The following is a 144,179-nucleotide window of genomic DNA, read 5'->3' as shown; positions in this document are numbered from 1 at the left end:
AAGCATGTTGACTGTGAATTCCTTGGAGATGCAGCCAGCCTATGTTCAAGGGCCTCATGTGACTAATGAGTAGCTGCCATGGCAGCTCCATATATAGTTTGTAGGTTTACTGATAAATTCAATACACGAGCAGGCCAGAAAAACAACATAAAGATTAAATATATAACAAAAATTTGTAGCAACATCAGTTAATTGCAAAGCTGAAACAGGAGGTGTTAATTACAATTATATATGAGCCAGCTAGTAATTCACATTAGTGAGCATAGAGCAATTATCAACCTGCTGGTTTTCTTGCTACTATAATATACATGTTTTCCTACTTTTGATGGAACATAATAGCTGTATTGAACAATGTAAAAGAACAGTAATGGATGTAATGCCTATTTAGGTAAGCTACAGCTGTGATGCGCAATAATATCACAAAGACACTCTATTTGGAGTAAGTCACTATCCAGAAAGCTAAATGTTTCTGCAGCTAGAACTGAGTAGAAAATACATAATGAGCATTTCACAGACAGACAGATACATTTTGTTTCTTGCATTAAGATTTATAAATACAAATTAACTTTGACTAGATATGAGGCAAAAGTACAGTTTAAATTATGCACCAGTAAAAGATTAAATCTGAGAGTATCATCAGTAAATCTGTCTGTAAATGATAATTTGGAAAAAAATCTTTGTCAATTGACTGAAGAAATATAGTCTCCAAGCCTGGTATATATGTTATTCCTATGAGATACTAACTGATTTGGTTTAACATGGCTTACCCAGGAGAGACCATGCCATCATCATGTTAGCAGCTTATCACATAACACATAATCATATGAAGTACCAGAAAACAAGCATTAAAGACAAGGTGACTTTCTCAGGAATAGATCATCTAGTGCCATGTTAGTGTCACACCCCTGTTCTTCACCACGGATTAATTCCAGTGTCGAGGCTCTGGTCACACTGATAGTGCTTAGGTTCCCAGGAAAGGTAGAATGCTGGTATAGCCCAAAAGTCCTGCACATGCAGGACTAGCAAAACTCTCCTTTCTCTGTTTACTGAAATGAAAGGCTCTGTTTTACTCTAGTAAAAATTTCGGCTTTGTGCTATACAATGAAAATCCCTTTCAGTCAAAAGGTAGTTACACATCTGTAACTAAACCTCCCTGCGATGAACTCTGCACATTCATACTTACAAGACCCTCCACTGGCTTATTTCTGACAGTACCTTACCCTTGATCATTCAAGCCTTAGAGAAACGTTACAACTCCACTATTTGCTTCATACTGAAGCACAAGAAGAGCCACATTTTGAAGCTATAACACTGTCATTTCACATGCTTTCCATATATTTATGCCATTAGTTCAGTCAAACTGAAATTCAATACAAGGATATCAAGCAAATGTGCAATTTGTCTGAAAACTAGTATCTTTTGGGGCAGATGTTTATCAATTAACAGGCACAACTGGGATATTATAACTAAGCTGCACATTTTCTGCTTGTTTAGCAGTAACTGAAGCTGAATTCATTGAGATCAAATGAAATTCCTCCTAGATTAATGTACAGAACAAAACTTTACCGCATTAGCAACACTATTATCTTACTACTCATGTTTTGAAGTATTTCTAAACTTCAGTGGAAGGAACAATGGCTAGAACTAACTAAACATTTTGAACTAATTCCATGACTATTTACTCAAATTTTAAAAGAAATTTGTTTTGAGTTACATCTGCACTATTTCAGTGTTTCATTTCTGGATTACATTCAACAAAACCACCTGCCCAACAGATTTGTGTATTACATAAGTCAACATAGCTGCTATTTTGAAAGCTTAGCTGAAATATAAAGGAGTATGCCCTTCATCCTTTCTATGCAGTAACAAATATACCTGGAATTATGATATATCTATGTGTTCTCCTTCCTCCATAACCAAGTATGCATATGTTATCGTCCTGTCTTAATCAGGGATTCTTTGATCAGCTTTTGATCAGATCAAATTTCCAGATGAGGCACTACCATTTTCAGACCTTTGAGTCTGAATATTTATCAAAGCATGTTTCCATCATACTTGGCCTGAAATTCCCAGTATTTCCATAATGGCACTGGGACCCATATGATGTCAGAGCAGAGAGCTACAAAGGAATTATGATTTCTTCCCTCTCTAACACTCAGATTGAGCAATGTTTTTATTTTCTTTGATGTTGTTGAAAGATAATTTTCCTGACAATAACTATAACTCATGTGTCTCAGGCCTTGTAGATACTGCACTCTTAATCCAAGGAATAACTTCAAGTGTAACCTCACTCTATCAACCCCCATAAATCAAAGCCTCTACATTATGTTTCAGCTCACATAAGTGAACTGTTAGAGAATTTGAGTGAAATTCAAGTACCATTGCAGAGTGTGACAATGTCTCAGGATAACTAAACAGGTATTCAACACATTTAAACACTGAAAAGAACTTTACAGACTTTAATTGTGAAGTGCTTTCACTGGAAAATTCTTCCTTTACTTCATTAGAAGCAGCATTTTATCTTTTCTACTCATGCTTGATATGGATGTGTTCTTTAGAGACTCATGAACAACTAAAATATAAGGAAACGATTTCAGATTTTAAACGTTATTAAGAGGGAATAAATTTTAGAATACTTTGGGATTTGTTACTGACAGTCAAGCATGAGAGATGATCAAATGTCAGTAGAGCTTAGAGACTAGTACTGGCCATACCTGAGATTTAAGTACCTTCGTCTGTATCTGAGCATCATCACTGCCAGTCACTGGAAATCAAACCTCACATTATTACATGTAACAAAGGAATCACTTGTCCTTTTTCCCTTGGCACCAGGCAGAAGTTACAGCTTCCAAGGTATTTTATAGTGAATGAAGTTAACTTTACTATCCTTGGACTACTCCATCCCCCAAAGAAATTTTTATGCCTACAACTGTGTTAGCTGAGTACACCCCAGGCATGTGTTCCTTAATGATATTTCCAACAGCTTCCTATTGCCCTGTCTTTCAGTCCTGTGTAAGCTTTTGCTTCCTATTCCCCCACGCTAACAGGCACTCCATATTGCTGTGTTCTGTTCCCACTCTATTTAGTATTGCAGACCATCATATAGTCCTAATTCTGGACAGCTGAGGTTGTGACCCCAAATACAGCTTTTAAGATCACTGCATTCACATACTAGCAGATACTTAAGTACAAGTCCAAGAACCATGAGTTAATACATAATTATAATGCCATCCTAGACAACTAAGTAGATCATCTACTGAGTCCTTAGTTTGGCTGTGTAGCACAAGCTCTTTGAGGAATTTCTGGAGTAAAAAAAGCAGTAATTGAGCCAGTAAAAGAAAGAAGATTCTCCAACAAAGCATAATAGACAAATTCCTAATAGCTTTTAATTCTTTGTGTTGCCGTGACTCAGTTCTAGAAATTCTAGACTTAAGTTCCAGAGCATCCATTATCCATTCCAGTATCGATGTCATCAGAGGGAGATGTGTAAAAGGCAAGATAGTGCAGCATCACAGAAGGCTTTTCAAACAGTTTATGAATCATAACACATGGATATCTTTCATTTGTGAACATCACACAAAAACTAGCAAAATTAACATTGTTTTTTAGGGAGTAAGAATACACCTATTATTAAGGATAGGTATGGTGTAATTCTCCTGCTGTGGCCATCACAGATTATGCCAACCTATGGGAGACAGTCATAATTAGTATTTTTTTTATCTAGACACAGTTGCATTTGGCTTGGCATTACTAAATGCTACCAAAAAGTAGTCCAATGACAAGAATCTAATCCATACATGAGGAGTCATCTAAGGTAGCTGAAACACTGAGCACAACCCACTTCCAAAAGGGAATTGCCAGAGCTGGGGACTAGATGATCTTTAAGATCCCTTCCAACACAAATGATTCTATGATTCCATGTCCTAGTTACAAAAAACTTAGAGTTACCAAGCATCTTTTTGGAGCCCTTGGTGTTTGAGTTTACAAGTGCATCTCTGGGGCAATCCTGCCTGGAAGAGCATTTTAACTCACAGAATTAGTGATCCAAACAGGAGTTATCCTGAGTGGGTGCAGGTCTGTGCTGTGCTATCATGCATGTAGAGCCTGACCTTCAGACTATTTTGCTGCACATACCCCTTGGCTGCAGGGTCACCTCATTGTCCCAGCAGAGCCTGTGTGCAGCTCATACACAGCTCAGCAATTACACCACTTGCATGACCTGGCTCTAAAAAGTGCAACAAGATGGTGTCATGTGAACATCCTTTTTTTCCTGACAGTTGAAATTATTAATACAATTGTTTTCTTTTAAGAAAGGTGTGTAAGATCTCAAATGGCCAAAAAATGAGTAAATTCTTCATAGACAGGATCCACATAGAGTGTTATACCCCGGTTGGAAACCTGTTTGATGCTGGGCATCTTGGGATTCAGAGCATCTGAAGGAACATAAGATGATCTACACAATGCTCTTCTCCTTTATAGTGTTAATACAAAAAAATGGGATTTTAAATGATAACTTGACAGACTCTGAGTGCTTTTCTTTCTAGGATCATAAGAAATTACCACCTTCTGGTGCAAAACAATACCATATTTTCTTTCTATGGCCTGTAGTAGGAAAATGGAATTCTTTTTCATTTGTCTAAGCTTATTGGGCTCCATTTTGCTTCATTTTCAAATGAAATGTATCAGAAAACTAGTTATTGGAATAAATCAGGTTGTAAGGAAGACAATGATCATCTGTGTTTTCTGAGCATCCAAACTTCAGTTTTGGCAGTACTAGGAAATAGAAATGTCATTTTGTTTTAGCTCCTTGGCACTTATGATCTCAGCATGTCCAATTGCTGGCAGAAAGACAGGCAACTGAAAAGCCCTGACACTCCATAGTACAGGCATCCATCATTATGTCACCATTTCGCTATCACCTTTTATTAAAAACTAAATTAGAAGACTGACTTAAATGTTATCAAACTTGGTCAAAAGCTAGACTCTGGCTACAGATCTTGCATGCAAAATTTTAAGAAGAAATAACAATTTCTAAGGATTTCTTAGGATAAGACATGGAAGGTAGGCTTATATGGAAAACTACTACCACTGTTCAACAACAGTGGTGGGAAGCATTATAAACAGTTCTATTTATAGTATGGGAAAAAATAGACAAAACAAACAAAAAAAGAAGATACATGAATTTTCAAATAAAAGCTAATATGAGTTTTGTACCTAGGATAACTCTTTATTGCACTCCAGAATTTGAAGTTAAAAGTGGCTGGTAAAATAGGCATTCTTTTGATATAAGACAGGGTGATGGAAAAGATCTAAAGTAAAAAATTTTTCAGATTTTCTGGATCTTACCGTCGTATCACTTTTGCTATTAATAACTATGCACAGCACAGACACTGAAGCCCTAAGGCCTTAAATGAGTGTGCAGAAGAGCATAAACACTGTGACTCAAGTTCTTCTCTTTCCTTCTCTCCTAGTTCATGGGAGAAAGTACATTAGATCTATTCTGGTAGCAGACTCTTAGCTCTTGATATACTTGCTCACCTTTTCCAGGTAGGACTTTGCAGGCAGAGATAACACTTTGACTTGTAAGACAAAACCCCTGCCACTACTGCTGTGGTTACAATACTGACATAAAATTCCAAGACCATTAGTGCAGGTCCAATAGTTTTGCCCAGGTAGTTTTATAAAGCAGGTCTGAAAGAAATGCAGTTGTTTTTTTTTTTTATTTTATGTGTTTCCTTATAGAAAAGTCTAATCCTGACAAAAAATACCCAGGTTCAGAAACAGTTTCCATCAGTCACTGGTATTTGATAAGTGGAGGGGTTTCATTATTATTTTTAAAATAAATAGAAACGTCACTATTTGAAAATAATTAAAAGCACTAAAAATCAAAACACTTGTGCTCCTCAATCTTTTCTAATGTTCTGCAAATTCAGTGAGAGAGGCAGTGACAGAATGAACACCATCACTTCTTCCTGGGTTGTGTGACATTCAACGATGGGAAGAATGAAGGTTCTGCAGACTGGTTATTTTCCTTACTCAAGGTGTATTTACATGGTTAAATGTACTATTAGCTATGACATTTGACTAACTTATTGTTTAGTTAACCACATACTAACTTTAAATTTACTTTTAAATTAAAGCAGAGTAGGGATCACATGTGCCTTGGAGGTGACAGCCATTACCCAGTAACAAAAAATCTCTTTGATATGCTACCAGTAAAAACTAATAATAAAGAAAAAACAAATTAGCTTTTCAGTGATCTTCTCCTTCTAATAATCAAATCTACTTTTGGGGGGGGGGGGGCAAGACAAAATTTTTATCTACAATTTTATCTATAGCTTTTCTCAGTCCCTGGAGGTACACAAAGTTTAATGATCAGTGAAGTACTAGGCAACAGCAAAGGTTGGAAGACAAAACCCATATTGATCTTTGTTACTGTCATCTCCTCAAATGTAATGTACACCCTTTATATAATATAATTAATAGTGATTTCTTCCTCCAAAAGTCCTAACAAAAGCTCCTATGTTGCTATAAGTAACGGTTTAATCTATAAACAACTCAGAAAATGGTCTGCTTAAAGGAACTGGTCCTAGCATTTAGTAGTATGTACTACATGCAAGTCTTGCCCCTATTTGAAGTGCTACAAATCAGATATAAGGCTAGAAAATGTGGGGCTTTATCTAAATTGAGCACACAAAGCAACCAAAGTCACTGAAGGCAATCTATCTATATTGTCCTAATGCAACACAAAGAGCACTTTGAAAATGACCCACTCAGAAAGCTAAAGTTCCCTATGGTCCAGCAAAAAGAAAATATAATCAATTGGAACCCTACAAAACATTATGATAAACATCTTATTTGTTAGACTACTTCAGCAGGATCGATCTAATAAGAAACCAGATTACATTCAGAATTGGCTGGAACTGCCCCTACCGAACCACCAAGCAGCGAGACACAGACTATGTTCATTTAAGCGTGAAGTGTCCCTCAGCTTTCCTGTATTTACTATAAATATGACCTGAGTTTACAGAAAGGTCTTCAGCAATTGTTTCACTAAGACAAGAGCAAACAGAAGTGCAATTCTCTAATGACTGATAGTACTGAGAGGTCTGTTACATGGCTGGTTGCTTGACCTGTAATGTGGGATAAGAAGTTTCTTTTTACTGCAGCAATGCCTCCAGGTCACGTTTAAGGAGTCTTTTTCTTAATGAAGGCTGCTCTATTTCACAGACTTTACTATCATCATTATAGTGGCATGACAGCACTGGAAACTAATCCTCTTCCAAAGGAAATACAAAAACTGTGTCCAAATTAGCAGGCCTTTACGACAAAGACAGGGTTATTAGAGTGAAACAGTCAGTGTTAGGGGAGTGGATATCTATGGCTTTTTTATATATTCCCCTTGCCTTAATCTAGTTCCATTTCCCAAATGTTTATTTGCAGGTGGATCTCATCTTCCAGATTTTATTTAATCTAAAAACCAATTCATGTGTACTAAGGCCACCCCACAGTGTGAATGGAAGGAAGCAAGTGGGGAATGTCAGGAGATTCACTTCAAAAGTTCACTCCTGGACTAAAACACTGTGTCCATATTGTCCATAAATACAGAGGGATTCTTCCTGCTGGTGTAAGTTTACTTTCTCTTTAAATGATATAAAGTCCATTGCATTGGTTTTTGCTCATACAAGAGCTGACATTTTACATGCCCATATTCAAAGACAACTTGCTTGTACTGCCAATGTATATTTTGTAAACCTGGATACAAGTAACATAAAAGGCAAATCAGCACAAAGTATTTCTTCTAAACATGAGACTGCATATCTCAAACAAGATTCCTGCACACGCATCACCCTTGTAAAAATGATAGATATATTCATCATGCCATAGACAAGATGAGCTGCTGACATTTTATGCTATTTCTCTATGTTCTGAATTTATTAAGATTATATAAAATGCAGCATCAACCACTCTATGCATAAAATTTGTATTTGTTGGACATTATTAATGGAGAACACAAAGCCTCTATCAGTCTGTATATGTACATGATCCTTTAAACTATGGTTTGCACGGTAACCATCATTAATTTTAAAAGTCATCCAGTCATATTCCTGCACAAAGCTTTGAGAGTGTAAGAGTAAACTCACATGTGCACAAGAATGATAAATGTATTCCTTTGCCTCACAGATACAATTTATATTCACCACTGCAGTGCCCATCATTTTTATGTAATGCAATACATTGTAATGACTTCTAAGTAAATAAATACTTTAAAATGAAATAAATCAGGGAACTTCAGGCAAGAGCTTGTTCGAATTTTTCATTGAAACTTTTATTATTTGGGAGAGACAATTTATCAAAGGGTTTTGTGGGATTAGTACGAGTGACACTTACTGGGAAAGGTTTCCAATCTCTAATATGGGCATGCTATAAATACAAAAAGCAATGCAGGCAACAGAAGAACTCATAATTGCAGGAGATCTTTTGATGTACCAAACTCTTAGGCATCCTTCTTTCACATGATACTTTTTTTTTCTATAGGTGGTACTTTTCTTATTTCTGCAATTAACTTAGCCAAAGAGAAAGAAAAGCTATCAGACCTATACTAGAGAGACGGTCTTGTCCCATCTGTTAAAGATTTCTGAACACATACCCAAGATATATGCTTATTTATTTATAAAACATATATTTTTACTTCTGTAGTAATATATTAAAATATTACAAAACATATACAAAAGTAGAAATAAAGAAGTATAAGATAAACACTATTTTAGAGTTTATTTTATTTATTAATGTTACAAAAATCATAGAATCATACAATGGTTTGGGTTGGAAGGGACCTTAAAGATCATCTAGCTCCAACTCCCCTGCCATGCAGGACTCCAAGTGGGGTCTCACAAGGGCAGACTAGAGGGGCAGAATCACTTCCCTTGACCTGATGGCCACTCCTCTTTTGATGCAGCCCAAGGTGGCTTTCTGGGCTGTGAGCGCACAGTGTTCTCTCATGTCCAGCTTTTCATCCACAAGAACCTGAAGTCCTTCTCAGCAGGGCTGCTCTCAATGAATCCTTCTCCCAGCCTGTATTCATGTCTGGGACTGCTCCAACCCATGTGCAGCAGCAGCTTGCACTCATACTTGTTGAACTTCACAAGGCTGTCATGGACCCACTTCTCTAGTTTTTGTTTTCTTCCTGCTCCCCAAGTGATTGCTCTGAGCATCCTGAGGTGTGTGCACACCCTACTTTGGAGACCAGTGAACTACAGTGCCCACCTCAAAGACATGAGTCCTACTCTCTCATCTGAATTTAAAAGAGCCAGGACTTGATTTCTCACAAAAACATCTTCCAAGTAATCTTGACTTTGCTATGACAGTTAAGATGGTAGTGCTATACTCCTTTTGTTTGAATTCTTCTAGTTCACCACTAGCAGGAACATGCATTGTCATTTCTGCTATCGTGAGCCTTCATCAATTGCAAGACAACTCACAAGAATTTAGTATATATTAATGACATATATTCAGCAAAACTGCTATTGTCCAGCAGAATGCTCAAAAAGTTGTCTTTTAATATTTCTGTAAGAGCACCTAAGTTACTCTGAAATTAATCTCATTACTCAGTCACCTTTTATACATACTCAAAAACCTATCATACAGAGATAAACAGTTGCCTACAAGAATGCTTATTCAGTCTTGTTTATGCTCCAACATAATTCCTTAATTTCTAAGTCCCAAATAGAAAGTCCTCAAAAGCATTCTAGTTTGTCTTTACTGAATATCTGTCTCTGCTTGCCTGATTTTCCAGATGCTCCATTCAAGTCATGGATGCATGTGCAGAATGCCTTTTTCAGAAATATAAGCACCTCTCTTTTCTGTAATGAGCCATTGCTAACCAGGTTTAGCACAAGGGAACCCAAACTCTGTCCATGCTGTGGGAAGCCTGAAAAATCAGTTGCAGTCAACAACACAAATAATTTAGTCTGCTGTGATGGCAGGTTGTACAATGTTTGTATAATGGCTAGCTCTTAGAGAACTCCCATAATGGTTAGAAAATAGAGCAGCCTGAGCTCATCCCAGGAGATGTGGAATTAACCATATGGCTTTCAATTACTGTGAGGGGCAAGATATGCAACCTGCCTTCAAAACTGATCTGCCCAAACTAGAAAATAGTCAGGTGGGCCAGGCTAGGCCTGGAACCCTAATGACTAGACAAGTCAGGGAACAGAGACATTTAAAGCTCTGCTTCTGGTCTGGAGCCATGACTCAAAACTTTCTTTTTCAATAAAAAGTGTTCTCACTGCTATAACCAGACTTATCCCTCCTGTGTCTTCATCTGGTCTTGTGATACTTTTCATTATGTAAGAGTTCAAGATGCAAAAGAAGGAATGAAAAATTCATTTATTCATATGGCAAAAGAAAATACTACTATTTTCAGTCAGTCAGTATATTTAAAGTCACCTAATAACTGAATATGAAAACCTACTGATAAGACCAGAACTACAGCTACCTTTTTAATACATTGTTGTGAAATCCTAGATATGATGTACAGTCATAATTTAATCATGGCAATAATAACTTTGATACCTTTGGTAATCAATGAACATTATCATTATCTTTGGTAATCAATTAACACTGTGAATTTTACATTGCTAATATAAATCAATAATAGGTCTTAAAATTCCAGTTCATCAGCAAGTACTTCATTTTGTGTCAGAGTCATCTTACTATACCAGTTAAAAGAAAGCTCATTCCAGGGCTGTATTGTTCATATGGGGTTCTTTCTCCTCATAGAGAGACAGGTTCCAGACAGATCCTGGGTACACTGACTCCTGATTAGATATGCAAACTTCTAGAGTTTTAACTCAAAATGAAAAAAAAAAAAAAAAGGCGCTATTTAGAAATTAAATTCTGCTTCACACAGCTTCACATTGCATGTACAACTGCCTTTTCTGAACATTTGTGTAAGCAAAGCTTCATCTCTTTAAATGCCCAGAGAAAGCCATTCCTGACTCCATAAAATTCAGGTGGTTTAGTTTGGTTCCAAAACAATAATTGTCTTAAGTGGAGGTAGAAGGGGAGACTCATATGCTTCAAAGTGAACAGTCACGGCCTGCATACCAGACTATGTTTATGAATTGCCAAAGGAAGAAAACACTATTCTAGGCCTACACAAACTGATACTGATGCTCTTTGACCATTCTGATGCATTAAAAATTATGTTTGAAATCATTGGTATGTACAATGAATAAGCCATGATGAGGCAAACTGTGCCCTCCCAATAACAAATAATCCAGAATTCATTCTCTGACAGAGAATCTTGTCTAAAATACTATCATGCATAAAACCCCTTGTTCAAAATACATATACATATACATTTCTTTCTTCAGGGCAGGAAGCACATTTGCTTCACAGTCTGAAGCTCAAAGAAATCCTCAGTGTTGAGAAAACAAAGTACTTATTGACACAATAGTGTCTAGTTGATCTCTCAGAATTATGATGATGCTTGGTCTCACTGACTGCAGTAGCAGCATTTATTGAAGAACTGTTAAGAATTCTAAATGTAACACAAAAGCCTGGTTTGTCAAAAAATGAACATGGAGGGACCAGGGAAAAATAAAGAGAGCAGGCAGAAGAGGCAGACCACTGCTTTAGTATTCTCCTGAGCACTGAGAAAGACAGCTAATGACCTTGCCAGTACACCTCAAGCCTAGACTTGGAACCATCCATGGCCCCTGTATTGTGTCAATAAAAATACTGCTGACTTTTTCTTGAACTTGTTCAGGGGTATATCTCTTAATATGGTGTTCTCAAATTTTCATGGTTAAATGTCTCATAATACTAAAGTCAGAATGTGTTACATGTTTTTTTCCATTCATAATGTCACAGTCACATAACAAATTAAAATGACATTTTTCTGATTAAAATATTTTTCCAGCAGCAAGCCACAGATCTGCAACACTACCTGGCAGAGGGATTTGATTTTTTGTAGATCCACTTGCAGAAAATTAAATATGTGGTAGATATCCACTTTTATGCTGAACATAAGAGCAGCTACATCAAAAAGTTAGTATAGATCTGGTCCAAGCTTTCATATATTCCTCTGCAGATGACAGAATAAGTCCCATAGAAATGTTTTCCAATAAACATAAACATTTATTTAAAGTATTTACTCACAGAACAGGTACTTTTTCCCAGAAATGTTACCTGCAGTTTTTTTCTGAAAGTCACACTTTGCTTTAAGTGGTTTCTGTAGTGTTTGCAAAGTCTTCAGACATAAAAAGCCATTAAGAATACAACTGAAACTGCATGTTGTCTCTCTCTACAGCAGTTTGTCGTGTTGCCTGCTAACAAAAGTAAAAGGCCAATTATGGCTCGAACACAACCTGTATCACACTGATAACTGGCTACCCTTCTTTATTCTTGTATTTTTGTAACACCTCAAGCAAAGGATATGCTTCCCTTTCAAGCTCCAGCCCACTCGTGACCTAACAGCTCTCATTCAGTTGTGGTTAACTTTCACCTCTGTTTGTTCTGTGAGGTCAGGCTCCACTGTCTACTTACTGGATTTTCTAACATCTTCACCTTGTCCCACGCAAACTCTTAGATTTTTTACTAAGCACTGCAGATTTTATCTCTCTGCCTTCAAATCACTTGTTGAAACTATGATTTACAGCTAAGATCACTGTCAGCAATGCTAACCAATATGCCACTGTGTCTTCATGCTCACACATTTTAAGCAACTGTTAACCTGTCCTGTGCATAGATTGTAAACTGTAAATGTATACTACCTGAGAAAGAGACTATGACTAGCCTTCCTATGTGCGGATAGAAAGATAATATAGGATAATAAATAGTAATTTTTGTGGGGAACATCAAGATGAGAAACTTTTGTAAAAGAAGAGCAGTACTTCACAACATACTACTGAGGCTTTTGACCAGTATCTACCCAAAACGAAAAATGACATCTACTAAGCTGGTAACACAGATGAGTTATTAAAAGCACCAGGAGTCTTTTTTCAGTAATCATTCAGCTTAAGTCAGGTAAACCTACAAAATACAAGGAGGGGAAAAGGTCAAGAAAGCAAGGCAGAAGAAACAAAGAGGTGGAGTTTATTTTTAAAAAATAATTCTTTTGTTTATCTAACATACATCTTCACCATAAGAATCTCAGATTTTCCACAATGGTTATTACACATTTTTACCAAACAACTTAGAGCATAAAGAGCCCATTTAATACAGCCATTGTTGCTTACAGTGTTTAAAAATTCAAAAAGTCATTTTATAAGCCCACTTGCTGCTATTAGTGCTAAATATTCTTCTTTAAAAACAGTGCCACACCAGCATAAAACAAAATTGGGTACAAAATATCAGAAAAAAAAGTACAAAAATTATGTGCAGAACTACTTCTGTACAATATTTAATTGGTTTTGACTGCACTGAAGAAAATACTATAATTAAATAATTACAGAACTCATCAGAACAATATATTTTATAACATTAATGTACATCAGACATATGGTGGTCCATAATAAGAAGATGGATGTGCTACAATGTTTATTTCCCATGAGACCTAGTTTGCATGTATGTTATACAGATTGTTTTACAGAAATAATAGAATTGATTCCTTGTTTGGTTGCGTCTTTTTTCTAAATTAAACACTCTAAAAATCAAGCATTCTTTACAGAAAGAGAAAAGAAAATAATATTTGAGGGCAGTGCTGGGGAGAATGATGAATAAGAAAAAAAATAGGGTGTTTTTTTTTCTTTTGTTTATTATGGTAGCATTTGGGAACCTCTCACTTGGACCAGAAAATCACTGTGTCTGGAACAGCACAGGAATATAAAAAGAAAAAAAAAAAAAAAAGAGAAGAAACCATTGGTGATCCTATAACCCAAACTTAATCATGAGTTGGTTTTGATTTTATAACACATAAGTACACTGAGCTTTGTACTCCACTCAGAATGCAAAGTACACATGCACTTTGTAGTCAAGTGCAATTTTTTTGCTTTATTCAAGTTCTAATAGGAAAGGCCTGCTTATGTGTACAAGCACTTACAAAAGGTTTAGATAAAAGCATGTCTCTTAGGTAATTCATAATATTTTTTATCCAGCAAGATAAAGATGAAAGAAGTTTGCTTCCTCAAATCGGTACAGAACATCAAGAAAGCATGTAGATCTGGTTCTATATGCAATCTGAAAAATTTTTCATCATTAAAAGTCACGATAATCTTGAAAATCTCTGGTATGTCTAAAACATCAGGGTACATCAATACTTATTTTGGAACATGATATTATAAGAAATTCCAGACCTTTAAATTGGGATGATATAGCAAAAATATTGAAAAAATGATGGTGTGGCACCAACTGCATTGTATTATTGTCTATAGACATCAAACTTGTTAAATACAACTAAATCTGGGTTGTGCATGAGGGCAGAAAATTCAAGAAAAGAAGAATGTAAACATATGAAGTAAGGCAGTCATTTTGTTTTACTAAAAAAGTCCTGCAGAACTTTCACCAGGAATGCTGTTTGCTAAAACATCTGCTAAAATGAGAGTTTTCATCTCCTTGGAGCTTTGCCCACTGTATGCCTGAACGATTCCAGGAAAACAAAATTCTCTGTTTAACTATCTCAGAAAGCATGCAAAGCATGCAAAAAAGTTATTTTAATTACTGTTCAATAGAGATTAATATTCAATTTTTTGAGGTTGTCCTCATGCTCGCAAATACTGCTCTTTCTTAAGTTACAAATGTCTTCTTTTTCTTGTCTATTTAAATATTATTTTCAGTCTGGCCACAACAAGGAACTGACATTAACTTCACTAAATAACTTACCATCAATAAAATAGTTGCCTTCTGAAATTTGGCAGAGAAAAACATTGAAAACGTAATCCTCTGCAGTGGTTGTAACCTGAATCAGAAAATCAAGATGCAGATATAAACATCTACCATAAATTTATGGCATGTTTATCATTTTATTTCCACACTCAGGATACTAAACTACTCACAGTTTTAAGTTTCTCTCTTGTAGATGATCGGGCAAAACTATAAACCTGTACTTGTGATGTTATACATTATTTTAATGACGATGTTAACAGAGTTATGAGCGGGATACTGTTTAACTCAACACACTCTGCCCACTTGCCTACTCAGTAATTATGGGAAGAGACAGAAGTAATTGTGGTGAAGAGTATCGACAATAAAAAGAGAATGCAAGGCTACTTCAAAATCTTAGAACTTTGCAATAGTCAAATGTCATTGCTTCTGAGATACTGTTCTCCAAAAGCAGGATTTGCAATGCAAGATGTTGCAGTACTGCCTTCTTAAGAGTTAGGAGACTGGTAACTATTTTTCTGGTCAAATCAACCAGACAGTCAGTCAGGTCTGCAGAAAGCAAATATTTCTTTCTTTCTGCTTGTCTCCCTTGTCACTTTACCTTGGCACATTTCCCTTTCCCTTTCTAGCCAGCAACTATTTGCATAACATTCTATTGCAAATGACAATAATGGTTGTTTTAAACTTTTCCAAAGGTATTTCTCATTTTTCTTGTCAGAAAAATTAATTTGCAATTTAAGCAAGATGAGAAAATAGCTGAAAAAAACATCCAGTGCTAATAGTGTGATTAGCTCTGATATTCATTATTTAAGACAAGCCAATTTCTTTCCTCCTACTCTGTGAGACTGATTGTACATACAGAAAGTAGATTAAAATACCAATACAGTTGCTCTGATCACGACTTTTCCTTTGAAGATGGTAATGGCACTCCATGATACCTTCCCGATAACAGCTGGGATGGCTCCAAAGGAATCAGAAAACAAGTTGCAACACACTCTCTACCACTTCATTCCACTAAAGAATAGGAGTTTCTGTCACACACCTTTCAGCCTAGCATGAAACCCAAGTGAAGCCGGGGTAGCAGTGCTTCTTAGCAGGGTAATTCTCTGGGTTACCAGGAAAGGTCATTTTTGCCTTACAAACATGCTATGGCGCATTCTGAGTTTCATGCTGAATTCTTCAGGAAACATTAAGAATGTTTCCACTGTCTATCCACTGTGCTCTCTTAGGTGCCCTGGCAGGGAGAGAAGGCAGATACAACAGAAGCCTCTTCTCACCCAGAAAAACATCTCCATTGGCTCCCCCTTTGCACATGGATGGGGAGAGGATAAATGGCTGGATCACTTATAGTTCCATACTTTAGACAAAATTATCCAGGCAATGAAGTTGAAAGAAAGCCTTTAAGAACAGTGTAGACAACAGTGGATAAGTTAACCTTTCGGATGAATCAATGCTCTGTTTTCTCCATATACTGCTCAGTGAATGCAAGCTGAATACAACCTGAACACTCCATGAATACATGGGTTAGTTAATTGATGTTTCACTTCAAATATATTCCTCAACTGATCTTTCTATATAAAATAATTTTGTGAAGAGTTTCTTAAAATATCTGTGGAAGTATTTCATCCTCTTTTGAATTACTTCTCATCACTGATTTACATCTTTTGTAGCTGCTTCCAAAAAAAACTCTGTGCAGTTTTAAATATTGCAAAGATATTTTTAATTCAGTCTCTCTTTCCTTGCCCTTTTTCCTGTAAAACCCTTTCATTATGATGTATCAAATATCTGTTGTGACCATTTACACAAAAACTGCATTAGCTATTACTTTCATTTGCCCTTCGTTTCCCTGCACTACATGAATTTACAAGGAAAGATGTGTTAGGGAGTAGACAAAGGCATACATCTGGCATATCTATTTCTCTTTGGCTCCTGTTAGGAGTCGAGAGCCAGAAACTCAGTGATAAGCATTAGACATACTGCATATGAAATATTGTTTTTGAAAGCAGAAAATTAAAAACTTCAGCTGGAGTTGTGAAGCCTTTGAAAGGGTGTCAGAAATTAGATCATGCAGCCCTCACTAGTACCTTATTTTATTTTGTTCTTTTAAAGATATGCTACTCAATCAATCCTTTCATGCACAATCACACACACAAAAAAACCCCTGTATTCTCGTCCAGTGATGGAGTAAATCCTATGGCTAAAAAAACCAATATACAGCTATGAGCAAGTGATAAAGCTACCTGCCAGCTCAGTTGTAAAGGCCTGTAGGAGGCATTTTTTTTCTCCCTTAGAAACAATGTGAATAGGGTTGTGATTGCTACCTGTGGTGTTCTATCACATAAAGCAAAATGTCCATGTTGTGTTGCAACATTTCATCAGTGTTCTTATCACTCTTTATTGGATATGTAATGGGCAGTTCAAAACTGCATGGCAACTTTCCTTTGAAATACGATGATGTCAGAAAGCCTGACACCATGTTAGTTTCCTCCATCCTTACAAACCTAAAGCCCAGTTCTGCAGAAGTTTCATCAGAAGTTTCATATGGAAAAATTTCAAATGCAAATGCAAGGATTTTGTGGAAAAATGCTGATTCAATGAAATAAAAATATTTTTATTAGCATTTTGGTTTCAGAAATGAGCAGAGAAACCATAGGCAGGCATTTGAGAAAAAAAAATACCTGTCTCTGATATCTGTTCTCTTCCTAGCTGACTTGAAAGGCAGTATCTTGGACCCTGAGTCACAAGTTTAATGATTTTAAAAGGTCAGCAATATGTTTATGAAAACTGGAAATTCGACTGTTTCCAATCCTGGAACTGCAGAAGACCTCATTGTGTATTCAGGCTCGGGTACTGTGTCCAGTTTTGGGTCTCTCAGTTTAAGAAGGATGTTGAGGTGCTAGAAGGTGCCCAAAGAAGGGCAGTGAGGATGGCGAAGTGTCTGCAGCACAAGTCCTACGAGGAGAGGCTGAAGGAGCTGGGGTTGTTTAGCCTGGAGGAAAGGAGGTTCAGGGGAGACCTTATCACTCTCTAAAACTATCTGAAAGGGTGTTGTAGCCAGATGGGAGTCAGTCTCTTCTCCCAGGCAGTCAGCGATAGGGTAAGAGGGCACAGTCTTAAGCTGTGTCAGGGAAGGTTTTAGGTTGGACATTAGGAAGAAGTTGAGGTGGTGGAAGTGGAGGTGGTGGAGTTACCACCACTGGAGGTGTTTAAGAAAAGACTGGGTGTGGCACTTACTGCCATAGTCTAGTTGACCATGGTCATAGGTTGGACTCAGTGATCTCAGAGGTCTTTTCCAACCTAGTTGATTCTGGGATTCTGTGACCTGTGTGTTTCTAAGTGATGTAGCAGGTATCTGACCATTTTCCCTTGGAACTTGGGGGCTTCATTCTGCTCCCCATCCCTGTCTTTCAGCTCAGGGGGCTGGTACCCTGAGAGCAACTGTCTTTACTATTGAAGACTGAGGCAAAGAAGAAATGAAGTACCTCATCCTTTTCCTCATACTATGTCACTGTGTTTCACCTCGCATTCAGTAAGGGATAGAGATTCTCCTTAACCCCCTTTTGTTGCCCTCTATAGACCTCTATACTCTTCCAGGGATACAGTTATCAGTCATGATTGTGCAAGGACGGAGACTTTACAGGTTGGAACCTATATAAATATAAATAATATACTGAATTCCATGCGGCAAAATTACATATAAAAGTGCACATAGGCCCTAAAGAGAGTAAAACCCATCATTCAACAAGGTACCAACTTATGATGGATACAGATAAACAATTCTTACACAGGTTGTCTAGCAACAGGCAAACACAAGGTAGAAAAACTGGGGTATTACATCCAGTCCTTCAAAAAGGCTAACTTTACAAAGCTCAGGAAGATCTGAACATAGAGCAGTTTAAGAGGATTCCGAAGGAAGGTCTTTCCAGTGTAGTGTCCAATGGCACTAATACTCTCCTTTTGCTACTCGAAATACACATCCTTGTGTTCAGTTCCCTTTTCACAGACGTGCCCTATTGTCACACCTTGGCTGACCCAGGTCATTATCCTTTGCTGTCATTTCCAAATGATAAGTCCCCAGCTGCTGGAAGAAATTCTTGTTATTAGTCCCTAAATGCATGACCTGACATTTTCATTATTAAATGCAATCCTACTCTATTACTGCAGTCCTTTAGGTCATCCATTTTCTTCTTTGTATGGATAATACCTCCCAAATTTTGTCATCAGCAAATTTCATTACCACATTTCCACCATTTCTGCCAAGATCATTAATTAAACTATTAAATGAGATCAACCTCCGAAAAGAATCCTTGAGGAAATCTACAGACAATCTTTTTTCATTACAATTCTTCTTTCAACCAAGACATTGTCATATGTTTTTAGTCAGTTCTTCTGTATTTCTAACCATTTTTCTGCTATTCTTCATTTTAACTAGTGTCTTCCCAAATTGTAATGTACTGAACGCTCAAATGAAGATCAGATAGACCAGATTTTCAAATCATCTAAGGCTGATAAAGAGGTTAACATTGGTATGTCTCATAGTTAGGAGTCTTAAAATGGTTAGTTGGCAAAGCTAATATGATTCATGTTCATATTACAAACACTATTTCAGAAGAATAGATATGTGATCATCTCAGAAAACATCTTTAAAGCAACAAATGTTTTCAACACATAAATGACTAGGCTGTCATCATAACAAAGCAAAACTATAGAGAAACCCAAACACTTAAGATAGGAATACAATTAATGTCAAGAATTCTGATTTTATGGAAAACAGGCCTCATCAAACAAAAGTGATTTCATTTTTTCATAAGACTGATGGATGGAATTATACACACAATACATAAACTTGAAAGGGATTTTACACGCACATTACACTGTATAAAGAAGCATCATATGATAACGATGAAACACATGGCAAATAGGCAAAAAGTTAACACCGACAGTAAATACCTTGAATCCTAGACTGACCCTGGAGTCACCCAAAAAGGTGATCACTGTCCTCTTTGGTGTGTATTATATTCTGAACCACCCACGAAAGCCACCCAGGGGTGGCCTTTCTTTTTCTGTTGTTTTTATATTTCATGAGTGGAATCAGAGACATGAAGAGAGATGAAGTTGGGTGCAAAAATGCCAGAAATTATTCTTATTTGGAATTTTTTTTAGCACACAAAGCTTGCATATGCAAGAGAGCTTTTGAAAATGCATGAACTTACTAAGCAAGCAAAGTCAGATTCATGCTGGAAATTCAACAGAGTCCCTGAAATGGTGCTATACCATCTCTGTGATCAAGCTAAAAGACTGACAGACAAGGATGCCAAGAACATGGACACAATGGCAATGTAGTTAAGATCCAGTATAAGATGCTACCTTACTGAAATACCTTCAAGAACTCACAGAATCACAGAATATGCTGAGTTGGAAGGGACCATCGAGTCCAACTGCTGGCCCTGCATAGGATTATCTCCAAGAGTCCCACCAGGTGCCCAAGAGTATCGTCCAAACACTTCTTGAACTCTGTCAGGCTCAGTGCTGTGACCACTTCCCTGGGGAGCCTGTTCCAGTGCCCAACCACCCTCTGGGGTAAGAACCTTTTTCTAATATCCAACCTAAACCTCCCCTGACACAACTTCAGGATATTCCCTTGGATTCTGTCACTGGTCACCAGAGTGCCTGCCTCTCTTCTTCCCCTCATGAAGAACTTGTAGACTGCAATGACCTTTCCCCTCAGTCTCTTCTTCTCCAGGCTGAACAGACCAAGTGCCCTCAGCTGCTCCTCATACAGCTTCCCCTCAAGGCCCTTCACCATTTTCTTTGCCCTCCTTTGGACACTCTCTAGTAGCTTAATATCTTCTGATATTGCAGTGCCCAAAACTGCTACATTACTCAGGGTGGGGCCACCCCAGTGCAGAGCACAGCAGGACAGCATCTACCTCGACTGGTTGGCAATGATTTGGCTGATTCCAGTACACAGTTGGCCCTTCTGGCTGCCAGGGCACTGCTGACCCATATTCAAACTTGCCATCAACCAGGATGCCCAGGTCCCTTTCCATGTAACTGCTTTCCAGCATCTCATTCTCCAGTCTTTCTGAACATTCGGGAGTTGCTCCATCCCAGGGGCTGAATCCAGCACTTCTCCTTATTGAACTTCATATGGTTGGTGATTGCCCAGTTCTCTATCGTGGTCTCTCTGCAGGGCCTCTGCCTTTGAGGAAGTCAACAGCTCCTCCCAGTTTGGTGTCACCTGCAAACTTGCTTAGTATCCCTTCCAGTCCTGTGTCCAAGTAATTTATGAAGATGTTGAAGAGCACAGGGCCCAAGATGAAACCTTGTGGAACCCCACTAGTGACAGAGCACAGACTATTACCCTCTGTGCTCGACCCATGACTCACAACAGAATGTGTTTATCCAGCTGTGTGCTGTACATTTTGTCCAGAAGGACACTCTTCTCACTGAAAAGTTTTCCATTTACTGTGAGTGTTTTTCATGCAGACCCGAAGGCACAGGTTCAAGGCTTGATTCTATTCAACATTTTTATTAGTGAGCTTGTGAAAAATTATTACACATGACCATACAGCTAGCAAAATGATAAATAATGATAAGGAAAAGAAATCATGCAGAACAGTCTCTCTCACTTGCTAAGTCTGGCCTCTATTTAAACAGCATTTAATTTACTAATGTAAAATGCAAAGTTCTATTTGTAGAAAGCAAAACTAGAGGTAAAATCCACAAGTATGATAGATTGTATCCTGAAAAGCAGTGACTAAAAAGAATGTAAGAATTATAGTAGACTACCAACTAAACATAAACACCAGGTGCATTGCTATCACTGTGCTATATACAGTACTGGTGAGAGTAATCCAAGGAGATTGAATTTAGGTCTAGTAGTTATATCTAGAAAAAGTTGCTGAAAATTCTGCAGTACAGAAAATATACAGAATACCTCGAGGGTTGTAGAAAATGCCTTTCAGTGAGAGAAAAAATAGATGCCTCCAATTTTACCAAAAACATGAAGCTATGAGATGATTACAGAATAAAAGTGCATTTGCAGAGAGGAAACACCAGGTGCTAAGGCTATTTAATCTTATCAGGAGAGAGCAAAGCAGAAAGCAGTGGCTTGAAGCTGAATCCACAGAAACTTGTGTAAAAGCTAAGGTGCAAGATTTCAGTGATGAGAACGTGTAATCTCTGATTTTTACATTACTGGCAAAAAGCTTCAATTACAGATTTGATCCATTTTCAAAAGACGTAACTTTGCAAAACAATGTGAAATGCAATGTTATATGCAACTAGATGGCCTTAAATTTAAGCATGTCAAATAAATGACAACATATTCTCTCTATCATCTGTCAGACATGCTCTGTATTTTTTGGACTTTACCAAGAAAGATTGTGCAAATATTTTTTTGTATTTAAGAAATACTATTAGTGACACTTGCATCAGCATTAGAATAAATCCTCTAATATCAGGAGTATAACTGTATGGGCATCTAAAGAAGAGTGAAACGATCACTAACACATTCTAGAAATGCAATAATTATATATAAATAGCATTTTCACACATAATATGACAAGTGCAAGGTCTGATATTTCAGCAATGACATGACTAATAGACAGTACTGCACACATTCCATTTCCTTTCCAATGACCTGCCCTACCAATGGTATACAGCTCCCATTTCAACACTGATGGATCACAAAATCCTGGATTTTAATCCTGTCACTGGTACAGAACATGGTTTGTCCTGGGCTTCAGGCCATATTGAAAGAAATTCAGCATTTGTGGAGGAAGCAGAAAGAATGAAATATTTCTCTAGCAAGATATTTATTTCTCTTAGTTTTCAAAAGAAAAAGTGCATCTTGAAACTAGTCACAAACTAACTTAGAATATTAAAAGAAAAACTGCAGAACTTTATGGGCAAAGTAGAGTAAAAGAAATAGGTATCAGATGGATATTACAACCATGTCATCACTTGAGGTCTATGACAGATTAAAAAAAAAAAAAGTGTTTAAACCTTAAAAGAAAGCCAGTGGAAACATCTGAAGTGCAGATGAACTAAAGAATTACTGTTGCAAGCAATGTTTAGACTACACTAGACTGACTGGAATGGAACAAAATATTTGCAGTTGGAAAGGTCCTACAACAATCACCATGTCAAACTGCCTGACCACATGAGGACTGACCAAAAGTTAAACCATCATCCAAACACCTCCTAAACACTGACAGGCTCGGAGCTTTGACCAAACATTCTAGGAAGCCTGTTCCAGTGTCTGACTACCTTCTCAGTAAAGAAATGTTTCCTGATATCCAGTCTAAACTTCCCCTGGCACAGCTTTGAGCCATGCATTCTGTCACTGGGTGCCAGGGGCAAGAGACTAACACCTCCCTTTCCAGTTCTGCCCCCCAGGGAGCTGTAGAGAGCAATGAGATCACCCCTTACGTTCCACATCTCCAAACAAGACAAGCAAAAAGTCCTCAGCTGCTCCTCATAGGACATTCTTTCCAGCCCATTCACCAGCTTTGTTGCTGGACATTAAGGTGCTGGAGCATCTCCAATGAAGGGCAACAGAGCTTGTGGAGGGTCTGGAGCACAAGTCCTATGAGGAGTGGCTGAGGGACCTGTGGTTGTTGAGCCTGGAGAAAGAAGGTTCAGGGGGAACCTTATCACTGTCTACAACTACCCGAAAAGAGGGTGTAGCCAGGTAGGGGTCAGTCTCTTCTCCCAAGGTAACAAGCCATAAGACAAGAAGAAATGGCCTCAAGCTGCACTAGGGAAGGTTTAGACTGAATATTAAGAATATTTCCCTTTCTTCACGGAAAGTGTTGTCAAGCATTGGACCAGGTTGCCCAAGGAAGTGGTTGAGTCACCACTCTTGAAGGTATTTAGAAGATGTGTAGACACATGTAGACATATAGGGACATGGCTCAGTGGTGGATTTGGCAGTGCTAGGGTAACAGTTGGACTCCATGGTCTTCAGAGTGTTTTCCAACCTAAACAATTGATGATTTTATGAAAGAATACATAGATTGTGCGATTTATTCTAAGTGTGGGATGGATATTCGCACAAAAAAAAAACACAACAGATTGTGATGGGATTCTCTCCTGAGCGGGATGGCAGAAAAACAATACAAGAAACTGCAATACTGATCTCTTAAAAATCCTCAAGTTAGTTTTCAACACTGTATTTACAAGGGTACATAATGTTTGGATGCTAATGAAATTAACAACGATTTTGCAAAGTCACTCTAGGAAGCATGGACTAGTAGTAGGAAGCACTTGCCACTGGTTAGAGGTCTTCAGGACTCATGTTCAAGAAATATTTTACACTAAATATTAATCTTCCACAAAAAAAGCATATGTGCATCAGGCTTGTACTGGGTTGGATTAAAAGACATTAAAATGCTCTAACAGCATATAGATGTTCTTTTATGTTTCTCATGAAAATGCCTTTCAATTAAACACTTTATAATAAGAAAATGAAAGACTAACTTCTTTTCTCTTTCTAAAGTCAATTTTTTTTCCCCTGACAGGTTCACATGCACAAAGATCAGCAGGGTCTGCACCAAAGGCATATAGCAAATTTAACAGCAAAAATTACTTTTGGAGAAAAATTTAAAAAAAAGGGGTGGGGAAGAGAGAAAGAGACAAAGAAAAGAAAAGAAAAGTGAAGAAAAGACTCCACAGTGGCCACTAAGAAGAGAAGTGATGGGAGTTTCCAGGCAAGTGTCCTCCCCCAGCAGGTGCCCAGTAATTTGCTTCAAAGTTTAAAGAACTGGAAATGAAAAACAGAATACCAAAATGGAAAGAGAAGGTCCTTAGCACTAGAAAAGGCTATGGGTCCAAAGGCATTGTGCAACATCGCTGATACATGCCAACATTAAATTATAGGAAAAAAATCTGAGTAAGTGTTAAGAGTAACAGAATTTGAACTCAAATAAAGATTCTTCGTTTTGTCAATTAATTCAACAACTTCAGTCATTGGGGAAAATGTGTCTTTTCATTTGGTTTCTTGTGTGCTAATCAATTCCTAATTACTCAAACATATTGAATAACATATTGACCTGCTCTCACTGTTTGTGCCATACAGGTTAATGAATGACATTGTAAAGAACACAATATCACACTAGGAGAGCAAGGGATTCATGTATTATTCACTCTACATAAATATATAGTTACCCTTTTTTTGATCTAAGTCAGATTTTGGGACTTGCAGGTTGTTTGTGTAAGGAGATGCTGATAATGCAATCTTGTTTATTCAAATCAATATTTTAAAAATAGAAAATCCTCTTTCTGTGATCAGAGAAAAAAAATAAGTCTCTTAGTTTGCAGCTCTGCCCTGGAATTCTCAGTCCCAAAAGCTTCTTTTCTAAGGACCACATTCCCAAGAGTGGATCAGGCTATGCCTGGTACTTTCTTGGTAGCTCCTCTCTTTTCTCCTATGAGTTTTCTGCCTTAACAACACAACAGTGCCAAAAATCTCACCAGCCTTTCATCTGCTTTTCTTTCATACCCAGAAATATGTACCCAGGTTTGGGAGTGAGGCTGCAGTCTAGTTCTTTGAAGAACTAACTGCTTTATTTTTTCCCATGTGGTTGTGCTCCTCTGTCTTAATGCAGAAACAACATTTGGAGGAGGTGAGGGGCTTGAGAGGTGAAAGCACAGAACATAAAAAAGAAAATGCTGTTGTGTAGGCAGAGTAGGGAAGAGGACAGAAGAAGTCATTGTACATAAACAAAGAAAAAGGACATGCCTCAGGAAAATACAGAAAAGAAAGAAAATAGACTTGAAGAGAGGAAACTGAAACTGGAGATTCATTTGAATACTTAGCAAGGATCACAAGTCTTCTTCTCCCATGGTACTCACAACCAAGTTCAGTAACCTTGGTGAAGACAATGCCTTCCAATATGCTACACTGAAAAAATTATTCCCAGTTTTGTTTGTAATGCTGGGAAAAAGAAGAACATTCTGAAACTGTACTTTGTTTAGCTGAAGATCAAAGTGACTTTCTGTCTTCTGCTGGGTCTTTTCCTAAGGTAACCTAATTTCTCCCGATCAGAGATCAGGAGATTCATTCTGGCTTCTGCCAAATGTCATGGCAGCAAATGGTCTGTCATAGCCTACCTTCACATCTTCCATGCTCTGCTATTCCTGTGAGAGTAGCTGGGACAGGTGCTTGAAGAAGGATATTCTGACTTTCTGGAAGGAAAGGTTGAGGTCCTTAGGTCACTTTTTTTTTCTGCTGGTTTAATGGTTACATACCAAACAGGAATCAATCTTCAGAATTATGATGGCTGAGTTCTTTGTATGACTCACTGGTCGGGACAGGAGTGAGGTAAGAAAGAACTGGTCTAACATTTTAAACCAAGGTCTGTAAAACAATGAAGCATTTTCTTCTGTTGAAGTAATTAAAAAAGAAGGTTATGTGGAAACACACCAGATACACAGACAACTCAGCAATATACCTATAAACCTGCATAGAATGAAAGCAAACACTGCACACAGACACAGAGCAAAAAACCAAAATTCCTGTCTGACCTTTATGCTCCTTTAGAGCCTGTGTCAATAGATGAGGTGGGATTTGAGTGGGTACTTAAATTTGGTGCATTTCCTCTCCTGAGGTCTACTCTAAAAGTGCAGTTACTTGAATTCTGCACAGAATGTAAGTGCAATAACAGTTTTCAAAGTCTGCCAGGTAATAATATTATGTCAGGAGACATGTCACAAATAAACACTGAATTGAAAGAGCATTTGTAGCATCATGGTGTATCAAGCATTGATGCAAGTACATTTCACAATTTTAAAGTTTAATCCTGAACTGTGTATATTTTCAAAATTTAATATTTGGTAGTGGAAAAAAACCCTATCAACTATTGCCTTGCTCAAAACCTTGTACTTTCCAAGGATAGATACACCATTTTATGTGCTTTATCACTTTATCACAGAAAGGGTGATAGCACAGTTTACAAGTCCCTCTCCAAAGCAGAGATTCTATTCTTTACTATGGATTTTCCAATCCATAGTTTTGAGTATCTTTAGATATTCTGCACCATACTGTCAAACTCCTTACAGGAATATGCGTACAAAATATCTTTTAGAGGAATACGTGTATAAAATATTCTTTACAGGAACACATAATTTGCTGCATCAGGGCCCACGTGCTTGCTCATTTCGTAGGAGCACAAATGTGCTATTTAATTCTCTCTTAATGCTTTCATCTACAGAACAACATTTTCCTCTTCTGGTCCATGACTAAACATGTGAGTAAATTTATTATAATCTGAAGAGAAGTGAAAGCCAAGGGGAAGATGAGGATGTGTCCAGGGGAAAACATGAAGGATGTGGTAACTGCACTCTGCTGCCAAATGTAGCATGAGTGGGGGCCACAACAGGTCCTGTGTGGGAAACTTCAAGAGGAATTAAAAGTTCTTGCATAACTGTAGAGAAGTCATTTCACTGGGATAGAGAAATGTGGTGGAAAAGACCACAGCTTTTTGTCAAAGTTTTTTTACATCAGAGGACAGACCAACATGGGTGACACGGTATGTAGCTGTTATATTTCACCTGATCAGAAATATCAAGATGAAAGCTTCTTTAGACACAAGACTTTCACATGCCCGGGTCCACTTGTGGACTTCAGCCACTCTGATATCTGCTGGGAGAACATATTTGCTTGGGTGCAAGTGATCTGGGAGATTTTTGGGCGGTGTGGACAAAAAGTTGAGTTCCTCCTAATGAAAGGATCAACTGACTAGAGAGATGTTCTGCTTGACCTATAACTCTAACATAGCTAAGAAGTGGCCAAGGATGTGAAGGTCAAGGGCAGCATTGGCTGCAGTAACCTTAAGACTGTGGAGTTCAAAATTCCGAGGAAAGTGAGCACAACAAATAGAAGAATCACAACCCTAGGAAAACAAATTCCACCTTGTCAGTAACCTGCTTGGCAGGATCACATGACAGACATTTTGGAACAAAAACTGAAACTTGGGGAGGCAGCTACTTACTTTTCAAAATGCTTATACATTTATACAACTTCTGCTATGCAATATTCTTTCACTATGCAATACTTTCATCACACTGATAATAGTACAGAGTAGAGAGAGAATCATTAATCACCATATACTTAGCTCTTCAAAAATGTGAGCTGAAACTAGAAGACTATGTTAGAGTATAAATATGAAGACTAAGTGGTGGTTAACATTTGCATAAGATATGTGATATAGGCAATACAGACAATATGGATTATATAATGCATAGATTTTTTTTATAATGAACAGCTAATATACGTATGACAATTTAAAAAAAAAAATATGTGTTATCACTGGGCCCTTAATTACACATACAACCACGTATACCAAGGTGGGAAATCTATTAGGAAGATATAACACTTGTAAATGTTCATGAAAGTGAATCTGAGGGGTTTAAAATTTTTGACAATCCACCCCTTGTAACAGATTTGAAAATATAACCTCAAGTTAACAAGTACTGGCAGTGGGTAGGGCAGGCTATACAGGAGCCAGAAGACTAAGCAAGGAGTGTTAGGTCTCTAGGTTTGTTGTATACAGTAGAGGGAGAACATTTTCTCAACAAGGCATGTCATAGCAAACCAATCTAGGCTACTACTCTGAAGTATTTCATAAAGGGATCTCTACCAATACTGAGGAAGTCTAGCGAAATTACCTCCTGTGCCTGAAGGTAGTCATTTTAAATATCCCTAATGTCCTGCTTGATACTATGTGTTCATAGAAAAGTAGATCAAATAATTGCACTATCATAAAAATAGGGCAAAGGTACTTGTGCCGATAAGAAAGGTTTCTTTGACATAAATCTGAATTTTGAACTTCAAGAGATACATGATGATATTAAACTAAATCAGAAAGAATCCCTATGGTTGGAAAACTAAAAGCAGAATATGGATTTATCTTACCTCCATTTCTCTCTGACCATTAGTTGGAATCCTGAACTAATAAATAAAGGAAAAAAGACTAATGTTAATATTTAAATATTAAATTTGTTTACTTAAAAAAAAGTAGAGTCTTCTTTTCTTACCTTTCTTTACCATTTAATCATTTCTTTTGTGCAAGGAACAAATTCTAGGATGAACTCGTTCTAGGATACTTGGGAAGGCAAGAAATACACAATTAAAATTTGCTTGGGTACAAAGTGTAGGATCAGATTCTTTATAAGTCAGAATTTAAAGCAGAAAAAAAAATTCTGCTGGATGTAAGACAAGTAAGAGAAATGTTTAATGAAAGTTGTTTACACAGCACTATTATAAAAATATAGATATGTATATGCATCCAAAGCACGTCACATTACCAGTCTAAAACACTTAATATCACCCTACAGATGACAGTTGGAAGACAATTTTTTGCTTACTCCGTTGGGGCTTTTTTCCTATTTACATGCCTTGAATATGTACAAGGTTTACTTTGAAAGAGGTGATGCATTCCCTCTGTGCTTTCCGTATTGGGAAAGGTATTTTGGATATGTATCTGTTTTATCTTTATTTGAAAGGATTTCACAAATAGATTGTTTTATACTTTTCTCCACGATCAAAAGAGAAAAAGACCTGGATAAGGCATGATCAAAAGAAATTTAAAAACAATCCCATAATACTTCATTTGAGCATAAATAAATAAATAAATGCTAGTCAGATAAGGCTGAATAGACAGATGGTAAATAAAAACAACGTATTTAATTAACTTATGACTGTGCCTAAGACCTTTCATGCACTACAAAGAATCTACAAAGACAAAATCAGTAGCAAACAGTGGCTTTACTCTTTAAATGTAAATTAAATTTTTCTGCTTAGAATTGAAAAGATATTTAGTAAAGATATCTTGTTTCTGCAATTTTGCATGGACTCTTGCAAAATATATATCTATTACAGCTTGGTATGCGGAACAATTTTTAGAAAGGAAAACCAACAAAATAACCAGTGTCCATGTGATAGAAATGTCCTTGGCTTCAAAATATAAAGGCAAAAACATAAATGTTGAAATGTCAGTATCCTTAGTGCAACATTTTGTACAAAAATATTGATATTAAAATATTACAAAGTGTTCAAGCTCAGCAATTGAGTCAATATTGAATACTATTTCAAAGGCTGTTCCTTTGTCTTTAGGAATTATGACAATGCAGAAGACTTCAAACCTTTAAAGATTTAGGGATACTTTAATGAGTAATTGTACGCAACATCAAATTTACAGGACAGAAAGGTTTATTTTGCTTATTTTGAATGTTGTAAGGCAATTATTATGCTGTAAATATTTAGGAATTTATCATTGTGAAGAGTTAAAAACTAAGTAAATCACCATGAGATAACAAACTCAATGGCCAGTATTTTCTTACTATTTTAAATAATCTCTAGTATGCCCTAGAAAATCACCATATTACAGCACAGAATTCACTCAACATCAAACAGAGGATGACTTACTCACATAAGAAGTGAATTTAAAAGTGTTTTGAGAAAAATCCTTATGGATCTGTCTCAAATCGAAGGAGAAAATAAAGTTCTCAAGTGAAAAAAATTGAACAGTTTAATTAGGGTTGAACTCTGAACCATCCATTAAAGGAGCTTTCCAATTAGCTGTAATGAAAGCCTAGGGCAACTTGGGAAACATAAGCACTAAGAACATCCGCCTCTGTCAGTATAAAATTGGAACTATAGCTGCTGAATTGTTATTACACCTGATGGTGTAAAACTTTAAATAATTATCATTAAGTTTGAAAAAGAGAGGGGAAAAAAACCGTAAGTTTGTATCCAGAGGCATTAAAGTAGAATGGAAAATAAATGGTTACTCACATGTTCTAGTCTTGAATTTCAAAATAAGGACTAGGGAATGCATTTTCTAGGATGTCTCAAGTGATTTACAGATTTATCATTATTATCTAATATCAGTATTACCACTGAACCCTGAGGGCACTGTCAGACTGTTCAACAGTATTCAATATCTTCTCAAGACAAGGAAGACAGGTAACATTTGGATGCAGGATAGAAGACTAAAGTAACAATGTATATGCTAAATTACTCATCTACATTTGGCAATTTCTTGCATTTTTATAGATGAGAATGGTGGGTTTGTTTTTCAGATTGCTTGTCATTCACTTTGCTGCAAATAATCTTGCAAAATCTTATCAGTTTCAACTGAAAGCTTTTAATTCAGAGAACAAACTCTTTGGGAAAGTCTTTTTCAACTTGATTCAGGTCCTCCTAAGGGTAAATATAGGGTAATCTATATTGTAAAACTCAAAGAAAAAGTATTTTGAGGGCTATTTGCCATGTAAAGATTTGGTACTCAAGATCTGGCTTTGACTACAGGCATATTTCTAAAATGTGCCTTATCCAACTTCATGCAAAACACTAAGCATAATCAGATTCTCAATTTTTAAGAAAATGCTGGACCACAGTACCTAGATAGTGGCCTCTAAAATTAAAGTTCACCTTATTCTCTACATCTGGCAGTGACAAATGACCAGTATGGCTAGAGAAACTTAATGTACTACTTAATCACAAATAACTATAAGCCATTACTCTGGGGTCACTAAGGGAAAGGTTTTAATTTGAGTTTGATCCATTTATGGACATGATCACTTGACATGGTCATCAGTAAAAACAGGAAACAGCCTTAGTAGCAGCTTAAAATATTCTCCATCTCCTGCTTTTAGTAAAATTATACGGAGTTACACTTTTCCGTTGGAAAAGAACACACTTCTCAAGCACACGCAGCAATACAGTACCATTTTGTCTGTTTTGAATTTTGTACTGAGAGTGTATTTATCTTTCAGCATGATAAATAACAAGTTCTCTAGAACTGTGTGCATTAAATGATGCCAGAGCATAAAAGTGGCAATGCTGGTTCATATTACAAGAATATAAATAGATAAAATGTATGATATTTCAAAGTACTTTCAGGAACTACAAATTTTATTATTGGTATATAAGTAAGTGGTAAAACATGAAGATAAGGCAATTTTCAGTGATATAAAATTTATACAAAGTACATTATTTTCATATATATGAGTGAAAGGAGAAAGAGGCAATACCTCATAAATAAAGCACATTACCATAATTTTCTACATGCCCTAAGATATTTATACTGACATGTTAACTTCCACTCACTTGTTCAAAACATTTATTCTTTCTGGAAAAAAAAAAAAAAAAAAAAAAAAAAAAAAAAAAAAAAAAAAAAAAAAAAAAAAAAAAAAAAAAAAAAAAAAAAAAAAAAAAAAAAAAAAAAAAAAAGAGAGAAGTGCCTTCCAAATTTCTCTTTAAGATTTTCTTCAAAAGACTTCACTATTTTTCTACTACGTAAAAGAAAATGGGGTTTATGTATTATTAGGAAAGAACATGGACCTCTGACCATTTCTGTTGGTTTCCATCAGTCTGTTTTCATATCCTGCCCCATAGGTTTTTATCTTGGCTGTTAATCTTGCCACTAAATACCAGACTCAGCAAAATCTGAGAGAGTAAGCATAACCTAAGTCATAACATGGACTACATATAGCATGTGATCAAAAGTACATAGTAAATTATTATTAATTATTAGAAAAAAATCTGTTTTCTCTTCTAACAGTGTCCTAGCACTTTAGGAGATGCTTGAAGTTACGTAATTTTAAATTGCAGCTGTGATTGTCAAGTTAATGGTATCCTTTTGAATATGGCATTTCATTTAAAGATAGTTTAGCTTTTGGTCCTCATTCACTTATTGTCACAGTTCTAGGATTTTTCCCTTCTTTGTGGCTGTCATTAAACAAGGATTGGTTTTAAAATGTAGCATAATTAATTTGATATCATCTCTTAAGAGTAAATAATTTTTAAACATTTTAAAATTTTTTAAAAGAATGCTACTGTATGTATTCTATGTATCATATTTATGTAACAAATCATATGTGGGGATGATTACCCTGCTAAGCACTTGATTTAATATAAGAAAAAGTTGTCATGTTTTAGAAAGCAATTGTTCAATCTTTCCAAAATTACAACCTTAACTGTTACTCAACAAGCTTTTCTATGCATCTGTAACAAACATCAGGAACAGAATTATTCTGATTACATATTTTTTCCTAGAGATCATATCTTGCTTCTCTAATTCACTTGCCTTGCAGCCATGACAATTTCCAAAGCAGAGGAGCACCATCTAGTTGTTTCTATATCAAAGCTGCTGCCCTTCTTTTTAAATGTACTGGTTTTGACAGTATACTTTTCAAATATTTTTATTAACAATAAGATGCTAAAAAAATCATAATTGCTTTAGCTATATTTAGGCATGAATTCCTTTTGTCCTGTTTAATATTTATTTCTACATGAATGCAAGATATTCAAACAACTAAGAATTTACCATATTTCGTTTGCTTGGCTCTATCGTGTGTGTTTGCAAGTAGGATTTAGTGGCCAGACGGAGGACACTTCAGCACTGTGCATCAGCACTTTGCCCTGTTCTCAGAGATGTGAGTGAGATCTGCTAGCACAGCCTCTGTTAAAGTCAGGAAAGGGGAAAGTAGCAGATCGAGAAGATACAGTTTGCTAACGCAGGATACACACCACGGCTCTTTGGCCCTTCCTAAAGTAAACCCACCTATCACTTTGGGGGGGGGGGTAGCTTTTTCACTTTTAACTGTACTGTTTTTTACCTTGTTTGGGGGAACACAATCAGGATTTTTAGTCCCAATTTCATCAGTATTCTCCATTATGAATACAGCAGAAATACTTTCTGCAGACTGCAAGAAAGTGCAGAGTCAGGATCTTTGCTGTAATCAGCTCACCTGCAGACTAATACTGCAGACTATCTACTAAAAATGCAAAATGGATAATTTTACCTATGAGTTTTATTGTTTGTCAGCATGCTTCCATGCAGTATATGTATTAGCACCATAAGAAAATAAGTACTTGGCAAAAACTTAATACCTAAAGAGATCTATATAAGCCTGCCTATAAAAGAGTCTGGCAGGGAAACTAAGAAGGTCATTGTATCATTTTTACAGTTTCCCAAGTGCAAATTATCTTCACACTTAAAAACTTTCTAAGGTTGAATATCCGAAAGCACCTGGAGACCTACACTATATTCTAGACATCAACTTAATAAATCCAGAAAGACTGTAATACACAGAAGAAAAACTTACTCTTTTAACAGGCCTATTCCTTTGCCCTTGGCTTTTAGAAAAAAAATTTAAGTTACAAACTATACAGGCTCAATCACTGGACTGGGATGAATAAAATCCCCTATTCTTGGAGAGCATACAAATAAACCAAAGATGAAGAACTGTGCGTAGGTCTATAGACTCCATGAGTGAGTTGCTATGTGAAGCAAGGAAAAGCACAAACAACACTCTAGCTCATTCAAAGTAGAAGTTTGTCTTATCCTACCATATAATTCATTTTTAAAAGTTGGTACCCTGGGAAAGAGGTGGATGCTACAAATTCAGTTCTTTAAAGAACTGTTAGAAGCAGCTTCCCATGAGGTCAGATTTAATATGAAATGAGCTAAAGCATTCTAATGTTGGAAAAGAAAATGTAAAGCTAAAATCATCAAAATATATTTTCATGAACTAGTGCTAATGGTAGTACTTTGTTGGCTTTGTTTCTGCAGGAGCCAGTAAGCCAGAGAAACTGCAGAGACTGACAGAAAAAAATGCTTTAAAACAGCAGACGGCATCCAATATTCTATTTGGATCCTAGAACTCTGCTGAACCTTCATAATCTGGATCCTGCAAATTATCCTGACCTGTCAGATAAGTACAAATTAAAATAAATAAATAAACCAAATAAAAAATAAACACAAATATAGAAGAGCTGATAATTTCACATATAGAAAAGCTAAAATACCCAATACATGCTACAGAACTGTATTAGGACCATTGTGCCAACACCTACTATGTTTCTTAAATAAAAGTCTGGTAACCCTGAATAAGTTAGAAAGATACAGAAAAATAAACAGAGGAAATACTTCAATATCTATATCAGTCTGCCACCCTCACTGGAAGTGGAACAGTATGTCAAAATATTAAAACAGTCACTGGCAAATCTCCAGGATAACAGCTGTAACATACCCAGCAAAGTCATATATCATAACAATCTCTGTAGGAAGAGAGACCATCTAAATAAAGCCAAAAATGGTTACAATGCTCTGCTTCTTGGGAAGACCTAGAATGTTAGCCAACACTTGCTCTTGATGACCAGCCCAGCCATGGGGCTCCACATCATTATGTGCTTTCTGCATCCATGAAGCAAGTCCTGAGTTAACCCTATGGAGTGAGGTGTCCTTTTACAAGCAATCTTTCAAAGACACCAATAAGATGCAGAAAGGCCTTCCTATTGCTTTGTCAACCCCTTTTTGTCTATACCTCACAGAACAGTTGATTCACTTTACTGTCCCAAATGCTCCTGCCTTTCACCAGCCACACTGACCACACTGTGTCAGTTCATGAAAAAAAGAGATAATTTGTGAAACTGGGGAAAGCTGAGAAAGAGTCTAAGCCCCAAGAGAGTTCTGTCTAGAGAGAAGCAAAATCCAGCATGGTAATTTCCCATTTTACTCCACTCCTAGTCTTTATTCACAGTGAAAGATTAGAACTGTTCCATGCATGCCCAATGGGATGTTAATTCCACATCTACTGTTGAGCTGAAGAATGAATATCAAACTTGTTGCAGGCAAGAAAAGACTACAGTACAGATATCTCAAGCACTCAGAAATTCCACAGATATTATAAAAACATTCAGGCCCACTCTGTGAGCAGCAGTTCATACCATAGCACCAGGGTTGTATTTGTTTTGAGGAGAGCTGTCACTCCAGAAAAACTACAAGAGGAAGAGCCTAGTGTTGAGCTGTGCCTAGGTCTACAATTTTCTACCTAAGCTACGGATACACTCACCACAAGCGTCTCACTTTCTGTTCACATGTGGGCAGCTGCAAGCTGCTATTTTCTCTTGAGTCCACAGAAACAGCCTGGGCAGGGAGAAAGAATGCTCTAGAACTGACCTCCGTACTCCCACACTTTCCTCTTCTAATGTCCCAGTCAGCTGCTGGCCGAGAACCAAGGGGCAGGTATCTGCACATACTGGCATTTCTGCAGCTGCTGTTCCTGGTCCAAAATGAAGTTTCCACACTTCTTTTTTTTTTTTTTTTTTTCCCATTTGTTCTTCAAGAGGAAAAAGGCAGGAAAATGGTGAGGTCAAAACAGCAGTAAGGGTTGTGTTATGATAGTGCGTAAAAGGAAAGTACACTCAGCATTCTGGCAAGTGGGGATAGTCTACTCTGTCGAGGAGCAACATTAAAATTTTTGGTTGATTTTTGAGTTTGGGTGGGGGTTTTTTACGGTTTGTAGAAATCCCTATTTACAGCTTACAGCTACAATATTTGTTTAAGGACAGATTCAGTTTAGACCTAAGGTAGACATTACAGTGAGCAGAGACTGACCTTTTCAGGTGAGAGAGAGAGGTGGTGTTGCAGGTGGGCAGGAAACATCCAGGGCATGATTGCTGGTTCCTGGCAATACTAGCACACGCAGTTTAATACTTTTCATTTCCATTACTATAAATAGTCCTAATTTATTTCCTTTATGTAACAGCCGTTAGGCCAGGCTGGATGGAACTCTGATGAACCCAATCTAGTGGGCGTTGTCCCTGCCCACAGTAGAAGGTTTGGAACTAGATGATCTTTAAGGTTCCTTCCAACCCAGGTCATTCTATGATTCTGTGAGAAGTCATGCAGTCAATAAGCAGCGGTCTTGCTCTGTAAATGTAGTTGGCCAATTCAGTAAGTGAATTATATGGCTGATGATTCTAGTAACATTATTTTTCCCCTAAAGATTTTTCTTTTTTTAATGTTTGTCAAGAAGTGTAGTAGTCAAATGTCATTGTCAAAGGCCTGCTTCCTTCCTAGCAATCTTACCTGGACCTCAGCCATGTTCCTTCCCTGCTACTCCTCTCATTTCTCTGAAACTGTCTTGCTCTCTCTGCTTCCTCTTTCTCTGATGCAAGTACTGTTGATGAGAAAGTAAAGCTCTCTCCTTAAAAATATGTACAATTTCATCCTGTTTACTCCACACACAGACTGACCTCCTGGTCAAAACAGCAGAGCTGCACCATTTTAGTGCAGTAAATTACAGCCTCTTGAAACAATGACACTTGAGTTGAAATGTTTCTGCTGTGTATTACAGGACATAAAGGAACTATTATTACAAGACCTAGGAAAAAAGCAAGGAACAAACACTAACTAATTAATTCTTACAGCATTCCTATGCTTCAGAGAAGTAGGAAGGATTAAATCAGACTAAGAAAACAGAAGCCTCTCCTGACATCTTGAAAATGTATCATTGCAGGTTTCTCACATTAGAAAATAAAATTGTTTACATGAACTCCATGCTACTTTTTTCATACCTGTTTATATTCAGAAATGAAACCCTTTGGTCATTATCTATGAAACACTTTGGTTACCCTTTTGTCACGTGTGGGAGTGGAAGGCTTAGACAAAGTTATTACAAAGCAAAGCCTTGCTGGAAGGTCTTGAGATATATAAAATATTTCTAAACGCCTTCTCAGAGAATGCTGAATCCTATCTTAGCCTTGGACTATGTTAATGGTTTAAACTCAAGGAATTATAGAGGTATGATTAAACCACTTTGTCCCAAAGGTTTTAATGATGGCAAAACAGATATATTTATATAAATGAATTATCTATTATGACAAATTAACAAACAGGTGATTAGACAAAAGATCTTAATCAGAATTATTTACTACACAACATAAACACTATAAATCTACTAGTAGAGTATATCGCATAAAGTAGTGTTGTGCACTGTAACAAAGCAATTATTGAAACAATATTAAAGCTAGCAAAAATAAATAACTATTAAGTAGAGATCTGATGTAACTCATTCACACCAACACTCATGGTGAGGTCTCTTTCTCTCAGCCTCGAGAGGCATCCTTGGAGGGCATTCCCAGCCAAGGGAGGAACCTCTGTACATACACCCCAAGAAGGGTTATGTCAGAAGAACCTGACTGCATGAGAGGGGATTGGACTTTTACTGTATAAAGTGATTGACTGCTAGTCACACATTCACAGGCCAGCAACCAGCTTATCTGATTTGAAGTCCAGTGAACCAGGATGGTTTTAGTATAATTAACACCAAGACAACACCCTGGCTCCAGCAGTTGATCTTGCATGATGGCTTGCATGATAACTTGATTGGATTTTAGGTCTTATCAAGATGGGTCTATCCTGCCACATGCTTGAATTTAGTAAATAATGTCTTTATCTCTGTTGGTGAGACAGCCTACTTTCAGATCAAGAGAACAAGAGCAATGTTCCTATGATGTAAAATAAAATACTACAGAAATTGCTAGCTGTGTTTCATTTTTAGTTTTCAGGTGACTTTGGAAAGTCAGCTGAGATTGAAAAGTGATGTGAGAATAGTTTTAAAAAATGAAGAAACTGCTTTTCCTGCAGCATTTCAGTTTAATTACGTTCCTGATTTTCTCTTTGTAACCAGAAGCATTGATCAGCCTTGATTCATGTAAAGATCATCTTCTGGAGTTCTTCCTTCTTGTGATGTGATGGATATAACCTAATTTTCTAAAACTATACTTGCTTGTTTACAGTCAGAAGTTTTTTTCTTCGTTCTTGCTCCACCCTGACCCCTCCCCACCAAATATGTGCATTTCCTGTGTTCAGCAATCAAACATAACTTTTGCAGCAATACATGCCATAGCCTGGCTTCACAGTCAGGATATAGTGATCCTGATGTTATGACCACAGACAGGTTTGGGACTTGGACATGATTTCCTTTTACTCTCTGAGGCCAGATATTAATAAAGTCCTGAATTCTTTTCTCATACAGCATAGGGTCATAGTCCAGAAAAAGCAAGATCACCACTGGATAATGCAAAGAAGAGAAGCCATGGATAACACCACTGTCAAAAATGAGGCTGTAGTTGATAATATGCTGTCTTTTAACAATGAAGCATGCTTAAGAAGTTTCTCATTCTCAAGAGTTCCTTTGGGCCCCACCCACTTTTTATCAATCAGATTACCAAAACGAAGAAACACTGTTCAAAAAAATGAGTCCTGGAGGAGAAGACCCATTGACCAGAATGCAGCCAATTATGCGTCGTGAAAATCTGAGAGCTTACTGCCACTAAGAGGGGACAGCAAACAACAACGGTATTACCCTGTGTGTATAGAAGGGATAATTTTTTAAGCCTGTTTCACCTTCAAAGATATTTTATTATGGATATACTGCATGAAAATTGTGTGCCCAAATACTTAAAGTCTCTGCATTTAAAACAAGAGGAGGCAAATGTTATCCTTGATATTCTTGTGAAATTCAAAATGCCCTTGACATTTATTATACTGAGAATTATGATGAGTCTAATTTGTAGTAGACTTGTTAAACTGCTGGAAAGAAGCATACATCATCCCACTAATATTTTTTCTATGCTTCTAATAAGACATATACATACAGGATCCAAAGTGCTTCCCTTATAGGAAGTGAAAAAGACATAGACCTCACTCAAAAAGACACAGACCTCACCCATCCTATTGTTTTTTCTGAGCTTTGCTACTCCTGAAGTTTCTTTCTGTAAGAACATTTTGTCTCTTTCTCAGTCTTAAGAGATATTAAAATCTTTTTTTAACCCAATACATTGCCAGTAAGAACTCCATGTTCCGACTGGAAGGCAAAGCAGATGAATTCCACATCATTGACTATATTCCTAGAGCATGAATCCTTTAACAATCCCATTTGAGACTTTATATAGTACTTTTTATTCAGGCAAGTGTAGTGATGCAACTTTTTTCCTAGTAATGTATTCACTTCCTTTTTGTCTGACACAATTTTGCTGCTATCTGCAAGTCCTACATGAGAGTGCAAAAAGCTATTTCTTCACCCCAATGTTCTGCCATTTTTGAAAATGTAAGGTATAGGCCTCATTTTTCCAAAACAATTAACAGTTTGAGATGTTCAATCCAAACTTCCCTACAAGTCTTATTTCAGAGGCAGATGATAAGACTATCAGCAACATACCAAGATAAAAGAAGTTAACATAGGTCATGAGCAAGCAATGAATTTGTCATTCAACTATATCAACTCATGCACATACTTTGCCTCTTGTAAACATTTTCTCGAGTCAGTGAGAAAGGGTAATCAATCATTCACTTGCTCCTAGGTAAGAGCAGTTACTTTTTGGCAGCTATTGAACAAGCTGCTGTGCTACAAATTAGCAAATGTATTCTACAATGACTTCTCCATAGGTCCATACCTTATAAAAAAAAATGTTCTGTATGGTAGCCACACCTAAAGTTAGGCACCCAAAATTATTATAAAAAGTCTAATCATAGGTCTGGAGCCTACTACTCACACCGAAAATGTTTTTACAGCTAGCCATATACTCTTGAGTGTCGGCCTTAATTTCCAGCCAAAAAAAACTGATGTGAAAACTTTAACTAGATGAACAGAAATCAGTTTTGGAAATATTATGTAGAGTTGATGGGCTTCATGAAAGAAAAGCTTTTCAACTTTATCAATAGGCATATGGAAATGTAATATACATGTGGCAAATTAATACAGCAAGAACAAGGTAATCTCTTAGCTCATGTGGTGTCTAGCTTTGTGTTGCACTAAATCAGAACTGCATTATGTGAAAGAATACAGAAACTAGTTAGATAACCACCTCAAGGTGATCTCGTTCTTGGACCTTGTACAAAACAACCTTTGATCTAAAATTTTAGGATGTCTTATAAATGTCAAATAACAGGCCTGTTATCTATCTGTGGGTTTCATTATTTTCCAGTCTGTGGATCTCTACAGCTTTTCCAGCAGATCTACATGTCACTTTAAATTTTCACATCCATTGGGTTATTGCATAACAAATACAATTCATATTGCAAATCCCTAGTAAGTGATCTCTGTATCTGTAGCTCACTCTTAACTGCAGAGCACCCTTTTATCTTGCTTGGTATGTTTTGAACAGTTTGACAGAGTTGCTTACTCTTCTGATAGATTTCATTGTATTATGAGGATCCAAATATATTCTATCTCTGCCTTGATGAAAGAGAAATTAGAATCCAACTTCAAGCAGCTGAAAAGCAAATGGGTTAATCTTTAGCACTCTCAAGTCTCCTCTCTGCCATTTAACTTCTTCCTTATAATCCGTTCCTGAATTTTATTACATTTAACATTAGATGCACTATATTCATTACTGGCTTCACTAGAATCTCATAAAGGATTAGTTTCATCCCTGATCACCAAAAACATATGATGAGCACTCAAAGAAATCAAAATGGGTTTGCTCTTCTTGAACATAAACAGATGTTTATCCAACATTTGTCATTTGTTCCTTTGCTGCTCGCCTACATTCTACTTGCACATGTAGCAGCACTGAGGGTTACACTAAGTGTAACTTGCTGCACTTCTTCCACTTCTTCAATATACTGTGATAACAGATTAGCTAAGCAGAGCTAGAGGCATGGGAAAGACTTTTTTGCAGGTCTTGGTCTAGATGCTGTTTAAACATATTTGAAGAGGAGAGAGGTGTAAGGCTGGATATGCACACAGGTAACCCCCAGGCACCAGGCTGCGGCTGAAAAGACAAAAGGCGAAAGCGGAAACTCACTTTGGTGCTTTTATAACACCACCTTTTGCACACACAACAAAAGGAAAGGCTGTGTTCTCCCTCTGTGCCTTATGGCCTGCCTCACCCCCCTGCAGGGGCCCCCAGGCATGTCTGTGAGAATTTTATCACTTGTTGCAAGGGAGTTACCTCTCAGCAGACAAAGATACACAGCATCCTGCATGAGAATGAATTTCTTCCCACATTAAAGCTTTTTCTTGGCAGAAAATGTTTCTATGAGCAGGTGTTACCCTCTCCCTCCTCACCATTTCTTCCAAATATCTCTGCACCTAAAGGGGGAAATGGGCAAGCAGAATTAATACAAACAAATAAACCAATTTTCCAAATCAGTAATTTTGTTAGAAAATATAGCACAAAAAAAACCTAAATAATGAGAACTCCAGTTGAATTCATCAAGTAATTTTTATAAATACTGCACTAAAAGCTAAGTGCTTTATAGCATCCTGGAAGACACCATTTCTAATTGTAAAGTATTCACAGAATTATAGAATATCCCAAATTGGAAGAGACCCATAAGGAGCATTGCATGCAACTCCCTGCTCCTCATGAGACTACCTCAAACTGAACAATATGACTAAGAGCATCAACCAGTCACTCCTTGAACTCTGACAGGCTCAGTGTTGTGACCACTTCCCTTCAGGAAAGCCTGTTCCAGTGAACAATCAACTCCTCAGTGAAGAATCTTTTCCTAATTCCAACCTGAACTTCCCCTGACACAGCTTCATTTCATTTCCTTGTGTCCTATCTCTGGTCGCTAGAGAGATATGAGCATTTCCCTTGTTGCTGGCTGCCTTGAGAAAGTTGTAGACTACCATGAAGTCACCTCTCAGCTTTCTCTTCTCCAGGCCAAACAAGCCAGGTGACCTGCTTCTCCTAAGTCTTGTCCTCAAGATCTTTCAGAATGCTAGCCACCCTTGTCCAGACACTCTCTAATACTTTTATGTCCTTCTTATATTGAGGCACCCAAAACTGCACACAATAGTGTGGGGGTTACACCATTGCAGTGTTGAGAAGGAAAATTACCACCCTTGACCGTCTGGCAATGCTGTGCTTGATGCAACCCAGGACATAGTTGGCCCCTTTGGCTTCCAGGGCACTGCTGACTCATATTCAACTTGCCATCAAACCAAATCCCCAGATCTCTTTACTCTGGGCTACTCTCCAGACCCTTGAGGGAGTCCACAGCTCCTTCTAATTTAGTATAATTGTCAAACTTAATATACATTTGATTCATGCATCCAGATTATTTATAAAAACATTACAGAGCACTGTCCCTAAAACTGACTCCTGGAGAACCTCACTGGTGACTGGCTGCTGGACTGATGTAACCCCATGTACAACTTTCATGTTGACCCATCAGCCAATTGCTTACCCAACCTGTTATGGATTACTATGCTCTCTGCTGGATATTGTATTCAGAAAGACACTGTGAGAGACGTATTAAAAGCCTTGCCGAAATCTCAAACTGCCATATCTACTGGCTTCCCTTGGTCAACTAGATGGATGACCTTGTCATAAAAGGAAATTAAGTTGGTCTTTCCCCTCATGAACCTATGCTGGCAGTGACGTGCTTTTCAATAACTCCCAGAATAACCTTCTCTATAATTTTACCAGACTCTGAAGTGAGGCTGACAGGCCTGTAATTACCAGGCTCTTCCTTCTTGCCCTTTTTGAAATATGGGACATTTGCCAGCTCCCAGTTGACTGCAACCTCTCCAGACTCCCAAGACTATTGAAAAATAATAGAGAGAGGTCCCACAATGACATCAACCAGCTCTTTCAGTACTCTGGGAGGAATCACATTGGGCTATGTATATCCAGGTGGAGTAGAAAGTCTCAAACAAGTTCATCATTGGCTAGGAGTTCATCATCCCCTAGTCATGGTCTTCCAACACTGAGCTCCAGGGGTTCCAGGGACCATCATCAGTGTTGAAAACAGAGGCAAAAAAGGCATTAAACATCTCCACTTTGTTTGTGTCCCTATTTAAACAACAGATCAACATTACTTCTGATTCTCTTTTTGTTATTAACATATGTTATAAAGCCCTTTTTGTTGTGCTTCACAAATCTAATCAAGTTTTGGCCACAAGAATTTTCTCCCTACAGTGGTGAACAGAATCTCCTTACTCCTCCTATGTTGCCTGTTCTTGTGTCCATTGTCCATATACTTTCCTCCTCTGCCTAAGTTCTAGAAGAGAATCCCTGCTTATCCAAGCCAGTTTTCTGTACCCCTTGTTTGACTTCTGATATTTTGGAATTGCTTGCCCTGCCTAACCATCCTGTCCATCACAGTCATGGGGCTCATCCCACCAGGTTTTGCTTAAGACAATGATGTCATAGCTCTTGGACAGGGTCAAAGCTTCTAGCTCTTCTTTCTTATTCCTCAGGTTGTACATATTTGTATGAGGACATTTCAAATGTGGTCCATGTACTGAACACCATCGCTAGCAAACCGTCCCTCAAACGTTGGCATGCCATCCTCAGACTTATCCGTAGGGAGTCTGGTTCACTGACCTCTGCCAACTCCTATGCGAAGATCATTTTCCCCTTTGAGACAGGTGTACTCCATCTGCCGCCAACAGGCTTGGTGTCATGCAGACCAACCCATGATCAAAAAACCAAAATTCTGCCAGGAACGCCAGGCTCAGAGCCAGGTTACTGATCTGTTGGCTCTTCCAGTTTCTCCCCTCATCATTTCCTGCAACTGGAAGGACAGGTAACACTAATTATACTTCTGACCCCTTAATCACTTGTCCCAAGTTCCAAGGAAGGCAGCAGACCTCTTCTCTACAAGATCAGGTTGCAGGTTGTTTTGTTCCAAGTGTTCCACCTTTTCAACACCGTCCTGATTTACACTACAAGTCAGATGAGCTTCAGCTCCTCCTTTGATAACATGGCCTTGTCCCCTGCTTTGCACAGGCACTGTTGCTTAGAAGTCCTGTGCTGACCTAGTTCAGGGAGGCAATCTAGCAGAAAATTCACAGAATTACAGAGTATATCCAGTTGGAAAAAATCTTGTGAGTTTGACTAGTCAGGTGCAAGACTGAACTCAGACAATATTTGCTTGGATCTTTGTGCATTCGGCTCTTGAAAACCTTCAAGAATGGATATACCACAGCCCCTCTGGGTAACCTGTTCCTCTCCCTCAGTCTCTCCTCAAAGGACAGATATTCCAGCCATCCTGACAACACTTAGCTGAACGTATTCCAGTCTCCCCATATCTTTCTTATACAGGAAGAACCCAAACCACACTTTATTATTGCCAGGCGCCCTTCTTGTCCAGATGTAGGACTTTGGATATATCCTTATTGAATTTAATGAGGTTCTTATTGGCCCATTTGTGTCCATTTGAATGGCAGCCTTAAACACAGGGGTACTGACATTACCCCATAGTTGTAGTCATTCACAAACTTAATCAATTCATTTCTTACAGTACTGAGGCTCTTATAAAGAGCTTGGAACTTTAGAAACACAAAAAATATTTATTCTCAGCCAGAGTTTGCCTAACCTCGTAACATATCTCATGCAGAGTCTCAAACTATCAATGTTTTCAGGATTTCCTGAACTAGGCATAACTGTGAAATATCTAGTAACCCACCTGAATTCTGTGACCATTTCTGTCAGCGACATCACCCAGCTGCCAGGAGTTCTACAGTTTAAGTTCCTCCTATGTGGAAAAAAACCCACATTTTCCTTTTGTTATGAATATGCCTCCTACCAAACTCTTCTTCATTGTGAAGAGAGAGTGAACAGCCTCTCCCCAGTATCACTCTCCAGGTCCCCCCTTTTTACACACTCACATCCCCACCCACTCCCACTTGGCTGTTTTTCAGGCCATTTTGAGGCTCACTAAACCATGCAGAATCTATCATATACCTCTGCTCACACCAGTCACACTTCTCTGAACCTGAACTCTACCATATCCTACTTAACTTGGGAAACAAGCCCTGCTGATGGGATATGGGCAAAGTATAGTTACAAGTATAGTAATATTCCTTGTTTTGCTGTCTATTCCCAAAGAGACAGTAACAGAAGGTTCCTTTCCTCTGTGTACCACTTCATCCTTAATACAAGTAAGAAGCTCTAGTTGGCAAGTAATGCACTTCAGATGCCTTCAAATGAGCTTTGGTCATTCCTGTCAAGGAGATGATTTAAGAATTTCACATTTACCATTTGTTCTCTCTGCTTTGTGCACTGCTTCAGGAGCTGAGTCAGCTGTAGCAGATGCGAATCAGCACCTTTTCTGCTGCAGTTCACAGCCTGAACTCCAAATTCCCCCAGAAGATGGAAATCTCTTAAATTGGTCTCACCTATACAACAAAGACCTGCCTGAACACATGCAATAGGACCGTGTTTCGCAACAGAGCCTTTTGGGCTGCTTAGCCAAGAGACAATAGGATCATGAAGCATTTTGGATATTTGTCGTTAATGCTGTCTTCCATAGTCTGGATATGCATCTCCACAGAAATGTATGACAAGCAAGCAGCCTGTGTTCAGTAGTTCAGTTCTACATTGCTTGGGAAAATTGCAAAGCTTCAGCACAGAATTTCAATACAGAGGTTAGATAAACTGTCTCTCCCACTACTTCACAGCTGCAGTCGTAGCCTGAACTTCAAGTAGTGAAAACTGTTCAGAGGGCAAATGCATAAGCCTTCTACACCAGCATGATCAACATAGACACCTGCTTATTAGCATGTTGTTGAGTCGTGCTCTCAGTTATATGATGGGCTGTTACTTTTCAGCATGGTGCTGTGTTTTTATTCCACAGTAGGCCTTCAGGGTCATAGTGTGTCAAAGACGTTGTCTTACAGGGTGAGTTAAAACTCAACAAGGATAGGTCTCTATCCTATTATCAGTGTTTCACAAACTCAAAATAAATTCGGTGCTGTGTCAGCACATTAGCTGTGGATTTAAAAACAGTGATTTCCTAAATTACAGGGTAGAAAGAAAAAATAAAATTGGTGTCACTGCCACAGCTGAAAGAAGAAAATATTAACTGCTTTTTCATTTCCTGAAGGTTTCATACTTACTTACTTCATGTAATTTTCTTAATCATGAATATCACATTGGAAAATGAACAAAATCATAGAATCATGGAATTAACTGGGTTGTAAGTGACCTCCGAGATCATCAAGTCCAACCTAGCCTCATCTTAAAAACCTCCAAGGACGGTGAATCCACTACCTCTCTGGGCAGGCCATTCCAATGCCTGATTACTCTCTCTGTAAAGAACTTCTTTCTAATACCCAACCTAAACCTGCCCTGACAGAGCTTAAGCCCATGCCCTCTTGTCCTGCTGCTGATTGCCTGGGAGAAGAGACCGACCCCCACCTGGCTACAACCTCCTCTCAGGTAGTTGTAGAGAGTGATGAGGTCACCCCTGAGCCTCCACTTCTCCAGACTAAACAACCCCAGCTCCCTCAGCCTTTCTTCATAGGACTTGTGCTCAAGTTGCTCAAGTGCAACCAGCCTCGTTGCTCTTCTCCGGACCTGCTCCAGCACCTCAATGTCTTTCCTCAACTGAGGGGCCTAGAGCCGAACACAATACTCAAGGTGTGGCCTCACCAGCGCTGAGTACAGGGGAAGGATCACTTCCCTGCTCCTGCTGGCCACACTATTCTTGATCCAGGCCAGGATGCCGTTGCCCAGGTGCCCTCTTGGCCACCTGGGCACACTGCTGGTTCGTGTTCAACCTCCTGTCAATCAGTACCCCTAGATCCCTTTCCACCTGGCTGCTCTCCAGCCACTCTGTGCCCAGCCTGTAGCGCTGCAGGGGGTTGTTGTGGCCAAAGTGCAGGACCCGGCACTTGGCCTTGTTGAACTTCATCCCGTTGGAATGAAGCCCAACTCTCCAGCCTATCCAGGTCCCTCTGCAGAGCCCTCCTGCCTCCCAGCATCATTGATAAGATGATAAGAACATTCATTGATGAGAACATTCAACAATTTTGTAAGACTACATGATCAATAATATTATATTTCCTTTGTGACAGGCAATAAATGTCCCTCAAAATTTTTTCCTTGTTCTGCGAAACATAAATAAGAAATGAGAGCAGCAGTAAAGGTTTTTTTGGCAATGATAAATCCTCATCCATCTGACAAGCATATGTAACTGTTTTTTTCCCAATATTACTCGCAATGGCTATTAAAAAAACTCTTTTTCTTTGTTTTTTTTACCAATGTATACTAATAGTCTCCATAATATATATTAAAATAAACAGGGAAAATACTAGATAAGAATTTCCTCTTGCCTGTTTAGCTTAAACTACCCTGCAAAACACAAGTGGAAAGTTGAAATGTTTTCAAGTATCAGTCAAGGAGGAAAACAGGAAAACAAATAAGCCACTGTTGGCAATCTCAGGAGGCTTTCTTCTTGCGAAGAAGTAAAGAGACTAGAATGCCTCTAAGGCTACTGAGGTGTGACTCCTGTATCTTATTTACAGCAGTTCAGCACAAGCTACTGCCAGCCTGTATGTCAGATCACTATGTGATATGAAAAATGGCAACATCAGAGTTTATTTCACTAGTATAGTCCCAATTTTGAGCGATATTAGCAACACTTTCAGCTGGTTTCCTGGTCTGTAATTCTACTGTGCGTCATTAAGTCTAATCAGCTGGAAATGGCCATTTCTGGGCCCAAAGATGTTTTCCTGGTGCTAACTGGTCAGGAAAAATTTTGCTGACTTTTATACCAACTGGGATAGGAGAAAGGAAAAGGCATTTAGGGGCAACATATGGCACAGGGAAGGGAAAAAAATTGTCAGTTTCTTAAATCAGTATTCCTGAGATCATGTTAGCATATGCCACTTTTTTATAAGAAAACTGTTTTCTGGACAGAGGTAACAAAGATCAAATCTATGTTCCTTTAATAAACCATTTCATCTATGTTACGTTACTACTAAATATGAAGAAGAAGAAGAAGAGGATTTGTTCAAGTCCTAAATGGGGAGGGTATATAGGCATAAGATGGGTCACAGGAGAGGGAGAACTAAAGAATATTCTGATGAAGATCCTGAAGGTGCAGTTAAGACCCAGTCATAGCTCCAGCTAAGTCTTAGATACAGTTAAGATTCCATCTTATTTACTATTTTAATTATGAGCTTGGAAATAAAAGAGTGTGTGCTAATGAAATTTGCAGATGGCCTGAACAGAGGCTTTATTAAAACAGAGGCAGATCAGAATATAAAAACAATTTGATGACCTCACATATTGGAATGCAACGAAATTGAAAACTAATAAACAAGCAGTTATGATGGTATAACTCATGAACTGGAAATATTAGTCTATCACAGAATAATTATGTGGTTCTGAGAAAAGGATCATAGGGTCAATTATGTAAAGTGTATCTAACAGTCCAGTGTTAATGGCATAGTACATGGCAGATACACTGTACAATTTTGTGTGCTACTTAAAAAGTCAAAATTCAAACAAAATCAAAAAAAATCAAAATTCAAACTGAAACAGGCACAGACAAGAACTGTTGGGCTGAGAAAATGAGGAGTGTACCTTTTCGGAGGAGATGAGGATAGTGGATGTGGACAATCACAGCTGCTTTCTGGAGCTTTCTCCATGAAGGGAGCATGCAAGTTTGTACCTCCTCCAAGCACTTCTTCCTGCCTTTACATCTGTAGTGGTCAAGTAGCATTTAGAGATAATAACTGCAGTTGTTATACAAGTATGCAGGTATTAAATAAAGAAACTGACTAACTGGGATTCACTGATTCAGAGGAAGTACTGCACCCCAGCTGTTTAAGTTTATCTGGGACAAAACTCACACTTGGAAATTTAAGAATGTAAAAAACAAAACAAAACAAAACAAAACACAAAAGGTTGAAGCTGTTGCTTGCCCAAATTGGAAACATAAAGCCAACTAACCAAAGAAACAAACAAATACCACCCAATAATCAATACACAAAATTAGACTCAATAATAGCAAATCTTCTTATTTGTTCTAGGTATCTTTCATACACTTCATGTCCTGTTTTAGGGAGTAATACAAAGCCCGCCATCTGAACTCTGTGTCTGAGAAATTAACCTTGTCTCTGTGATATAGCCTTACAAAATACAATCCCAAAGGTCCTTTCTAATTTATATCAATCAACTAAGAGCTGGCTGAAAAGGACTCTTTTGAATTACCAAAGAAGACTTCAGATCTTTTTCATATTTTAGCTGGCTTTGGAAAATTACTTGCATTGTTGGAGGTTTTTTAGTTTTTCAGATTGTTTGGATGCCTGAAAAACATTTCAGTATTCATAGGACTTTTGCTCTTTTGGGACTATTAATTCTTTTTGATTAGGAGGTCAATGAAATGTAAGATTCACTGTTCCTTCCTTTCTCGACATCATTTACCCATAAAAGTCTTTCTTCCCAGTGCTGCATTCTATAATGTCCTAGTAAGTATGGACTGTTAAGAAATCATGTCAATCTAATAGTTGATGCTACATTCCTAGCTTTATAGTCACCATGAAATTGCGTATCATTAACCCAAACAACAAGCCTATTAAGATGGCACTTACTTAATGTAAGTAAGCTCCATTTGTTGTCATTTTCAGGAATTCCTTGTGGCATGAAAGCTAAAACAGCCTGACTTATTCAAACTGACAAAATAGCAGCTGTAAAAATATATTGCTGCTTTCTGTAAGTACTACAGGATTATAAACGCTAAGGAGGAACTGACAGCAAGACAATACTGGCACAAGACAGCTATTAACTACCCATGGAATTCTGAAGGGTAGTCACCATCTGATAACTGAGTTCTTGTAAAGCCTGAAGTAACTCTGAGCTCAAAATGTCAACAGTTTAGGGACAAAACTGTAAATTTGTAGGATACTTTCAGCATTGTATGTATTTGTTTCTGTAATAAAAAGGTGGGCATTCCAAGCCCAGTGTTCTCATGAGTAGCCCTAATCTGCTCCTATAATGAATTATAATATCTTCTTGCAACAACTACTCTTCATTTTCTCTATCAGAACACACAGAAATAATTGTACAATTCAGCATATTTCCTTTACTGTCTAAAAAACCTGTTAATCTGCTACTACCTTTCACATTAGGGCTCAAATGCACCCTGCGGATTTTTTACTAAGCGTTTTCAGTGTACATTTAAATCTCCCCTACCTCCACTTCTGAAATTGCCTTCAGATTAATGTTCATAGACGTTGCATTAAGACTAGAATCTCTTTTCCTTGAGGCACAGCTGAGAACCTTGGTAAAAATATTACATTATTGCCTAGCAAAATACTATGTAATGTACCAAGAGAAGTGCAAAGGATAGGTAAATGTAAACAAATATATATACCTGTAGATTGACTGGTCACTTTATACACAAAATGAATACCAAAGTGAAAGGAAGTCTGTCACAGGTTCAGCAGATGAAGGACCCAAGAACTTGTGCTCAACATGTGCTACAGATCTAGTGCCATATCAATGCCCTGGAAATTAAATAAACTCAATCAGTGCTAAAATATTACATAATAAATTAAGATATTTTAAATAGCATTGGTACAGCCATCTGCTTGGAAGACTCCCAGCGGTCAAGATTTTGAGTCTGTCCATGAAAGTAAGAATGGGAATAATGGACCCAAAGTTTATTTAGGTCAGCACTGTCTCTCCAGTGGGACATTACTGGAACAAAGAACAAAAGAAAAGAAAACCCCAAAGTATTCACTGTATCTTCTTACAGTCCAGTAGTATACAATTCAGGGCTTTACTGAGGGAGAGTTGGGTTTGTACACTTTTTATAGTCTTAAAATGGATTTCACAAATTTGTTGAAACGCTTCTAGAAACCATGTGGTTTGCCAGCACTCTGAACACACTTCCACAGCCTGATGAAATACAATGTGGAAATATCTCTTCCTAGAAGATGTCATCTGCCAGTGGGAGCCCCTGGTGGTCTAGAGGGTAAAGGCGCTGCACTGTCACCGCAGAGACCCAGGTTCGATTCCCAGTTGGGGCCACTCCCTGGGCAGATGGAGCTCGTTAGCCCTGTAAGGCAATCCATCTACGTCCTGAGGACCTCGCTGCCACCATCCAAGCTCGCTTGGCCCCGGCAGATGAACCTCAGGATTAAAGGGTTGGCTCAGTTCTGTGCACGCTGTGTCTCACCTAAAAAAATCCAATGCGCAGGCTGGAAGGTGGAAAGACCTTCCCCAGTTCTTCGTACGCGAATACTGGCCATTATCTATTACATCTACCAGTCTTTTGGTGTTTGCTATCTCTCGGGAATGCACCACTCCAGGTCCACCTTCTGTGTATGTTTACGATAAAGGACCTCTAGCACATCCAGCTTCCACTGTTCCCTTTCCAAGCTGACAAGTTTTTGTCTGAACTGTGATTTCTGCTAAGGAAATTACTCAGTATCCTTGTTTTGCATCTCTGTTGTTTTTCTATACATGTTATACTATTTTTCAGATGATGAAATGAAGTTTGCACATTGAACATTTCAGGGCAACCGTATTTGTCCAGCCGTATAGCAACTGTTGAGCTGTATGAGTTGCATAATGACGCTATGCAGTATCATTGTCTTTCTTTCTCATGGCAAATATCCTTATAATCACTAATTCTATTATTTTTTATACATTTTATCATTTTTCCTGGGAAAACCATCTATTTTTCTCCAATTCCCCTCTGGTATCACATTTACTACACTTCAGCCATCTAGCACCAAAGCCAGTTCCCGCTACAGTGCACTAACTATAGTTAATAGTAAGTTGCTGTCTAGCAATTTTGTAAGGTTTCATAAATACTGTCTCTACGCTCTAATCCCTGTTTTGCTGGCTTTTTAACATCAGACACTGCAGTTTGGGCCACCAGAGAGTTGAGAGACTACTGGTTCTCTGATACACCTTTCTACAGGCACAAATTCTTCCTGAGGACTCCCCACGGTGAACGGCAATACAGAAAACTCACTTAGTATTTGGTTTGTCAAAACATCCTGGCATCCCAACCTGCATAGAAATAGCGTGGCCAGCTGGAATAAGGAAATGATTCTTCCCCTGTAATTGGTACTGATGGGGCCACGCCTTGAGTTCTGTGTCCAGTTCTAAAACCCCCAATTCAGGAATGACATTGTGGTGCTGCTGCGTGTCCAGACATGGGAAACGGATCTGGTGAAGGGTCTGGAGCACAGGTCACATGAGGAGCAGCTGAGGGAGCTGGGGTGGTTTAGCCTGGAGGAGGCTCAAAGGGGACTTCATTGCTCTCCACAACTACCTGAAAGGGGATTGTTGCCAGGTGGATGATGGTCACTTCTCCCGAGCAACTAGTGACAGGACAAAATAACATAGTCTTGAGCTGCGCCAGGGGAGGTTTAAGTTGGACATGGGGAAGAATTTCTTCCTAGAATTAATGATTAGGTACTGGAAGGGGCTGCCAGGGCGTTAGTGAAGTCACCGTCCCTGGTGGTCTAGCTGACGTGGTGGTGTTTGGTCATAGGTTGGACTCGATGATCTCAGAGGCCTTTTCCAACCTAATTGATTCTGTGATTGTGTAGCACAGGTTCCAGCAGCGTTCGCTGTCCCGAACCACCCCCGGTGCAGGGCCGGAGCTGTGCAGAGCACACACCTATTTCTGAGCAGGGCTGCCTGGCGGATGCACCCCTTGGCACCCCATATTTGTGCGGACACGACGCGGACACCACCACCTCCTGCAAGCCCTGCCCGCCGAGTCTCCCCGCACCGCCCCGGCCCGGCCCGGCCCGGCCCCGCGCAGGGCGCAGGCGCGGCGGGGCCGCCGCGGGGGCGGGTTTGAACGGTGGCGGGCGCCGGAGCTGCCCGGGCCATGGCGCCAATGGAGCCCGTCCTGACAGGTACCGGCCCGTCCGCCCCGCGGGGGCTTCCCCCGAGCGGCCGAGAGGGGCCGCCGGGCTGGCGCGGGCCCCACTATCCCTCTCCCCGTATCTTCGCGGCCCTTGCCCCGGCACCTCCCGGCTGGGCAGCCGGCGGGGAGCGGCCAGGCCTGGCTGGTGCGGGGCTGCGGTCGCGGCCGGCCGTGGCGGGGGAACGGGGCTCCCCCGCGGACTGCTCTGTCTCGCCGCGAATCCCCCGGTCCCGGCGGCGGGGCCCGGCCGTCCCGGGGCAGGCGAGCTGTGCAAGGCGCAAGGCCGGGCCGGGCCGGGCCCGCCTCGCTCGGGCTGCCCCGCTGGGGTGGCTGCCGCTACTGCTTTGCCCGGAGCCTCCATCCGCTCTTCCTGCCCGGGCAGTCCTGGCTTCCTTCTGCATCTCTCTTAAATTTCTGCCTCGCCAAGTTGCCCTCTAATGGCAACTCAGCGATCACCGCCTTCTCTGAGACCTTCTAAGCATAAGTTGGCGTTTACAAGAACCGATCTCAGAGCTCTTCCAGTTGAAAAAAGCTCCAGGCGCTTCCTCATTTTCCTTTCCATCAACTATACAAAAACTACAAAGGGCCTTGGCTTTTGTTGGAGTATATTTGATTGCTTAAAATGGACTAATTATCGTGAAATATACCTTTGATCCTGCAGCAGGTACATGGAGCTCTGAAGTAGCATCCATCTAAATTCCTAGTGTGGCCTTTACTGAAATGTTCCGTTCTGGTTTTCCAGGAGAATTACAACTCTGAAGGTTCTAAAGTATTTCCTGTAAGAGGAAGATAGTGTATTTTCAAATGCAAGTGCAGTGTTTCTCACAATAAAAGAATAAAGTTAAAAAAAGCAACTCTATCAAACGCTGCCCTGGTGTAGTAGTAGAATGAACCCAACTGGAAGTGCACTGGAGTAGATTTAAGTTCCCGTGCATATCTGAAGTCATAGTATTGATAATAAAATTTTCCCAGGAAACTGGATAAGGAATTGGTTTATGTTCCATATTTCTCTTTTATGTCAAAAGTATTTCTAGCAATTATAAAAATATGTTAATCTTTATAAAAGTACCTCTACTGTTGAACCGTTATTCTGGTTTTCATTTAGAAAGAAGGCAGATGACACTACTTAATAATTAATCAGCAGGGCATGTGTAGTAACTAAGACAATTAAGCAATATTTGCTAAGGATGACCCTTTTCAATTGAAACTCTCAATTTAATTTATCGGTTCTGAGAGTTGTCTGGCCTGTGGTTTGTGTAAAGTTGTTTTTGGTGAACTGGCATTCCTCTAGTTTCTGGAACTTTCCCGATTCATCATGCCAAACAGGAAAGTGGCATGGCCAGTGGAATTGTAGGACACTTTAGTGCCCACCCTAAAATGAAATTAAAATTAATGAAGGGATTGTTATGAGCTTTATTTGCTTATCCCTCCATGTCAGTACTTCTGTATTGGTGTTTTAAAGACCTTGTTTGGTTGTTTAAAAACCTTCTCAATCAAGGATGATTTAATTCTTTGAAGAATTCATTAAACTGCTTGATAAAGGAAGCTACTTAAAGGTGAATATGTAAAGTTGTGTAAGGCAACTGACATGAAATTTTATTAGCCCCTGTTATATGTACCTAATTTTGGGTCATTCAGTATAAATAAAGTGAAACTCCAAGTCAATGGGAAACTTTTAAGTAATATTTCTGTAGAGTTTTCTGGGAGTTTGGAGAAGGAATAATTCTATTGTGGTTATTTCATTTTATTCTGTAACTTGTGTTACATCGACTTGTCTTCAAATTTTTGATTAACCTGAAGTTAGGACTAATTAAATCATAATAAGGGTAAGCGGTCATGTAGAGATAACACATTGCTTGTTAATCTGGTAGTGTGTTTAAATAAGTGAAATGAAAAGTTGTTTAACTAGTGTCAGACTTCTAAGTTAATTCAATTACAACTAATTTAAGGGACATAAATACACTTAAAAAAGCTTTCTACTGCTAAAATCTGATACTCAGTTTACTAAAATATATGTTTGCAAGTGAATACAATATGTATAAAAGCAAAATTTTATTGGAAAGGCAACCAGTTTTACCATACTATATACTTTATTAGTTGTTTGTTGCTTTCTCTCTTCTTATCCAGGTGTTTCAGCATTTGTAGAAGTTTGGTCATCTAACAGAACAGAAAATTACTCAAAAACCTTTGAACAGCAACTTCTTGATATGGGAGCCAAAGTAAGGAGACTATTTTTAAATATTTAGAATAGGAACACTCTTAATTATGCACTAGCTTGCTTGTTCTGCCTGTCATGTATATTTCTTTTTAGTACGAGTTTTTAAAGGGCAGGAAGGAAGAAAATCACAGACCTGAGAGCAGATCAAAGTTCTGTAAAATTCTTGCTCTGACAGATGGGAAATCTGCCTCTCTACATCTAGGAAGCTCTTTGTATATTAATGTGATAGGATGCATTTCTTGTAAAGTATTGGGCTTGCCATGTACTGTGGCAAAACAAATCCAAGTGTTGAAAACCTTTGGTTTACAAGTTTGTACCTTAGGTGGTTTTGTTTACTTTAACTTGTAGGCTTATTAGCAAAATATTTTCTAACTCTAACAAGTACCATGACATTGTACTCTTTCATTCTCCCACAAATGTGCTTCAGTTCCAGAAAGTGCTAGTAAAAAGAGTCTCAGTTTATGTCAAAATGATTTTTTCCATACCAAATATAGTTGACTTGTAGGTGCAAAAGATGCTTAATTGCTAGCCAGAGACCAAAGTCAAACTCATGTCTTCCCTTCTTGCACATTATCATTGGTTAATAGAGATTTTTACAGCCCACATCACGCTTTAAAAAACACTTGTGTGAACTCCCAGTGCTCTTTAAGTGGGCATGTGTAGATATATCTTACTATAATTAAAAAAGCTTGCTGATCTCCCCCAGTCCTCTCTTTCTGTATGAAATAAGCTGAGAGTGTGACAGAACAGTAGGATAACTGGTTTTATTATAAAAGCAAACATAACTCTCAATAAATAACTCAAGTAACAAATATTTCTTGTTCTTTTATGCTGTACTATCAGATCTATGTAATTCGATTCTGATGATGTTAGATTTTTCTCACAGAAAATATGACAAAAGCATAAGGCTTCAAAATTCTTCAGATTGATCCAGGCAGCCAAATATGGTGGAAGGTGCAGGCAGATGATATGAATGAGCCTATTTAGCAGATCCCTGTGACTGAAAAGGGATGGTTGTGCCCCTTCACTATTCCAGACACTTCCCTTTTATTGGCTGAGCACATGATAGTAAGACTGGCTTGGCTCAATATATCAGGAAATAAAATTCTATATTAGTTTTTCACTAGATTGTTGATTCAGACATCTCAAGGTAAGTTCAGCTGAGCAGCAGAAGACATCTGGTGTAAGGGAGGAGGTGGGAGGGGTGAGAGGGAGGTATAAGATGGTGCTCCTCCGTAATTTGGAGGCAAAGCTATATCAAGCATCTGTCCCCTTAGGACATGAGCCGTCAGCTGGATACTGGCAAAAGTGGGTAAGCAATTGTATCTGGAGTCATAACTTATTCCAAAAGAGAGTCACCTGTCCTGGATACCTAGAGACTTAAAAATCATGGGATATTGTCTGCTAAGAAGTCATAAATCAACTTGCCACCAGAAATTTTTGGAGAAGTTGAATAGTTTTCTTAAAGCTAAATACAGACCCAGCATGCTGGGAGCCAAGTATAGCGATGCAGCTGAGAGAGCAACATTTGGCTGTGCTGAGAAGGTGCTGCTGCTGTAAAAAATGGGTTGTATTGATCTCACCACGTCAACAATCACAACTGATCGAGCAGTTCTGCTTAGGGTGTTTAGTCTCCACAGAGGAAATTTTGGTTGTGAAGAATGGAATATCTAGAACTGAAAACGTTATCTTTTAGTTGTCAATAGAAGCTGAGAATTGACAGTTTGATCAGATGTGGAATGTAGCTGTGTACTGACTTTAATTTTTTTTATTTCTCACTTTTTAAAGCATTCACATATAATTTTTTTGTTAGTAGCACCTTCAGCCTTCCCTCAAAAGTGATCTTTATTGGTGAGAATTGGTTTAAGGAGTGACATTAGCTGTACTCTTTAAACCTAAGTTATTTGCTGAAAAAAAGATATAATTTACTATTTTTTTGGATAGTGGCACCTGCTTTCTATATTAGCTGTTGCATAAGAAATTATGTTGCACTACCTAAGTAAGGGATACAGCTAGAGTAGAGAGTTGGAAACAGTAACCTAGAGAAAAGAAGTTAGAAAATAGAAGGCGACTCTCGCCCTCTAGGCTGCGTTGGCTTGAAAAATGAGTCTTGAGTTTTGGTTGTCTGAGGATTTTTGTAAAGATGGGAAAGATCAAAAGAGTTCTTGGCATAATGTTTTGAATAAGTTTTATGCTAATGGTTTATACACTAAAATTAGACTACAGTAGCTAGTTTCATTAGCATTTTCCTATTATCAGACATACAGATAAGCTCTCTGTGTACTTTTGCAGGTCTCAAAAACTTTGAACAAACACGTGACCCATGTAGTCTTCAAGGATGGACGTTTCACTACGTGGAAAAAAGCACAGAAGTTGGGTGTAAAAACAGTCTCTGTACTTTGGGTGGAAAAGTGAGTACTCGTGGTTATGATGAATGTGGCCTTTCCCAGAGATAATGGGTTCTAGTATTGTTTTATTGAAAAACTTCAGAACCTGTTTTATTAATGTACTTGAAATAGTGATCAGCGCGCTTGTAGCAAGCATGGGTAGAGCCCTTCTCAAATCTTAGTTCGCGAAGCCTAGCCATGAATTAATGAATGAAATAGTGATAAATCCATGAGTAAATTTGTAACTTTGCTATGATATTATTCCTTTTTATAAAGGGTGTTACTTGCATAAAAAGGTAAAATGTTAACTCTTAAAAAATGAATGTGTTGAAGTAGTTTCGAAGTACGTTTGTTAACCATTCAGTGTTTTACTCCTTCCTCTCAGATGGCATGTGTAGGCAGTGAAGGCCAGATATTTATCTTGAATAGAATTCTTCCATTTTCATATGAAAAAGCACATTTCATCAGGGGCATTTTACTCTTTCTGTACTTCTGTAGAATATATCCTGGCAAGAAAGAAAAAGATCCATATGTAGTCTGGCTTTTAAGACATTTGTCAAGTTCAGAACAGCACTACTTGAAGATTCTCTTCTAACATATGGAAAAAGTTAAATTTATAAAAAAAAGCTCTAAAAAAATTTTGGCTGTGCAGCCAGTCTGTGAGAATTTGCTAGGCCAGAGCTGCTTCTCTTGAGTTTACAAAGTGCTTGAGAGGCCTAACTTAGATTTCAGATGAAGTGTCAAAACACAGTTTATGAATATGCATGTGTTGTATTCAAACACTCCAATCGATAAATTGACGTGATGATGGAAATTAGAATATAAGTCAAGTAAAGAGGGCCTTACCTATACCAGTTGTAATACACATAGAGAGATAGCAGTCTTAGTGCAAAAGTTTTGGGGTTTTGTGGGGTTTGTTTTTTTTTTAAAAAGGGGGAGGCAAATCTGATCTCTTTAACCACTTGATTGTAGGCCAGTGCAACCAGAAAAGCTGTGATGCAAGTCCATTATCATAAAAAGAAATTTACAGATCTGCAGAAGCAGGAGTTTTCTTTTTTTTTTTCTGTAAGGGATGTCAGATATAGAAGTTACAGACACACAATCCAGCCAGCTTTAACACCCATGAAAAAATACCCCAAGTTCCCAAAAATGTGAGTGAAGCAAAACTGTATTTATGTGAATGTATCTCTCTGTGACTTGGAAGTGCTATAGTAAAAAGAATCTTAAAAAAGTGCAGATGAGTAGCATCAGCCATGGAAGAAGAATGAGAGCACCTTACAGGGGAGAGTCTCAGTCATGTCATACGGAAATGCTGTCTCCATAATAGCAGTTCCACCACAAGAATCTCCTCTGCAATGCTGGAAGGCACTGAGTGGATGAACACTACAGAAAGTTGAGAGGTAGAGACAGCCGTATGTGTGACACTGTAGGAAACAGCAAGGAGCTCTGAAATCCAGGAAATCCTCAAGGAAACTTCTGCTGGATACCAGCAACAAAGGAAAAAAAAGAAGGATCTGGAGGGAAAACTTTAGCTGTTTGGTAGGAAAGAGAAGGCTAGCATCTTTCTGCTATTTTTTAAGTGTTCCTAGTATCATATTCTGACAAGGTCTTATAAGGCTTAGAAGATGAAGTTTGTTGGAACTGGGGGATTCGTCTCAAATAGAGGTATTTTGTTGCAGAGAAGGACCCAAGCTGTGAATTATGATTGAACTTCTCTGTAATCTTTTTCTTCTGCCTCTTAGTTTAAAGTAAATGCTACAAGAAGAACAGAAGGACATGCATGCAGCTTAGATTGGTGCATACTGTAGGCAGAATTTATGGGAATATCATATCCTTGAGCAAAGTATAGTTTGGGAGTGGTAGAAGCTTACAGAAGAGATAGTAATAAATATTCTTACTAGTCATAGGGTTATGCAAATGATGCACAGCCAGTACAAAATTAAAATCAGTCTGTGCTAGCGTTCAGGTTGTGTTTTTTTTTTTTTTTTTTTTGTAATAAGATGAGGAAACTGGTGTGCCTGACTTTAAATTATATGCCTTATATCAGTGTCTGAGACATTGGTAGGCAAAAGACAGTTTGTTGAACCCTGGGAAAATGTAAAGAGTGTGTGCCAGTAAAATAGTTGTCCTGTGTGAATGAAAGCTTAGTTTGAACCTGATGACTGTGTAAGCAAATAATGTAGAGTTCCTATGAGTTGAATTTATATATACATTCATTTAGAAATTAATGTATATTTTCCTTTCCAATAGAAGAATTGGAAAACATCACATGAAAATGCCTGGATGCAGATTCAGAGAAAACAGTAAATGACAGGTTTTAACAGAACTCCTTGATGCAGAATCATAGTTAGCAAAGATTTATATGGGTTTAGAAAATTCCTGAAGCAATTAAATGTTTAGTATTATCAAAAGATAAATACAGTGTTGCATCTGACCATCTCTAAATGAGAATTCTGTGGAAGTTGAAGTTCAAAAAAATTTGTAACTCCCGAGTAAAGGTATTTCTAATTTAAAAAAAATTCTTTAGTTTTTTTTTTCTTTTGTTTCCTTTCTAAGGATGGTGGATATGTCTCGTGTTTAGGATCACTGAGAAAAATCTTTTTGCATCTTCTTTAACACTAATACCTCAGTGAGCAACCTAAAAATATGAAAACCCAAAACCAAAAAGAACCCTATAAAAGATAGAATTGCTACAATCTGCATCCAAATTAGGAACACTTCATAGTTCCATATCAAACCCATGATTGTGAAACTACCTGTGTATTCTTAACTCATCTCACAAATAAATGATAAATCATTTACATTCAGAATTGCATGCAAAAATTCTTATAATATATTTAGTGGCCGAATTTTCCTCTGTTTAGCTTCTCTGAATCAACGAAGTCTCCGAATGAATGTAATTTTTCATGCAGTCTACATCTATGCTGATAATTATCCTGAATTAATTAACAGTCCCTAAAGTCCATCGTTTTGAGTATCTCTTTTTGATGCTCCAGAGAATTCTAAATTCAGTTTGTTTGACAAATGCACGTAGTAGTTTGGCTTTTTTCTTCATTCAAAAATGAGTAACCAAGGGTTAGATTGTAATTGTACAGCCGCAGACTTTCTAGCAGTTCCGTCGCTAGGTGTCGGTAGAGCCACACGGGTGGCTGCAGGAAGGACTTCAGCCTCAGCTCTGGAATGTGTGCAAAGTAACATGAGTGGGAATCTTTCAGTTTCGGAGCAGCAATTTAGAGGGCATCATTAGCACAAAAAGTTGTATCACATATCAGGCATTAATGTAAATTGCACACTTAGAAAGGATTGGTGTTACTTTATTAATGGGCTCAGATGGCTTTTTTTGCAGTAAAGATTCTCATTCTTGAAAACGAGCAAAACTAAGAGAAGAAAATCCCAGCAAACCTGCTCTAATTTATTGTACAGGTGTCAAGAAACTGGAGTACATGTTGATGAATCCTTATTTCCTGCAGTGGACACTAATGAAGGATTTCCACTACTGATCAAAAAAGTATGTGATTTTTTTTTTTAATAGGCCTAGAACAGTAAGCTTTAAAGTTTGAACTTGACTTTCTGTCAAACTTGACATTTGAACTGTTTATTTTCAGAACATTCTGTAAACTGTACTTACCCATCTAAATAGGATTTTAAAGATAGGCTATTACTGTGATCATATCTGTGATCTTGTCTGAAGAAAGTATACTAAAATACAGTTTTTGTATTGGTGAATAAAAAATGAAGATTTTTCATTGAGTCACAACAAACTCTATTTAAAAAAATACCTTTAAAGCTTTAGCTTTGCTGCAAGCAATAAGGATCTGCTAGGTTCTTTCCTACTTCATATTAAAGTTCACTTTGAAAAATGTTGACTTCTGCAATTATCTGTGACTCAAGTAGCATAAACACCAGTAATAAATACTGTGACAAAGTGGTAGGCAAATAGGAAGTATAGTTACTTCTGGCAGTTTTATACTATATAACTAATAGTTTTGTGTGTCTTGTAGCACAAATGTATGCAGCCAAAAGATTTTGTTGAAAAAACTCCAGAAAATGATAGAAAGCTTCAGAGAAGACTGGACCAGATGGCTAAAGATTTAGCTCTACAAAAGACAGCAATTAATGCTGGTAAGAACTATTTTCGACTAACATTCAACTATCTGAAGTTATTTCTTTAAAGCACTTAATGGAGTTTTGGTTTTTGGTGATTTTTTATTTTATGGGTTTTTTTAGTTTTATGCATCTCGCCATGAGAAATAAAGTTGACTTTTTACAGAGTTCTTTGCAAGTCTGTGGTGTTAAGACATCTGTAATGATGTTAGATATAAGGAAACTATTTTTTTGTTAAGTTTTTTTGAATGAAAAATGGAACTTCATCTGAAGTTCTTATAGCATTTAAATATTAATATATGAATACAATTTCTTTGTGTAGATGTACCAGTTTTATTGTTTGAAGACAATGGTTCACTTATATACAGTCCTGTTAATAAGATGAAAGATCAATGCAATGCAATTGAAAGAGGAATGAAGGATATGAAGAAAAAAAGAGAAAATCTTTCTCCTACTGGTAAGAAGTTAAATTTTACTTACCTCTGAACATGCACAAACAGCTACTGTTTTTATTGCTGACTTTTTTGCACACTTGTTGTGTTTTCACCTTCAGAATTTTTTTTCATCTCTTACTTGATTCCGTGTCTTCCCTTTTTCACAGGTTTTGAGTAGGTACTGAACAACAGGATTTACAAATTAAATAAATTTGAATAACCTAATTGAATGAATTTAGTTGATTTCAAAATGCAGATCCGGGTGAATTAAATCTAGATTGTAGTTTTCAAATGTTTTTTAGTGCTTGCATTACCTTACTGCAAAAATATTAAGATCTAAATCATTAGGTTTTGCCAGCTGTTGAATGTGGAACATCTTTTGGTGGAACGAATCTGTAGTATTTGAAGTTTTAAGGTGACTGTGTCAAGTAGACTGTAAGTTTCTAATTTGAAAAATAAATGTGAGAAGAAAGATATAAGTAAGGAGAAAGTGATACATGGATGAAAAATTAAACCTCAGTGTAATTTAGTGTGGCTTGTATTTATTTTCTCTTTATACCTCAACAAGCCCTGGAAATGTCTGTAATGATTTCTAAAAGGTTTGCCATCATTCTTTAGTTTCAGAAAAATGAGATACTGAGTTACCTAGAAAAAAAATGTTTAAAAATATATCAACAAAAAAAAATTATTATATATAAAATGGAGACTGCTGAGCAGTCAATAATTATTTATATGGTTATAGTTGGCAAAGCAATGAGTTGTCTCTTACAACTAAGCTGTTTCTAAATATGAATGGATGGTATGGAAATCTGTATGTTCCCAAATAGGGCTAACTAGTTTATTGTTTATAAATTCCTACGTTCACAAATGACTCAAATACTTCCGAGTAGTTCACCAGGAGACTGCCTGCTTTCTCCTTGTGTCTTAGCTAATTCAGAAGATGCAACTTTATATTGCAGAAATTAAAAATAATACATGCCTTTTATATCTTATTTTGGAAAGTTAAGTATACTGAAATGGGAACTATATATGTATATATGTGTATTCCATATTTAAAGCTGAATTATCTTAGTTTTTCTTAACTAAAGAAAGAAAGTATGTAGTAGTAAGAATTCAAGGAAAATAGAGCATGAGGAATCCCAATGGGTAAATGCTCTACCTTACTACTATGTTGCTTACCTCACTTCCTGAGCTTTACTTATACCATTCCCCATTAATGACTTCTTGTTCTGGCATGTTGTCAGTCCTCTCTGCTCTTAACCATGGTCATGTATAGAACATGTGCACGAAACAGTGTAATGTGGGAAACTAAAAAGAGATCTGAATGAGAGAGAGACCTCCAAGAACTGTCTTCCAAATTTTCAATTGAAAACTTGAATTCAAAAGGAAGCCTAATGTGTTTTCCAGCTCAAGTAGTCAGGTTTGAAGATAGATATAACAAGAGTAAAAATAAATTGGCTTTTTAAAAATTTTATGGTTGCAGATGAATTAGAATTATATATTAGAAAGGTAAGACCCTCAGAAAGTTATTCTCATAAAGTTAGGGGTTTGTTCCTCTGTTTTGGCATATTAGCAGGATATAAGAGAGATTATTGTGAAGTCTGTTGAGCTACATCAGTGACCATCTTAACAGTATTGATCATGTACGCAATGGGTATGTACTTCAGACATTATGTCTTCTGTCAGTCACACGAGCAAAAAGCTCAAGTCAGATGCTGGTGTTTGATCTCAGTAGTAATGCAAGAAAGGCAAGGCAGCCTTTCGAGTTCATAAGGAGTTCATAAGTTGCCTTTTGTTTGTGCTTCAGAGATATATGAAATATGTGGGTTAATAGTGGTTAAAAACTTCAAGAAGCCACTTTTATTTGAGGACTGAATTTAGGACCTCTTCAACTGTCAGTTGAGAGTCTAATCTTTTCTTCTCCGTATATTTTATTTTTCTTAATATAGTTAGCTACACTGTATGTTTAAAAATATTATTTGTGAGCAAATAACATCAAGACTTCCCCTAAAATCCACAGGACCACTTGCAAGAATATTTCTGAAGCTTTGCACTCAACATGTATTTAAGCAGAAGCATCTATTGCAATTATCAGATTGTAGAACAACAGGATATTTAAAAATATATTCTGAATAATGAGAGACATTGTCTTGTTTCAGAGGAATTTACTGTGAAGAGTTATGAATATATTCTGAGCACCACCTTGCACAAAATAATTTCATAAGAAAAGCTGCAAGAAGTTACACATTTTCCCATATTCTAATTATTTTTAATACATTGTGTTGATGTATGTGGTATGATACTATGATGTTGTATTTGATTTCTCGACTGCAAAAACTACCAGGTGGTGCTAGTGCTGTGGTAGCAAAAATGGTTACTGAGTTTCCAGTATTACTCTAGCAAGCTTTATCAGTAAAATCTTGCTGTTTTTTTCCACGAATACAAGATGGAAAACTAGTTCCTCTGCTACTTTGTTTCAAGAAAACAGAACAGGACTTATGGGTGCTTAATGACCAGCTAAGGAGATATGATAGCTAAAGCTGTTGTAGGTTCTTGTCAACATAGAATATGCTTTGTTTTCTAATCCATTTTCTGTTTAGCTTTTGATGATTTGCCATATAATATCCAGAGAAGTGGCTAAATCCTTTTTTTGATTCAGTAATTCCTGATATAGTTTACTGAGAAATTGATACTCTTTCTGTTTTGTTCGGTAAATTTATATCAACTCTTCTTTTATTCTGCAGGAGAACAAATGGAAGACTGCTTGAACTCAAGTTATGATTGTCTTTGGGGAACTGAGAAATTAAAGAGACAGAAAACAGAGATAATAGAACACTCCTGTGATACTTGGACTGATACTCTTGTATCCAGGAGTGCATCAGTGAATTCTCCATCACAGGGCAATGAGCGAAAGAGCTTAACACCAAAACGGCATACCAGAAGTAGTTCAACAAAGAAACGGATTATACAGCACACTTTGGATGACAAATTATCTATAGAAAAGAAACAATCAAACTTTCCAAAGAAAAATCAGAAGAATGAAAAGAGCAAGACTACTTCAAGTGCAAATGAAAGTTCTCTTCTCAGGGACTTCGATCGTATTACTCCTTCCAAAAAATTAGTGCAGCTGAATACTGTTCCTTCTTTAATTGACAGTCTCTCTAGTTCACCTATGAATAGTGAAGACTTGAATACATGTTCACTGGATAAAAGCTTCCCTGTTTACAAAAATGATAGTATTCTTGAAGATAAGAGGAAGAAACTACAACCACTGCCTAGTTTGAAGCTGGTTACCTCAGAACTAGGTGCATCAGGGTCTAAAGGGCTCTTGCAACATGTTACTACATATAGCAAGTCGTTTTGTACTGACGAGGCTTCTTATGAAGACTTCTTTTCATCATCTAATTTAAATAAAAATGAAGTACAGTTAAGAGTACCAAATGAATCACAGAGTCATCCTGAAGTTTGTTGCAAAGACTCTTTTACAAGCAAGAATTTCTGTCATGTGAGTTTCTCTAAGGCACATAATACTACCAAGAAAAGTAGGAAAAGCTCTATCTCAGTGAATGATTTTCCAGTAAAGAAAAAATTCAAACCAGCTAAACGTCCTAGAAGCATGTTATTAAATGTATCAGATGGCACTGCAGAAGTTCTAGATTCTGATGATGTGAATAGGCTGCCTCAGCATGCTCAGGAAGAATCCTACAGAAACAATGTGAATTACTATGCTCATACTACTGGTAAGTTACTACCTAGAGCTGGAAAATCAAAAGATATCATACTGCATTAGATATACTCATGCAACTAAATTGGAAAACGTACCAACATTCCAAAAGGAAAAATATTTCAGGAACACACCAAAAGAAGGAAATGCTGCAGTACTGACTTTATTTTTCAGTAAAATAAATGAGTGCATAGGATCCAAAAGAACACCCATTTGTTTTGCCGTACATTAAAAACACAAAGTCATAAGAGATAGGAAACTGCTTACTATATACAACAAAGATAATGTTGAGCCTTCTTTTCTCCTAATGTTCAGTATTTTGAACACTTCCTGCTGCTATTCAAAATCTGTTTAAGACACCAAGGTCTTTTTTTTTTGAATGTTATCATGCTCTTGTAAAGTAGCTCCTCATCATAGGTTCCCTTGTTCAAACTATTTTTATTTCACAAGTAAAAATTTCTACTAAAATTGCAATTAAGAGCATAAAATCTCTGATGGAAAAAATATTTGAGTTAGCAATTTTTAACTTGTGCAGAGGTAAAGATGGAATAAGACATGAGTTGCAATGTAAGCATCTTTTTCTACAATGACTTTTTTATATGAACTGATCTTCATCTTTTAATAATAATTTTAGGAGTACTTTTTATATTTAAGCATTTTTGAGTTAGTTTAGCTCAATGTATTTCAATAAAAATTTATACTAAAATATTGAATTTCAGGAACTTCTGTGGAAAATGGTCCTAATTTACACTGGGGTAATCATTTTCCAGTTTTGATATTTTGAGCTCTGTTTGTCAAACTTTACATGGGGTTGAATATTTGTAATTGTATATTTTAGCAACTTGTTTTTCCTAGAAAATTCTGTAGCAGTTCATCAATGAATTATATAAAATTAATTATTAACTTAAAGGGCTCAAAAAAGTTGGTATCAGAGTTATGAAATCCAGTTGAAATGTTGAACAGTGACTGTGAGTAATTAGTTGCTGAACTGTGATCTGCTATTTTGGTTTTACTACATCTGTATTTTAATACCTGGAGTGCATCGTTATAGCACAGTTTAAAAAACAGTGGATGCAGGTGTGTTATAAACATACATCCATAAATGACCACTTCCTTCTCCAAGTGATAGAGGAGCCAACAAGGAGAGGTGCCATGCTGGACCTTGTCGTAGCCAACAGGGAAGGGCTGGTGGGGAATGTGAAGCTCAAAACCAGCCTTGGCTGCAGTGACGATGAAATGATGGAATTCAGGATCCTTGGGGCAGTGAGGAGGCTCAGCACTCTGTACTGGAGGATAGCAGATTTTGGCCTCTTCAGGGATCTGTTTGGTAGAGTACTGTGGGCTAGGGCCCTTGAGGGAAGAGGCACCAAAGAGAGCTGGATGATATTCAAGGATTGTCTCCTCCAGTCTGAAGAACAATGCATCCCTACGAAGAGGAAGTCATGGAAGAATGCCAGGAGGCTTCCACAAATGAACAAGGAACTCCTGGACAAACTTAAACACAAACAGGTAGTTTACAGAGAACAGAAGCAGGAAAATTATCTGAAGAGCCAGGGATCTGGTTAGGAAAGCTAAAGCATGGGCAGAAGTAAATCTAGCCCAGGACATCAAGGGTAACAAAAAAGCTGGTTTAGGGGCATCAGCAACAAAAGAAAGATTAGGGGAAATGTGGGTCCTCTCAGGAAGGATACAGGAGACCTGGTTACCCAGGGCATGAAGAATGCTGGCTTAATCAAGTTTTTTTGCCTCAGACTTCACCATCAAGTGCTACAGCCACACTGCCCAAGTTTCAGCAGGTAAAAGCAGGCATTAGGGGAATGAAGAACCACCTGCTGTAGGAAAAATCCAAGTTTGACCCCATTTAAGGAACGTGAAGGTTCCCATGCACAAATCCATGGGACTTGACAAGATATATTCGTGGATCCTGAGGAAACTGGCCAAGGAAGTGTCTAAGCCACTATCCATCATATTAGAGAAGGCATGACAGTCCTGTGAAGCTCCCACTAATGGGAAAAAGGGAAACAACACCCATTTTTAAAAAGGGCAATAAGGAAGACTCAAGAACTGTAGGCCGGTCAGTCTTACATCAGTGTCTGGCAAAATCATGAAACAGCTCCTCCTGGAAACAGTGCTAAGGCATATGGAAAATAAGGAGGTGATTGGTAGCAACCAGCATGGCTTCACTGAAGACAAGTCATGCCTGACAAATTTGGTAGTGTTCTACAATGGTGTTACAACAGTGGTGGACGAGGGAAGAGCAACAGATGTCATCTACCTGCATGTGGGCCAGGACAATCCCAATCACAAGCTGGGTGGAGAATGGACTGAGACCAGTCTTGGGGAGAAGGACCTAGGGGTGTTTGGACAAAAAGCTGAGTGTGCCTTGGCAATGTGCACTTGCAACCCGAGAGACCAACCATGTCCTGGGCTGCATCAAAAGCAGCATGACCAGCGGGTCGAGGGAGGTGATTCTCCCTGTCTGCTCTGCTCTTGTGATACCCCACTTGATGTGCTGTATCCAGCTCTGGAGCCCCAGCACAAGAAAGATGTTAATCTATTGGAATGATTCCAGAGAGGACCCCAAAGATGATCAGATGGTTGGAGCACTTCTGTGATGACAGGCTGAGAGAGTTGGGGATGTTCAGCCTGGAGAAGAGAAGCTCTGGGGGGACCTTAGTGCACCTTCCAGTAACTTAAGGAGTCTACAAGAAAGCTGGGAGAGGGACTTTTCATGGGGTCTTGTAGTGATAAAACAAGGGGGAATGGTCTTTAGCTGAAAGACGGTAGATTTAGCTTAGATATTAGGAAGAAATTCTTTACTGTGAGGATGATGAGGCACTGGAACAGGTTGCCCAGAGAAGTTGTGGATGCCTCATCCCTGGAAATGTTCAAGGCCAGGTTGGATGGAGCTCTAAGGAACATCATCTGCAGAAGTGTCCCTGCCTAGCTGAAATGAGATGATCTTTAAGGTCCCTTCCAACCCTTTCTATGATTCTATAAAATATATGAACATACTGTATGTGTATTTTTGCCATGTGGCAGTGTGCTAGAAGACTATTCTTAAATTATGTATTTCCTAATGTCAAAGAACAGTCAGTTTTTCATTTAAGAATCATGGAAACAAATTCAGAAGGAAAAAAATCACAGACTATTCTGAGTTGGAAAGGACCCTCAAGGATCATTGAAGTCCAGCTCCTGGCCCTGCACAGGACAGCCCCAAGAATCACACTGTGTGTCTTGAAAGCATTGTCCAAGCACTTCTTGAACTCTGTCAGGCTTATTTGCTACATTCAAACTCATTTTAGAGTTAATTCCAAATTTTAAATTCTGGTGATTAAATTATGATCAGTGTTCTAACGTGTCATGCTTTTATTTTCATGCTGGACAAGTTGTTTAAAATAAGAGATTTTGGAGGAGAAAAAGAGGAATAGTATTCAGCTAACAAAAGTCATCCAATGTTTATCCTTTTTGTCCTTTTTGTTAGGAACATCTGTAAGTCTCAATTTGTGTTTCTAGTGATTTTAATAGTATTTGTGATTTATCAGTGATGGCCATTTTCCCAAGTGTAATATATTCAGCTTTGTGCATCTGTTTTGTTGTTGTACCATTAAGTAGAAACTCGAGTTTGACAGCTCAAATGAGCTCACTTAATGGAATGAGTCAATAATGAAAGAGGAGTTGTATTTTTCTTAATAATGCAAGTTTTGTGGAAGAAAATTAAATTCTTGTTTTAAACTTACTACTGTGACTCTGTATGCTGGAATAATTGATTTTTATTAAATATAGCTCAAGTGTTTCCTTTTTTTTTTAATTAAATGCAAGTTGACTCTTGTCCCTATTAGTAAATAAATAGTAAATTGTTTTTCTGCATATTGTACATTATTTTAAAGCTGGTAAATGCAGTAAAATATTTTTACAAGCCAAAGGACTATTTTCACTCATCAGATATATATATATATACACACAGTTAAGAGTAATATATTCACTGAGGAGTCATATAAAATTTTGTTATATCTGTATATATTTTAAATACCAAACATTATTCTTGCCCATTTTTTTGGTTATAATTTTATGTCAGTAGCACTTTTCCCCAGTGTCTTTAATGACAAAAAGATTTGATAATCTTCCTTTCCTATTTGGAACAGACTCTTTGGAACATTTGATTTTAAAGTAGAAGTGTAATATGCAGGCTAATCTGAAACTAGCTTTACGAGTCCTCATGCTTATGTGGTAGGAAGCTTCATGTTCCTTTGTAGGGTCCATTCAAGGCTGCCCAGTTGTTCTGCTGAGCAGCAGAGACATAAATATGGCTACTTACTTTCAGTTTGGTCCAAGTCATGTGACTTCATGTGCAAGCTGAAATAATAATGGGCAAGGAGTGCAAGAGTATGCTCATTTAAGCTTTTATATATTATTATTTTTTTATTATTAATTATTTTTCTAACATAATTTAGAAATTTGAATTCAGACTTAGCATTATTTTCAGTCTTTAAAATAAACTTAAGGCTTAGCTGAGTGAATTCAGATATTTCAGATATTTATGGTGAATGTGGGAGGCAAATATTAATTGGCCAAAAGACCTAAACTAAGTCCCATTGTAGTGCAATTAATGTAGTTTGGTGTTAAGATGGGAAATGAATTTGTACATGCTATGGGGCTTAATGCTGCCAGAATACTGTTTATGACTTTAAAAGCACACACAGGAAAACTTCCTTAGACTTGATGTACCTTTTGTTTTTTTCAGTTTTGGAAGAAGACAGGCTCACTAAAAAAATATTGTATGTTGTTTTCTATTGACATTTTATTATGTCTTTTTGCATAACAAATGAGGCATGAAGAAGAAAACTATTCCTGGATTCCTTTTTTTGTTTATCTTCACAAAAAAAATTGATTGTAATAATTATTGAAACAAAAATGGGCAAGTATGTCTGAACAGAGGATTGAGGATTATTTGGATATAGTCAAATTTACAAAGCCTGATGACACTTGCCCTAGAGCACCTAAAAAAACAACATTAAATTGTTCTAAACCATTAACAGGGTCGCTTTGAGAATCTGGGGGTCATGTAAGTTTCCAGGAGACGTGAAGAAATTGTGTTCTGTCTAGTAAAACTTGGTATTTGCCCATGCTGGATTAATATCTTAATAATAACAAAAGAGTTATTAAATATTCTGTGCGTATGTACCTGAAGAATTACTGATGACAACAAATTCAGACAATTTCTTCATAGTTGGGGTAAATAACTGTAGATAAGTACAAAATAGTAGATACAATATAGCTTAAGTGACACTTCATTACAACATTTTTTTAGTAGAACACTACAGATAAAATTTTTTATTAGATAGGCATGATTTATTTGATTGAACAAAAATTGAACACTGTGCCTAATCATTGCTTTTTAACTCAATGGAAATATCAAATATAATTTTGATATTCTGGTTCAAAACTTCTCAGTGGTGATAAAATTATCATGAATTAGTAGGAACTTAAATTGCAAAGTAAAGGCACTCTGATTTGTTATAATATCTCAGAGAGCTGTTGTTTTTGGTACCTGTCACTGAGCAGTGTTTTAGAAGAGCATTTCAGAGATCTAATGGACCACAGTGGCATGAGTTACCTGCATATTCAAACTTAAGTAAGGATAACAGTGATGTAATTGTTTCAAAAAATTCTGTTAACTTTATCTGAAACACCCTAGGAAAAGCTACTAAAGATGAGAACTCCTTTCTTATGCCTGAGTAACCGCTTTAGAAAGAAGAAATCAGGGAAAAACAGACAACAGCAAAGCTTGAGACCTACAGAAGGGAAAATCTGGAAAATGTTTTAAAAGTCCTGATACTCAGGAGAGAAGGAGTAGGAACTGGATTGCAAAGAATAGTCCTTATTTATGTAATGCCTAAGATCCCTGAGCTGATAATCAGAGATGAGGGACATTATTCCCTCTTCTTGCTTTCCTATAAATATGAAGAGCCCATGGGAGTGAACCCTAACTGGAAAGTGGCCCAAGAATACAGGTCTTGAGACTTAGATCCCAAGTGGGACAAGAGATGTGGAGCATTCAGGTCAAGAGTGGCAAAAGGAATATTGCACCGCTTTCCACTGTCATACCCCACCCCAAGCCACCCCTCAAAAAAAAAAAAAAAATTAAAAAAAAAAATCAGGTATTGCATTACCTGAAATGACTTAATGAATATTTGGAAATTAGCAGAGGGTGCTTGGGGTAAAGCAGTGGAGTAGATGATTCCCTGACATCCTATGCATTTGTGTAGTTGTTAGGGGTTTTTAAGATTAAAAATATATATTTAAAAGGTCTGTTTTTCTCAAAACAGAGGTAAAAAATACATGAATTTTCATTAAAAAGAGGTAATTTTTTTTCTTTAATGGCAAGAGTTTTTTTCTCCTTGTCATCAGTCTTGCTCAGGGATCGAAAATGATAGGCCTCAATGCAATACTAAATAAAATTAACATAATTAAGTAATTAGTTCTCCCTTTATTACATGACACTTTGTATTTAAATATTGGATTTAAATGAAAAATTGCACCTAAAAACCAGGTTTACTGGTATTACACAAAAATTACTGTAATAAATTTTGACTAGGTTAAAGGCAATAATTTTAAAATAAGTAATCAGTAATGGATTGTAATTTGTTTTTTTTCTACCACCTCAAGGAATAAGAGTTTAAATAGCTGACAGAGGAAAAACAAATGATTCTTAGTTATATATGCATTCAGGCTAGTAAAGATGGAGAGTACCCTTCAATATTTTCCAAAAGTAATCAAAGAAACCTATTTGGCAGGAGCTGAATTTAGGCTTCTTAAATCACTAATTAAACTTTCTTGAACTAGTCTCATGCATTTCTTTGGAATGAAAAATTAACAAATGTTCTAAAGTAGAATCCATTGAATTAAATTTGGGAAAAATTATCTCCTTAGATTTTGAGCAACTAAAACTTAATTGACCAAGAGATAAAGTTTTTCATCTTATGCAAGCAAGCTAATTTCTCAAAAAATTCAGGAGTTTATTATTTAGTTCTTATAAAAGTCATCCTGACCATATTGAAGAATTAAATATATGTTAATTCATAAAATATGTAATGTAAAATACTGCTTTTTGGCAGCCACATTAGAGTGCATTCTTATGAATGGTGCCTTTTTTTAAATAATAGGGCTGATATGCCTGCATATGCATGCAACCTTGCCTGCTAACAGCTTGCTAGATTTGTTTGCAAATTGTTTAAAAACATATTTCAGACTTTCAGGTCATTTTAGATAAACAGTGTGTACTGAAACCATTGATGTTTCAATATGAAAATCTTGTCACTGTTTCTTTAGATTCAAATATCTCTGTATTCAGAGAAATTGCAAATTTGGTAATGAATAGAAAGCAATTTAGCTGATTCTCTACTTGTAGGTAATATATGGTTTTCAAATATTGGAAATTGGGAGTTTTGCAGTTAGTTCATTTACAAAACAGGTATTCAAAGATGAAGTTAGATGCTTGAAAGTCATTCTTTTTCTCTAATTGAAATACCATGAGAAGTAAGTGGTGCAAATTAACAAGTATCTTACCTGTGCTTAGCACTGTGCCATGATAAAATAATTGCTGGCAGTTTCACGAGATTGCATATTTCATTTCAAGTTTCCAAATTTTGTTTCTAGGTGACAAAAATGAAGTTTCAGAGTGTCATGTTACTGATGGCTCTCGCAAAGTTTTTAATGAATGAAAGAACGCAATGGGGGAATTAAGAAAAGCTGGAAGACTCCAAAAGGTCAGTTTAACTGGACATTTGGGTTGTTAAGCTCTTTCTTTTTCTCACTCTTGTATGTACAAAAGATAAATGCATTCTCTATGCACTATCAATTTAAAAACTTTTCTGAATCTCACTTTCGTTGAAATACTACACTAGTGGTCATCATGTATAACCATAGAACTCAGCCTTCTGAGTTCTGAAGTTCATGCCAAGCTGACATCGTAAAGCAGTTTGATAAGCCAGCCTGAAGTGTTTTTCCTGAAAAGCCACTGAAGTAACCTGAAAAGATGCCTGTCCCTTTTTGAGGAGTTACTAAATATGGCAGTACTTTGTAATTGTTTTATAATGGATTATCACCAGTGGATGTAAAGATTTATGCAAGATTGTCTGTTAGGTTCCAGTAAAACTAAATATCTTAACTTAGTATTTGAGCACAGTTTGGCTGTAAAAAAGGGAGAGAGGCTTGGGTTAGCACTGAGTCTTTCTTTAGTTGTTTTTCCTTTCTAAAAGTTTTTTTTAAGTAAACATAAAACTAATCAGGAAAATAAATATTAGTTCTTTTTATCAGTAAGTAGCAAGTCATACAATTAGAATGACTGCTGAGTTGTTTTGAGAATGGAAGTCCTAAAGTACTGAAGTTTCATTGGTACCTATTGGTGGAGTTTCAAAGAGGCTGGTCACAGATTTTGATTCTCTTTTATGTAAAAGATGTGAGCAGGTGCAATTACTCTGTTCAATCCCATCCTGAAGATGGGATATTCATCTCCATGGACCAATGATCTCCTCTGGGTTAAAATTATTATTTAACTTGTTTGCATCTTACTACTTGTTACTTTTCTTATATATTTCTTCCCTTTACTTTCCTAAATGTGTAGATATGTATTATTTATAAAATTATTAACCAAGTATTAGGTGGAATGTATAAATCACTTGGTGTCCACTTGCGAAGAATGCTCTGTGAGGTGTTTAACAGTAGCAAAGCTAAGAAGGCTCTGGGGAAAATTCTTATTCAGTGTGTCAAGATTACTGCTTTCATCCATCCCTTTCAGCTGGATGATAATACAGTTTCACTCAAATATCAATAAAATAGCAGTACATACTTTCATTCATGTCATGAATGCTTTTTAAAACTAATTTTATAGGTTTTCATTGTCAGTTTAACTATGCAGACTCATTTAAAGACAAATTTTGGGGAAGGTGGGGGTTTGATTAAAAAGTAAAAAGAACTTCCCAAAAAGATGCTATGTGATTAACCAGGCAGTCTGGCAGCTAGACTGTTGCACTGAAAAGTTTTGCTTTTAAGAGGGCATTGTTTTGAAAAAAATTAGACTGTGTAAATTTTTGTGAATAATTAAGTGGCAAAACTTTTCTGGTACCAATCAAAGTATGTTCTTGAAGCTTTATAAAAACCACCAAACATTATGCAAGTTTTTATTTAATACTTTTTTCCAGTGGCTACAACTTAAACATTGCAGTGTTTTGCTAACTTTTGACAGTGTGAAAAAGTGAAGTTAGGAAACATTAGTTTGTTTCCTTTGCCCAAACAAAAAAGTGTCTGAGAGAAATAGCACAAATATTTTTAAAACTATTATTGTATTGAATCATTAATAATTATGAAGTCTTTTCTAATGTTTATTTAAATCTTAAAAGAAATTTTATATTAAAAATACAAGTCCAAAAGAAGTACCATTTCATAGATATTTTAATATACAAATATTTCCATAAATGTGATGACTGTGGTAATCTTCAGATAGACTGTATTGCTGGAAATATGTTGCAAGTGTAATCTGTTGAATTCATTATTTTATTTCCCAAATTAAGGATAGTTATATTAAATGCAATCAGGTTTTGTCACAGAAAAAGAGTCTAAAAAATCTACTGCCTCTTTAAAAATATTTTAGTCGTTTGCTGAATGTAATTTCTGGACAAAGTCTAAACTGGAACTTTTATGTATACTTTACTTGCAACTCCTTTGCTGTGGTGTATGCTACAATGGCCACAGTTCTAACTCATTCACTGCAGTGAATGCATATAAATAGCCATTTGGAGTTCACTATGTGATGGTAAGCATTAAAAAAGCCATGGAAAAATACCTTTATGAAATAAGACTAGGTGTAAGTGTTAACATTATTTACTTCCCTGGTTATTTCTTTTTTGTCATTTTTTGTTTCTTTATTTTAATATAAATCAAGCTGTAGATGCTGTATGTCTTTGCTTTGCTTATTGTGTTTTCTTCAAAACCTCATGCAGGTTGGGTTTCTTGTATTTTGTTTTAGCTGAAGTCAAAATCAAGAATGACTTTGTTCAGATGCTTGTATGTAACAATTTTAAATTACAAGTACTCACAATTTCTTTGTCTACACTCTTTATATAGGCATGCTTATTGTACTCTTAACATGGAAGACTTCTAATCAAATTTATCTAAAACTGTACTGTCAACAAACAAAAGCCATGAAGACAGAGCAGTTTGTAATGGCAGCTGCAGACATGTTGGGGGAAGATAAGTAAGATTTTCAGGAATCTTTAATGGCTTCAGGAAGAAGCTTTCCGGATTTAAAACAACACTACCACCCCAAAACCAGCACTTTTGATGTATTTGAAGGCAGTGCATAAAGATAAATTTATAAAGTTGACTCTTAGTTTTGAGACAAAGCAACACTTAAATGAGGATAGTTTCAGATTCTTCACCTACAGAGTTGTTAAGGATAAAGACTGTCGATTAATGCCTGTGAATGTCATCAGGGGTCTTCCCTGCTCTAGAAATTTAAGTTGATGATACTGGATTTTATGGATAAAATAAACCCTTTATGTATTGTGATGCATTTTTTTAATTATTCCATGAAACTGGATACGTAGCTCATTGTTGCTTTGCATGGAGAGGATGAAGTGAAATAATTAAAGTTAATCATAAAGCCAAAACGTATTCAAACAAGTTATTTACGGTGGTGATAAACTGTTGGTATGAGGTCGAGTGCTCATTTCATTGCTTATTGTCACAAAAACATTTACATTTACCACAGCGCCTGCTGCATGTCACAAATGTAAATATTTTGTCCTTTAAAAATATGAGAGACTTACTATTAATAACCAGTTAACTGGCCATTTTTATTCAAATAAAAAATTTGTTTCCTAGTTTTAGTGGGATGTGAGAGGTGATGGATGTCTTTTAAAGCATCTAACATTATCATATCACTAGAAATGCAACTCAAATTTTACAGTAAAAAAACACTTAATATACTGTTTTATGAGTGAATAGAAGAATCTCTTTAACCACATGAAAAAAAAAACAGTTAAACATCATGAGGGATAATTAAAACTGTATTTTCACAATGACAACAGTATGGACTGTACTGGAATTCCTTCAGTTTTGTTTTTAAACATTCATCTTGGCTTGTATTTCTATAGCTTTTGGATTTGGGTGAAGGTACATGTATCAACACTGAACTGAAAAGATTTTTTGAGAGGGGAGAAAATATTTGCGAAGAGTCTAGGCTTGAGCTGTGAAACAATTGATGTCACTAAATTTCTGCTCACTCAACAAATTACATATTGGTTGTTTTTTAGAACCTTTTTCAAGAAATAGTGGCTTAATTAGATGGAGAGTTTTGAAATTTTTTTGTGTCTGCATAGAATTAAGAAAAAAACCCACTTCACTTTTTTTTTTTCCTAGAAGATTGGTAGGTATTGTGATTTTTGGTTCAGAAACTATTTATTAGGTCTTACATAAAGTCAGAACATATGTTTTATTATTACTTTTAGGCAAGTAGGAAATTGCTCAAGATCTATCCATGGTGAACAGTGGATAGGGATAAGTATTAAGAATAAAATCCTGGAATCCCAGGTTACTTGAAGCACACCTCTGTCATCTCCATCCTTTTGTTTAAAAGTCTATGCATTCATGGATTTCATGGTGGAAGGGAGGCTTCAGCGCAAGAAATAGATGCAGCTCTTTCTGGCTCAGAGCATGAGGGGAACAGTACATAAACATTGTGGAAGAAGTGAGAGCTTGGAGTCCATGCTTGAAGTGTACATACCTCATTGCTGAACAGAGGTCTATATTCTGCTCTTTTCCAGTTTTGGGGTGCACTGTTATATTTAGCGCTGAGGTCATAACCATCATGCCAGAGAACCAACCAATCCACTGGATTGCAGCTGATTTTACAGAGAATCAGTGTAAAACTGAAACTGTTTTCCCTCTTGGCATCACAAACTACCAGGAGGAAAAGGAACTGCTGCTTAGATCCTCTTTTCTTTTTTTTTCTTTTTTTTTTTTTTTTAAATTAAAGTATTGGAAAAATGAACGCCCTGCTTAAATCTACTGGTATCTGACGTGACTCTACAGGTCGGAAAGCCTTTAGTTGATGGAACTGCTTTCTAGATGAGTCTCACAGATCTTGAAAATTATTGAAAATCAATGAACAAACGACTTCCTAAACTCCATTTTCTCAGTATTTGAAATGTCTTCATGGAGATTTTTTTAATATTTTAAAACAAATATCCCCATTCTTTTTTACATTGAAATTAAACATTTTATAGGTTAATGGTGTGATCTTTGTAGAATTGAATTATGAGCTTACAAACGAGTCTGTGGGGAACAGAAATATAAATATACATTCAGCTAAATAGGAAAAAATCTTGCAACACATTGCACACACACTACAAAAATCTTTTTTTCAAAGATTTGCGTGCAAGTAACATTAATTAATAATTCTTCATGATCCTAAAAAAGTTTTGAGGTTTTTTTTTTTTTAATTATTATTCTACCCTTCCTAATATTGCTGTTGCACCTCAAAGCCTGAAATAAGTATCATTCAGTTGTTTACCATATTGTCTAGAGGGCTGTACAGCTTTAACTTAGGTTATTGACTATCATCAACAAGTGGGTTACAATCTTGTCAGAGAATTATTTATTGAAGTGTGCAATCTTGTATCTGAACACTAAGTTAACATGAGTCCTGGCTTGACTCTTTTGGGCTGCAGACATGTTCAGGATTATCTTCACCTCAAATTCCACTCATTGCTGCATAGCTGGCAATCTCCAAAAGACTTCAACTATCTGAATTAACCTCACACTGTTACTAATTGTGCAAACCCAGCATGTAACAATTGGGGGACTTCAAAATGGTTCTTTCCCTCTAAAAACGGTTCCATCCCTTCAACCTGCACAATGGCAATTAGTCTGTGCCTCAGTTGCTTCTGCCCAACTGTGAACACAGCCCAGTGATGTCTGCAATGAAGTAGCTGAGGCAAACATCATTTCTAATGAACCTTCCATGGTGAGTGGCAACCACTATTACCAAAAATCAAATAAATGGCTGATGACGTCTTAAATATCAAACCATTAATTTTGCTGAAGCTACTCTACTGTTGTCCACTACCTTTGGGCTTGTTTTTTATCTTGCATTTAGGGCATAGAGTATCTGATCTGAAGCTTTATGAAGTGCTTTTAATTGGTCATAAGTCAGCTGTCCAAAGAGATTGTTCACTTGGATCACAGTGAAAGTATAAAGACTTTTTTAGTGTCTGAACAGATGAAACACATTCACTCCTACATGATAGTTAATTTTTTGTCGAAATCATTCACAGAAGGGTGCAAACTAGTTTTGTTATCTGTGGTGAAGCTGGAGTTTGAGGGGAGAAGTTCACGTTGCTTAAAATTTCAGCAGAAACTGCATGACTTTCTCACAGATCATTTGGGAAGGTGAGTTTACAATGGACATTATTTGGCACTAATGACAGAATTAATTTGTGCCTTGGTGTGGTTTTTAAAATGTTTCTTCTTGCCTGTATGAGTTTTCTCTGTAACATAGTGTTGCCCTGTGATAGCCCTTGTTCCACTTTCTCCTGCCTTGTGACTTTTTTGGGGTGAGCAAGTGCCCTTCCTCACCCAATCTTTCATCTTCTGTTAGAATCTAAACTATAAAGTAGCTTTCTACCCTTCTTAGCATCCCACTTCTTGAAACTCACTTCTGTCACATTGTTAGTCTACCTGTCTCCATCTCTTTCTTGTATTAGAAAAAGATTCTTCACCCAGAGGGTGGTTGGGCACTGGAACAGGCTCCCCAGGGAAGTGGTCACAGCACAAAGCCTGACAGAATTCAATAAGAGTTTGGACAATGCTTTCAGGCACACGGTGATATTCTTGGGGCTATCCTGTGCAGGGCTAGGAGCTGGACTTGATCCTTGTGGGTGCCTTCCAACTGAGGATATTCAATGATTCCTCAGGTTTCTCATAATAAAGTCCAGAGATGAAATTTTTCTAGTGAAAGGCAGTTGAGAACTGGACAGCTGCTTTTCCTGAGCAGTTGACCAGGAAGCCAACCCCTAATTGGTACCTGTTGGGAAGACTTAAGCTTCCCATCAGAATGGAAATCCCTGCTACCTGTGCTTATAGAAATGATAATAAAACTTTTCATGTTGTGTCAATTTACTTGGAAATTTTTTTGTTGCACCCAAAGGATTGGAAAGGAGCATCTGCTCTCCCCTTAACCTTTGGCTATTCTAATAGAAAAAATCCGTCTCCAGTTTTGCTAATGATCACAGCCAGGTAAACATTAAAGTTGCAGAATGCTGTGAAAGCTGTCCCTTGCTACAGAGGTTTTATATCCACTATGATTGATTTTTTTTTCTTAAATATAGTTGTTAGCTACAATTGGTTGCATGCAGAAAACTGAAAATGTCAGTAAGTTGTAAACTCTGACATTGCTGGTCTGAAAAGTCTGAAACCACTCATCATCTTTCATCTTGCAAAGAGAAGTTCTAGTGGTTGCTATGTCTGCGATTACAGGATTTCTCATTTTTTCTAGTATTTTGCAGTGAAGGAAAAATGGTGCCCAGGCACCTGTCACATCATCTTATTTTTCTGTCTTCTAGTAGCCCACTTTGTTTTTTCATCTTTCCCCATGGCAGGATTAAATTTAGTTAGAATGGGTGCATTTTTTCATAGCTTTCTAGGACCAAAGCAGAGACGCTATATTTGGTTAGGAAATTACAGTTGAAATTGACTTTTGTAGCCAGAGGAAACTGGAAAAATATCAGTATCAAAGGACTGATAAGAGGAGAAAGGCTAGCCAGAAAGTAAATTACAGCTTTGAATAATTGCTCTTTTTAAAAAATACTGAATAATAATCATTCATTACAATTACAAATTATTTTCAGCTGTGAACCACAATTGCTTGAATAAATTAATGTATTACAATTTATAGATTGTTTCTAAAAGCAGATTTAAAGTTTTGGATCCACATTACAACCTTCCTAGATAAAAGCAAAGTGAAATTAACCTGACTGTTGAATATTCCTATGCTACACATGGCTCTGTCTTTTGGCTCATGTACTAGTAGGACTGAAGATTGTTACTTCTGAAATATTGCTATAAAGATCAAAAGTCAGTATAAGAGTTCTAAACCAGTTTCAAAACCATCTGATGGACTTTAAAGAGCCAGAGAAGAAGGGATTTGAAGAGTACAAATGAAATAGCATAATAATCCTGTACTCTGCCTTACACTGCATTTGCACACACATGCACTGCTTTCCCCTGCCTCGCTCCTGGCCTCCAAAAAGAACTTTATCTGGTATATTGGCCAAATCACATAAGGCAAGTATCTTTTTGAGTCCTAAAGGGGAAGGCCTTTTTTTGCTCCATCAAAGCATATATCTGAGATTGAGAGTACTCTGAGGCATTTTTCTTTCAGAACTTCAGTCAACTTTAAGGCACAAGAGGAGCATTTGGACTTAGTAATATGCAATTCAAAAGTGCTATTTATGGGTTGAAATCCTTTCTTGAAAGATATCTGAGGCCTAGGTTCTTGACTCAAAGACAAAATGAGATCTAATATACTTGAGATGGAATTCAACCAGTCACAGATGTAAAATTATTATTATTATTATTATTATTATTATTATTATTATTATTATTATTATCAAGTTAATTCTTCATGTGAATGCACTTTATTCTTGAAAACTGGCCTGGAAAAACATTTTGTGGTCTAATTTTCATCTGTCATTTATGAGACAAAACTCATGACATGCTTAAGACGGAAAATTTGAGTTCACTTTCTTGAAAAGCAGGTTGTACGAAATGGGACTCTTTTTCTTCTTGTCCTTCAGCTCCAAGAAACACCTACTCAAACTTAGAAGGAAGAAAAAATGCATTTTGAGGTTGGACACCTTCTTTCCGGGGTTGGTAAGTTAACATACAGGAAGTATCACATTGTTTTTTAAATACTGTGGAGATTTAGGAATACTATTGCCTCTTAGCTACTGGAATGCATGTTTTATATTTCAGATGACTTAAAAAAATCTTTATTTGTTGGCAGACTCTGAACAAGTACTTAATGCAACTGTGCTTCTAGGAAATATGTAAAGGAAAGCTAAACTATATAGTTTATATAAAAGCTTGTATTCCAGACCTCAACAATAATTCAGAAAGAAGTGTGTTCTGAGTCAGAGAACAGATAATAATGCAACTCTTCAGGATTCAGAGATTAATGATAAATAAAAGGACCAGTTAACTTAATATCACCTTTTCCAGTGTTTTATTAATAATAATCCTGCTACAAACATGCATTAGAACTCACAGTGATGCTCAGCAGATGTCTTTTTGCTGGTCAGAAAAGAAACTGCTAACTCAATTTTTTTGGTTGTTTTTGTTTGGTTTGGGTTGGGGTTTTTTGCAATAATAGCAACATAAAAAATAAAACAGACACAAAGAGCACAGAAGAAAAATTGCATAGCAGGGAGGGAAGCAATTAACTTGAAAAATGTAGAACTGAAAATGAGAACATATTTTGGCCAAGTTTTCCACTTGGTAATTGTAATTAAAGGGAACTGCTTGTCTCATTGAAGCAATAAAACAAAATATTGTCTGCTTAGCGAATGACCTCTAACTTGCAAAAATATGCAGTTCTGAATGCAAATGAAATAACACTTTGGAAGAAACTAAATTTATTACAATTTCTACGTTTTGTGTACGTTCTTCTGCATTCTGAAGTCTTTGAATAACTTTTAAGTGCACTGAAAGGACATTTGTTCAGAATACTCCCTGTACCATCTTGTATACAATATATTGTAGCATAAAAGCCGCAATTCAAAAGCTGACTTTGCAGGGTAAGGTCAGGACAGGCTGCAGGTTTCTTCTTTTGTGTGGATCCAGTATTTTCACTTACCTATAGACAAGGTATTAAGAAACTGTTAACAAACATTTCTGCTCTAAAGCTGAAGAAGCAGCTGTAGGATTTCAAGCTGCTCTGCTCCTGGTTTATATTAATGCTTTTTTTTTAACCCAAGTTTTGGCAAAAGTAGTAGTAATGATTAGTAATACTTTCATAACGTGTAAAAATTGTAGGGAAGGATATTTTTTTGCACATTCCAACACACCAGGATCTAGCTTTGGAGCTAATGCAATGCGAGGAGCCCCAAGAACCTAGTGGAATTCCTTTTTCGGATTTAACTCCAGACTTTGACTAAAAGAGCTTAATTTTGATAGCAGCAAGCCTTGGCTTTGGGTACTTAAGAGGAACAACATGACCATACTGAAACATACATATTTGACTTAGATGAGTTTTTCCACGCAGAAAGATTGGACATAGCAAAGCAAAACCTTGCTTTTAAGCCTTGTTTTTTGCCTTCCCAGGCTGTTACATCCCAGAACCCTTTACTGTTCATGATTTTTTGCAGATCCCACAATATGTATTGACAGTATGAAGTATGTCCTCATAATTGTATAATGTGACCCCATGTCTGATTTCAATCATCCAACCTAACCTGTGCACTAGTGTGCCTAATAGTGCAGTCCTTTCACCACAAGAACCATTATTTAATTTCTTACTAGATGTCTTTTTTGAGTGTTTATTCTTAAATTCTGAGTTAGTGTAACTTAATACTAATCAGATTAATGTTATGACAGTCATATTTAATATATATTGCTGCATTTTTGTTATTTTTGCAAAAACTCTTTGTGTATAAAACTCCAGCATAGAATTGAGTTGGAACTTGAAAGAGCAATTGAATGTGACCGCTTGTTTGGAGCTGGAAAATAGTGCAGCAGAAAGTCTTTTGGCTAAAAACAGAACAAAATTTGATTACAGATAAGTTCACTTTATCCTCTCTTCAACTGTCAGGCTAGCAGTAGAGTAAGATATCAGCAGTAAGTATTGCTGGCAACAAGTTAGAATTCAGAAACTTACATTTCCAAAAATACTGCATTGAATTTCTCTCAGATATTTCAATATAAAAGTTGCATACTTTTGTCTTTTGAAGTTTTATTCCATTCTGTTATTGATTGGGTTTACATTTTGACATTGTATACATTTTCAGTTCTGAAGTTTGTAGACCTTACATGTTTATCATGAATTTAAAAAATTATTGAATATGCTGCATTATGTTACTTCTGAAGACTTAAATAGATGGAGTTTGTGGTTTTCAAATTTACATACCCACAAAATGAAATTACTATGTCTATGTTGAAATTACTCCTTATATTATCTTTAATATCTGCCTTGTCAGTGGTATCTAAATTGTGTTCTGTTTATGCAAAGAATGTTCATATAATGAACAGTCATGGTGCACATTATTAGTCTACATTCTGTAAGTCTAATAGTCTACACAGGTAATTCCAACTCCATTCTTAAATGTGATAAATTACTTGGTTGCTCAATAGAGAACAGTTCTGTACAGATAAGAGATGTCAGATAGAGTTGCATCAGAGTATGTTCTCTCTTCTGTTCTTTGATTCATTACTGGGTAAAATGAGTTGCCCTCAATTCTTTTTTTGGCCTGTACTAGCAATTCAAAATATTTTTATGGTCTCAGCTCAGTACATTACTCACAGGAAACTTTGGGAGCTTACCACTTGGGTTGTGGTAATATATTGGGGTGCAGAAGTGGGAATTATTTTTTCTTAGGGACCAATAGTTATCTGGAGAAATAATTTACATTCATAGATTGATTTTGAAGATTAGGACTTGTTTGAAATGATTGTATAAAATTTGGTCGATCTACTTTTTTCTACAAAATTAAAATGTTTATGTGTTTGTGTATATTTATGTAGCTACAAGTAATTCTTAGCTAAGGTTTTCAAAATCTCTTCTTACAGCTGTTTTTTGATAACGCTGTTCTGTTTAATTATGTATTCTCTGATGCTGCTAAAATTCATGTTCTGTGCTACCTTTGTGCATGTTGGAGGCCTTCATGGCCATTGCTGATGAGCTCCCTTCTTTCTGACTGGTATAATACTAATTCTTACAAACTTTTTTTATAGTCCGTATGGGGCAAACACTCCTGCTTTGTATATAAGCTATGGGTGGCATTGCAGAGGAAGGCAGGGGTGCTTTTTAAGGTGTTTCAGAGTTGCTAGTTTGAGGATTGCTGTACTCTTTGAGTATCCCTTGTGTGTTATATTACTTGGACAACTTCTATTTACTAGAAAATACTGAAGAGTGAAGGAATGTTTACTTAATCTGAACATAAAATACTGAAGTTATGCCAAAAGAAACCCACTATACTATAAAAATAAAGTCATGAAAATTATATTTTTCAATAAATATAGTCCTGTTTCTCAACATCTGAGCTAACCTTTGCCTTTCTTTTGGAAGAAACTGGAATTTTAAATTACAGGTTTTCTGTGCTGTAGGTAAGCTGCCTTTTTCTTTCCATCTGATCAGAAGGAGAGGGCAGAAGAAAAATACTGTCCTTTTTCCTGTGGCATCTCAGACTGGAAATCCTTTTTGTTTTTGCTAATGAAAGTTTACACTACTGTCTCCTGCTATATCAGATGCTTTGAAACAAGACATGGGGAAAATGGTTTCCTTCCTTGTCCTCAAAGTTTAATATTTCTAGTATATGTGTTAATTTGCACAGCCTCTTCTCCAGGTAATACTGTAATTATGATGTGGTTTAGTCTTTTTAGTGGAACAGTTTCTAATTGAAATTTTTTTTCAAAGGGGGATTTTTTTTTCACATTTTTGATATTTTCTTGTCTCTTTCGCATCTCTAGCCAACAAGGATACTGGTTATGACTGGTGTCTTCTAATTATTGAGCATTCTGACTCTTTATTCAGCACACGGTTTCAATTTGAATGTGGATAATCTTGTTATTGGTTGGTTACAAAATTTTTGGGCTGTGCACTTTATTTCATTCTATGTTCTGGCTAGAAATTCGTACACACATGTATGTGTCACTGCTATTTGCCCCGTGTATGTTTCTGTTGCTATGGTGCAGACTGAAGTAGTTTCTTTCATAGGTGAGCTCAGCAGGGCTTCAGAGCAATAAATTGAAATTTTAAACAAGTTTTGAATTTTTCTGAAGAAAATGGAAATAGTAGTTGTACGTAGTAAATGGTTCAGCCCAAGGCTTAGGTTTTCCCCATACATTTTAATTATTTCTATTAAAAAAATCATAATCTAAAACATAAGCTTAAAGTGTTTTCTTTCATACAAATAGTTGCAGAGTAAATATCAGTTGTAGGCTTTTTAGCCACTTAGTTTCAAAACATTTGAAGCAGCTGCCACTGCATATTTTGGGAGAGAGTTAATAATTTTCTGGCATGCTCTTATCATTCTCTTAAAGGTCTTACAGCGTAAAGAACATCCAACAAAAACACAATTCCATATTTTATGCTACACTTGCTTACAGTTTTTTAATTCTTTTTCAAAACTCAAGATATTTTTACTATCCACAAATCTATTTCAGGTTTAATGTACTTAAATCTTGACAGTTACATAGAAATAAGTGCTCAGAAACAGCATTTAGTGGCTACTCTTTCAGAAGTTTTATGTAAATGGTTGTCAATTGCTATTAACAAGTATATATGTCAAAAACATAAAATGGAATTAATACTTTTCTTGTACTTAAGGTGACTGGGTGCTGGTAATGCCAAGCTTATAAAATGAACTTTGTAAGTCGTGCAATTCAGGATCACTGTGGAGGAGGTACAGATCACATCTGCAGTGCAGATAGCAGGGGCAAACAGAGGCTGTGGTCTGCCTAAAAGAGGAGAACAAATCCTGGCAGAGCTGGGGAAAATTTAATTTTTTTTAAAGAGGTCATGATTTTTTTATTTCTCTTATGTTGCTTGTATATTGACTTTTCCCCCTAGCCAATTACTATTTCATTAAATTAAAATGTCTGGTGATAACAATTGCTTTTCTTCAGAACCTTTTTGTTGAGACTGTTCTTTTGGCTGACTACAGTTGTAGGCATACATCAGCTTTTAAATGGGTGAAAGGAAAGGGAGTGCTTCTGAAAGAACTAAAGGACAGAAAATAGTCCTCCAAAATACAACCCAGTGGTCAAAAGCCAGTTTTACTACCTCGTAGCTACAGCCTCAAAAGTGGTTCATTATAATTTACATTTTAAGATGCATGAGTTCAGTGGTTTCATGGCATTGGGTTTTGAGATAATATTAAATGCTGCTTCCTGATTCACAGCCAGCAGCTACCTATTTTTCTGATTTACAAATGCAATGAAATTTTGCTGTAAATTTTCATCCATCAGTTTTTGCAGTTGACTCAAGTATAAACTGGTGAGTTTTCTAAGACATCTTAGATTTAAGTCTTGTACAAGAATTTTTCCTCTCATTATAAGGAATTTTGTGTAGACATGGGAAAGAACTAAGAAAAGGTAGAGCATGGAAATACATACCATGAGCTTACAGTCTGAGCAGGACCAGCCACTGTGGATTGCAATGTTGAGAAAACATTCACTTGTAGGCTATGTCAACTTAAAGCTCACAAAATGTAAAGGGAATAGTAAATATTCTAGTAACAATCAAAGCCATATAGCCAAGGACAGAATTCACACTAGAGTGGTCAGTTGTTTGATTTTTTTTTAAGTATCTCAACATACAGTATCACCTTTTGACTTGTGTGAAATCAGTTTGCTACACTGTTTTTACTATTAATTTATTTGTTTTAAACTTCTTGAAGAATAGATTGCTCCAATCTCTATGAAGAAATTTTTGCAGTTTTGTTGGAATTCTGCTGAGTAGGGTTTTTTTTTAGCTGGGATATTTTGGGATTTTGTAACAGATCTCCTTTCTGTGGAGTTAAATGTAGTGAGAATGAGGTAACCCCAGAGGCTTCTGGAGACGCTCTGAGTGCGCTTACGCTCTGAGTGTCAGTGATTAACTTAAATGTTTTACCTGAAAGGATCGCCAGTGTGATAGATGTGACTGTGTTCAGGGTTGTGCTTAATTGCTTTAACTTGTGTCAAATGCCCTGGATGTTTCAAAGTCAGTGGAGGAAACAGAGAGGCCACCAGAACTAGGCTTTCATTTACGGATCTTTAATGATCATTTATAGTTGTAAAAATAATCATTAATAAGAGCAATAAATTGTTCTCGTGCAACAGCTTTTCTTTAGTGATACCAAGATCTTCCTGTTTTCACGGTGATGTGTTTATGTGCTTCAGCATAGCTATGTAGAGACCTCAAATTAGTATTCTGGAATTTATATTTAATTTTAATTGTATTTAAGGATAAGTGAATTTTTAATTGAAACATTTGGTCAAATGTATAGGTAGCAAGTCAGACAGAACTTTAGGATTTCTCTCTAAATTTAGATGCAACATTTTATTCAGATGCTGAAAATCTCATGCTTCCTAATGAAAACCTATTAAGGGTGCTGTGTCTAAATGTTTACATTTCTTGGTAATACTTTTTTGATAGTACTACAAAAGCAACGAAGAATTAGGTGCTGTTGTTCTGGGCATTGTACATAAACAACATATTAGATAATTCTGCACTCAAAAGCTTTTATTTAAACAGGCGAGATAGATATGAGGGGCAAAAGGGCTTTGAAGTGCAAGTAGATATGACTGTGTGATAACAGGAAAGGGTCTGTTTGGACTCTGTTGAGAGACTAATGAATTCAGGGCTACCAAGTGTGTAGAGGCTTAGTAGTGAGAAAAGGACAAGAAATTATTAGTGAGGAGAGATATGAGTTTGAGTTAATTTGTGTTACGCTTTTATAATTCTGTAAATCCACTCAATGTTTTTTGGGGTCCTTTTTTCCCTTTTCTTCTTTTTAGGAAGTAATACAGTAATTCAGGTAATGAAAACAACTTGGAGACTTTTGTTCTCAAATGATGTATGGGAAACAAGAAGTCATGTAGTTGCTGGGGATCTTCATTGCACCTTGAATGTTATGCTGAGAATTGCTTATGAGTGTTGGATTGTTTCTTATGAATAAGTAAGAAATGCTTTTTAATTTTACTACACAATAAATTAAACTTATTTTGTATGGCTGAAACCATTGAGTCTATGTTACATGCAATAAAGCAATGTTCAGATATTCAGGCTTACCTAGAATTAATTCAATTAGATGAAATTTTTCTGTATGAAGCTCTGTTACTGTGAGTTACAGTCTTTCAGTGCTTAATCTACCAAATTATTTCTGTATTGTACCTCATTATGTATTTTAGGAAGGCCTGAACTTTTATCTCCTAGATGAGAAACTCATGTCCTATGCATTATTTTTGGACAGATTAAAGGCTAAATAAACCATTTCTGCTCCACATTAGCCAAGTCACATTATTCAGATTGAATTTTTTATATCCTGATTTAATGTATTTCTGTTCTGTTCTAAAACTTGCATCTTGTTCAGCATTTGGAAAAAATGAAGAGGAATTGTTAGATTCTTTGCTGAAAGTAGAAAAAATATAGGACTATATTATATATACACACATATAGAGAGAGAGAGACACTGGGTGGGGACCTTACCTGTCAGCCCAGGGTTACTCTGTCTCAATTGCTTACTGTGATAGTGGAACTATTCCTGGAACTATGAAACATAGCTGTTGGAATTTATATGGAAATAGCTCTTCATCTTATACAGGAAAGATTTGTTAAATAACTTTCAATTTCTCGGTTTCCTTTTTCTTATAAATACTTGTAAATATAATTACTGGGCTGAAAATGTACTCATGTTGCCTTTTTATTTCTGAGATGTCTGACACTTAGCAGTGTGAAGCTTGTCCTGTGTAAGATATATATAGATATAGATATAGATATATGAAGTTGTTGGGGTATCCTTCAGGGTTTTCATAAAGTTTTGGTGATTCATTTTCCTTGGAATAGAGGGTTTGCATCTTTGGTCACCTTAAGGGTTCAGTAATGTGCCTTTGTGGCAAAAAAAAAAGACTAATAGCTGCATTGAGCTTGTCTGCATTAAGAGGAACACATTTTAGCAGAGAGTCTGGAAAAGAAAAACTCCAGAGGTCCTTTCCAGCCTCAACTACTATATGATTCTTTGCATCTATGTATTAAATACACTGAAGTATCTGTCCCACACTTGGCTTTGTATGGAGCATTTAACAAGTCAAACATAATTCTATAAGCTAAGTTTTCATAAGAGGGTAGTCAAACATGAAAGCTGCATTTTATCTTAAAAAAAAACGTCAAACAACTCCTAAGACAGTAAGATGTAACCAGTACTGTCCATAAGGCAGTATTTGGATAATCAGTATTCTGACAATTGCTGTCCTGAAATTTCACTGCCCATTGTATACTCTGAAATTCTGTGAACAAATTCATGGTGAAGCCATCTACCCATGCTTTTCATAGAATATACTGAGCAGTAGTAATGCTAAATTTTGTCTTTCTATCTTATGGTCTACCTTGCAGACTTATTCCCTCAAGTAATTAAGTAATCTCTTTCACTGAAATAAATTAGTGCTTTGAATTTATTAAAAAAATTATGTCTTAACCTGGTTAAATCAATGAATCTTATAATGTAAGAGCTTTTTTGTCTTATTTCTAATTGTGTCACTGGCTTAATTTTGCCATCTTTTGACCCAAATTGGTTAACTGAAAACTAGAGAAGAGAAAGCTGAAGCCGTCATGAGGAATTCAGTAGCAAATTAGTTAGGAGAACTTCATTTAAGCAAAATAATCTTCTCCTTTTATTGATGCTACATTATTGAATCGCTTAAATGTAATCAACGCTATCAAAAGTACTTTCATTGGTAAAATAGTTCAAATTGGATAATTAAAATAATCAAGCAATCTGGAGAAATTAGTTACACTTTTTAAACAAGGTATTACTTTTGACCCATGATGATTGTCTTTTGTAAGATGTCTCTCAGTGTTTTGGGAAGTTATTTACCTGTGCCTTTTGACTTGTAACATGGAGATAATTTAGGCTGATATATTTTTTTTCTTCTGAGAAAAACTTAAAATTGTATTTTTAAAGATGGATTTTGGAGAAATACCAAATTTACCATCAGACATTTAATCTTCAGAGCCTTAATTTATATATTCCAAGATGAATTATTTGAGTACAAATACCATATGATCATTCAGTGTGCTGTCTGGATGGGGTAAGAGACCATAAATAATGACTACTCAAACACTGTGTTTTCAGATCCTTGAGAACTTGATGTCTGGCATATCCTCCCCTGTATGGTAAGAGAACATAGCTGATATGGATGTGCAGAGGAAAACCGCACCAAGGCTAAACTTTTAGCTGTATAACCTGCAGAACACTTGTTGGAGCTCCATGCCGTATAGGTTACCTGCTACTGAATTAGTTGAAATAGCCCATACTTGAGGATCAAGTAACAGATTGATCAACTTGATTCTAGAGTCCAAAGCCAAAGGAAAACATTCTTTAAGGTTGTAAGAACTCCACAGAAAAACTATGCTTTTCTCACTCTCTTCTTCCCTCCTGTGTTCTCCTGACGTGGGTCCGCCATGATCAGGAAGACTGTATTCTATTAGAATCTGATATATTCTTAATATCTCAATGTTATCAGCTGTATTTTCCTAACTTCTGATGCTCCTATATCCAGCATTCCTACTTGATCCATACAGTACTGCTTTATCATTACAAGTTAAATCTTCTGTAACTGCACATTTGAAAACTTCTAGATAGCTCTTTTTTCTCAGTAGAAAAATGTTTATATTCTGAAGTATTTAAACTAAGAATAATATTGCAAATCATAACTTCTTTTTGTCCTACATGAATTTCAAGCATTTTTTTAGTGTTGCTGTGAAAGTATACTGGCTGAAAATTTGTCAAAGGCAGAAGCAAAGTTTCAGTAATTTGCAATAGAAAGCTCTTGTCTTTGTTTTCATGAAAACTGAATGTTTTAGTGAATGTTGACCTAATTATTTACTCCAGGACCTGTTCATGAACTCAGTATCCAATTTTCTTTTTATCTAGGAACGTAGATACCATGCCTTTGTACTCAATTCCAGAACCATGATAGACAAGCATTAATCCATCTTTTGTTAAGACAAGCACAATTCATTTCTAAACAAAATTCTGTAAATACTACAAGGATTGATAGATCTGTTGCTGTAGAATTGGCCTGCAAAATGGAAAAGGATTACTTAATCATAACCAATCTTTTTGGTTTATGTTTTAATCTCTTTGGGTCATTGTCCAGCTACTTTTGGTACAAACATAATTTTGATACTATAAGGACACGATGTACACGTTACACAGCGTGGTACATCTGTTCCTGCTGAAGATTATTTATGAAGAATTTATTTTCATGTAGCACGTCTCTACGAATTGTATTAGAAGTTACAATTTTCTTGGTTCAGTTAAAGTTGTTTTATACTTGAATTAAAAGAGAAATGGCTTGGATTAACAACTTTTTTTATTTTCAATAAATATATACAACTATAAGTATAAAGCTCACAGACTTCAATATTCTTACTTTAAATTACTAAAAGTAATTGTAAAAAATATACACAGGTACCACTTTAAAATTTATAATTTACAATCCTAAGTTTCATGCTGTGCGTTTTTAAGAAGTTACTATACTTAGCTGAACTCAGCAATGCGTTATTGAGTTTTGACTATTTGTTAAATGTCATTGATTTATTTTTATTTTTATACCGTGCTTAACTCTTATTTTTATGTTTAGTATGGTATAATGACTGTAGGAATTATTTTCTCTTTTTGTATATGTCTTGCATTTTCAAATACTTGGTTGTACATCTTCTAAAAGAAAACATAATATTTTTTGGAATTTTGTAATCAAATTCAACAATAAGTTTGAAGATATGCTGCTTTTTATTACCAGCAACAAATCACTGTTCACTTGCAGTCGCCTACAAAATTGGATACCTCCCCTCACAAGTCAAACACGACTTGTCATATCACACAAAGCACCAACTTTTGTAGCAGTTCACATTAAAGGTTGCTGGTTTCCCTGAAAGTTGTGAGGCATAAGCTGCTTTTGACTGAAAATTGTAGAACTTAATTTAGAAAATAATTTTTTTATTGGAAATTTTTGAAATTTTACTTCGTGTAGTGATAGATTTGAGGCAAGAGAGCCCCTTATAGAAACTTATTTTCCTATATACAGTTAGACCATTTTATAAGGTTTACATTGCTAGTTTATAATCACTCTTTTCAGCTTAAAATTTTTCATTAGTGAGCTTTATCATTGTAGAGGATAACTTTACCGTGGTCAATATCTGTAATGCCAGTTTTTATCCAAGTGGAAAAGCTCGCAGAGTGCTCCCAAATTTTATGCGTTAATGTTTTATAATTAAAATTAATAATATATGGATTTGTATGGCATCTTCAAAAAGAAAACAAACCAAACAACAGAGTTTTTCAGTTACTGTGAATCAAGCGTGGGAATAATTTCATGCACTGATGAAATTCAGCTTGTTCTAAGGTGAATAATGACAGTTTAATGGTGCCTGGCTGTGCTAACAGTAAGAAACAGACATCATCTATTTAAAATGGTTACAGAGCTATTTAGGGGAAATGTGACAGAGGTAGAATTAATCTAAAACAGTGATTTACTCTCTGATAAATTCCATATATCCCATTTTGGGGGTATATATATGCTTCTTGTTCCCTTAGTACTATCTGTTGCTCTAGGAGAGCAGGGTAGGTACTAGTAAGCAGCATTTCTTGCTTTGGCTTGTATTTAAGAAGTGCTTGATGGCAACTACTGGAAGCTTAAATATCTTTAAAAGGGAAAAGTTGTTGAATGGAATGAGTGGACAAAATTGGCAAAGAATTTACCAGTCTTTTACCTATATAAGAAGCTTTATGGCTCACCACTGATGAAACCAGTGAGGAAAATAATCTTGTCTTCCATCAGAATGTGCTTCTAAATTTAGACTATCTACAAATTAGTAGCAAAATGTCCTTTATATGACTCAAGGGCAGAACCAGTGTAGAAACTTCATTTTTTTTCATTTTCCCATTAAGACAATGCTTTTACCAGTTGAGGGATAGTACCTAAACATTGTCTGAGGGCTGTTAATACTATAGTCTACCAACTGCAAGTTATGGTAAATTGTTTTGAAGAATGGTTTAGAAAATCAGTGTGGAAAAAATGCTGGATGAAGTAGTTTTGGGAAAGTTTTACCGCCAAAAAATTAGTGTCTTTCAGAAATTAAAAATACCACCATTTTAAATAGGTTTTTTCTGCTAACTGTAATGGCGCTGATGGGAACAAAAGTCTGAAAGTGCTAGGATTGCTAATCTCCAAGGATCGTATTGATCCAGTGTTTCAGAGCTCAGTTGAACACAAAAGATTATGTATTTTCAAGAGAGTCAATATTCTGCACTCTTTTTTGTGCTCTAGAAAGGGGAGGGGGGACATTTACAGGGGAGGGGACCAAAGAAAATGAAATTTAAGTTTTTCTTCTTTGCAAGCTGATTTACATATGTAATGTGTATTCTATGCAATAGTTGCATAATCCTTGGCACCATTGTTTAACATCTTAGTGTATGATCTGGATAATGGGGAAAAGTGCACCCTCAGCAAGTTTGCAGATGTTAGAAAACTGTGGAGGAGTGTTTCACACACCAGATGGGTGTTCTTGTTCAGAGGGACCTTGAGAGGCTGGAGAAACAAGCCAACAGAAACCTCATGAAGTTCAATGATTAACTCAACCAAGAGAACAGAACTGATATTGTATAACTTCCCTTTTGGAATCTTTGTTCTAATTCTATGTATTGTGATGAAAATAAGTTGACTTTTCTAATATCCTCACAAGGTTTTAAATTTTAATGTAGCTATGCACAGAAATATGACTGGTATTTTAATGATTTGTTTCAGTTGTAAAATTTGTATCTTCTCTGATTGCGTGATTTTTCAACAACTGTTGCAACAGCACTGTCACTTCTAATTACACATTCAAAGAGTTTATTTTTTTAGAAACTATATGAGTTCTTCTTACTACCTATTTAATTCTAGGTTCTGTGGTCTTTGGAACTAGGCCATTGGATTTCAGAGGAACCATATGAGCTTTCATCCAGCTTTCCTGCAGCTCCTGTAAGTTTAATGGTCCTTTAAGCTTCTGAAACTTCTTTTGTTTATCTGGGAAATAACTGGCCCTCTAAACAGGTTTTGTGATCAAGAAAGCCTACTAGAAAAAATATTTTTTAAAGCAAGTACTGTAAGGAGTTACCTTCTCCTTTGCCCACTTCTTTTTGAAGTGTGTGCAAAAACTCTGGTATTCATGGAAAATGCAAAAAATTGATCCACCAATTAACATCTGAATAAGCCAAGATCTTCTTGAAGTATAAATATACTTTAATTTTATTTCTACCTGTGCTTGTATATAAAATGGAGAGGCATGCTATTGCCAGATGGAAGGATTTGCAGGTCACGGACTCAATTTTTTTGGTCCAGAAACTTCTTGGAAAATGGAAAATTACTGTGGCCTTCTAGAACTGCTAAGTAGGAAAAAATGAAGCATTTTTCCTGCCTCTAATGATCATTCTCAAATACTGAATCAGGAACAAATGCAAAAGTGTGCATGTGGGGGCATTGTGTACCTGTGCAGACCTGTGAGTATCTGCACTTCATATGTTCTAATTGATTAAACAGTAATTTTATTTTTTAAATAAATCAAGTAGAATTCTAGCTTGTTACTAGTCAATCATTCCAAGAAAGGTTTCCCCATTTCTCTTATATTGTACCAGCTAGTTAAATATATTACCATCTGCTATTTGTTTTTCAAAGTTTCATACAGACTTTGAAGAAAGAACAGTTAATGGAGTTTGAACTTTATTTTCACTGTTATTTTATTAAGTGTTAAGAGCTTATTTTTAAAATTCTTTTTAAATTTAAAATTTATGTAAAGTTGCATATTCAACATGAGGCCTTTACTTCATGATTATAAGTCATGTTTTCAAAGTGTAGGGAAACCGTAACAGTTATTCTGAAATAAGCTTGAAGAAATTAATCATCCATTATAATTTTCTAGTTTTTTCTAAAAGGACAAAGGTAATTTTTCTTTTTATGTAGCAAACACATTAGGAATGGTCAAATTTAATATGAAAAATAAATAAGAAGCATGTTCTTTTTTCCCCCTTATTTCTATGAAAAAATTACACTGTGTTTCAGACTGTTTTGAGTTTTCTGTGTCTTTTTCAGACTACCTTGTTTAATAACAAAGCATGCTATCAGTAACAATGTACATAGCATTCTTTGGAAGTGATTCCTCTCTGGGTTGTTTTTCAGATTCCATTTAGAGTTTGTATTCCTAAAGCAGAAGTAAAGAGGGTTTGAGAAATGGAGAGAATATAAAATTGAGGGAGGTTGTGATTCTGCTGAGAACCTGAATCACTTCTCTCTTGTAGAGGAACAAAGTTGGTGTCCAAGGCGATATTTCTATCACCATTCCAATCATTCCCTTCTTTAATCACTCTCTTACTGTAACAGGCATCCTACTTTTTTTTAAAGATATGATTATTATTTGAGCATGAATGGTGTTTATATTCCCTTTCTTTCCTTTTTTATATTCCCTTTCTTTTCTTGTTTGTTTCCTGCTCCATAAGAAGTATTTAGAGAAAATTGAAGTGCATTCTAGTTTTATACACTGTTTACTTGATTACAGGAAGGAATTAAAAGTAAGGGTTACCTTGCTGTTTTTTTAATTTTTGGTACCAAGCCCAAAGCTGTTGTTGAAGTGTTCTGTTTACTATTATTTCATTCCTTCTGAAATGTCCTCCTCTCACGTCACTTGGTATTTGCACTATGGTGATTGCCATGCAATCTTCTTTAGATAAAATGTCATTTAAAAACATATTCACTCTAAAATGTCACATTCATGTGGATAAACTCCTCCCAAAATGAAAAAGTCTCATTAAACAATTGATCTATTTAGTATCTACATCAGTATTTTTGATCACTTTCCCAGAATAGTCATCAGAAAGCCTTAAGCTTTATAAAGACTTGTTTTCAACAAGCAAAACTAGCCATGTAATATTAAATTATTTTTGTCATACAGTGTTTTCTTACCAAAATAAATAAAGTTAATGTCAACCAGAAGTTAGTACTATTTTCTTCTGCCAGGTTGAACGTTCATACTGTGCCAGATTCCATCATGGTTTTCAAGAAGCTTTTTCGGGAGTTGTTTGGTTGGTTTTGTTGGGTTTTTTTTAATTGCTCTAGAATATTGGCATGGATATGCTTAGTATCACAAATTGGGAGCATTTTCTTTAGTTGTCTAATTAAATGCAGCAAAGCAGGAAATGCAGTAATGTATACTCAGCATTCCTATTAGATTTCTCAGGATCGTAAAATATTTTAAATTAGCAGGGACCTCTGCATGTTGCCTAGTTCAACGCTCTGCTCCAAGGGACTCATCCAGTCCACCCTCATAGTAATGAGTGAATAAATTCAAAAGAAAATTTACATTCTCCAATTCCAACGTGCATTTGCTGTATCTTGTCCCTGTCTCTTGTCTCACTGCGGTGCACCTCTGAGAAGGGCCTGGCTTTGTCATCTCTGTGTCCTCCATCAGGCAGTTCTAGACAGCAGTAAGGTCTCTCCTTACCCTTTTCTCTCTAGGCCTCTCTTCATGTGTTGTATGCTTCTTGGTATGCATAGCTCCTTTGCTACCTGCTTTACTGTTTGCTCTCTAAGACATTTCTTAGGAATTCATGAAAGCAGTTTTATGACCTTTTTTTTTTTAGTTTGGGATAAAGTTTGCTATGAAAACCAATAAAATATTAACCAGTAATTTTAAGTACACTATTTTTCCAAGTCTTCAGACAAAGACTGTTAATTTACATTCTTTGGATTTCATGAAGTAATATTAGAAATATTTTTTTGTATCTGCTATACTTTAGTAGTGATGACACATTTTCAGTGAAGAATAGTGGTGGTGTGAGTGGTGGGGTTCTCTGACAGCAGCTTTAATGACTGTCAGTATAAAATGGAGAGTTTTCTTCCATCTTTCTCAAAATCGTTTACTGTTTTCAAGATAGAATCATGGAATCATCAAGGTTGACAGAGACCTGCAAGATCATCCAGTCCAACCATAAACTCAGCACTGCCACTGTAACCCCTAAACCACATCAGTCAGTTCCGTATCCAGATGCCTCTTAAACACATCCAGGCATGGTGATTCCATCACCTCCTCCCTGGGCAACCTATTCCAATGCCTGACTACCCTAACAGTGAAAATTTTTTCCTGGCCTCTAATCTGAATCCCCCGTCTCAGTTCAAGGCCATGTCCTCAATTTCTCTCACTGCAGGCACAGGAGGAGAGACCAACCCCCACCTGGCTGCAACCTCTGTTCAGGTGAGTTGTAGAGAGTGATGAGGTCCCCCCTGAGCCTCCTCTTCTCAAGACTAAACAAACCCAGCTCCCTCAGCTGTTCCTCATGAGACATGTTTTCTAGACCTTTCCTGAGTCTTGTTGCCCTTTTTGTTAAGCTTGCCAAACCTCTGGGCCTGAGTATTTTGTTTTGTCCTGGGCTATGTTCTTGCATTTTAACTAGTTCAGTCATCTGCTGGAAGTAAAGTTTTACAAAAATAGTACTTTAAGGCTGAGACTAAGCATGAGAAGTAAAAGCTAAGCTTAATTTTGAGAAAAATTTCCATAAAATTATTTTGTGTGATTTATGAAGAAATATCTTCTCAATCCAAACTGTAGTGTTTAGTACACAATCTTAAAGCATATAGTAGCAAAATGAGAAGGAGGAAAATAAAGCAAAGATCACCTAGTAAAGTAATTTATTCACATTGTGGCATACATTGAGGGCCTACCCACAGAGAATTTTTAGGGAGAATTCCTAACCTTACTGAAAAAAAAAAAAAAAAACACAACAGTGTGACCTTAGATTACTTTCAGATTTTTGTTTCCTGTTTTTAAAATGTTGTAATTTGTATCTTAAGTCATAAGCATAATTTTAATTGTATCAAAGAACATGCATACGTTTTTCAGTTAAGTTATTTTTACAAAACATATAGATATACTACAGCACCAGGTGATAAATGATTGTCATAGACAACCGGACATCTGGTGTTAATGCCGTTGTCTCAGTTTGTAGAATACTGGTCAATTATTTTACAGGTAAATAACAAGGGAAGAAAAAAGGTGCAATCTTCATAAAAATATAAAGAAATACATACTATATTGTAATTTATAGCGATTTTTGTAATTTAAAGAAACTGTAATAGTACAAACTGAAAGAAATGGTGATTTTTGTACATGGCATTTCCCCAAGAATAAATGCAAACTATTCAAATGCTATTTTTCCACTGTTAAATAACATAATACGGGCTATTGGAAATAATCCCCAAATAAGTGTAAGAATTGTTTAGGAGATTATGGAGGGAAAGAATGTATTTTCTGCCTACAGTGTTGAACTAATTACAGGAAAATATTTTTTTATGTACATAAAGGGCAAACATGACACAAAAAGATAAAGATAAATAGTTCTAGATCTAGCTAAATGTTTTATATTAATGTTTAAAGTACAGTGGTGAGGCAAAACGCGTATTCCTAAAACTATTTTAGTTTTTTTTTTTTTCACAGTTCCAGTTATTTACTAACACATACATAGCATAAATGATCGGTAAAACAGAGTCCTTGTCTGACAGTTTCTTGGATGTTCTTTTTATTCAGTCATTTGGCCAAATCACTATCAGATTGATGCTTTAGACTTTGTGTCTGGTTGAATAATATGAGCTTTAGCTGATCAAGGCTATTGCAATTCAGGAATTGTACTGAACTGACCCCTTCAGAAGACTAGTGCATGTTTTCTGGGCTTGAAAAATGCGACAAGTTGCAGATCTGTGTTTATATGCTTGGCAAAATAAGTCTTTGAAAACTATACAATTCACATAACTCAAAAACATTTAGAAATCTGCTGGTCGTATCATCATAGTTGTAGCTTTGAGAGAGTATCCCGAGCCCTTCCAATAGTACCACTTGATCCCATTAAACTTGTTGTTGTTCTGTCGTAATGGATAATACATTCCATTGAGGTTAGAAGGACCACAGGCATCAAACCACCATCCTACAAGACAGAAGACAAACATCAACAGAAGTACTTTTCAAAATAGTATATAAGGTCACTTTGTTGTCTGAAAATGAGAAAAAAATCTAAACCCTGTTTTTCATTCTTATGATTTGGAACTGTCAGTATAAAACACTTGCCTCAAACTCAGAAAAGAAGTGTATTTTATGTATCAACTACATATTCTTGAAGCTTATGTAATACATTGTACTTTAAAATTGAGAAGGGAAGGTGTTCAATCAAGCTTAACAACATCAAACATTGTTGACAGTCTGAGGGCAGAACATGAACTATAATGATATTGAGTTGTCTTTGATTTTATCTACTCTTTGGTAAATTCCTGTTCTTCAGAGATTTGAACTCATTTCTTAATTATTTCTAGAGGGTTAATTCGGTTCTCTGTGCAGATCAGCTCAAAACCTTCTGAAACTTGGTAAGAAGGAGGAGGAAAAAGCAGCCCTCATTGTGTATCCTTATAGTCCTGACCTGTTAGTGGGTCATAAGGAAAATTTATTTTTATTATAATTATTTTTATACTTCTGTTATGATGGTGATAGTATATGTGTTCTGTTTTGCAGGGCAGTAATCCAATTATCCTTTTGGACAAACTGAAGCTGTCTTTTTTTTCCTTGCAACTTGCACTATAGGAAAACGAACCATTGCTTAGGAGATAACAGGAAGAGAAGTCAAATTTACAAAGACATTGTTTACATTTCAGAATGTGGAATTCTGATTAACAAATTATAGAATTAGGTTGAAGATAAAAATATCACTTAGAACTCAAATAACTAGTGAACAATCATTAGAAAAATGTAGATAAATCTGTGATGTATCTTTACTACTTCATAATTATATCAAAATATATTTATAATTTGTGTTGCCTTCTGTAGCACATGCAGTATGCAGCAGCTTTTGGGGATTTTCTCCTCTGGGTAGTTAGGGAAAGAGTTTATGCCTAAAGAATCAGGAGCCATTTCACTGGCGAGCTGGATCTCTGAAACAGGTTTTTTGCAGGGAATTGTGTTTTGATCTCTGACTGTTATCTGATTCCTTGGAGGAAGAATCTGCTGTCTCTCTGATTAGTCCCAGAATTACAGACTTTCTTGTACTCCAGCTTTAGAGTCTTTTTTCCTCTGCTTTTAACTTCTCTTGTTTTACTTTAACTAATCATTGTCAAATGATAAAATACTTCATTTGGAGTCACCATACTAGTGTTTCTATCTGTGAGCTTTGAGCTTTTTTAATAGTCAAAATTTACTCATTCAAAATTATCGCTGTTTATCTCGTAGACAATTTCACTGCCAATAAAAATAGGAAGACTGAAAAGCATAAAAACATTCCTACCTCCTGTTAACATTTGTGAACATTTGCAAATACATTTGTCATTGTCTGCATCCTTTGTGCTAAAATCATTTCCTGGTTGGCTTATACTACTTATTTTGCCCGCTGTCCCAGTAAGTCCTTTAAGGTAAATCCTGTAGAAGTGAGAAATGGAAAAACAATTATTAAGTGGAAGTTGATGGTATCTGATCTGCAAAATAATGATGGAATAGTTTGCAATAAATATCCTGTTTAAATGGTTAAGTTCTCTTCTGGCCAATGTACTGTTGTAAGCTGTTTTTCAGCATAATGTTTTCATATGAACAGAAGTGGTCAGCACAACATTCTAATGAACAGCCTCCACATTTATAGAGATGCTTGTTTGTTCATGTCATGATATTAAAAGCAAATTAGAGCAAATATATAATAACTCCTGGAATTTTTCATGTAGATCATGTTTTTCTTAATACTGAAAGTACACTGTTGTACTTTCATGCAACAGTAATACAAATATTTATTTATTAAGTTTAAAACAAAAATTTTGATTTCCATTTTGCTGTTAGCACAACATAGCAGTTTAGTATGATAACTCTGCGTATATCAGAAATAATAACATTGTCTGGAGTATTAATGACAAGCTAGTAACTGATATTTTAGAAGTTTCTCAGTATTTCCCTTACTACTTTCCTAATTATTCTTCTTTTTCACATCCTTCATAGATTTATTAGCATGAAATCACCACAAGTATTTAAGTTTTCTTCAATTCCCTGGCAAGGTAAGCTTTCAGTGAGGCTGCTGCTGTGTTGGGATCTGCTTACACAGGTGCTGATGCAGTCTCAGTGGGGAGAGAAACAGGACACTGAACTGGAAAGACTTGAACCCTCTGCTCCCCATACTATCTCTTTGGTGGTTGAATTTCTGTATCAAATACCTCATGCTTCTCAGAGACATTCTATTTGTTTAAGGAGGAGATCTGAATCTCTGAGGAGAATTAACTTGTCCCTGGATCAATCTTTATCTTGCATGTAATTCTCGCTTATGATAGAAGTTGTCTTTGGGAGTTTAACAGATTATTTTAACATAGATCATTTTATATTCCTTATATGAAAACATATTGAATGAATGAATTTTTACTCATTTAGGTTTCAAAAGATCAGCTCATTACAGATTTTCTCAAAAATGTCTTTCCAGAAAATTATTCTGTTTTTTTCTTAAGATGAGTTCAAAATTATGCAAGCCAATTTATAACATAAATTATTATTAAAATTTCCAAGTATAATATATGTGCCTAGGCTTGAACCTTAAGCATAATTTGAAGTCTAATTTAAGCCCAGTATTATTCATTTACTGTTATTAATATTTTTTTTTAAGTACAGCTTAATATAACAGAAGATGAGAGGCAGTGGATGGAAACTGAAATGAGAGGTTCTGACTAGATATCAGGAAAACCTTTTTTTTGCCATGAGGACAGACAAGCAGGTTGTGCAGTCTCCATCTTTGGAAGTTATCAAGACATAACTGAAAAGCCCTGAGCAACCTGGTTTGACTTCTTAGCTTTGATTTGAAGTCCATTCTGAGCTCGGTTTTTCTATGAAGAAATTTTAGTTTTATGGCCCAACTCATAATCTTTCCAGCATTTGGAATGTATTAATCATTTTTTTTTGTAATGGATCACAGATTCATAGAATGGTTTGGGTTGGAAGGGACCTTAAAGATCACCTAGTTCCATTCCCTCTGCCACGGGCAGGGACACTTTTAACTAAACCAAATTGCTCAAAGCCCTGTCCAACCTGGCCTTGAACACTGCCTCCTAGATGGGGCATCGAAGATACTCTTAATTGAATACTTTCTTTGGGGTTTTTGTTTGTTTTTCATAATGTTGAATATATTCTTTAAACCATTTTATGATTCATTCCATATTTGGTTGCATATTATAAGAAAGTTTCTTTTACCATCTTAGTTTTCAGTAATTATTTTTTAATACTGTGAGTAGACAAGGGTAATGACCCGATCTGCAAAGGTTGCCTTTCTAAGTATTTTAAAGAATTACTTAAAAAAAATCTCTGCTGTAGATTCTTACTGTTTCCAGATGAAAAAATATTTACTTTGGAGTTGAGACAACTGTATACTATGAAGGCATTAAGATCTAATGTTTTGTGGGGGGCAGATGCTGATAGTTTGGAATTGCTTTGCTTGCAATAAGACTTGAGTTGAAATAACAGCATCAGGTTCTCCCAGGTGTCAGATTGACTTTATTTACAACAAATAGCTGCTAGAAATCTTGGAGAAATTCGCCTAAATGTAGGTAATTTTTCTGTCCAGTCACCTAAAGCTCCATGATTCTGTATGATTACTAAAAAGAAACATTTCATGGGCCGTGTAGTAGGAAAGCATCTGTTATGCCGTGGAGTCTCTAGTTTCTTCTAGAGCAAATCAAACAATATCTCCTGCATTTACAGAGAGCCTGGAAAATCAGCTATGAACTGCCCATATATTTCAGCTGTGGATGATATTATTTCAAAATGTATAATACTATGATACTATTTAAAGTGTATAATACTTTGATAGTATTTATATAAAAATTATTTAAAATTTGTATTCTTTATTATTCTAACTAAGATATTAGAAGAAATTATGAAGCATACATTTTACAGTATGATGGGAGCATAAATAATAGGTCCATTAAAATCTGGTGTTTAAATTAAGAAGTTTGTTGGTTGGTAAAATGCACATTTGCTTCATTTTCATAGGTAAGATAGTTATTCTTCGAGAAGAATATGTCTCCATGACCCACTCCAGTGGTCATGGAGGCATCAAGCCAGATTACCTCAGTGTGCTCTCCATGACAATAAAACAGTTCCTACTAGACACTGACTAAAGTGGGAAAGCCTTCATCTTAGTCATCCACCTTCCAGAAATGTATTTATTGCAGGGAATCAGGATTTGATAGCAACTGCAGACAGGTTCCTATTGTCTTGATGACTCTGCACTCCTAACTACTATACTGGCACATCTATCCTATCTTATTCCCTACTGGCTCTTCATCTTTGCATTTTTTGTGTTACACTCAGGCAGTACACACTAGTAAAATACACAATTTCTCCTTTGGAAAAAGAAATAATTTTTTTTAGGCAATAGGTGAAAAATGAAGTAAACATTATTTTCTGAGTGAAATGGAAAATAGTCATGACTTGTACAGAATAAGGTCATGCATCTACATAGTTTAGAATGATTACTATAAGAGCTTTGTTTTATTCAAGTCTGATTTTTCTGCTTACCTGTATTTTAGTTCTTCACTTGCTAGAGAGAAGTGGTCATACAATGAATATGCCTCATTACCTTCCCAGTCTTTCAGGTGTATTTTAAGAACGTAACGCTTCTGATTAGTCAATTGAGAAACAAACTCATTTCCCAGCCAGTACTCCCCAGCAGGATCACCAAATCCCTGTAATTCAAGGTGTATATTTTAAACTACATGTTATATCAAAGCTTTGTTTTGTTGGGGTTTTTTTGTTTAAGTTTGAAATTATCACTTTATCTATTTTCAAGTTTAATAGTTTTCAAGTCTATCAACTGACAATTTTACTGTGTCTGTGAGGGTTATTGGTGTGTAATATTTCAAAAAGTTCATTTCAGCAAAGACAAGCTCAGGAATCTGAAACAGTGAAGCAGTTTCGACTGTTGCCATTAGAAACACAAATATAAATAACTCAAAAAATGTAGACGTATGATGGAACAGTTGATTAAAGAAAAGTAAGGTTTCTCTTTAAAAACAAACATCACACTTGCAAGTCTGCTTAGACAAACAACTTATTCAATTCTGACGTTTTCTAAATGAGCATCTAAGGACATAGACAACTTTTTAAAGTTGTTTACATTTTAAGGATGCTATTAATGTAACTTTAGTGTATTAGATTTCAGATAATAATAACTAATATTAAGGCTCCAGAAAACACTGCTTACCATCTTGTACTCTTTCCATGTCCGATGGAAGTCCACACTGCCATCTTCACGTCTCTGAATAACTGTCCAACCTCCTCCACCAGTTTCCATGTCACAGTAGGCCTGTCAGAGTAAGTGTGTAACAGCTGAAGTGAATGCAGTCATAGCAAAAAAAAAAAAAACAGAAAGGCAAGTTGTGTGCAAAATATGTGTTACACAAAAATGCAGGTTTTTTATAGCTGTCGTACAAATCAGTTGTGGTTGTCCACCAATAGATGTGATTCCTCTGTATATTCCTCTGTATCACACTTAACAGAATACAAATGACACCTTAAAAATAGCTGGTAGCTGCTGTTAAATGAAAAAAAAAAAAGTAATTTCTTATTCTGTACTTCCCTCTTGCACTGGTATTTTTGTGAGTTTCCTCGTGATACATTTTTTCTAAAAGATGTTTTCACTTCTCCATCGTTTTTTGTGAGAGATCTGTACGAGTTCCCCATGGCTTTTCAGAGTATACTGTCAAGTTCAGGCAGTAAGCAAACTGAAATATATTTTTATTTCCACAGTCATTGTTCAGTGCCTTTGCAAATGGTCTGACCCCAAAGTAAAATCTAACTGTAGAATATTTATTATCTCAAAGTTAAATCATGAAGTCATGTTATACAGACTGCAATGAATATCTTATATTCTTGAACAAAAAAGTAACAACTATAAGATGTTTCCAAATATTCCTAAATCACCTTTGATTTTACCAAGTCATTGCTAAAACTTTGAAAGGACTGACATGTAATAGGCAGTTCACTGAACTCAGTGTTAGAATTCCCAATAAATGCATCCCTGGCACAGTAAAATTCAAGTTTATAGGTGTCTTGCTCAGTCAATCTCCTCCTAGATTAAATCACTACAGTATCAGAGATGAAAGGTATTACTGAAGGTGCCAGTGTACTGGGGAGAAGCTGATGGAAAAAAAGTCTTTTGACAATTAACAGGAATTTTGGAGTGATGTTTGGGAAAAATAGGGGACAAATTAACAAGAAAATTTTGTAAATATGTGAGTAGTACAGTTTTTCTAGACAAAGGATTTTAAATTGTTGCATCTAATTCTACTTTTCTGAAACTAATGGAACTTATAGCTAGATGTGTGAAGTTAATGGAGATAAGCTGCTGTAATTCAGTACAATGAAAGGCAAAGTGAAGTCAGTATCTGTTTAAATTGCATGTTGGTACCAATACTATCTTTAAGAAAGAAATTAAATTGCTTGTACAAGTATTCCTGTCTGGAGAATTCACAGTTAATACTCTCTCATTTGTAAGTTTAATTTTTTTTTACCACTTTTTGCCAAGGTACTAAAGTTCAGAGTCTTCTTCAGAATTATTTCACGTCTTTGAAAAGTTTTTATATTCTATTGTGAGTATTAAACTACATGAACTTCTGATCTGTATTCTAGGTCTTTCATCTATTAAGTGAAGTTGCATCTTCCCATTTACAGCTGTGAAGATTTGACTTCTTACACTTTGATGGGATATTTCATCTGTACAGACTAAATAAATAAATAAATAACCTAGCCAAGCATTTCAGTATGAATTTGGATGTTTCCTTCTTTGTTTAAAAATTCTCTCAGTGGTCTTACTTATTATTTAACTTATTACTGCTGCTTGTCACAGTGTGCCTATAGATGTCCCAAATCATGACTGAATGACACTGAAGCTGTATGGCTTTTTCATCCTCTTCTTTGGGTCACTGGCTTATCAGTGTTAGCAGATTTGAGCTCTTTGAACTGTTAAACATCCTGCAAATTCATTGAAAAAGTAAGACTTCAGAGAAGCCAGAATTTCCTTCTGTCCTACGGCAGTTTTATGTGTGTCATTTTAGGAAGTAAAGAATTCTCCTTACTAAATTTTCAGTGTAGTTGGTTCTTTTAGGATATGCGGATTGTACATATGTTATGCACACACAAACATATATATTTGTATAACTCAAACAAGGTATTTACAGTTCAAGCAGTGTCTTTTCAGAAAGAAAGCCCTTTCAGCTGCAAATATTAAATATATTAGGTTTCAATAGGCCATAGCACATTAGAAATACAAAGCAGATGCTCTATTTTAAGCTTGTATCTAGACTCTTTGCTCAACATCAGAGAATCATGAGACATTCAATTTTAGATTTTTAGTAAAGATAAAATACATAAGGAAAAGAGTTTGATTAGAGATTACTGCTTAAAGTATGTCATGTGAATGGAATTTAATCAAAAGGAGCAACTTTAATTTGTACTGATGTATGCGATTCCTTACACCTCAAAGCCTGGTTTTTCTTTGTTTTGACTAACATCTGTATTTAATGACTGGTAAAAAATTGGTAACAGTAAATAAATTATATTTAGTTAAAATAAAAATTGCCTTGTAAAGAAAAGACAGAAGATGATCAATCTATTTCAGAAAGCTAATTCATGAAGTGTAATGTATATGTATACGTGAAAACTAATTTCCACGAAGGGCTATGAAGGATACTAAGAATGAGCTAAAGCAAATGTAGATACTTTTATTAAGCATTGCTACAAGTTAAAAAGCTGATTTAACAATGGTAAAATATCATTGGTTGTAGAGAAAGTTGTTGATTCTGAAGCTTCATCCCACTTGAAAGAACGGTATAAGCAGTCAGATGGAGAACAGAACTGTTTCACCCTTCTCTGGTGAGCCCATGTATTAATTGACTAGAGCTGCAAGTCCAGTTGCTACTGTAGATGTTAATTGATGGGTTTTTTTAATGTTACATTCCGTTTCCTTGATGCCTACAATCTAAATTTTGATTCAGTTGGAATTACTACTTTGAAGAAATAAATGCCTTTAAATAACACTTTATTATGTTCTAATTAGATTAAAATATTCTCGAACAGTGAATGACTGTGGATGTCCTACATGAAATATTCCTGTAACAGGCAGTATCCATTTTGTAAGTGAATGTTAAGACAACTAGCTGTTATAGGCACTATAGGTTTTTTGGAATAAATGCTGGGGTACTGCAAATTTGTTCTCAAAAGGAAAAGCAACTCACTTGGAACTGAAACACATAACAGGAAAGTGGAGAAGAGATATCCATAAAAATCTCATATAGATTTTTTTTTTTTACCAGTAACAATTTTTAGAAGTTTATCTAAATTTGAGAGTATAATGTTTCCACACCAAAAACGTCAGTCATCTCTAAGGCTTTCTTTTATCACTTCTTACTAGAACAGAACTCTTCTGACCTTTCAACCTAGCCTAGGTTTTATATTCAAAAGGAAGACATGTAACATTTGATAAAACTAGTAAAAATAGATACTAAGATTAAACAGGCAGCAGGAGTCTTCAAACAGATGCCAAAAAGAATAAAGAGATTAGCTTCTCAAGTTACAACAAATTGGAATGGGGAGTATTTGAAGTATCTTGTGAACTGCTTCAGTGCTTATAATTCTAGCAGCTGTAGCACTGTGAGAGGGTATTTGGGGTGTGTTTTCAGACCTACTTTGTGAATGGTAAGGCTCGGGCTGAGTTATCAGGATGAAGATCCACTACAGTTTTTATGCCAAAGCAAGTGCAGTTTAATGATTTTGTATTCTGCTGTCTCTATCTCCTAGAGATGTGACTAGATAAGAACTGCAGTCTGAGTTTCCCTGTTCTGGAAAAAATAACTACACAGAAGGTTTATAATTTAATTTAATCTAATACCAGCTACCAGTAAAAGACAGATGATGAGACTTCTAAGATTCACAGGAAAAAAACCATAATCATCTTACTTATTTTTACTGTATTGGTGAAGCTACACATATGATCTTTTTTAATGCTTGGCATTGGAAACAATGTGTATGTGTATTTTAAACATAAAGTCCACGGCATAAGCTCCTTTTGAAATGACTAGTTTTTTTGAAGGTTCTGATAAACCATTTTGTTGGTAAATCCAACCTTGCTGAAATCACTTTCTGCAAGAAAGTTTTGGTTAAAAGGCTCCGAATGTGTGTCAGTTCTGGGACAAAAATTCAGCTAAACATGGGTGGAAATGGGAAAGAGCTTAGCCACTGTTTCAGTCACTATTTTAAGCTTTGGGGTAATATGTTGGTAACAGTTTTATGTACTCTGCCTGGCTAAGACCAGGAGGTTAATTGGTTCGTGTGGTTGCTGTAAACATGAAACTATTGACTTTTCATGGGTTTGCCTCTGCCATTTTTCCTTGTGTCAGCAGTCTTTTGCTGTTTTTCCTCAGTGTTTTTAAAAGGACTTAGCTTTTGTCCTGGTGCAGAACAGGAAAGCTTGAAAATATTAATGGAATTAAATAATTGTTTTCCTCTCGACTCTCATATGCAGTTCCTTAGTTTTGGATTATGATGGGAGACAAATTAGTAAAGTGGGATCAGTTACAGATTACACAGGAGTTGTTTATAAGCCCGTTGGGAGGTCAGAAGGTGTTACAAGAGGAAAAGATGAAAACATAAACAGCAGTGCAGCACTTTTGGCAAATAAAAAAGGTCACTCTGTTTCCTGGTCTGAGTAGCCATCCACATCATAAACAGTTGAAAATGGTGTAACATGTTGATTATCCCTAAACCTTCACTTCCCTTGACAACTCCTCTATATTTGTATAAAAAATCAGCATCAGATTAAAACTTTTTAGTCTCTTATTTTCAATGTCATATGGTAAGTATGTCTTTTTTCTATCTGAAGTCTTTTTTCTATCTGGTGGGCAGAATACAATTTAAATTCTTTAATATTATTAAATTACTGATTTAATACTAATTTAGTTAAATTAGTACATTTTAACTACTTTTTATCCTAGTTAGTTACCAAAATGGGTATTTATGTTAAGTGTTTTAAGGCTCCATGTTCAAATGTAAAGCATGTAATATTTTATAGTCTATGAAACTGTGATTGTACTTTGAAAATGCAGTGTTAAAGTTTATGACAGAAATTTTCATTCTGTAATATATCCTGCACTTGTATCTGCTTTTAGAAAATATGCATGCTCTGTGTATTATTTGACAGTAAAATTAAAACCAAAGAAAAAAGCTTGAGACAAGTAATAGTAGGAGATCCAAGGAATGTAAACCTTCCTGAGATGTCTAACAAAGACTGCTGCAATATGTTACTTCACAGATGTAGTAGCTTGCATCTCCTTTAGCTTTTAAAATTGTGATTGTAGATATCTATGCTATTTAAACATCATTCAGCTTTGCATTTTATGCCATCTTATGTAACTAATTTTCTTGTGAAACAGCTGTATTTAGATGAGAATATTTGACAAGAAAACCAGCTTTTTTTCCCCCAAGAAAAGCAGACTGCAAATAATTTTTCTAGATGATATCTGCAAAAAATTGCAGGTTTTATCTATTGTATTTTATAGGTCTTACCCAAACAAATAGCTTATTTCCTTTAGCTGAGAGCTTTGTTAATATAATGGTCACAGTCTGGCTTGAGCTAGATGAAGTTCTGGCACTTCAAAGACTAGTCACTAGTGAATTTCATTTCTAAGCCTTTACTATCCAAGCTTGGAGGAAAAATACTTTCTTTCTCTGTCAGGGTTTTATCAATTACTTTTCAGATGTGCCTCATTTTTCTCTGTTTGTTTTTTTTTTTTTCTAAATTTTCTGCTAGTTTTTTTGATATAATACAGTAGAGCCTTAGGAATTCCATTAAATATTTCCTATTTTTTTTGTGTAAGGAAATGTCTACAGTAGAACTTAGAAAATAAAAACATCAGAAAATTATTTAGTGTTTGTCTAAGAAATATATTAAGCAAATTTTTTTTATATTCAAATGTCCTTTAGCCTCGTCAGCTGTGTCTGAAAAGTTAAGAACAAACATTCATCGTTTGTGCCCCATTCCTCCCAGTGCTCACTACAGGGTTTGGTTTTTTATCCTGGCAATCCATGTGTGACTTTTCTCCCTTTCACATTCTGTTGACTGTTTCAATTGACTTGTACTATCTGAAGCTTTATCATTTTATTTGTTTCAGTAGATGGAGGATCTGTCAGGCATCCAATGTTTCATCTACTGAGTGCCATTTTTAGCTCAGGCTCTCTTCTATAGAGCTATGGTGTACTGCTTTAACTGAACTTGATGCTGAAGTTCATTTCAGTTAAACACATAGGGAAAAAATATCCACAGAGGAATTTAAACTGATCTAGTGAAACCACTGCAAACTCACCTTTTATTTAAATCAGAGCAGTATTTTCCAGAAAAGTTACCCAGTGTCAGTCGTGCTGATCTAATTGTTAATGTAATTGTTACACAAATGTAATGACACAAACTCTGTCGTGAGTCTACATCCATAAGTGCTCTTCAGAGTCCCTGATTTTACCGCCTTTTGCCACGTGAAGGGACATGGGCATGTGAAAGAACTAAGAACTTAAGAGGAGTCTGCAGATCATGCAGAGCAACTCTGATGGAGTTACAGACTTAATGAAGAAATAACAGTACATTATCGCTTTAGCTGTGTTATTTTTGCAGAAAAAGGAATTAAATTCTGGCATGCCGACACAACAAAATGCTCATTCATTTTAGCTGAGCCAAGATTTCACCTGAAGGACTTTTTTTCTTCCTTTTAGATGTTCTGACCTAGGAGTGATGAAATGGTTATAAGAAGACCTTGGTAAGTAGTAAACTTCACTATTAACTAGCCTTCAAAATAGCATATTTGCCAGATCAAATTGAACATCCATTATGCCTAGGTAGCTCTTTATCCTACCTTCTTTTCTTGTGCAGTGTTTGAAACTGTTAAAGTGTAGATTCCACTTGTTGTCAGTCCAGATTTGAAAGCTTCAGCACAGTCTTTGAAGCTGATTTGCTCCTCTTTAGCTATGAAGTTGTTCTTAGCTGTTAAAAATACAATTGAAATGGAAGGCATTAAGAGAACACAAATAAAAGTTACTGAGAAGCAATTTATGATGTAATCAGCTTAAAGCTTTGCATCTCCAAAAAATGTGCATGGTCCTGAAAGAAATGACAGATCAAGATACTTACTATGCATGTTGTTACTTCGTATTATTTACAGACATTATTCTGATAGGAATCTGGTTGCTTCCTAAGTTGAAAATGCCAATACTTATGTTGAATAAGAAAACTTAGGATATTATGTGACATTCAGTTAAACAGTTTCTGCTTCCACTCATTGCCTTTGCTGGACTCTTATGTGTATTACAACCTCTGTGCTCATTAACTACATAAATACCTAACTAGCAAGTGATTATGTTAGTAATCATTTTTGGGCAATACTCTAATATTGTAAAATTCAATGTAAGAGTTATGAAATCTTTTCTAACACAGCAGATTGGTGGAACTACTCTTGCAAAGATTTTAGATATTTTTCTTTGCCCCTGTGCTGAGCAGGAACAAGTTTATATGTAGCAAACTGAAGCTTGGTAGCTCAGCCCAACCTGCTGAAGAGACATCCCTTCTGGCACTGATTTGTGTAAAAAACACATTTTCATATGTCTAAGCCTTCTTATTCTACAGAACAATCTAAAGTTCATCTTTTTGTTCAGTTCTTTATAACTATGGAGTTTGGAATTTCCTGGCATTTCGCCTGCTGACTGATATTTCATATTTGAACCTTTTGGGGTTGGTTCTGTGTATTTTCCCTTTTAATTCAATCTAAAAAGCACAGTCAGTTACTACAAACATTTAGGTGGCATATAAATACATGCTTATATTACATTTGCTTATTATGTCCTTTTTAGCTTGCTTATTCATTATTTACCTGTTTAAGTGTTTTGCCTTAAATATAAAAATAACACGTTCAGTGTTTTAATTGCTTTTCCACACTCTATTGTTTGTATACCGTCTTAAAAGCTTTCCCTGCTAATTTTGTCTTTTTGGCAAACACTCATTATTTTTTCCACTCTGGGTTTAACGGTGCTGTAGCCAACATGACTTTGACTTGTTTACTTATTTGTGCACTAGCATAGCAGATAACATCAGCAGGAACATGTACAGCCTTGGTAATGGCATTTAAGGGGATAGCGTCAGTTATCAAGACAAAAAAACTTGGGATTTACTTTCTTTAGAAAAACCTACAACATCGTATTATTTAGGACACAACTGAAAGTAAGGACTTCTGGACACTCTTTTCCTTTTCTGAGATCTATCTTACAGTAATATAACACGTGCCACCTATACTATCTTCTAAGTTGTAATTACAACTTTTAAAAATTTTTCATGGTATTTAATTTTAAATCCTTTTTCAGGGGTTCTGTATGCTTGTGTATTTTAAGCCCTGAGAACTTTACAGGCAAATGTGCCAGATTCTACAGTCTTTTATATGGAACAGCTATACTTTCTTAATTTGTCCACGTTCCCTATCAGACGTAAAATTCATGGCAAGGAATGTTTAAATCTTGTGTAACCATAACTTTGTGGTTTGTGTGGGGTTTTTTATGGAGCATGTGAATCTGCATAAATTTGGAAGCTATGCTCTGTGGCTATGATTTGTTGCAGGGTTGTCAGGCAATTAGAGGTGAGATTATTGCCTATAAATTATCTGGATTGAGGGATTTTTAGGATGAACAAGAAAATTTCCGTGGAGGACTTTTGGGAGTACCTGTTGCCCTGGGATACTGCTTTCTGTTGTTAGAGGTAAAAACTATGCCTGTGCTGATTCCTTTGCCTTTAGCAGCCACTATAATTTGTCCTTTCTTTGACCAACTCTATGCACATAAAGCAATGAGAAGTGGCAGAAACAACCTGTGTGAGCCAGGAAGAAACGTTGCAGGCCTACATCATGCAGTCTAACCTAGATACATGGTCAAGGGATTCTATATAGCCACACAAATGAATGCTGTGTGAGATGAATTATGTTCTGTAAAATACTCTGTATTTTGCTGAACCACTGGAGAAGTGGGAAGCAAAGCAGTGTAAACCACAGAAGATGAACAAAATGCTGAAAAGAAACCATATAAATGATGTGGTTGTTTCCCCTACCCCCCTAAAAAGTAGGTTAATTAACTCAGGCAAAAAAAATACAGACTTTTTGAGAAGCAGAAGTGTGGCAGAACTAAGTGTAAGACTTAATAATGTAATAATGTACACAAATTAGGAAATAGTACAGAAATTTTATAAGCATATCTGCTTTTACTTACAGTTTGGTGTAGATATCATAGTAAGCAAGTTATGAACGGTCTCCATCAGATCATGTTGCTGTTTTTGCAGAACTGAGTTGTTTACTGTAGCTGTAACTAACTGTTTTTCTAGTTCTTCTATAATAGAATTCTGTCTGGATACTAGGACTTGAAGCTGATCTTTTTCATCTTTTATTGACTTCAGCTGAAGTGTGTGCTTGTCTTCCATCTCAAGAACTCTTTTTTCTAGAAAGCTAAATAAAAGATTACAATTAGGCTCCCTAAAACAGTTTTGAGCTGATGTCAAGCCTGTTGTAGAAGTTTCAAGTACTTGATTTCATTCTCTGATGCCATGCCTGCAGTAGGTGACTATATGAAAGTTTAATTTCATACATATGCTTTAATTCATTCTATAGATGCATTAATAAATAACATTGTCTGCTACAGTCTGTACTGCAGGCTTTTTGGGTGTTTGATAATTCAACATTATTAATGGAAAGATATAGTGACTAAAATTTCATGGGTTTACCCTATTAAAAGGTGAAACTTATTTTCATCTTCAAACAGATTAAACTGTGAACTTTTCAAACATCCTATAATTATAATAAAATATATCCTTAATATGAATTAACGTTATGACATTAGGACAGGGAAATGTGCAAACAGTTTCTTGAAAATGTGTTAGCCATCTCCAGTTCTGGAGCTGGTATGATTAGGTCTCTGGATGGAACATTATTTCACTGCTAATTGTTCTGATGCAGACTCTGAGAAAGCTGATGTTAAAAGATGCATGGCCAGAAGACAGAAATTCAGCTAAAATCCATTGTTGTTCTTGAAAAAAAAAAAATCCTGAATCTTATGTTTCAAGCAGATTAGCTCAAAGTCAGATTGCCTTTTGTTAGGTGAGAAACAATGCTTTTGAGTTTACATGGATGTTACAAGAGTAGTCTAAGGTCTGCTGAGTTCAACACCAAAGAAAAGTGACCTTTAAAATTCAGTATTTCCTTTGCTTTCCATTTGATAAGGATGCTTGCTTTTCTTAAGCTGATAGATAAAACCTTTAGGGAGCATATATAAATGTAGTAGACTAGTGAACAAAAATGTCAAAACATGTCTCATGGGTTTTTTAAGCTAATTCTTTCAAAATAAAAAGCACTTTGCACATATGGTTCTCATCAAAAAACATGGTTTTGAAGGAGAAAACTTACTGTTAGTGCTCCTTTTAAATTTCTCTGTAAACTATTTATTGCCAAAAGTAAAATAAGACCCTGGTGATATGGAAACAAAACCAGCTGAAAAAAGGTATGAGCCTTTGGACCACAGCTGAGTACAGAAAAGGATAGGAGTAACAGTTGGATATTAGTCTGAATTTCAAACACTGATAAGTAAGGAACGTTGAATGTGATTAGTGTTTTATTTTTCTCATGTTAGAAAAAACCTGTGGCAATGACCTGGTTGGTCATTAGGATAGCTGTGTACTACATGGAAATAAAATTTTGGAGATGTGGTTGCACTCAATTAGTTTGAATCAAGTTACTGATAACTTCATCTGGATAAGTCTAAAGAAGAATATAAATTGGCTTCAACTGACGTAATGAGAAGTATTTCAGTATTAGCCTTAAGTTCCTCAAATAAAGGAGAACTTTAAATAGTGAAGGATAATATATAAACAGAATACAAGAAGAAACCTGCATGATCTCCTAGGCTTTAAATAATATATGACCTTTATAATGAGCATAGCTAGGTGTGGGGAGCTTGTGTACCAGAGCTTATTTTCTGACTTGAGTACATTTGTTTCTAAAACTATTAGAAGGGCACTTCAGGAAATAGCATTTTATTGGGCTGATGGGCATACTCACCTGTTTTTTTCTTGTAATTTTGTTATCTCATTGGTCTGATCTGAAATCTGTCTTTCGAGTTTGTTTGTTGAAAGAGAGTGCTCCAAAAGCTGAAGTTCAAGTCTGGTTGTCTGGTTTAATACCTAAATAAAATTTACAAAAAAAAAAATTTTACAATTAAGATACTTCTTTTAAATAAATTTTCATTTTGTTATGTTCTGAAATCATGTAAATCTCTTTTAAGCTTATGATTAAAAAATAATTATTTTTCAACACCTAATGTCGGCAAAAATTTTCATGGAATCAGAATGAGGAATACACAGAGTTGCACTACTTTTATTATTACGCTACCATATATAAGTGGGAATATTTCAGTAGTCTGCTACATTTCTGATCAATGGATGAGAGTTACTGTGTACTTTAGCTTTGCTGTTATACCTTCCCCTCTGTTATGATAATTCCTACTTCATTACTGGAACTGTTATGTTGTTGCTCAAAGAATGAGTTGAGTTGTTTTCTCAGTCTGGTGTAGAAAGTAAGTACTCTCTCACCTGCTGAAATCTTGGCCCGGTCCTAAAATCACTTGATAGTTCCCTCCTAGCTATTTTTCTCAATCCCAAATTATATTTTCAGATGTTTTCCATGTGAACCACACTTTTGCCAATTCATTCTTTCTGTTTTAATGTTACCTTTTCTAAATATATTGTTTACACTTTATTTGCATCTTTAAATCAAGAGATGCAGATACTAGGAAACACGGAAGATACTGTTTGCTCTGCATTGGATTGCATTACTTTGAGGCATGTTTTCTAGAAATATTTTCTCATTGTTTTAGAACAGCTTTTTTTAATTCAACAGAATTTGGCTTTCCTTGACAGGAAGAATTGATTACTCATGTCCTTCATGTTAAACAGTCATTCAGGACATGATTTCACACTTAAGTGTAATTGAAAACTATTGCCAAAAGTAAGTGTCCTTGAGAGAGCAATTGTTTGCCTAATTTCCTTATGTTGCTAATTAAGCCTTTAACCCAGTCACCAGTAATTTCAAGCAGAGAAGGAAAGTTACAGTCACAATTTTCTTCCTCAAGGAGAAAATAATTAAGTAATTTCCATAAAGACATTACAGTGAATGAAGAAATACATCTAAACGTGTGCAAAATATTGGGCTCCTGAATAATGCAATCACAAAGTACCTCTGTGAGCTATGAATTATTAGTTTATCAGAGAATTCACAGAGGCTTGTTTAAAAGTGTGATTTTATTCATTGGATGGGTTCCAGAGATAGCAAAATGTCTAACAAGGATTTTAGATTTTGTATGCTGTTTATGTTATGTAAAATGTTATGTACTGCATGCTAGATTCATTATATGTTTTGGCAATTGTAGACCTGAATTTTCCCACAGTGTCTGCAAAAATACAGATACATACTATTCTACATTGATTGGACTTGTCCTCCTATTAATGTCTTATTGTAGTTAATGCTTTTCAATTAAAACCATAATTAAAGATAAACCCTTTTTTTTAAAGTAAGTTAGCAAATAATATGTATAGTAGGCAGGTTTACTTCTGTGTGAATATGCTTTACTAGCAGCCTTCTAATTTCTTTTTTCTTGATGTAACTCAGATTTGTTTATGTATCCCTCTGTTATCTGTAATATAGTGCATTTTGCTGGAACCACTTACAGTATCTGTGAAAGCATTCATTAAAAAGACATATTTTTCTTAATAAGTTTAAAAAAAAATAGAAAAGTTTCAATTTTAAAAAGTAATGAACCTGGTAAATGGAACAAGGGCAGTTTGAAGGAACTTTCTTTTAGCCAAGGTCATGAATAATCAACAGAGATATACAATGAAGGTTGTATGAAAGCATACTAGGACCCAACCGATGCTTAGATATAGTGTAGTAGTTTTAAGTACATCTCTTTAAAGATTATTGTAATAGTTGTCTTGCTAGACTTACTTCAAATCCTGCTATAAAGGAAATCACTCAAGTGACAACACTGCTTGAGATGGAACTAGGTATTAACAAATACTAATGTAGTATTACTAATACTAATTAGTATTATCAAATACTAATGTATCCTTAGGCTGGGTGGAGTTCTTGGTGATAATGATCGACGTCTAATTGTTAAACTACATAGTGTAACATTAAATGGTATTAAATGTATAGTTGTAGTATTTGAGAAGCAGAAACATTTTTAGGTTGAAATTTGTTACTTACTTGTGCTTCAACATCTGTTAATTTGCGGGTCTGTTCAGCTGTTTGATTTAGTAAGTTTGTGCCTATTTCAATCATTACTGCAGTCTGGTTCTGCACTGCAGTTTGCTGGATCTCTACCATTTCTTTCTTCATACTGTCTTGGATGTAATTCTCAAGCTACATGGGAAAGGAAAGAGAGAAGATAGTTGCATTCTTTAAATGTTGGAAAGGGGAGTAGTACAGTAAGCCTGCTTGCTGCCTTGCTGAACAAATTTGTTCCTTGTCCTTGTTATGTATTTATGTGAAGTTTCCCAATGGTAAGTTCTGTGAGAGGAAGGGCAAATGTGATAAGGAATGTGTGGCCACTCATTTTCTGAAGGAAGGAACAGAGATTTGCAGTGGTAGATAGAAGGTACAGTGGTAAGAATGCTTGTGGGCACTTGGAAGATTTTCTGCCTTAGTGCTCCCACTATTTTAACCATCAGAGGAGCTTCACCAGCTTTGGCAGCGATGGGAATTTTTTAGAAGACAAAAGTTTAAGAGTTTAGTCATCTTCCTGTATTTACACTTAAATATTTTCAAAAGCATTTTTCATCACATGACTAGAAGTCAGAGGAGAGGTCAGATGTCATTTAAAACTCTTACATGCACATTTTTATCAGAGAGAATTTCAAATAAAAACATGAAACCATAGAAAAACCTATAAATACTTTAAATGCTTAGGATTTAGGAATGCAAAAGTTGTTTAAAATACTTAATTCTGAATTAATTTCTGTAATTGGGCTTTTCAGTAGCCACTTTATAACACAGTACTCAGCTTTCAAGGAAAGCAAGGAGAAAATAAGTAACAAGGATAAAATTAAAGTAACCTTTTATATGTCTTCTTCCACCTGTCTGGATTATCAAAAAGCCCACACTTCTTTAATATCATTTTCTCAGTAACATTGCGAATACTTCGTATTTCGTTCATGGCTTATGTTTGAACTCAAAAATCCAGGCCACATGATTTCATTTTTTTTCATTGACTGGGGAAATTTCTAGAAATTTCTAGAATCAAACTTCTACTTCAATACTGTTCTAATAAGATATCCATAATAAATTTTGAGCTTCATGTTGTACCTACAAAATGGTAAAACAGGTTGGTATCTTGAATTTTTAAAAATATTATTTGATAATGCTATCTTGATATGAGTGATGGCTTCTAGTAAGGAGAAACTTTGAATATTTCTGCATAGCTACTTTCCATATCAGTGAGGAAAAAACATCCTGTGATTTCATATTCTATCAAACCACTGATCAGATACAAACATTTCACTTCTGACCAGCTTTAAGTCAGCTGGCATGAAACAGCTTGGGTATCAAAGAGCTACTGTATGAGAAAGCATTGAAAATATTGCATCATCTTTAATTTAGAAAAAAAGGCCCACAAAAAGTAAAAAGAAAGACAGCAATAAATAGACCAACAAAGCTGGATTGTTCATGAGCTTTGATTCTTTCATGAAATAGTTGTGGATATTAAAACTCAGTCTTCAAGGCTGGTTCCTTGCTCACTAGCAATCAGAATGAGAATCTCAGCGAAGTCATCTCCGCATACAGGATTACAGAACTGCATGACTTCTTTGAAATTGTTATCGCTGAGTTATTCCAAAACACACAACTAGACAATGAGTTAATTCTGGGCTTAAAGGTAAGGTAAACATTTTATGGTAGGCTTAGGGAATTGCCCAGTTCAAACGCACAGCTGTAAGGTTGCTCTGATTACAGTATGCAAAACCTGTGATTACAATTTAAGGCATCTGGTGGTTCTGGTTGCCAGATTTTTATACCCCTTGTAACCATGCTGGCAACCTTAGAAAGAAGTTTTTTAGGCACACAGATTGCATTTTCATAATTTATCTTATTTGACTATCTGTTAAGTATAGGCATATCTCCAAGTATCTGACCTCTTTCAAATAATCTCTCATTTATGTGGTGAATTCTAAATCATTGAAGTATTCTCTTGATTCCAGTTTAATGGTTTGCCTTCACATCTGTTTTTCAACTTAAAAATATTAAGTAACTTGGGGACTATGGTATCTATGCTTAATTGAAAGCATGAAATATGAGCACCAAAAGGGATTTATATTAAGATTTAAAGCCAGTTTCATTATCTGACTTATTTATTCTAATTTAGAGTGACACAAAGCATCAAAATGATATTGACCTATTAAGTGGCTTTGGAGCTTCTTGGGTTTTTTTCTCTAAAAGTCCTACAAAGCATGATTACATAAATCCCTTCCGTTTTTTACTTCATAGTCACTAATCCTCTCCCACTTTTGTACATTCTCTGCATGTACACATCATAAAATCTCTTTTGCTGACCTGAACCAAGATACACACTCATCCCTCTCTGCTTATATTCCACTCTCTCTTCATCATAATACGGAAAACTGTAGAAAGCAGGACTTTTTACAACTAGGTTTTCTAGGTTTTTTTAAGTGGCAGGTGCTTTCATCTTTCTTCAAAGAATGATGTTCATCCAAAATGCCCACCATCTCCCACTGAGCTTAGTGAGAGCAGAACATGTTCCCACTGCATGCTCTCAGAAAGCAAGGCCCTCAGCTTTCCCTGAGAGGGAGGTGGAAGAACTTTTTTTATTCAGACTCCGGTTCCCACAACCACAGCTGAGCTTCATTGACAACTCTGAGGATTAGCAGCCATTTTGCAGGACTGCAGTTCTTTGTGGCACATTTCTTTGTAGGGTACTATTCATCAGCTCCTACCAAGGAGCCTCCTTCCTTTGTAAGCAGTAGCACACTCAGAAATTTCTGAAGGGAGAAGAATAGGCTGGGTCATATAAAAGAGGGAAGGACACAGGAATGAATGCTGCAGTCCCCATCCGCCAGTTGGGAAGTTTGGCAGTTTGGTTTGAACAGCATGTCTGTCTTCCTCAATATTTTGCTCAAAGTTGGAGGGTGCAGCAGTGATTATTTGCCAGATTTCTCCTTTATCATGTAGCTAGTTATGGGAAGATAATTTTTAATCTCTTTTTCAGTTAATTCAAATAATATTTGGCATATATCAGAATGGTGTTGATATATCGTAACCTTGATTACGTGATGGTTATTTTGGACAAAGAAATTGTCAAAACCTAATAGCTGACTCTTAGTGATGCATCTTCCTTCAGAAATTCTGTTTTTGAGTGAGTAAGTCAATCAATGAGTCCTAACTTAAGGAAATTACAGAGGAGAGGAAAAGAGGTATTAATACATTCAGTTTTGAAAGAAGGAATATTTGATAGCATTTCAATGATTCTTTGTGGGATATTTTTACAAAACATTCTATCTTTTGTGTAAGAAGTTAGCTTGCATGTATTTTGGAATAAAGTATAAAAATGAAAGCACAGATGGGAAAAAAACATGCCTCAAAGTATGCTTGCATTGCAAAAACAGCTGGGAAAATTGAAATAATTTCATAGTTAAGATCTGTAACAGGTTTAGTGATGCATTTTTAGAGAGAAAAAATTCTCTAAGGTCATCACTTTGGGGATGTGTCATGGTTTATTACTTCAAATTATATAAAATCATAAAGTTTGATGAAAATACTTTAGCTAAGTTGCCAAAAAACCAAGGACAGGTCAATCATAGTGGAACACATTCCAACACGTTGCTTTTAAAGCCAAGACTTTTTTAAGCAAGCTTTAAATTTACAAGAAAGAAAAGACAACATGTAGAGTATGCAGTAAAAGAAATTTGTTTTCTAACCATTGGCAGAGATAGTATTAATCCTTTATGAAGAGTTGTCAGTACTTATTCAAATGAAAAGCCTTCCTGACTGCTATCGTATAGTTCGTGTACATATTGCAGAACAATTTTACGAAGAATCAATTACTTATTTTTGCATTTCAAAGACACTTTGACTTGCCGTTTTCATTTACAGTTACGAATGAGATCTTGCTTTTGTTCTTTGCTGCCAAATGTTTAATCTGTACTAATTAAACAGTAGTCGTGTTCCTGGCAGCGTTTATAGCTACATGAATACATACATCGCTTCTTTGCCAAATGCTACCCCATATAAATGGTACAAATAATATGAGCTGCTTATTTTATTTTATAGAATTTGTCAGTTATTGGAGCAGGCTTTCCAAATAAAGTTTAGTGATTTACTTAATGTTTATAATCTGATTCTGTCAACTGTAATATTTATTTTCAGGGAGAGATAATGTTAATCATGAGTTTCTATATAGTGCTGTGTCGTGTATGAACAGGTTGTATTACAACACATATTGCATGTTTACTCATCTAATGTAGATACAGAGAAAATTCCAGGGCACATGACATGTATGTAATATTCTTTCCTCTAACTTTTGTTTTGAATTTCCAAGAGTGGAGTAGATCCAGCAGAAAACCTAGCAACAGAAAATACAACATTTATAGCGAGGCATTTTTTGAATGCTTTACTTTACATTTGAGCTACAGTGTTTGACATACTGTAGTAAGGCATGAACTGTCAACTGAGGGTCAATGCAGTAGAAGGGGGGATCAAGACCATCAGAAGATCCTCAAAGTCCCCCAACCTATTTCTAGAAAGGTCCAGAAGAACAGATTGTGCTTGAGGACTCATTTAATTGAAGAGTGAAAAACGTAATCCCAGGGTGGGGAAAACTCACATATAGAAAGGTACCCTTAAAAGTCTGGGTGGCAGCACCAGGACCTTGGACACCCTCTCAGCTGGACTGATGCTGGACTCAGGACTGGTAATCTACTTTCCTCTCCAATCTGACATCTCTTCCTTGCTATGTCTTTTCTCTCTGTTATTCTTTTATTGATCTTATTATTAGAAGATAGGGGCAAACATATGCCAATTTCCATGCCAAGCATGTAGTTTGTTAATAAAAATTTGTGAGCTTTTTTTTTCTGAACCCTTTTGGCTCTTGCCGCTCTTTTTCAAACAGAGGCATCTACAAATTTTGGGTGTTCTCTTCCACATAGGAGTGAGATGTGACATATATTAAGCTGTCAAAAGCTTTGTGAGTTATTGTTCTCATCCCTACTAAAAATGTCCTGTGCTTTATTCAAAACTTACCTTTGTGAATTTAAACCATAGAAACTTAATCAGGCCTTCCAATATCTGTGGTCATCATCCTGGTATTTTATTCCCCAAGATGTTCAGTATATTCACAAAAGTGAGCAAGATGGAAAATGTCCTTAAGCGTCCATAATCAGTTTTGCTTAGTTCTAGTGACAGGGCCAAATACGAAAACTGCTGATGAGTCTCACCAGTTCTTTTCAAAATACGTTTTCAAAGTACTGATGAGACCTTCCTACTTCTCATACTCCAGATGTCTTGATTTATCTTTAACCCAGTAATGCTTGGTCTTAGTTTCCCTGATCTTTTTTCAGAGTGGCTGTGATCTTTGGATTGTGGCCACATCTGGTTTCTTCATGAGTCATCTGAAGTAGAACTTAGCCCATAAATTGGAACATTTTTTTTCAAACTCTGTGCCAATGTGCAATTGTCTCATTGTAGAAGGTTATTCTTATATGCCATAAAATCCTTAAATTTCTGATTCACAAATACATTTTTGTACATAAAGACAAAAATATAGGTTTTTAAAAGACTATTTTAACATACTTAACTTTCAATTAAGATACTAAGTATTTAAATTGTTTTTTTGTAGTATAATTAAAGTCTCTACAGGAGGAAGGGTTTCTTGGGATGAACCACCTCGGTTCCTTGGATATGGTTAACAGTGAAATGTGATGTAGTATTTAAAAGAGAAGAAAACATGGTCGCAATTTTATCACAGCACTTCATATAAGCAATATGTAGTATTTTACTATGTATATATATATACACATGCTACACATGCTGCTTAATGTGCATGTATGTAGTGCATGAAGGAACCATATTGCCAGGCTCTCCATGTGTGCTTATATTTGTGTTTCCGTATCACTTGTATGTGATATGTGTTGCTGTTGTGAAGGCAAAATACTGTACAGATTTCAGTTTTGCAGACAGTTGTATTCTCTTTAGAAAAGCTTTTCATACTTGTTTTCACAGTCTGTCAATGTTGCTACTGCTTAAAGTCAGAATAGAAATAGAAGGATCACTATTCCTTCCAAAAGTCATTTATCTTGACAGACCTAAGGGAACACATTTTTAAGGGCATTGCATCAATCCCCATCAATCAGACTTTAGGCTATTTTAAATCAGCTTTTAATAAAATAATTTATTTCTCTATGTTTTCTGAAAGTCAGTTATCAATTTTAGTAGCTTGTAACTTTTGGAAAATAATAATACACTGCAGAAGGAAAAAGGCAACATTTTAAATTGCTGCGCTTTTTCCCTTTTTTTTTTTTTGCTTTTTTTCCCTAGAGCAGGATGTCCCCATGGTCTATGTGCTGTTTCTCAAGGGAGGGAAAAAATTCTTTTGGGAATGTATATGGGAATGCTTGAGATGTCTCTACACTCTTAGATTCTTACATGCCCCGTCGAACATGTCTGCCTGTCCAGACCTCTGGCTAAGATTTTTCTCTTATCTCATTTTCCTGTCAGCAAACAAAAGGTGAAAAGCACATCATAAACGAATACTATCTGGGAGTGAGCTGAGATTTACTGGAAAATATTCAACCTAAAATTGTGTAATAAAATACTAAAGATTTAAATGCTAATTCTTCAAATAGTAAATACAGACTTTAAAGTAAATGATACCCAGGAAATGGTTCTGTTAATGACTCTTGTGCATTAAATGAAAGCTTACCAAGTTATTCTCACATCTGATTACATTTCACTTAGACAAAGCTATTTGTTATGCTTTTATAATTTACACTTGCTAGCAGAAAAAATCGACCCCCCCCTTTACTTGCAATAATCTACTTAAATAAAAACTAATTATGTCATTAATAAAACATTAAACAAAATGCATGAAATGCCTTCATTTTCTGTGCAAATATTGATTAAGAATGTTCCTGAATGGAAGTATTTTGTACCTAATACTAAAAGTTACCACAGCACAATCATACTTTCTACTGTATGTTTTGAACTAACTATGAATGTTACAATCCAAGTGATGATATAGAAAAAGCAAAAGAGCGCATAGAAAAAGGGAAGAGACTTTGAGAGCTGAAACAGTCCCACAGGCTGCTGTAGAGTTGAGCTCCCACCATACCAAACTCTGAGCTTGTTTTGGATACGTGATACCACACTGCTGCTTTCCTAACTAATGTGCGTTTTCAGGTGTTTTGTCATTTGGAGGATGACGTGGGTTCTTCATACTATATATGATGTATATAGTTTCTATGGAGCATTTTGGGGGGAGTTGTACATTAAATTGCAAATGAAAAATATTCTTGAGATTTCAAAAAAAATGTTATTAACAGAAACTAAATAGTCAACTTTACAACTCTTTAATAGTATGAATTTAGGTAAGAAAATAATCTGGAAAAAAATTTAACAACAGTATTTTCAAAATTCAAATCAATTATTTGGTGATTAGCCATACTCATTAAGAATTAAGGCTGTTCATTAAGGCAGTAATTTAAGATTCTGAATCACCATTTTTCAGGATCTCAGCTAAGTGGTATTTCTCTTAGAAATCAGGGAAGGAATTCATAAAGTTCCCATTAGTCTAAAAATAAAGAATAAATAAATAAATAGTGTGAGTCATGAATGGCATTTTGCCGAAGTTCAGTAGCACTGAAGCCAGGAAGACAAGAAGCCAATGATGCTTCTGCCATTCACTGCAATGCAAATGAATATAAATATTTTTCATTATATGCAACAAGCTGTCAATATTCAAAATAAAAATTTTTTATGTGTAAGCAGTATAAGAAATACTGCTAATCAATATTTAATTCTTAAATACTAGGTTGTGGCATTCAGTTGTAATTTCACAAATTAAATATTCAAACTTTTTGCAGACAAGCCTACATGTTTTCAGTCATATCTTGTACTTGTATGCTACCATCAGTCAGGGAATCAGGACTTTACCAGACTGCTGTAAAGTTGAGATTCTGCCTTAAAAAGATGATATCTGAAAAAACACTTGCTATCCCAGATCTAAATAATCCTTTCCCATTTCCGTTTTTTTTTCCATTCCACTGAGTAATAGGCAGCTGAAATAAGTTTACTATCAGATATGCTGGTGGGGATACTTATGACATTTTTAATGAAAAGCATTGGCTATGTAGCCTTATAAACTTTACAAAATATTTAGCAAATTTATCTGCCATAGATAAAGCCATTTATCTTTTTTTATCTAAGAATATCAAGTGATTTTTTATGAACTCCTCTTTCAACAGGACTGCCTATTTTAGAGAATAGCTCATGACGTGGTGGAGCAAATCAGAGTGCGAGTTTGTGAAGAAATATGAAGCAAATTCCTCTTTTCAAAGCATGTTACTGGGGAAGTGAAAAAGAGCTAGGCATTCACAGTTCATTCTCAGCATTGCTTTCTAGGGAAGCAGTCATCTTGCATTCCACTTCCAACCAGAAGGAAGAATGATTTGGAGTTCAAGGATCAAACTAGTTAGGAAGCTGTGGAACACAATTAGTCCCTTTTGTAAGCTATAAAACTGGGTGTCTCCTGTTTCAAATCTGTATTCACAGAGCATCTTCCAGCATGAAAAATCATTAGATTTTCTTTTAAGCTTCACAGATAAGGAAACTGAAAGCATTTTTAGTAGTTCTTAAACTTTGCAACATACTGACATCTAATTATAGTTTATGGGGCTTTTCTAAGACCTTTTTTTGAAGAAGTTTCAATGATGATGCTACCAAGAGACAACCAGTCATCTGAGCTGAAGGCCTGAAAATTTCTAATGCTCAAGACTTTGGGGAAGTACAGGTCAGCTGCTGATTTCAGTTTTGAAGGCCTGAATTTCTTTACTAAGAATGCATGCACTGATTTGGGGGGGGGGGGGAGCTGTAACTCTTTTTTGAAGACATGCTGCATCTTTCTCTTTACTGTTTCCATTGATAATATGTTAGACGGACTGGGGGGGGGGAGGGGGTGTCTGAAAAGCTGCTACATTTACATCACCAGCCTGAAAATTCCTCACTTGCTGGACCGGACCTGTCAGAGAACTTCTCTGAGGTTTCCAAAACATTGGGAAGGGGAAGCAGGACCCAAAAACCAAAATAGGCTTAACTCTGACTACAGAAAGCACTAAGGGCTGCCTTAAATAATAGAAGCTCAGGTTAACCTTAGCTTAGTTTGAAAAATTAGCATCTTGATATGTTCTTGTCAAATGCCACTTATTTATTTCTCTTTGCTGTTCCATTAGCACAGTTAAGAGGCTTTAATGCAAAAGCTTCTGAGGAATTTCATGCTTGAAAGATAAAACAGGAAGCTACTGTGTTAAGCTACTGTGTTAAGAGTGGACAAACACAAATATTTGGAAGCAAGATCAGTGCATATAGGCAGCATATTGCAGAAACAAAATGTAGTGTGTGATAAAGAAAAAAAAATTTATTTATGTAATTCTGATTAAAAATACATTTTTTTATGCCTCAATAGCTTGGATTAGCCATCTAAAAGCAGGCAGTTTAATTTTTTGGAGCAGGACCAAGATGACAAGTCTTTCCATCCATTGCTTCCAATAGTTCCACAGAAGGTCTGTGGTACCCTCTAAGCACTCAGGCAGTGATGGAAAGTCACGAGTTGAGCCGAGTTCCTGAAAGCCTGACACCAGGCGGCTACCAGTTGGTGCCCTTCGATGAAGACCAGAAACTAAAGCCAGATTCTCCCCCCCCAAAAATTATACTATTGGCATTAATAGTAGTAGAAGAGGAGGAACTCTCAGCAAAAACGACTGAGAACCAAAGCTATGCCCTACAGGGTTGATATTTTATGGGAGGACACTATTCCCTGTCTGTCAAGACATGATGAGAAGGGCCACTGAAGAGGGAGACTTCTAAATGCACTTTCCAGAGACTCTCTGTATGATGCAAGACTCTGCTCTCAAGATGAGTAACCACATTAGCAACAGAGAAAGTACAATGACATAGATACTTCATGCATCTAGCCAGAAAAAGAAGATATCTGTCTCAGACTTGAGAGGTGGGCCCATGCAAACCTCATAAATTTAAACAAGGCCAAGTGCACAGTCCTGAACCTGGGTCAGGGCAATCCCAAGCACAAACACACGCTTGGCAGTAAATGATTGAGACCAGGCCTGAGGAGGAGAATTTAGGAGTGTTGGTGGATGAGAGGCTGAACATGAGCCAGCAATGTGCACTTGCAGCCCATAAAGTCAATCATGTCCTGGGCTGCATCAAAAGGAACATGGCCAGCAGGTTGAGGGAGGTAATTCTGCCCCTCTAGTCTGTACCTGTGAGGCCCCATCTGGAGTGCTGCATCCAGCTCTGGGTCTCACAGCATAAGAAGGGGACATGGACCTGTTTGAGTGGGTCCAAAAGAAGGCCACAAAGATGATCTTATGGCTGGAGAACCTCTCCAGTGAAGACAGGCTGAGAGTTGGGATTTTCCGATCTGAAGAAGAGAAGGGTCTGGGAGACCTTAGAGCAGCTTTCCAGTAACTGAAAGGACTACAAGAAAGCTGCGGAAGGATGTTTTTCACAGGGTCATGTAGTGATAGGACAAGGGGGAATGGCCTTAAGCTGAAGGAGAGTAGGCTCAGGTTAAATAGCTGGAAGAAATTCTTTACTGTGAGGCACTGGAACAGGTTGCCCAGGGAAGTTGTGGACTCCCCATCCCTGCAAGTGTTCAAGGCCAGATTATTTGGAGCTCAGAGTAACCTGGTCTAGTGGAAGGTGTCCCTGCCCACAGCAGGGTAGTTGGAACTAGATGACCTTTTAGGTTCCTTCCAACCCAAATCATTCTATGATTCTGTGAACTCTCGGGAGAGTATCCACACAGTTGCAAGTTAAAAACAAATCTAACAATAAGGACAAACAAATCCAGGACTCAGAATCCTGAATGAGAAAAAACAGAGAAAAGGGACAGGCAGGAAGCTGGGTAGCTTTAACAGAGGGAAAGAAGTGTGGGGGGGGGAAGGGGGGAAAACCTGAAAATAATCTGTGTGAGCAGAATTTTAGAAACAGATGTATTAGGGATAGGAATTCTTAATGCCAGTGAGCTGCAAAAGGGGACTGGAAGACTGCTCTTAAATCCAGCTGAGAGAAGGAATTGTCTGGTTTGCTTGAAGTTTAAAAAACATTGTGTAGTTGGAAGGAAATTCACTGAGGAAAATGATGAGTGTGAAGGACTTGACTGGATGAGACTCTTGGGAGATGTTACTCCCACATGGACTTGAGAGGGACAAGAAAAGGAAAATGTTTATTTCCTTATGATTAAAGTTATCACTGTTTTTTTTCTATTCCAATAGGATGCTTGCTTAGAGGTGGTCCACATGAAATAAGCCTTAAAGCACGCATCTACTCCATTATCAACTTAAAATACTTTTTTCAGTAATTTTTTTTTTAATACTTCTTAGTGAAACTAAACAGTTTCACTAAGAAGTCAATGGGAATTTTTCTACTTGTTTAGAGCAGAGCTAGGTTTTTTATGCTGTCCTCAGAACCTTTTTAAAATAATAAAGTTTACCATAACAAAGAAGCTGAACTCAAGACATGCCTAAGTTTTCTCTAGATGCAAGTCAAATAAACTTCTATGTCAGGGGAAAAAAATTAGGATATTAGTAACTATATTTAAACTTTCTTCCATAGCTGCAGTTGTCAGAATCCTTGCTTGTATGTGCTAAGATTTCAGCAGGTCAGATTGTTTATATTTGTTGCAGTTTATACTCTTTCTAAGGGTTAGGTTGTTAGTCTTGGGGCTTACCTTCTAGTTATTTGAACTTTCTTTCATCACATCAGAGTACTTTTTAGAAAACATTCTCAGTAAGGCTCCAGTAGCAGTTACAATAGGGATTTTTAATTTACTATTACTTCATAGGCAAACGTTATATCTGACAGAAAATCTGCTATCAGGATGACAGTTTAACGTAAGTGAAAACACAAGGATAGTTAATATGGTCAAAGTTCAGACCTCATGCAAGGAAGCTCAGAGTTTTTTAAGTCAATTCCTTAAAAGAAAAAAATACAAGATTTTGTCTTTTTTACTTATTCACTTAAGCTGTCTTTTGCCTACTTTATTTTTTTTTAAGCTGACTAAGAAACTGGAAACTAATGTTGCCTTTGAATAGTTGAATTGCCCTGTTTGTAAAAAAAATTTCTGAAAAGAAAAGCAAAAATATGGAAATTGTTTCATTAAGTCTTCACCAGGGAATTTGCTTGAGTAAGAAAACTGTCTTCATAGACAGAGTATTTATTGATGTAGTAGTAAAGTATGGCAAGTGTGTTTTCCATTGCTACATATGTTTCTGCAGCTTTTTGATGTTTGAATGTTAACATTTTGCACAGCTGAGATTGTCATTTGACAGCTGGTACCATGGGAAAACGAGCCTAAAGCTTCTTGACTGATTGGCAGATTCTCCTTAAGGTGCTGGTTTATATGTCACTTTGAAACTGTGGGTTTGAACTAGTATCTTGCAGGTAGTTACACCTTGTAAATGGAAAATGAGGAGGAAAATTGTTGCACAGAACATAATGTAGTTCATGGGAAAAGACCTAAAGGAATTATATGAAGTGTCTGATGTATGATGTCTACATGTTCTGTCGAGGAGGACAAAGCTGAAATGATTTTTAGGTGCAAGCAATCAAAATTAAACCTCTCAGCTTACCCTGATACCTCAGTGTCAGTCGGTGCATCAGGTCACATGATGAACAGCACCCCCGCTGTACACAGACGTCACTCCGTGTGTGAGGGAGCTGCTATGGGGGCTATGGCTATTGCCCAGGAAATGTCCTTTCCACTGAGCTGGGTGTCTCCCCATTCCCACACCCTGACAGAATGGAACAAAGAGGCTTTTTCCTTCCAGGATCACGCACATCAGGTGCAGGCCTGAACCAAAAGCAAGCATAGCGATGAAGCTGATACCGTGAGTGCAGGAGGTGAATGACTCCTAATGCCTAATGAACTGGTCTGCAGAGCTGTTGTTTGGATGGGGCTTAATACAGTGCTCAGTCATTTTATGCTGGAGATTTTGAGAAGATCCTTCCATTTTTAAATGGATACAATTATTTTCTCCAAAGAAGAGAACTTTGTTTTTCTTTCTCCCTGTCAAAAAGTTCTTTTAAGTGGAGTGATAAAGATCAAACATTTGCTTAGTGTGTTTTCATATGGTTTTGACAAACAGTTTATTTTTAAAAAATACTAAAACATTGCTTCTGAAGTATCTCAAATTATCACAGTTCTGTGAGAGATTATGCTGTACCACACTGGAATGCTCTAGTACACTAGTTTTGATTTTATACTGAATTACTCTGGTCCTTGCCAATGCTTTAGCACAGCTTTTGAAATGCACAGTTATTTCCAATCTCTTGATAATTATATTATTAAAAGGTACTATGGAGTCTAACAATTGAATGCCCCTTAAAAGAATTTCAGTTGCTAATATTGAGAGAACTGTAAGGTATCAAGCAAGGCTTCCCCTCCCTCCTGTTCTGGACACTTAAATAATAAGTTGTCATACCTAGATATTCAATAAAATAGTCTGTTAAGCTCCCAGCTCTGCTACCACAACACATTGATTTTAATACCTGACCAAAATCAATGATAGATAGTTGATATGTTGTTCCTCAGAGCTTAAAAAAACTATAGAGTTTTGAGTTTGGTTTTTTTATTCATTTTAAAACTCTACTGTGATGCTTGAGATCTGAATAAAAATACAACATTAAAAAAAATTAATTTTTTTTCCCAACAGTATTAAAGGGAGTATGAGCAAAGCTAGGACACTTATATGCCACTTAGGTTTAACAGGAATCCTCAGAGAGAGCTGAATTGGAGAGAAGGTTGCTGTCATCTAAGAATTCTGAAGTATGTGCTCATCTAGAGAGGAAAATGCTTCCTTGCAGCTGCTGTGAATAACATAGCTGTGACGAATACTAGATTTCTATCCATAATTTTATTAACAGACAGGGAAGTTAATAGAGAGAGGATTGCATATTCTATCAGCCTTCCCTTGTTAGCAGTAAGACCTTTTTATGACCTTAGTAGGTCCCTGGAAGACTGTTAGCTAAACTTACAAAGCTACATATGGGCAGTATAAAGACAGCAGAAAAGTTCCTGTAGCTTCCCTCTCTCTCTCTCCAGACTAAGCCATAATGTGCTCCAAGTTGGAAAGAGAACAGATATCTTTTAATCATACAAATTGCAGGATATGTTTGCTGAGCTTTGTAAACAACATCTTAATTTTAGGGTTAACCTGTTCTACAGACAGATAAAAACTAACGGAATTTTCAGTAATTACTTGGATCATAGCAAAAAAAAAAAAACATTTAAAAGGCATTTAAGGAGTAGTAATGCCTTTCCCTAGGCAGCTTGAAAACTGACACATTGAGTGTTTGCAGAACTATTTAGGTGTGGGATTTTTTTTTTATGCAAAACATAGATCTGGATTTTGTAACCCAAGGAATTCTTTAACATCTCCTCTGAGCTTGGTTTACTTGGAATAGACTGCAAGTTCACCAAACAATATTTCATTTATTTTCACTAGAGAATAAATACAATTCTTTTTTTGCCTCTGCCCCATTTCCTAGAAATGTCTGTTAGAAAGTGAAACAATCCCACTATTTCCATTTATAAAGCACTTTTTAACTTACTGTATTTGTGAGGTTATTTGGTTTAACCCTGTGTAATGTGCCATATCTCTAAGGCACTTCTTAGTATTAAATTATTGTGCTATACCTTTTTTCCCCCAAATGCTTTGCCTTTTTATATTATCTGATGTTCCCATTATTTTTCCACCTATAATTCATATTTGGACAGTCTGAGAAATTCAAGTAATAAAATAGCAGATAAAATTGTCTTTACTTATTTCTGAAACATCTTATTCAGTGCCATAGAAATTTTCCTTTTCTTGAAGGTTCTACGGTCCACTAACACATGGTTTTCTCATTGCTTTCACTGTTATTACCAGAGACAGAATTCCTAGAGTGCATTTAGCCTACCAAAATATCTTCTGTGTGTAACAGCCTAGTTTCAGACTTTTATTCAGGAGTCATCTTTTCCTATTTTCCCTTCTGCAGTCTGTACAGGAATCCTTAGAACTCCCATCAGTAACTTACTGTAAATTAGATGCTGAAACCATTTTTGCCTGCTTGCATCTTCTGTTCCAGGAAGGCTTTTTTTTTTTACAGTAAGTGTGATGAGACACTGGAACAGGTTACCTTGAGAAGTTGGAGATGCCCCATCCCTGGAAGCGTTCAAGGCTGGGCTGAATGGAGCTTTGAGCAACCTGGTATAGTGGGAGATGTTCCTGCTCACAGCAAAGAGGTTGGAACAAGATGTTCTTTGAAGATCCCTTCCAGCCCAAACTAGTCTGTGATTCTATAATTCTGTCAGAAGGTGGGAATAGGGAGACACCAAACTCTATGGAAAGGTCATAAGTTCTGCTTTGACTCTTGTACCTAAGCTGTTTTTTAACAAGTGGGAAGCATAATGTTTATCTGTATATTCATATAATATTTGCACTCCAGTCCACAGTTCTACCTTCTACCTCTCTGGATTCTGAAGCTTAAAAACTTCAGTGCCAAAGTAGTATGCAGGGTGAGAGCCATGCAGCGTGCTAGCTTTCCCAGCTTCTTCAGCAGTGCTGATAGATCTGCCTCTTCAAGGAGGATTTCTGTAAAGTTTGCTATTCCACTATTTCTCTCTTTTCCAGGCTGAAGAGGCAGACTGAACTTACACGAGGGAGCTAATTTATGCAGACTGAGGCACTCGATGAATCTCTGGTTTTGCCAGGTTCCAGAGAAAGATCCATGAGCGGCACTGCTCTGTTGAAGACCCTAATCTAAGATATGACACTGTGTCTTCTAAATCAGTTGGCAACATTGTGCATGTCTAGCCATGTAATAATGGTAACAGTGGGGGAAGACTATCTCACTTTGCCCCCATCCTGGCTTTCAGCTAAAGCTGTGTAAAACCCCATGAAACAACAGATGCAACAGGAGATTCTTGAATTAAAGCATGTAAAAAGTTATTAAAGAAATAGTAGTTGACTGAGCTGCTTAGTACTGTAAATCAAACAATATGGTGCATATTCAAAAGCACCATGTAAAGGACAGTATTATGCAGTCACTGAGGATACTAGCTGGTGCATTTTGAAGGTTAGAAATGGGTATCTGTGTCTTCTAGGCCATTCTAAGCAGTACATATGTGATAGCTTAGGAATCAAGTAAATTATTTTGTTTCTCTTGGTAAATTAAGGGGGGATGCACACTGTTGAATTTGTTCATAATTAACAAGAGGAGCAGTAACAAGATAACTGTCTGTAAAAGAAACACCATTCTGAACCTCAGTCTACCTGCTGAAGTTTCAAAGACATTCTAAAGGTTATGCTGTTAAATTTTATATGTTAAGTGGATATGCAAACTAAAAGGACTGGAAACTGGCAATTCAGGCATCTGCAAGCTCATTTCCTGTATGTACACTTGAAGAAAGAAAAAAGAAGAGAAATTAAGCACTAGAAGTTGATAATTGATGGAGAAAGTTTCCCAATTTGCTGTTTGGATCAGTCAAAAATGAGAAGTTTATAATTATATTAATCACAAAACACAAAAAAATGTATCTTGAATGCTAGCAAGAGACTGGTTCAGTAAAACAAGCCTCTGTTTATCACATTTTTTACTGATAACATCTCAGAGATGGCAAACTGTCAACTTCAATTGTCTTGTAGATCTGTACAAGAAAAATCTCATCTTCTTTGGTGATTTCAGTCAGTTTCATACCTGTATCACCAATTTGGTATTTGTGGAGTGATGCAGAAATGGTCTTTACAATGTAGGTTTTAAACACATACAAAAGTATAACTTCAAATCCTTTCACTGAAATTTACCTACAGGATATTCAGCAATAAACTGCATAGTTATATCATCCAGAGTACTGTGCAAACTTTAGCTGGTAACATGTACTAATCTGAAAGTAAAAACATATTTTCTTTTGAGTCCTGCCAGTACTCTTTTGCTTAGCAAATACATCGCTGATAGACAGAAACAAGCACTTTTCACAATAAGTAAAAACAGATGCATTACTTAAGAAAGGAATGCAGGATTCAGAGGCAGAATCATCTCTTGCGTACTTCAAAATCCAGCACTGTACAATATATTTGTCTTTGTCCATTGTGTGCTGATGGGTTTGGATGACAGTGTGTCAGAATATCTTTTTGTATTTGAGAAATGAACTTCGGTTATTCACAATAATTATAACCTTTCGTTGGTAATTATTCATCAAAAATTATAAGCATTCATTCTTGTATATATTAAAACATCTGATTTTGTAATGCTTTAGAAAGAAACATATTTCAAAGCAACAAAGGGGTTTTGACTTTCGGGATATCATGGCAAGGAAAAACGAATCTCATGTCAGAGTACACGAAGATTCTGTATTTCTATCAGCAATGCACCCATTAGTCTGCTGGGATAGTTCAGAATGAAGTTCTAATCTTAGGTTTAAATGTTGATTCCCAACATAGACTTTTATTTTCTAATCTTTTGATCTGCTGATAAACTACAAATAAATTACCCATATTCCATTTGCTGTAAGCAATTTGACCATACATTGTTTTCAGCTGTTTGCAACAGGAAATACTAAGAAAAAATGACCTATTGCTTTTACACTATTCCTTTGGACAGTCATATCTCCTGAATCATAGTCTAGTCAATGTACTAAGAAGCAAATTCAAGTCAGCATTCAGTTATTTCAATGTCTTAATACCTGAAAAAATGCAGTTCCTTGAGAACAAATGCCATGATCCAAATGGTAAAGCTGACATTTATTCAGACAGAAATTTGTTTAATTGTTGAACTGAAAGGAATTGCCTGTCTTTTAGGACCATCTGAAAACCTGATGTTCTATATAAAAAGTTCCAGAGTATAATAGCCAACATACATGTCTGTATTTAAAATTTCCAATCTTGTATCTCATCTGTATACCAATCTGCTATCCTCTCAAATTAATTGAAGATTTTATTACTGAGAGATTTACTCTCCCTGCTGACATGCACATTAGAAACAAATCTTACACTTTAGTATACAAATTGATCCCAAGGTAGGGAAAGACAAAAAGAAAAGTTCGTTTCAGGTATGTTACTACACAGTTCATCTAGGGTTTTGACCTTTGCTTCACAGTATCACTTACTGGCTTACTGCTAAACACTGGATTAGGTGGAATAGTGGTTTATTCTAGCATGTCATCTGAATGCTTAAACATAATCTACTTTTCAGAAGACATTCTCCAGTTTTATGTATGGCACGTACAGTAGTAGAATAAGGCATTATTAAAGTTCAGACCAAAAAAAAAAAAAATTTTCATGAAGAAGCAATTTGTAGTAACTGTAGGAAAAATTCTTCTGCTCTCTACACAGAAGCAGATCAGAAAAGAACCTGGATGTATGTAACTCATTTTCTTCCCATTGTGTTTGTCCATTAAGCAGATGAAGTGCACACTTCCCATGCTGTTCCATTCATACAACCCAGTGTTCATTCAGAAACAGAACGTTTCCTTTAGTTGATGGATTAAAGGCAGGAGAGGGGGAGGTGTGTAAAAATGTTTTGGGATGTGCAATAGTTCAGGAACAACATTTAAAGTTAATTCACACTAGACGTTTGTAATGTGTTTTTTTACACAACTTCAAAACAAAACAGGTGCTGCCTCTTAAATGAACAAAAGTAACTTTTAAAGAGCAAGACCTAATGCTGGTTTTTGTGCAAGTTAATGTCAGGTTATATTTAAAACCAGTCTTATATCATACTTTCAGTTCACTAAAAAAAAAAATTAAGTTAACACAATTTTTTTGCCCTGCCTTGACTGATATTGCATGGTATTTTGGTAAGTTGAAATATGAACCTAAGAATGTGTATTAGCGACCTTAAAAAGAACAGCAAATAAACTCCAAACAACTTTAAAGGTTGTTGTTTGCTTTTCATCTTCGCTTGCAGACCAGGTGTCTCTAGCAAAGCAAATCTGAGGAAAAGCTACTTTTTGTTGGAGGTTCTTTGTGAACAAAACAGATGACATTAAGAACAGGTGTTAAAATAGTGAAAAAAGCAAACAGCAATTATTTTACAGGATGTTTAGCTGTGGAGCAGCTAGAAAAAAAAATCAGGCTATTCTAAAGCATCTTATTTGGAAGTCTTTGCTCAAATGAAAGAAACATTTCTCTGTCTAGTAAATCGGACTCTGTCTTTCAATCCCCCAAAGAAAGGGTTAGAGATACTTATCCTATTCGTCTTAGAACTGATTTCCCAGGGACTGACAGGAAAAAGCATAGTTTTTACTAAATAAGGATGCTGGAATTTGTTTACTGGTTTCTGTTTACCTGATGCCACTTATGATACTGTGTTTGCCTACTTAAGTAGCATTTAGTGCTGGAGTCTTGAGTGATTTTACTATTTATGTTAGGAAATTTCTTAGCAGCTGAGTAGATTGGACTGTTTTACTTTGTGTGGTTTTCATCTTGCATTGCACATCTGTTAATGTTGGTCTTAACACTACAATAGTGAGCATTGTAAATTAACAAGTAGAATGGTAAGTACATATGTGGAGAGAAGTATGTTTGCCTGTTAGATTAAAAAAACAAGAACTACTCAACTGACATTATTTGGGTGTCTAAATTAAGCATCCTAAACCCATAAGGAGAGATTTAGAGTCCCACACTGGAGCCTCCAAGTGTATGCATTTTGGATTTAAACTTCAAGGCTCATTTTCAGGTTGATGAAAACACTGTGCTGTCTGCTTTGGAATGTGACTTCTGTTTCTTACAGTCAAGTTTGCCAGCAGGTTTCTTTGATTGTATGAGAGTAGTGCACCCTAACGCAAAATTATTTTATAGCTATGTATGAAGTGGCTACTCATTGTAGAAAACTGAATTCTCTCTGTTTCCAACACATATTTCTTACTTAAAAAAAATAATAAAATTTATGACATCACTGGAACACTTATTTGGAAATACAATATCAAGTCCTCAAGATACTTTTTGCTGAGAAGATAGGCATCTCGGTATAGAACATAATGCTTATAAATTTACTATGCAATTAAAATATATTATCACACTTTTTCAGGTACTAGTGAAATAAAGGATTTTAAAATCAAAATCTGTCCAACCGCATAGCATTTTGAGTCAAATTATTTTCTATAAAAAAGTGAAATAGTTATCAGGTTAATTCTCCAGTAATATTAAGAATTTATACAGCAAAATTTTTTCTGCTTTCAGATATAATGTTACAAATGTTGCCACTTCGGGTATAATGTTACAAATGTTGCCACAAGGGCAATAAACATGTCATTTTCCCTTAGTTCCAGTGGGGTTGCATTAAAGGAAGCTCTGTGTCATCTGCAACACCTTTTCCAGAATATTTTCCCTTGAATGTTGTACATTTGAGTGGAAATGCTACAGGATGCAAAGAATATCCGCTAATGAACTTTCTTGAAATTCTATCACTTCACAGGGCTAATTTCACTGCAAGTCTGACTTGCAGTCTTTGCTTAGAATTACAGTTCTTTATCAATGGCGCTTAATAGGTTAATTTCTGCATGCAACTTTTGAAATCACATTTCAGATAACGTTTTTTAAGCGTGCCTTGGATAAAGGTACATTGCATATTGTTTAAATAGGGCTAGAATAGCCCTTGTTAGTTATTTATAAATTAGTAGCTGGTTCTTCATGTCAGAAATTTCAGATGTGCCCATGGTCCGCCTCTGTATGTGATTACTGTTTGTCCAAGCAACTCCAATATAATGACAAACTTTAAAGCATGATCTCTGCAGAACCGTGCGGTTCACTGGTCCTTTCCAGTCAGTAAAATTATATTCCCAGACTTCAAAAGAACTTTTTGACTGAAAGGTAATTCAAAAAATCTATCTTAGACAATGCATTTTGTGAATTTAGAAACTGTTAGAGAAAACAAACATACAAACAATTAAAGAGATAACAGGATGTTGCAAAGCAGATTTTTAGGATAGAAATTATATTACCCCACCTTCATTAGCCACTGAGTGTTGTTTTCCATGATGTTCTCAAGTAGCTGCAGTCTTTGAACTGAATCATCATAGTCCAGCGGCGCATCCCTCTGCACCGCGTTGGACACGTACGGAGTGGAGGACCGGCAGTTGTCCGTCTCGGGCAGGAGGAAGGTGTAGCTGCACGACCCGTGCTGAACCTGGTACTGCTTCTTGCCTATCGTCTCCATAGTCTTACTGAAGGAGTTGTATCCTGAAGCTAGGAAGATACCGCAGCCCAAAAAGAAGCAGGCAGCCAGCTGCATTTTAATCCCTGCGGTAACCCGGCGGACCGAGAGAGCCTGGCTGCGCTGGCCGGAGCCCGACCCTAGTTAACCTGCGGAGCAGCGGAGCGCTCTGCTGCCATGTGCCGCCAGGGCAGGGCTGGGCTTCTCTCCCTCCCTCGCTCCCTCCCTCCCTCCGGCGCCCGGGGCGGTGCGGCCGCTCCCGCCGTGCCCGCAGCTGTCAGGGAAGCAGCCGGGCCGGCCCCGCCTGGCCCACCGGCCCGCCGCCTTCCCTTCTGAGGTCCTGCCGCCGTGGCACCCTGATCAATCCCTTCCCGGCCCTTATATGATAAGTTGGGAGAGCGGGCAGACACGGGGAGCGGAGCTGCTCCTCCCTCCCCCGCTCGCCGGTGCCGGGGGGGCACCGCGGAGCGGCTGGAGGGAGCGGGGCGGCGAGAGGAAACCCCAGGGAGGAGCCGGCAGACCAGGACCCCTGCGAATTCCTGCGGCACTGCTCTAATTAAGGGTTTCCTAGACAGAGCAATCAGTTCCGATAGCCTCCAACTATGCTTGTAAATTATTTGCGGGGGTAATGATTTTTAAACTCTCCCCCCTCCTTCCACCCTCCCCCACCAAAAAAAAAAGTTTTTTTTTTAAATGTGCTGAACCAAGATGTAATTTAGTTGGTGTTTAAAGCACTGTGTAATAACAGAGAAAGATACTGTCCCAAGCATACAAAAGCAGGCATGGGCACGTCCTTGCAAACAGAACAAGGGGCTGTTTTTCAGCTGAACACAAACTTCATATTTTACTGAATCTCTGAGATGAATACTCATTTTTAAGCATATCTTTCAAACTTAAAAAGCTTTCATATCTTAAAAAGCTTTACAAGCTTTTTATTTATTATTTTAAAGGCCCTTTTTGTCTGTATGAAATGGCTTACTTTGGAAGTGTTAATGTTAATAAGAGTTAGAAATCACGAGTCAGCTGGGACTGGAAGAGGGAATAACCATCCACAGGCAGTGGCAGTAAGGCATGGCCCAGGAAGTGGCATGGCTGAATAGGAGTTACCCTGTCAGCTCTCCCTAGCCCAATTCTGTGCCCTTAGAAGTGGGAAATACCCATAAAAGGTGAGGGAAACTCTAATAAATTAAGTATTTGAAATGTATATGTAAGAGTAAAAAGGAGGTTCCCCCTACTTCCCACTCCCATGATCTCTGCAGTAATCAGTCATCTTGAAAAAGTGGAAAATTACTAGCCAACTACCAGACCCTGGGAAACAGTTCATTCCACTGAAATTTTGGAAAAATTTGCTTCTCCGTAGAAAGAAAATGACTTCTTGAAACCAACATGATAGGATTCTGACTCCTGAAGACAAACTGCCTGATGAGATTTTGGCTAGGTCTGGATCTGGAAACTATAGATTTTTTTTTAATTAAAATAAACAGAGAGAATGCCATGCTCATCAAACTAAGATGAATTACTGACCAAAGTTTCTCTTATTCGAGGAAAATCCCAGCATGCCTCGGGATCTCTTAGGACAGACAGTCTTACATAATTTGCTGTATCTCATATAGTGTATTAATGTGGCTTTTACTTCTTAAATTGTAGCTGTTTCCAGGGGTTGTCAAAAATAGTTGTATCAGCTAAAATGCATGTCTTACATTGTTGGAAGCTGCTGGGATTTCATTACATACTACACAGTTACCTCTGGAAAGGACAATCTCTAGACTTCAATTCTGGAGAATTCCAGAAAGATTCTAATTATATCTGGACTATGACAAGTGGAACCAATTTGTCAGATTTTTTCCTGTGGAGTATTCATCTGTCATTGTTCATTCTTTCAGTCAGAGGAAACAGAGGAATATGTTTGGAACAGTTTAGATTATTTTCTACAAAATGTTCATATTTGGAGAGTTTGGTATATAAATTATGCATTCTCTATCCCTTCAACTTTGTCTTGCAATAGCAAAGCAGATTAATGTGATAGCTGCCTGCATTGATAACAAAAGTTTCAAACTTCTGTATACTGATGTCTAACTTTCAGTGTATTAAAGTCTTTGAAGGACTCAATTTAATTACATGTGAATAACAGTATTTTGTGAGGTACTTGAGAAACCTGCTATTACCCAGGGAAGACAGAATGCAGCATTAGATTAATGCACTAGACTGTGTGAAGCATTTCTAAGTGTCTAACCTGACACTGAAATTCAGTATTTTCTGTTATTTGAGTACTTTAATAATTTGCTAAGTTAAATGAGAATTTCCTATTATGACTTGTACTTGCTCTTAAATTGGCGTGTTCTGTGTTTTCTTTTCCTTGGACAGCTAACTCAAAAAATACAGGGCCATATCTTACTAGTCATTCCCCCTTTCCCCACCATTTGCTTATACTCAATATAGTAGTGCTGAAAATTAGATTGCTCCAGCCCTGAAAATATCTGTCTCTTAATGAGGAAGAACTGGAGGATAATCTTTATTTTTATGATTATATTTTCATGGATTTTTTTTTCATTCCTTAGTTATATATGAAATGTAAAGATGAAACTGGACACTATAATCTTTTAGAAGTTTTCTTTTTAATGATTAGGCCTCTACTCAATGGACTATACATATATAAAAGGCAAGACTTAAGGAAGAGTCTGCTGAGAATTCATTAGACAGGATCTCTATGAGAGGCTCGATTAAATCAGTAGTTTCTGAATGGCTATGAAGAAGCTTGACATCTGTGTGCCACCCAAGTGAGTCAGATCACCACTGTAATCTGGCAGCTCACTTTTGCTGGGTTTTTGAGGAGAGACTGGAGTGTCTCTAAAGGTTTGAACTGGAGTCTGTTTTCCTTTAGGAAAGGCCAAAGCATGACCCCCGGGAGGCCCTTGCGCTGTAATGGGGCCAGGAGAAAAACTGAACTTGGAGACTGAACTAGGAAGGCTTGCTGTATCCTGGGCCTCCACTAGGGAGAACTGTGGTTGTAGGAATACTGGAGAGAGAAACAAGTTTACCTTTTTCTGTATTTTTGGATGGATTTGTTTTTTGGGGTTTTTTGTTGTTGTTTTGAATCAATGAATGAATGAGTGAGTAAATGACCAGTTGCTATGGCAGCAATTCGTCAAAAAGGTATGGAAAGCACAGGTATTATTCTGAGAACTGACAACAGACTACTAATGGAAGACTCTTACCAGCACACCAGGCATCACCAGTTAGTTACTGTTCACTGTGCTTCTCATCTAGTTCGTGGAGTAACCTGAGTTACCAAGTTCACCATGGCAATGTTTTCCCCAAATTTTTCTTGATACTCACAGGCTGTAGAGGCAATAACTGGAATACAATCCCTAACATACATAACTGAGAGAGGGTTTTCTGTTTCCCCATCTGGGTCCAATGGACTCACTTTGCTTTAATGAAGTGTTCTGTCCTGCTGTCCGGGAAAGTTAGTGAGCATTCACCTTGCCAACGAAATAAATATACATCCCTTTAACCCTTCACTGCAGGATAGTGCCGTATTTGGTACATCTTTTGGAGCATTTGATTGTGATCCTTCACCCTTTCTATCCCTTTGGGAGCAGCTTTCCCAGCTGTGGAGGAGGAAGTGGTCTTCTCTGCCTCCCCAGGGAGTCAAAGCCAGTCAGAGTTCAGGGGGAAAGAAAGTAGTAATAGCTAAATTTAGAAAACTGGTGTGAAAAGTTAGGCAAGTTAAATACATTTTTGTCCTTGAAATCTGAGGAAGAGGAAGGAAGGTGCCTTTTTAGTAAGCCTAGGGGGTGTTATAACAAGTCTGCTTGAAGGGAAGGGCTTATTCCAAAAAAGCTGAATGACCGAGAAGATCTGTCCCCTGTCAGTTATGAGAAGGACCATCTCTTTATTAGACATGTTGAAATAGGGAGGAATTTAAATAATTTGGCATGGAGTCTTACAAACGTCAGTATGAAATTGAGTAAAAAGTTATAATTCAGACTAGTTGCTTCCTCTCAGTGTGTTTCTTTAGTGGTTCTTGTTCTCTTTATCTTTAATTTCTGTTGTCAATATGGAGTGTCATATTTACATTCATGATACATTTATTCTGTAAGCTAAAATATAGCTGTTTAGCCTGTGATTTCCTGCTTGCTTTAGAGCTGAGTGTATACAGTGTTTGCCATAAAATAGCAAATAGTGGCTTGGTATATTTAAAGTACAAATTAGATCTTTCCCTTTTTAGAAAGAAGACACCCAGTCTACAGAACTCACCTTATAAGCAGAGCCGAAATGTATATTTTCTCAAAACTAAACATTTAGAACGTTTTGCCAGATGTGTGCAGGCAATTTCCTTTCCTGGGAAACAGTAAATTCCCTTACTCAGCCAATCCTGGTTCTATTCCATGCAGCATATGACTGAGCTGCTTTGAGAGA

The 144,179-nt window shown here is 36.4% G+C and overlaps 2 protein-coding genes across 7 annotated transcripts; one reads left to right on the top strand and one right to left on the bottom strand.

Moving 5' to 3' along the window:
* The first annotated feature begins 53,191 nt into the window (after positions 1–53,191).
* Positions 53,192–95,717, top strand: MCPH1 (microcephalin 1). 4 transcript variants are annotated; one of them, XM_027898236.1, is made up of 9 exons: positions 53,192–53,259; positions 55,398–55,489; positions 57,781–57,899; positions 61,299–61,383; positions 61,877–62,002; positions 62,301–62,436; positions 65,158–66,153; positions 81,995–82,070; positions 95,061–95,717. In XM_027898236.1, the coding sequence occupies exons 1-8, from the start codon at positions 53,232–53,234 to the stop codon at positions 82,042–82,044; spliced, it is 1,632 nt and encodes a 543-aa protein (XP_027754037.1). In that variant the 5' UTR covers positions 53,192–53,231; the 3' UTR covers positions 82,045–82,070; positions 95,061–95,717. The 4 variants fall into 4 exon arrangements, with proteins under 4 accessions (XP_027754037.1, XP_027754036.1, XP_027754035.1 ...); XM_027898235.1 differs by lacking the exon at positions 95,061–95,717 and adding an exon at positions 73,797–73,906 and having other exon boundaries at positions 81,995–82,012; XM_027898234.1 differs by lacking the exons at positions 81,995–82,070; positions 95,061–95,717 and adding exons at positions 73,797–73,906; positions 76,263–76,812.
* On the bottom strand, positions 92,922–139,969 carry ANGPT2 (angiopoietin 2). Of its 3 annotated transcripts, XR_003572818.1 has the most exons (10): positions 139,551–139,969; positions 118,530–118,685; positions 116,328–116,449; positions 114,490–114,722; positions 112,101–112,228; positions 105,407–105,508; positions 104,722–104,888; positions 101,468–101,598; positions 99,747–100,123; positions 92,922–92,935 (listed from the first exon to the last, which is right to left on the bottom strand). XR_003572818.1 is itself a non-coding variant. In XM_027898237.1 (9 exons), exons 1-9 carry the CDS (start codon positions 139,833–139,835, stop codon positions 99,963–99,965), a joined length of 1,485 nt encoding a protein of 494 aa, XP_027754038.1. In that variant the 5' UTR covers positions 139,836–139,969; the 3' UTR covers positions 98,404–99,962. The 3 variants fall into 3 exon arrangements, 2 of the variants coding, with proteins under 2 accessions (XP_027754038.1, XP_027754039.1); XM_027898237.1 differs by lacking the exon at positions 92,922–92,935 and having other exon boundaries at positions 98,404–100,123; XM_027898238.1 differs by lacking the exons at positions 92,922–92,935; positions 118,530–118,685 and having other exon boundaries at positions 98,404–100,123; positions 139,551–139,968.
* Positions 139,970–144,179: the final 4,210 nt, after the last annotated feature.

Source organism: Empidonax traillii, unplaced genomic scaffold (genome assembly GCF_003031625.1).
Source record: "Empidonax traillii isolate 1590-97213 ecotype Southwest subspecies unplaced genomic scaffold, ASM303162v1 scaffold585:size537962, whole genome shotgun sequence".
Lineage (NCBI taxonomy): Eukaryota > Metazoa > Chordata > Aves > Passeriformes > Tyrannidae > Empidonax > Empidonax traillii.
The sequence above is the reverse complement of the archived record's forward strand: the minus strand, read 5'-3'. Positions and strand labels throughout refer to the sequence as shown.

What these genes read in the sequence shown, in the direction of transcription:
- ANGPT2 (XM_027898237.1), bottom strand. Translation starts at nt 139,835, where the DNA reads ATGCAGCTGGCTGCCTGCTTCTTTTTGGGCTGCGGTATCTTCCTAGCT. An exon ending in CATGGAAAGAGTACAAGATG is followed by an intron (nt 104,889 to 105,406) that starts GTAAGCAGTGTT and finishes CTTGAATTACAG; the next exon opens with GGATTTGGTGATCCTGCTGG. An exon ending in TTCACAAATGTTAACAGGAG is followed by an intron (nt 100,124 to 101,467) that starts GTAGGAATGTTT and finishes TCTGTCTTGTAG; the next exon opens with GATGGTGGTTTGATGCCTGT.
- MCPH1 (XM_027898235.1), top strand. Translation starts at nt 53,232, where the DNA reads ATGGCGCCAATGGAGCCCGTCCTGACAG. An exon ending in AATGGAGCCCGTCCTGACAG is followed by an intron (nt 53,260 to 55,397) that starts GTACCGGCCCGT and finishes CTTCTTATCCAG; the next exon opens with GTGTTTCAGCATTTGTAGAA. An exon ending in TTACTATGCTCATACTACTG is followed by an intron (nt 66,154 to 73,796) that starts GTAAGTTACTAC and finishes TTTTGTTTCTAG; the next exon opens with GTGACAAAAATGAAGTTTCA.